Source organism: Cyanistes caeruleus, chromosome 8 (assembly GCF_971803275.1).
Source record: "Cyanistes caeruleus chromosome 8, bCyaCae1.hap1.1, whole genome shotgun sequence".
NCBI lineage: Eukaryota > Metazoa > Chordata > Aves > Passeriformes > Paridae > Cyanistes > Cyanistes caeruleus.
Window position 1 is genome coordinate 26,275,081 of NC_141708.1, and position 141,698 is coordinate 26,416,778.

Sequence of the window (141,698 nt, forward strand, 5' to 3'; positions counted from 1 at the left end):
AGGTGTACTGTTTTTGTGATATTGATGCATGACAGCCAAAAGTACTGTCCAAGGATAAGTTTTCATAATTTTATGTTTCAGGTGAAAAATGTGCTTCAGTTGGGTCTTCAATGCTTATTAATTTCATACAGCATCAGGAAAGGAATGCCAAAGAATACTGTTGATTTTAGAGCTGCCAATAAATTAATTTCTATTGTTTTCTTCTCAAAAGCAGTTTATATGAGAGTGGTCCAATTTCTTCACCCTTTGCTCATGAAACTGTATCCAAGTCCAGTATTGCAAAATAGCCTGCTGTGACCCAGAAGCAGAGGATGTTGGTACAGATGGCTGAGACTGAAAGGTGTCCGTATTGGTGCCTCGGGCGTAATTGTTCCAGTGGGGTAGGAAACAAGAGTGCCTTCTCAAAGGGAAATCCCACTGAAGAATGTGAAATCACAGTGATCTGAACCCATCACTGAAGGGTCTAAGGAGGAAAATCAATTCATCCTATTCCATAAAGCAGAGGCTCACACTCTTCCTACATTTTTGAATGTTTTCAGTGAAGTTGACATTGGCACAACCTAGCCAAAGAAAATCATGACTGTGAGAAGACACAGAATTTTGTTGAGCCACAAAAAACCATTAATATATTTACTATCAGCAGCAAGAAAAATACTGGCTGCTCATCAACACAGAAAAGGTATTGGATTTTGAATGTAAAGGAGTATTGTGCCTGCCCAAAGAGCAAAAAACCAAAGCAAGAAAAATGAGTTTTCCAATTGCTTCTTTTTTTCCTTTCTTTTTTCTTTTTTTATTTAATCTTAAAAAAACAAAAACAAAAACAAAACAAAAAACCAAAAGACAAGCAATAAAAAACAAACTTACTTGTTGGTAAGAACTTAATGAGAATGTGCTAGACATGAGGAAACTAACCAAATTTGAAATTTTCTGCCTTACATTTCTTTGGAAGCTTCCTTTTTGGAATCTCCACAGTATCTTAAAATGCAGTCTAGTTCCTTCCCTGAGTCTGCATCTGGGTAGTGAATGAAATGTTTCACAGCTGAATGGAAGAAGCCATTAGGTCCATGCTGTGTTTCTGTTACTCTGCATGTGCCACCAGGTTCCTTGTAATTAGTGGCCCTGGTAGTGCAATTATCAGTAAGGAACTGCCCACGTGCTCACCTCTGCTATGAACTGCACAGGTGTACATGTGCGTTTTGTCAGACAGGAGAGTCCCACCTGCTCCTACAGCAACCCTCAAATAGCTCATCTCTGTTATCTCTGTCCTCTGCACAGACTGGGGCTTTAGTTCTAGGTGTTACACAGACAGGCAGCAGCAACAAGCTGTTCATGTTGTACATGAACCTACCCCTGGAAACACGACACTGTCCTAGAGGAACACCAAGTAAATGGGGGCTGTCCTTACCTGCCTTAACTGTGTGATTTCTCTTGCCTGAGCAGTGGTTTGCTGGTTAAGGGAGGAGGAACTATTTGTTTACTCAGAGTATGTTGCTGACAGCACACACCTAGAAAGAGAGCATTTCATTTCAGTGTCTATTCATGGCAAGAGTTTTACACAGCTTTTGAAATTTATAAGGGGATAGTGCTAATCTTTGCTCCTACTGTTGTGTTATATGCTTATAGGAAGCAATTCTGATAATAATGTTATACAAAGTAATTTCCAGATAAAGAAAAATCCCATGTTATTTACTTCCTTTGTGATATTTATGCCACTTGCTCTATAGGTAAGTCCTTTGCATTCACATCTGATGAAACAAAATACTATTTATCTGCTTTCCCTGTCAAAAGAAAATCTGATTCTTTCACCTCTTCCCTCACCTTTCAGACCACCTCTGGCTAAAAGTTTGCTGAGGCAATGGGAACATCACCTTCATTAAAAATGTGTTATTTTACACCATCTCCATGTGAAATTGTTCCATATGAGACTGGGAAAGAACATATGCAACATGGAATTCCTCACCTGGAAGCCCCTGGAAACAGCAGCAGCATTCTTCTAGTAAGTTTAAACTTTTTCACAGAAGAATAAATCCAAGGCCCTTTGGTGTCACCAAAAAGATGCCCAGCAGTTATGACAGACTTTTATTTATGGCCCAAAAAAATAAGGCCCTTGAGTGCAGGATAAAACAAACTAATAACTGTTTATTGATTATGATATAACTGATGACTTGATCACCAGTGTCTGAAGGAAGGGTTTTGTGTTTTCCTTGCACATGGTAGCTGGCCACCAAAAAGGCTCTTTACTAAGGTCAAATCACAATTTTATATATATATATGTATGTATGTATGTATATATTTATATATGTATGTATACATATATTTATATGTATAAAATATATATTTCCTCCTTGCCCAGAGATAGTTATGAGTGTACTGAATGTACTGCAAATACGCAAAATTAGATCAGACACAGTGTTTAACTTCCTTGGTCTGGTACATAGATGCATTGGTACCTTTTGTAGCTTTTGTAGGTCTTTCTATTCTTACTGGCAGTAAACCCTCACCCCCTTTAAAATGTGGGAAACACAAGCACTTACAAATAGACAGGAATATCTGAAACAGTAGTTTTCATATCAGAATATCAGAATATCAGAAACTGAAAGGCCTCAGTGTGACAGTCTGACCTGCCAGCCCTTCAGTTCACAGTGGAAAGCTGTGATGGACACATGCAGCTCCCTTGCTGAGCCCAATACATATTTACAGCTGCCTCCCAGAGAACTGCAGCTTTGTGAAAATGGACCCAAGTTTTGTCTGCCCCTTGGGGGATTTGTTTACTGTGAGCCTAAGCTGAACCCCCTTGGGCTCACTGCTTTTCAAGGCAGGTTTAACAGGGATCTTTTCCTCCCTGCTCAAGCAGTGAGGAGGGCCAGCCACATCTTCAAATGTCTGTCATTATGTCCTGCTTTTCTGCCACATGTCACTGAATGAAAGGAAACCTGAGGATTGTGACACACCTAGTTATCACTCTGGGTTTTGATTTCCCAGGCTCTCTTTACATTTCAGCTGAGGAAATAAATGGTAAAACATTGCACCGAAAAGTTGTCAGAATGCCACACACCTGCCACAATATTTTGGTACATTTTATTTATTAAGATGTATGTACTGGATACAGATGAATTTTTTACTCAATATTTATTGCTGCATCTGTCATGAAACAGGAATTTTTGCATACATTGGTAAATGTGTAGGGAAGGTGCCTGCCATGATTTCTCTGATGATTGTTAAATACAAATGTGCTTTGTTGAAATGCTCCATTCTAAGTCGCACTGATATGCTCTGGAGAATTAAAATGTTCTACATCATGCTGGGGAGCAGCACTTTTAAGAGGAGTAACTGTCCTTATTCCTCAAAAATGGAAAAACATCACCAGCACAGAAGTATAACAAAGTTTTGGTGCTTGGTAATACTGAGAAATGCTGTGTTTATTAAATTCTGTCTGCAATTTATTCATTTAAATGTTAGACAACTATTCAGGGAGAAGAATTTCTCTGGCTGTTATCTTGTCCTAAACATAGGGTCAGGCTCCAGGGGGAGTCAAAATGCAGTGATAACATTGTGATGTATTACAAACAGAGCAATCAAAGTTGCAGGGCTTAGTGCAGCCCATGAAATGCAATTGCTGGAGGCCATGTCAAATAAACTCCCAGCAGTAAGTCTCTTCCACCTTGTGTGATACTCTTGATCCAGGAACTCCTCCAAAAGCACAGGAGAGCCACAGTTCTGCTACAAGTGATCTTTTGTACTTGGAATGAGTTGGGGCAATAGTTTGGTTCTTCAGTGACTATAATCATTTGATAATAATTCAAAGATTTACATTACTACTGGAAGTATTGGAATCAGAATAAACCAGGGTTCATTCTAGTGAAATTCCTACTTAGCTTTAAGCTAACATATTTCAAGTTGCTTTGAGGCTTATCCAATGTATTACTAAACACTGACAACAGAAACACATAACACTATCTTTTTTGGAAAAAAAATCTTATCCAGACAACATGCAGCTGACTAATGTACACAGAAACAATTTGGATATCTACTGATTTGACTAAGAGATGTGAGGAAATTAATTCAGAGAGCCTGTGGCTCTTTTCAGTTAGGAAAGGCATGATTACTTGCGTGGAAACTATTTTCCCATCACCTTGTGCTGAACTTAATTATGACACTAAAACCCTCAGGACAGACATGAACCCAAAATACCAATCATGTATTCAGCAGCTGGTGCAGGTACCACAGCTCATAGTGTCTGCTATTTGGGGGTGTGTTGGAAGACTGAACATGGAAGGAGATGAACTGACAGGTGTCAAAAGAAACAGGAAGGAAGGTCACTAGCCTTTCATTCTAATTCCAGCATGCCTTTCTGAAAACATCTGTAGAAAAGCAAGTGGAGTGAGAAGCAGTTGTGCTGGGGATGCAAGGTCTGGACGGCAGCCATTAGTTGCGTGAAAAGTGATTAAGCTCGAGTGCCATGGCCTTTGTTAGGCCAGCTCCCAGCGGTACTCAGGATCCCATAAGCTGCTTTTAGTGCTTACATGTTTCCCCCACGTCTCCGGGGATTAAGCAGGGCCTGCCGGTGCCTGAGGGGGCCGAGCTGCCCTGGGGTTTCACTGCATTGCTCACTGGGGCCAGGAAGCTGCAGCTGGGCTGGAGGCAGCTCTTGGCTTTCCCGTCCTCTGGAGCCCTAAGCTTGACTCCCCTTCCACGCTGCTCAGCTGGGACCTGGTGGGAAGGAAATGGCTGCTTTGGGGAAGTTTATTCTGTACACAGCAATTCTTTTGTCTTGTCCTTTTCTCTTCTGCTCTCCCCAAAGCAGAGGTGAAGGCTGCTTGGCCTGGCTCGGCCTGTGGCTCTGTACCTTTGTACTCTGTGTTCAGGCTTTTGTGTTGCCTTGGGCTAAGCAGCTGTGAGGGGAGTGGAACTGCATAGATGTGTGGGTAGGTACAGGGTGTAAAACTTAATCAAAAAGACAAAAAAGATGTTTAAAAAATGTATTTTGACCAGGAGTAGCAACCACCCCAAGGAAAAAAACAATGCATGAAAGCTTTAAGAAGGAAGCTGAAAGCCAGACCTTTGGGCAATATGAAACGTGTTGCTGCATTGAAGTCTGATCAGCCCCAGCTGAGAGAAAAGCCTGCAAAAAAGGGTCTGAGAAAATGAGAAGGGAATGTCTCGTACACACAATGCTATGAGCCATGTAATTCTTAGAGGAATGGAAAGAATGCTGTAAAATCAAACTGCAGTCCACCTTCCTTTTTCCTCTCTATTGATTTGGAAATTGCTGACCAATTTTACATGTTTCAAGTAGCAATCCTAGAGGAAAAGGTAAGGTGCAAAGAACCAAGTATATGTGGATATATATACTCAGTACTAGACTCCCAATGCAGAGGTTTTATAAAATGCTTTGTACAACATGAGCTACAGTTATTTCAGTTGTAACTTAAACAGCATATAACAGCTTCCTTTAAGGCCAGGCAGTACTGCTGATACTGAGAACCTGCTTCTGTCAAGTCATTAACACTTCTAGTCAATACAGTACTTTTAAGTTAAAGAATTATCACATGTATACAACTTTTAGCATGCTGTCCTAGTTAAGTATTTGAAAACTGTAATTAAGATTTTAAAGCTGGATGAGAGGCCCTGAACTAAGTCCATTATCCACTTCTAGAGATGTTTGAATTTGGCAGTTCTGTCACAAGCCTTGCTGTTGAGTTTGCTAATATTGTGACATCGCCTTTAATGTTTTCCCCTACTCATAGGCTGGACAGGAGATGTTTAGAAAAAAACACTAAGGTAGGGGCAAGTGTTGCAATTTTTTAAATTTAACTACTATTCTGGTCCACTTAATCTTGTGACATCTGCCAAGAACTGAATATACAGGAAAGTAAGTTTTAATTTTTCATTAGATTCTGGCATTTTAAAATGCTTCTGCTACTCAGTGAAGACTGAAGTCCAAGTTGCATGCACAAACCGTATGTGAAAGAGCCTGTTTACTATCCAGAATGTTTCTAAAAAGTGTGAAGTTGCTGTTCCTTACTGTTTGTCTCTAAAGCTATGGACTGAAATAGCTGTGAGCATCTTTGAATTTCAGCAGCTACTTAAATATTTATATAATACTATTGCAAAATGTATGGCAGCCTTTTTAGCTTGGAGATGTAATTAAAGGGGCAGATGAGTACATGAATTCTTCAAGTGCTCATTTATAAGTGTTTAGAGGACTCATTCTAAAAGTAATTAAAGAGTACTGGTATTGAATGTTCTTAAAGTTTGAAAGAAAGGTATGGAAATGCAGTGGTCTTGTGCGTGATGTCAAGACATTTTTCACTGTAGGCTTGAAAAGGCACCAAGGTACACTGAAAGTACTGGGAAATGGGGAACTTCTCTGTGTCCCAAGATTAATCAAGGAGTGGGTTGTTTGTTTGAGTTATGGGTGTGTAAAAGACAGTCACCGCACTAATGGTCCAAAGTCAAGCCAGAGTTAGGCTGATGCTTTCTGCATTCATGCAGCATTAGAATAATAAATGAGAGCATGGGATTGCAGCTGTAAGAGAGGCTTGTGCTTTCTTGTTTTCCTGGTCATTTAATGAAGCATTTGAAGGTCTTGAAGGCTCCAATGTTATGGCATCTATTTAGTACCATGTATCAACACCAAAGACGCTGAATCTATATAGAGATTGCCATTCAAATTGCTTCCATGAGAAAATTAATAACATTTTACCTTCCTGGCATTTCAGACTGCTTGACTTTGAGACCAAAGCATGTTTAATGATGTCAATCATCTTCACATCAAAAAAGTATGTTGGGAAAAACTGATAGGGTGTACATAAGCTTCTAATTGCTGTCAGGTCTGAAAATGAGACCTCATATAAAGGAATTAGTGTCATTTAGTATTTCTTTGCTCCCTGTAATGAAAGTCAGGATTCAGATGCTGCCATGGATGTTTTATATAATTAGGACTGGATTTTCAGTCTGTGAATGTAGTGGTTTTAATATGTGCTGAACTGAAGCAGAATTCAAATTGAGCAATGTAAATATTCATTAGCTATGATGAAGTTAAAGCTGTGTTTTAAAAACATTGTTTGTTTCATTCCTGAAGGAACAAACGGGCTGGAGTGCTTCTGCTAGCAGCTCTTGGTGTCATTTGTGTTCCATCCCCCAATGTGACTGTGTGCAGAGGGGCTGCACAAGGACAGTAGCTCTGCTTCCACTGAAGTTACCTAAGAAATTTAGCAGAGGGATAAAATTGTGCATTTCAGCCTTCATCTCTATTGACAGTATAAGCACACTTCAGGCAGATGACCTTAACAATTTAATAATTTCAGCTTGAAATTTCATAGCTGCTTTTGCCAGGTAGCATAAGTTTATGATGACCTATTGGGAACCCTGCAATCAACAGCTGGGGTTTTTTCATCCAGTTACACATTAAACCCACTGGACAAACCAAAGGGTTGAAGAGAAATGTAAATTCTCAGTTTAAAAGACTGCAGCCCATTGGTGAGTAATTACAGCTGATCATTCCATTACTTCCTGGGCAAAAAAAAATAAAAATCCTTAGTATAGCTGGCTGTTTCTAGCACTACATTCCAGCCATTGTATCTTGTTATTCTTCTCTGTTTGATAGCTCCTAGAGTCAGATACCTTCTTCACACAAAAAAATAACTAGAAAGTGTGGAAATTCATCATCCTGTACCTTTTGATAAGGAAAAAAGACAAAACTCACATGAAAAACGTTTTGCAGCTATGATCTATTTTGAGAGGTTCAATTTTTCAATTACTTTGCAGAGGTGTAAATGCAGAAAACTAGGCATGGTCATTCCTTTCTGATAGTATATAGTTTTTAAGTGTATTCTGTATTTCTGAGTTGCAAGTTGCATTGGTGAAATAATGAACTATGTAGCCCTTGCTGCAGTCCTGGCAATCTGGTGAATCCTCTGTGCTGGATGCTGCTGAGTGCAAAGAAGGATGTAGTGTGCAAAAAAAATTGTAGATTTTTCATCCAGCAGATCCATGGTTTTGCTACTTAAATGTTTATTGTCCTCCTGTTGAACACTTGTATTTGAAAATTTTGTGTCACAAGCCAATCCTTATCAGTTTGGTGTTTCAGGCAGGGGCCCCTGCATGCTCAGGGCTGCCTCTCTAAGTGAAGTTTGCAGTTAACAGAGGAGAAGAATCCATCATACTGTGCATAGAATTAGTCATCTCTTGGACTTTCATGTGTAATGCATTCTAACAAGCTCTGAATCATGTCATTTTGGTACTGTGCAGCAGCCCTCCTTGTTTTGCCTAATGACCATAAACCATAGCAAGGACAATGGATGCAGATGGCCTTATTCAGAATATATAGACTCACACTGGAGAAGTTCCTGGAGGATTTTCTCACACTGTTCTAGTATGAGTTATACTAACATGGTAGAGCTCCCTAATCACAAAAGACATTTTTATGTCTCTCTGAGTGTCTAGACTTGTAAAACAGCTATAGGTCTCTTCCAATAATGGAAAAAAAACACATTTGTGGGTCCCTGAGAAATATGGTTTTATGTGCCACTCTCTCAAATGTATATGTAGGAAATCCCCTGTATCCTGGAGCTCAAATAATGAGGAAAATGACTATCAGGTGAATCCTTGAAATCCTAGCAGATGGCTGTATCTAGCTTGATATAATTTCATCTTATCAGTGATTTTTGAATTGTCTCAAATGTCATCATCTATGCTAAATTACATATTGCATCTGTTCTGCAGGAACAAGTGAGAGCAGGACTGAAATGCTGTTGAGCACACTCCCATCTGCCTCAACCAAGGGGTGCATTTAATGAGGTCTCTTTTCTTCTGCATTTCTATTGTGCCAAATGGAACTAAGCATGTCATGAGGTTTTTTATCAGGAGATGATGCAGATTTTAAACAGTTGGGAAATAATTAAGATAGCTTTTTTTTTTTTTTTTTTTTTTTTTCCAGCACCTTGAAAAAGAAAAAAAAAAAAAAGAAAACAAAGAAATTATGAAATTTACTTTCACAGAAGTTTTTTGGAATTTCTTTTATTTAATTTTGTTTCACATTAATTTTCAGTGTAGAATACTGCATGGAATTTTTGTTACTTTCAGTTTGAAGAGAAGGTCTGGTTAGAAGCCTGGCTCAAATCAGAAAGCTGCCCTGTCACCGACTGTGGCTCAGGTCAGGGGGGGACATTCATTCTAGTGCTCTGAACTTCCCAGAGCAGCAACTGAGTTGGCAAAACCACTTGAGGCAAGAGCATGGACAGTTATTCAAAGAGCTCCCTCACAGCTCAGGATGCCCCAGAGCAATCTGAGCTTGTTCTGCAGGGACATGCTGTCCTCCTGGACAGCTGGAAGAAATTGAGCTGCAAGGCAGATTCCCCTACCCTTCAGTGTGCTCTAGAAGCACATTCCAGGCTGAGCACTTGTGCTTTAGAAAGACACTTTTCTGATGTTCCTGTGATGCCCTGCTGGGTTATTTTAGATCTCCTCATCTAGTGCATCCCTGCTGCTGGAGCTCTGGGAGCTCCCAGCTCAGTGGCCAGCAGCTGGAGCTGGCAATTCCTTACTGCACTTTCTCTTGCTCCCCACACACTGTTGTACACATACCTTCAAAAGTGCTGACTCCTTTTACCCAGGAAATTTGCCATTTATATGATGATATCAAGAAACCTTTGATACTTGGAGAAGTGTTTTGGGTGCTGTTTGAAAGGTCATGCATATAAGTAATTCTACAGCATATGTATTATAGAATTTGGGAGTAGGAAAGTACAAAGGTTGTTTTGTAGTTAGGCTTTGTTTGGTTTTTTAACTACTACCTTTAAAAATACCCAGAGTTTTGCCCTCCCTTCTTTTTTCTTTTCCTTTTCAAATTATATTCTATGAAAAGAATTGTGTTTTTCTTTCTGTTTCATCCTGATAAGAATTGAAGTGTAGGCTGAAATCCTGAAGTGCAGGCTGAAATCCTGAATCTTAACCTGAGAAGATTTGGAGAGCTTTCAGAGTCCATAAGACAGCCTATCCCTTATGCATGCTAAGCCAGAAGAGTGCATTCAGGACCTTTAATTTGGATGAAAATAGGATATGGAATTTTAATGCAGTAGTACTTTTTTACTTATTTTTTTTCCTTTTTTATAAATCTAGACTAATATGAACATGTATTGGGAGTCTATTTTTCATTTAGTTATTACAGGTGAAGGCAAACTATATTGTGAATTTCATTGTAGTCTGAAACACCTTATACCCTAAAGCTGCACTTAAAGCATTTCCTGCTGCAGATTTGGTGTCTCTCGGATCCTGGAAACACAAGATAGTTCATTTTTTCAAATTCCTTAAAGGCATACCTTTTTTTTCCCAGTGCTGTCAGATAATGTCAGTAGATCTCCCCTATCTAATTAAGTGGTCATTTAATCAATCTTCAGCCAGTAGTTTTTCATTTTAAAGGACCTTCTCAGGGAAGAGCTAAGTGCTTCTTTAAGGCTCTGAGATGGTTTTCCTTAGTGCTGTTCAAAGCCTTCTCATAGCAAACTGTTGCAGCCAAATTCCTAAACCTCCTGATAAAAATCAAACACTTCACAGTATGCATTAAATATTCTCCTTCAGGAATAATTTTTGTCTGAAAGTGAAGGAATTGCTCTGAACTCTTAACTTGGCCTAGTTTGGGACCAGCAAATTGAATGACTGATACTTTCTCTTCACAACTGAATTACTTCAGATTTTTCTTTGAACTGGAGTTTGGGGACTATTTTTTCCCAGAAACTTGCATGGTTTATTGCCCTGGTGAATTAGAGGCTTTCAATGCAGAATTTTTTCTATTTACTACCAAAATGGAGATGCTGATGAGGTTCCTCATGGCTGCATGAGGTTTGTTTGCTGTGGGAGGTGAATGTCCTGCCCTGCAGCAGCCTGTGGCAAGGAGAGATACCATGTCCTGTGCCTGTGGTCACTGTGGCGTGCCTGGGCTGGCTGGCTGGGTCAGAGGCTTAGGCAGGCTGAGCTGCATCTGTGCTCCAGAGACAATGCACCTCTTCTTTCTCTGTTGTTTTTAGCAAATGACTATCTAAAAGTGGCACCAATGGGCTCCCAAGTGATCTTATATTGCTCACTAGTTTTTGGTGGGGCCTTTTTGGTTGCTTTTTCCTACTTTCAGTTGATTTTATCTTTTGTCTGAATCTATCCCTTTTGCTGTTAGAGCTTCCTGGCTGGGACTAATGGTGGCATTTTAGTCTGTAGCAATTGCTGCTGTCTATTTTGGTTCTGCATTTACAGTCCCTTGTCATGTGCATTCATCTCTGTTTATTCCCGTCGCGCTGTTCTTCACCTGCTAAGCTGTGCAGTCTGTCCCGGGCTCTCCCGCAGCAGGCAGAGCCTGGCTCCTGGGCAGAGCCTTCAGGGCCCCCAGCTGGGCTTCCACATGGCCACATTGGTGATAAAACCAATCTCCAGAGCCCAGGCCAGCCCAGCGTGCTGCCACAACCTGCGCCCCGAGAGGCAGAGCCAGTATGACCCTGCTGCCTGTGCCTGCTGCTCACCAGTGGCAGGCTCAGGGCTGAGAGCACTCTGTCCAGGAGCAGAGGGGGAGGTGACAGCTTAAAAGATCCTGTGTGATGGTTACCCCAGTCACCAAGTGACACTTTTCATCCTGCATGTGCAAAAATTGCTGGCACAAGAACACAGCCCCCAGTGTTTCTGGCACCTTTGTCAAGGTGCACCATCTGCAAATGTGCGACAGACAGGTCTGGTTTGGCACACAGGTCTCACAGCCCCCAGAGTGGGCCAGAGGCTTTTAGGTGTTGCTCCCAGTACAACCTGGGTTTCTAAAGGCAATAATAATTTTCTGAAATATGCAGACCTGTCACTACATGCCCATAACAAAAAAGCCTCTCTCCATCTTTCTTGTAGGCTCCTTTCAGGTACTGGAAGGTCACAACTAGGTTGCTCCAAAGCCTTCTTTTTTCTAGGGTAAACAACCAACTTTTTTTAGCCTTTCCTCACAGGAGAGGTGCTCCATCCCTCTAATCATCTTGGTGGCCTCCTCTGAGCTCCCTCCAAGAAGCCAATGTCCTTCCTGTGCTGGGAGCCCAGAGCTGGATGCAGCACTGCAGGTGGGGTCTCAGGAGAGCAGCACTGAGGGGCAGAATCTCTCCCCTTGCCCTGCTTTGGATGCAGCCCAGGACAGGACTGGCTTTTTTCTTCATGTCCAGCCTCTCCTCCAGCAGCACCCTCACATTCTTCTCAGCAAGGCTGCCCTCGATATGCTCATCCCCCACTCAGTATTGATAGGTGGGACTTGCTGCGTTTCATTTTCCCAGTTTATTGTTACTCAGGCATTTCCTTCGACATACTCAGTGGAGCATGTCAGAAGTGTGTAGTGGCTTTTAGAAAAGGTTTAAAGCAGAATGGATCCATCTTGAATTCAGGTGCCAATGCTGGGTATGCACTGATTTTTCCAGTCAGGAGAGAGACCTGTGCCAGCTACTTAAAATTTCCAGGTGTCTGGCTTAACTCTAGTGTTGTGCTAGACTCATGAGCTGAGAGTCAAAGCTAATGCCTTGTGCACAGTCAGAACTTCCTCATAAAAGAGGAATTGTATATACAAAATGGTCACCTCTCAGAATGGGCTCCCTGAGGGAGTGATCATGGCACCAGTCCCATCAGAGTTCTAGGAGGGTCTGGACTATGCTTTTTAGTCATATGGTTTAGTTCTAGGTAGTTCTGTGAGGTTCACAAAGTTGAACTTGATCCTTATGGGTCCCTTCCAACTTGAGATATTTTTTGATTCTATGATTCTATCATATTTCTTCACAAGGGAAAAATAGAGGTCGTCTGTTATGAATCATTAACCTTGTATCTCCTGCAAACAATGCGCTGCCTTTCTTAATGCCACCAGAAAATGAATTATACCAGTGTCATTAATTTCATTCTATTCCATATGAATCATAAATTTTGCAATCTATATAGGTAAAAAAGTATTTCAAAAGTGTTAAATATCCAGGAAGGATGTTAATCCCTGTTCTGTTTGATGAGTCTGCTCTAATAGTCTAACACTCTTAAATGTCCCTTTAGACTGAGGTTGAATTAGTTAAGCTATGTATACTGAATTCTCATATATTCACAGTAGACAAGCAATACATTATATTAAGGAGAAAGAAAAGTCATTTCTATCCTCAATTGCTTAGCAAAAAGAATTTTTAGATTTAACTTCTCTCTCCTTTTATTTTTTTCCCCTTGATTTAATTACAAAAGATTTGCTGCCTGCAAAAAGTGAGTGCCTTGAGAATTAAATCGATTCACATACATGCACTGATCTTGTGTCACGAGAGCAGGCAGTGGAAGCTTCCTAATTTTTTATTCCCAGTGCCTTCCCTCCTCAAAGGAATGGTATCTATTGTGCTCTCTGCTTCCCATTTCCCCAAAACAAACACATTTAGAGACAAATTCTGTGTCCTGACCTTTCAATTGTTTAGTTTTTAAAAGAGTGCCGTTGTATTCTGGATGATTTTGTGGGTAACATCAGGCTCTAACATTTTTCAGTCAGAACAAGAACATCAGACGTTTTTGATTAGTGGTCAGGGAGCACTTTCTGAATCATCCTAAGGGAAAGGTCTGGCACCATAAATCCCATGTTTTTATGTACTTCTCTCTATGGAGTTAATGGTAATGCAGAGGTTGAATTGCATGCTGTGTAACTGAGGCAAGATTAATAATTGTTTAAAAGCAACAATCTTGTATCTGGAAGACTGAGTCATTTGTGCTTTTCAGCAGCTGTTGTAGGGGGTTTCCTTTAGAAAATTTAACTTTACATTTTCCTGTGTTTTCATTGTTTTCTAACTATATGACAGATTTTAGCTTACAGCATCAACATATACAGGTAGGACAAGAAATATTTTGTATTTCCTTCAGCACCCTGAGTCTGGTACTATTTTGTGGTGTTTTTTGTTAATATCAGATGATGAAATAAAGAGTGTGCTTAATACATCTGAAAATGGTAATAAGCTCTAGGGAGAGGCCTTGAGTGCTCTGAAAGTGTACAAGATAATCTCAGCCAATTTGTGGAATCACCTGAAATAAAAAGGATTGAAAAAGGCTGAATGCAAACTGCAGTACTTCAATAAGAGTCTCCATCTTCCAAACACAGGACAGGAAATGGGCCAGGCAGAAGCTCTGTGGATAAGGAGCCAGTCATTGGATTTACATTGTTACCAAATGCATTGACACAAATATCATGGTGGAATATAAAATAATAATTAAAGAATATTTCATAATGTTCAATAATAATTTAATTAAATTAATTAAATTAATAATTATTAAAAATAATAAAGACAGTAAGTCTTCAAAGGTCCAAAATCCCATCGTAGCACTTCTGGAAGCAAAAATAGGCATTGTAATTTAGAGTGCTGACGTTCTGGATTTGATATGGCTAAAGGTCATTAATATTGTAATTTTCTGTACAAATTGCAAATATTAATACTTCCATATATTAGTATTACAGGGGGTTTGTGCTTAAATAATAATTTGCCTTTTAAAATGTATTTTCAAGTATTTACCTGTTTGGGCACATATTGTGAGACTTGTGGTTTGGTTTTCGTGGCGTGATCTTATGCCCTTGTCCACTCAACAAGTTTTAGGGGAAGGTTGTTTGAATTCCTCTGTGCAATGTGTGGGAGAAACAACAAAATTCTCAGGAGGTTCGATAACAAACTTTTATTTGTAAACTTTAGATTATTAAGGTAGAATAAGGTACTTGGCAGATTTTAAGACATCCAAAGCAAGGCACTTGGCAAACTTAACTTAGCAAACTTTAAGAAGTTGGGAATTGTCTTCCCTGTAGTGTCCTGCTGCTGTGGGTGGCCTTGCTTCTGCCTTTTATCCAGAGCAACTTCTGGTCTCTGTGTCTCGAGGTACATGTCTGGATCTTCATTTTTTGAAGATCTCATCCCAAAAAATTGTAGTTTATATTCACAAGAAGTTCTCTTTGCATAGAGTTTGAGTATAGTTTTCTCTGGCCTCATACTTGCAAAAGGATTGTTACACTGACAGGTTATATTTTTTAAATCAAAAGGAAAATATTAGGTTATATGCTTTGACCTCTGTCCTTACAATATTGCCCAGCTAATCTTATAAAGAGCTGAGTCAATTTTCTTGAAAATTACTTTTCACCACTCCAGGTGTCAATACATGGACAATTCACCACTTTTTCTTTTGATTTATTACATTGGTTATTTGCTTTAGCTCCGTAGACTTCATAGGAACTTTACACAGGAGGAAATCAGACAAGTCTCACTTGGGTCCCACTGTTGAGATGAACTTCCAGAGAACCCCAGAGAATTTTGCTATTAGCTTATTTAGTGTTTTTCAATTAAATCTGCAAGAATTGTTGCATTATCCCTTCAATATAATATGATTGTATGTTATTTCTGTAAATTGTGCCTATGTGACAATTTCAAAGATCATTTCTCAGTACCAAATTGATGACACTTGTAATATTGTGATTAAGGCCACATGCTTGCACACAAGCACGTGTGGGAGGGCAGGGTTTATATGAGAGTGAAATAAATGTAAGCTATTCATCCTCTCTATACCCTTCTTAAAAAGCATTAATTTCTGGTTGCTTTTGAGGTTACTATCTCTTATTTTTATTACTGTGTTACTTAGAAACTTCAGATTTCGCATCTTCCAAGTTACAGAGCTAAAAATTACCTGGTTCCTTTTCATGTGAGACTTTATAAGGCTTGTTGTTCAATACCTGGCATACAAGGAAGGGCTGGGTATTTATATAAAAGCGTGAAAGATAACACAAATGTTAATTACATTATTGCTTAGTAATTTTGCATAGTAAAACTTCATTACAAAGTGAGTTCCTGCTCACCTTAAGAGGAACAGCCAGTAATTGTGATTTACAAAGCCATCAAACTATGGAAATGCTTACTTTAATCAGAACTGTAATTATGAGGAAATTTGCTGCAGGAAAATTTACTGACAGAATAAAGATTAAAAAGATCTGAATGTTGTCTGTCATAGTGCAGCAATTAAATTTCCATGCCCAAGAGATCCTTGTGGAATGAAAAAATAAAGTAAATCCTGTCCTTTGATTACAGTGGAGAAAGTAAGCTGCAACTGTTGTTGTAACTTCCTCAGATAATAGTAGCAAATGTCTACAAATGGACATAGACACCTTCAATTAATGGATTTAATTCCCTCTCTGAGGCTGGAATTGCCTATCAATAGAGCTACTTGTAATTAACTCCCTCTTATTAAATAATTCTTTTGTCTAGAATGTAACTAAGCCACTAATCTGAAGAACCATTTTCCTTATTCCCAGGGCTGCTGGAGCCCCTGCAGCTGCCACGTGGATGCTTGTAATATTTAATGCACTCATCTTTCCAATAATTTCTATACAGTTGTCCCTTTCAGGAAATAAAGGTGGTGTCACCCCTATTGTGAGCAACCTGACAGAGCTTGGCTACTGAATAGAAAGGGGCAGTTGTATTAAATGAACCACAGCACCTAAAATCTGTTGAGAAAACTGATGAAAAATTTAAAATTATCTTAAATTGAGAGATTTATCTTTCAGATAGTGATTTTGCACCAGTAAGAAGAATGATCTTACAAGGGAAAAGTGGTCAGATTTGGGACCTTACGAAGCTGCATTTCCCACAGTTGCTGATGCAGCTGAATCACGAGGGCGTGTGGAAATGGCACAGAGCAGCGCAGTGCCCCTGTTAGCTTCAGGCCCAGTCTGATCTAATTAACCCTGCTCAGAAGCAAGGTTAATGAGCCTGGGCCCACTCTGGCACAGGAGCTTTTGTTTCCAACTTGCTTGGAGCTGCCCCAAGGCTCTGTTGTAGGAGTGCAGCAGAGAGGTGCAAGTTATTAAAATACAGCCATGTACCAAGCCTCCGAGATGCCTGGGTGGTTTATGTCTTCATCAATGGCACTCACTCTCCTGGGCTGAGAAACTCTCTTAGAGCTGTAACCATGCAGTCCTTTACTTCCTTCCCACTTTCCATGCTGTCCAGCAAGTAAAAAACCAGATATTAATGAATATAATGCCTCACTGCTTTTATTTCTAACTTCAAATACTTAATGAAAAAATAAGAATAGCTTTACGTTTTTTCCCTGTAAAGGTGCATTTAATAAAAATCACAATATCTATGCAGACAGCACATAATTTATAAATTAAATAATAATAATTCTACTATTAGGAGAAGAAAGTGGATAGTCTTTCTTCTAAAATTATTTGTTACTGTCATCTTGGATGGTTTATGTGAAGGGAATGCAATTTATTTCACATTAATTAGGATATACACATAGTAAACACAAGGCAGGAAATTATTTGTTTTTCCTAGAATATCAAGCTGTGGTCTTTCAGAGCAGTAAAAGATCAATGTTGTAAAACAGTTTAGCAATAAATTTCCAGTGAATAATTTATATTTTTAATTTCTGTCTCTTTGTGTGTCACTGCGTTTCCCATGTGTGGATTTTCCATGATCAGTTTTCTCTATTGTTGCATTTACATTGAAATGGTAGATAATTAATTTCCTCCTTTCTTTTCCAAACCAATGCCCTAATATTGACCATTTTTCTTCTGGAGTTACTTACCTATGTCTTGTGGTCCCAGGTTTCTTACCCCTGGGTGTTTCATATCAGTTTTCTAGAACAGGATTTTTTTTTCCCCCAATCCATTATATGGTTTGATACTTTGAGTGAATAGTTGCATGTATTAATCTCAAATTCATACATATTTGAACTAGTAAAATACATTTATTGAAAAGTTTGCAGAGTAAATATAAAAATGGATACTGATTAGTCCAAATATAATTTCTAGTCTGTATATTTGCTATCAATTTGTTCCACCACATGCTTTCATCTATGTCATGTACTTAAATGTTTTAGCAGAATTTGTTATAAAATGAGTTTGCTACTGAAATGTCAGCTCAATCTCACTTTTGGCTTAGCTCTATTGAAAATTGAGAGTAGTGGTAATAATACTTAATGAAATGTCATATGAATAGCTAAGTGATCTGGGGTGCTTGGAAAAAAGAGTAGATATAACTCTTCTCATTTGCAGATGGGGAAAACTGAGGCCTAAAAATAAGTAAAAACTTGCCCAAAGTCACTCAGGACTCTGGAAGAAAAGTCAGGATTACAATAAAGGTGCATCAAGTTCCATTTCTGAGTTTGCCATTATAAGATCCATTGTTCAGTAAGCAGAGCCTGTGGCCAACATGTCATGGATCTGTTGTAACCCTGTAATAAAGGGAGACTCATTGTTAATTGCAAAATACTATTTTCCACTAGTAAAAACTTCTCTCTAGATTTTTCTAAGACTTTCCTCATTTCAGCTGATTTCTTTCACAAAAGTTCAACATGCCCACTAAGTATTTTTTAGTGAATAAATTAAAATGAAGACGTCAAAACCCCCGTCCCAGGCTTTATTACCAATACATGGGAAATCAGAGAATTTTGTCATAATTTGTTTTCATTAGATATGTTCTTGTATTTTGTAAACCAGACCAAATCCAACTGAAAAACATTAGATTCTCCTAGCTCAAAAGGACAAGGTTGTCCTCATGATGTTTTTCCCTTCTTGATTATTTTCCCAGAGCACCAGTGCATACAAAATGCTTCATAGAAAATTTACCTTTTTATTTATTTATGTGAGCACTTAATGATGGCCCTTAGTTCCTGACTTTAGAATTCAGCAAGGCATCAATATCATATACTCAATTTGTATTTGTCTCAGATTTCTGATACATATATAGTATCTATATGTGTTTTTCTCTTTAGTGTCCTCCAGACAGAGTAGTGTGCTGTTCTCTGCCACCAATCTGTGTGTGTAAATTCTAGGAGGAAAGCTGTACATATTTGTGTTGTAGCCCATGTAAGCTGCAGGGGTCAGACTAATTTTCAAGCTCTATAATATTTTGAGGTTGTATTCTCATTATTCATCACTCCCTTGGGATAACTCAGGAGTAACTTCAGTGTTACCTGAATTGTCTGTCAGCAGGACAGAAAAATATCCTACTTCACTGAGGGGTGTTTTCTAGAGAGAGAGAGCACTCATAATTGCTGTGATGGTACAAGTACAGCCACCTTTGGTGTTCCCAGTACAGCTTTCCCCCCAGGACAATCCTGCTGGCTGTGTGCACAAGAGCTTCCTCAGCATGGGAGCAGAGTGCAGTCCTCTGGGGGATTTCCCATTTATTTTCTTAGATGCCTCCTTTTGATTTTCTCTTACATATTTTTTCATGTCTGAAATGAGAAGTACAAAGCATTGTTTCTTCTGTTGTTCCTAACTTTTTTTCTTCTTGATGCTCCTAGTCTTTTCTCAAATCAGTTTCAATTCCTTCATCCTAAGAATCTTTAAGAATTCCTTCGGGTACATATTGGTTTTTACTTAAATGCTGAAAGGATTGTGTTGCTGTTTTCACAAGGGGGTAAAAGAAAAGCAGATTTGTTGCAATGGCTTTTTTTTTTCTTTTTTTCCTCCCTTTTTAAAAAGATATCTGTATTGTTTAATCTTTAAAGCCACAGTGGAAGCTTTAGATGAAAGAGATACACGCATAGATTCAAAGCCTCTCCTGGTTGATCAGTATTCCCACAGGAAACATGGGTGAGAAAAGGTGGATGAGCAGAGTCCAGCTGGACTCATCAGCTTGGCTAAAAGGAAACAATTGGGGGGGGGAGAAAGTTCTCTTTTGTTTGTTTACTCGCTTTCATTTTTATTCCCCTCTAGCCTCAAAACAAGCAAACAGAACTCTACTTAAAAACAGAGCATGCCCCTGTTCCCACACACCATCTTTTCATAATCAGTATCTTGGTAATCTTGTGTTAGACTTTCTCTGTGAGCATTTTCAAGGATAAAAAAAAAGTCTAAAAGAGCACCTGGGGGGAAACTCTGCAGTCTCAGGAAAAGATAATTTTCTACCTGATTGCATAAATAAGAGAAAAAAATTGGTGTGTTGAACTTCTTGTATCTGTTAGTATTTAGGCCATGATTCAGATAATTGTTTTCCATAGGGTCAGGCTTCTATCTGAGCTCTTCAAAGTACTTCATCCCCACGTGCACATTCATTATATCATCACAAAATGATATCCAAAAGGAATTGCAATGAACTGCAGTGGATTTCCCCAGAGACTTCAGGACTTAACAGAGTGATCTAGGTTATGTCCTTTGCAGCTTTCTTCAGCCTGTGAGTTTGCTTAATGAAGCTGTGGAAATTTGAAAAGCAGATGTATTTTTCTTATGCCTTAGGGAACTGGACAATCTTGAGTTGAGATGTTGGGAATAAACTGCCTCATCTGCAATTGCCTGCCTCAGATTTTCAAGACCTGACATTTCTGATAGCAGCCTGTTGGAGACACGGTAGTGGAGTAACTAGGTCGATTGCCAGCTTTTAAGTACTTCTGAATGTTCTGATAACCCTTATTTCTTTATTTTCGTAAAGAAATGTAAGTTAGAATTGCTTCAGCCCTAGGTGATTTGGAGCAGACTCCGTGATCATGGCAGTGTGTAGCTTTGAAAAGGAACTCCATCAGAAAACGGGTCAGTGCTTTTAAGCTTTGCCACACAATGGGATTTTTTCATTGCTTGTTTGTAGAGGTAAAATGTAATTCCCTCAAATATACTTTCCATCTTCTTTCAGCACAATACAGAACATGGTATCATACTAGTTCTGTCATTTGCCACTCTTAAATCAGAGGTTTGTTAACAGCTCTGAGAACTGATTATTGAGATTGATGAAGCGATTTAAAAAAACATCAGTTTGCAATTGAATAATTGTCTGATGTACAGGCAGGTTTTAAACCCTGTTTGGTCTTAATATTTATTGAGCTTCACAGAATGAAGATGAGAACTAAGAGGTCTCCTTTGTCCAGCAGCATAGTAGGTTACATAAAATGCGCTTACTGAAATTTTCCCATCACTAGTTGATAATGTTTGCACCTCTCATACTTAGTAAGAATCACTGCATCATTTCTGCCACGTTCTTTTGGAAGGATGAAAAATTACTGGTTGGCTTTGCCAAACTGCACAGCACAGATGGAATTGTGTGGTGGCTAATGCATCTTGTACTTGTGTGTCTATCAAAAGCAGTAGCAAACAGTTGCTGGGTTTATTTACTCTCACGGTGACCAGCTACTGGTGGATTCAAAAAAAGATACCCAGACCAGTTCTTTGGCAGAAAGTCACATCCTGTGCTGGCTTCCCTCGTTAAGAACCAAATTCCTGTAATCACTGCTAAGAATCCCCACTGACAGCATCTGCTTATTGGCTCAAAAGTTGAGTCCAGAGGAATTTTAATTCAGAAATACACAATTTACTAGTTACATAGTCAGAACTCACTTATACATCCCCTCAGGGTTTTTGAAGGGTTTGTCTCTCACAGTGTCTTCATTATGGGAGTTCATACTGGATGTATAAAAAGTGAGATAACTGGTACGATTTGAGCGACATGCCATGCTATTAAAACCAAAATTCTTAAGGAATTTGTAAGGGATGGTGGTGAAAGAGAGAGGGAGGCTTGTGATTATGCAGAAATTTCATGCTCAGTTGTGCTGATCAGGAACAGTGCTTCACTCCCAGAACTTGTCCCACTGCAGGTCGGTGTTACAGAACCCGAGAAGGGCCAGGTTGGAAGGGACCACTCTGGGTCACCTGGTCCAACCTCCCTGCTCAGGCAAGGTCATCATAGAGCACATGGCACGGAGCTGTGAGCCAAATGGGATTGCTGGAGTCTGCACCCACAGATGAGAGATGGACTGATCCTTCTGTGAGCACCAAGGAACCCCTTTCACTCCACTTTCATGGTTCCTAAAGTCTACCTATAATCTTCCAGATTTTAGCCTTTCTCTTGAGAATTACAGACTGCATTCAACATCTTTTCAGTTATCTCAGAAAGCTTTTAATGTAGTGTGATCTATAAGAAACAGTGACAATTTTCCCATTTCACCACCCTTACCCCCAGATACAAGATAGGATACACCTCTGAAAGCAGGGAATTTGTATGGAAGGATTCAAGACATAAAATCAGAGAATTATTTGTTCTGTTATCCTACTGACTTGTTTCAAACCAGGTTTGGGAGAGTCATAACTGTTAGAGGAGAGGAATGAGCCATCACATGGTCTTCCCACAGTGTGTTCTTAAGGACTGGAATCACAGTGGTGATAGGAGAAAAAATTGCTTTCCGCCTTACTGCAACTTCCTTAATAACCAGATTTGCTCTCCTGGTTATTTGCTGTCTTACTTGACCTGCCTTTTCATTTTGTACAGTAAATTTGCACTGTTAGATAGTCCTTTGCTGCCTTTTGGAAGCTGTTCTCCAGACAGACTTTGTGTCTGGTGCAGCTACACGCATCTGCTTTGTGCTCATAGATGCCTAAGGCTCAAACAGAGAGTCTTTGTCACTGCCAGGTGAAAACTGGCATATGTCTGTTATGGGGGAGCTGTCAAACCACAGAGTGTCTGACTCTTGCTGTTCAGATGAAGTTCCAAAACCAGCACTGCCTCTGTGAACAAAGTCCAGTCCGTAACTGCACCGCAGAAAATAGTCAGATACAAAATCTTCTGCTTTCTGCCCATTTAAATGTGGTTGTCTACACCTAAAGCACTGTCTGATACCAACGTTTGTGTGTTTTTATTATGGGAGGTAAATGAATGCTTACAAAACTGACAATCTTTTAAAATTTTAGTTTAAATTGTTAGACTAAGAATCTCTTAAGGCAGAGAGGATGTGAATAAGCATAACTGAAAAGCTGAAGCAAAGTGGTAGTTTTGGTTTCAAAGGACATATTTAAGTGAGGGAACAGAGCTGTCAAAAACTTGGATTTATGTTATATCCTCAGTTTCTAAGCATTTTAAAATCAAGGAACTGGGTTTTGAACAATGCATAACAAGTTACTGCATTTAAAAGTAACTTAACATTGGTAACTAATCTGGCATTCTATCCAGAAGGAACAATTCTTTTAGAATTTGAATTCTTTGATCTTTGTCAGGTTGGGCTAGGGTGGCTGTGAGGCCCAGTTTGCTGAGGTGCTGGGGATGGGGCAGCAATTCAGGCATTGAAAAAGGCAATGCTGAAAATGCTGCCGATAAAACCTCATGTAAGAGACACAGATCTGATTGTTATGTTGGTCTGACATGTGCAGATTTGCAGTCATTACTGTCAGAACAAAAGCCAGCATCTCACAGGGAGGGAAAAACCAACAAAACAGCTTTCATAAACATAAGAGTAAATGTCAAATGTTTCACTTTACTAGTTCTCATAAGGATTAGGGAGGCAGGGAGCATGTCGATGGGACTGAATAATTATGGTATAATTAATTTTTTTTGACAATATGTTTCTCCATTGGGCAAAGACCACTGAGAAGAAGCAGCTCGGCTTTTAACTCCAACCTCCTGTTTTTCTTATTTCTATGGATATGTTTTCAAACACTGGTCGTGGAGTGAACCTGAAAGTTGGTGGAATGTTTTTAGATTGGAGTATTAAAGTGGGTGAGGTCTTAAAGAGGGAATAATTTAATCCTGTACTGTACAAAAGCAAAACAAAATCCTTCATTTCAGTGCTTGAAGTGCTGAGCACTTCTCAGAGAGCTTTTTTACTGCAGAAATGACCACAGTTGTTAGTACTATGTAGTTAGTAGTAAGAAATTAGTGTTGAATGTAGTCCACAGAATTTGCACACACATCTCTTCAGGTCTGTAGCATCCCTACATTTCTTACACTAAGCTTATAGGAGATTTTTGTGCCAGTCTGAATAGGACACTGTATGGCAAACACCAGCGACAACTTGAGTTCAGTCAAAATTAGGATTTGAACTAACTCTTCCAGAGTTTTACCTGATGCACCAGTCTGCTGCCCAGAGATTTGTGCAGCTTACAAATGCCATGTACATGGACCTGTTGTGAGTTAGATTCATGTTTGTTCCTGTGTAGTGCACAGAAAACAGCAATGTCATTTTGCTCAGGTGTTTTAGCAGTCAGGGTTGCAGTCTTGTTCCAGTGGGAGATGCTTTTGTCAAAGCAGAAAAGGCTTCCCACCACATGCAGCAGCCACAATTCTTTGCTGCTTCATAGTAGTTTCTGTGATTTAGCTTCTACATTTTATTGACAAAATAAGTTTTATTTGTAATCGTTACTTTCTGATGTCCTCACATTGTTTGGGGGAAGGAGAACATTTGGGTGCTCTGCAGGATGAGGACATTTGCATTCTGGATTGGTTTTGTGTGAATAAGGTCATGGCAGTGCAGTTCCCTAAGCACCTGCTTACCTGGTGCTGTGACACTGTTAGCAGCTGAGATTTCTCTTTGCATGTTCCTAGGGAAATAGCAGTTTCTAATGTATTTTGTAAGGGAAGTTCTACTTTGCAATGGCTTTTTCCAGACTGGTAAAACCTCTGAGGCAAAGGACTCTTTTCTATACTATTTGTTTGCACTGGGAATTATTCTGAAAGATAAACCAGAAATTAAAACTAGCCAACAGCAATGTGATGTTCTTCTGAAATAAAATATATATTCAATATGTATTCAGAATATGAAGTTATTTGCATAGTTTTACTATCCCAGTGTTTTGGAGTCTCATGAGATTTGGGACTCCCTTGTTAATTGTGGTTCTAGAAGTTCCTCAGGTGGAAGACAGATGAGGTACTGGCTGAACCTGCATTTTAGCCCCATGAAGTTAGCCATGGAATGAGATTATAGAGCTGTGGACATTTCCAACTACAGCCATAATGCTAGTAGCCGTTTCAAAAGCATAGCACGTCTGAAACTGGAACAAAGAAATTGAAAGTGAGGAAATAAATCTGGAAAAAAAGTCCCTAGGTTTTTTTTTTTCTCTTTTTCTTTTTCCTTTTTTTTCTTTTTTTTAATAATCTAGGCACTTAATAGACCCTGAGATCTCTTAAGTGTTGTGATGAGGAAATTTGTAAAAACATAGATTGTACCTAAGGCAGACGAAAGTATTTAACGTGTAACCACTAATTTGTTTTCTTCACACATAAAATGTTTTGTTTCAAGAACTGGTTCAGTAAAGCACAGGATTTATCTGACATTTTTGTGCACAGAGATGGCAGAAGGTCTCTTGCTCCTGTTACAGCTGCGTGGGTATAACCCAGTTTATGTTGAGAAATGGTGAAAAAGAATGTTATGTAGATAAATGATTGGTATTTGCTTATTGCTTCTTTGAGACAGTTGAAATATGAAGCAGAATTTCCAAAATCATGCAAGATTTTTGAACTTATGTGCCACCATTATTGCCTGGAGTCAAGAAACTTCTTCCTTGAGGAGTTATTTGCTTCAAAGAAAGACTTTCCAGTTTCAGGAAGAGTAATGTGAAGTCAGTTATTTGTGGCAATGGAGGAGGTCAGATTTCTGATTAATTGATGGTTAGAAGGGAAAAAAATATTAAAAAACAAAATAAAGGAAGAAATCATTTTGCATTGGAGGAGGAGAGGAAGTTACCTACAAAGGATCTCAATGGAAAATCCTGCCTTTTTAAACATACTGATGAAGCAAAAAGGACAGTTAAAATCCATTAACATGAATGATGTCCCTCAGCCTAAGTACAGAGGTACTTTGTCAGATGTAATATACTTCTGCTTTTAATTTTCCATAATCAGAAGCTGCTGCTTAAAATTTGAGATACTTCGGGCTCATCTTCAATGTTGACATTTTTTTTTCTCTAGGATAAAAGCAGTGTTAATCCAGGAAAATTCTAGGCTTGCCAAAGTTTACAGACACACAGTATTTGTATGTGTATGTGTTCCACAGCCCCAACACACTGTATTTTCACATTTTTCCATCTTTGCAAGTATTTCCTTACAGAATTGCCAAATTGCTGGGTGGCTTGTGTAAGTGCATCAAGGTCCTTAAATTGTTTGCTACAGTGATCAGCAGGACAATGTATGGACTGAGCTTAGCCATTAGGTTTCTGGCCAAAATTGGTGTCTTTCTTTTGTCAGTTGTTTATGCATTTCCTCTCAGAGAAAACTGTCTCTTGACACACAGGATGAGTTATTTTCCCTGTGTATTGAGTAGGGTTTTTTGGGAAAAAAAATTTATTACCTTTTGCATGGAAAATTACGTAGAACTTTGGGGCAGCTGCAGGGTCACATTCCATGAACTACTGAGAGGCAGCTGTGCAGGGCATGAGGAGATTCTGCTTTATGCTAAAGAAATAAAGTCATGTTTGGGAGGCTTTGTATGTTCAGGAATATGTTCAGCTGTGGTTAAAGGACTTCCTCTAGAGGCTGGTACTGGTTTTCAGAGAGGGAAATCTCTGTAATTTCTGTAAGCAGCCAATTTTTATATAAACACTGGTAGTTTTCACAGGACTAATTGATGTATTAAGCTTGTTTTGATGAAGCATATGCAACAGATTAAGGTCAGCAGTCATTTTTCAAACACAAAGGACAAAAAGCAAATTATATGCGAGCATAGTTCTAGTGTATAACTGGAGCTGATGATAACTTTCACAATATCTTGCCACTATGACAGCAACACCATTTAGAGACCATGACAAGTAATTTGTAACAGGAATCACCACCAATGAGCAGGGCAAACTCAGCTTGGTGAATAATGTCTTCAGGGACTAGTACCACATTTTCTGCTGTGGTCTGTGAGTGAGCAGGCTTGGGATGTAGGTGTTGCTTGAGGGAATTATGCACATCTGCTCCTATCACTTCTGTAGGGCTTCCCAATACCCCTCTATTGTGCAGTATCTACATGGTATTTTTGACTAACATGGCATCCTGTGGGTATAAGTCAGAATGGAAGGGTCTTCTCTAGCTTTGCTCTAGATCTGCTGCAGTACTGCAAATTGATATAATTTACTGCTAGAGTTTCATCACTGAGAAAACCCTGCTTTTCTGACTGATGCAAAGGCTGCCCTGAAAGCTGGGAGAAAGGGAAGGGAAGGGGAAGGGGAAGGGGAAGGGGAAGGGGAAGGGGAAGGGGAAGGGGAAGGTGCTAATGTTGATTTTTTAATGATTGATGTTAATAAAGCCAGCTGCACTGCTCCAGCAGCCATGTGGCTAACTCAAAGTTTGCCTGGCATCACATGGCTAAAGTGCTTTTCATGATAAATTTGCTCTGCTAACCTCAGCACTTCTTAATCTCTGAGGTACACTTCCATCTCTGACCTCTGATCTCTGAAATTTGAATTCAGTGCCACTGGAGTTGTTCCATGCCTGCAGAAGAGTGACTGAAAGGAATGAACTTATGATTTCCTAACTGCTTTAAGAAAAAAAATTATCAGACTATGAAACAGCAACAGTAAACTTCCTGTGTTCCCAAAATATATAATAAATGGATAGCTAACACCTTCAACCAGAAATATGACAGCATAGCATGAAAATCTTTGAGATTAAGCATGCTGGCCTAATGAACACATTAGGCCACTGTGAAATAACACACAATCATATGATAGGCAATGTTTAAATATCAGTAAAACATATGGCCCCTAGTGCAAAGGGCAGGATTTCTTAGAGCAAGTGTAGTGTAGCCAATGTACATCATGGACACTGAGACTTGCCCTGAAGTAAGGTACAAGTATCTGTCCACCCAAACAGCAGCTGTGCACCTGATATTTTCAGAATGTGAATGCTAAAGTAGGTGGTATCCACTGGGTGACCAAAAATACTTCACATTAATTAATATTTGAATTAATTACTTGACATTAATTATACTTCAAATAATGACGTTTATCCATTTAGTCCTTAATGATCCTATTTTCTTGCTTATTTTTCACATGACTATCTTTAAATGTTTGTTTGAAATAGCTAAGAGCCTGTATTCAGGTGTGCTGGATTTGGCTGGGGTAGAGTTGATTTTCTTTGTGGTGGCTTGTATGGGGCTGTGTTTTGGATTTGTGCTGAGCACAGGGTAATAATAGAAAGACATTTTTGTTATGGCTGAGTAGGGATTACACAGAGCCAAGGCCTTTTCTGCTGTTCTATGACCTCTCATGTGTGAGAAGAGCAGAGCAGATTAGAAATAAGGGAATAGCTTCATAAATAAGTATTTGCAGAAAGAATTTCCTTGGCTAAGGAGAATACATGTTAACCACATGAAGGCAATTTTTTGACCCCTTTCATGCCACTTTGTTTCTAAATAGGACAATCTTGTCTGGAAAAGAGCACTAGATGATTAAAGCCAAAAGGTAAAGAATAAGCCAAGTTGTTGAGCTCTGCACATTTTACATTGTCTGCATATAAGTGAGTTCTGTTTGCAAGGGGAATAAATACAAAGCATATCACTGATGTGCAAGGCTAATTAATTAAATTCAACCAGATAAGCAGGACAAAGCATAACACTCTATTATATCCACCAAAATTCCCATTTCTCAAAACCTTACACAAATAAATACTATCTGGCATCATGCCAGAAAATCTGAAGTGTTCTGGACTATATCATTTGTCAAGAGTAACCAATTACCTTAATCTTCTAATTTGACTTCCTAGTATGAATAACCAACTTCAATATCTTTGTTTATCCTAAAATACAACTGAGTATCATTGCTTTAAAGTACAAGAGCTTTGAATCTCCTCTCCTTAGGGGGCAAACTACTGGATTCTGTCAGCTGCTGTACTCTGGTAATTCCTCTTTGCAAAGACCTCCTTTTCCCAAAACGTGCTTTATTACACATATGCTTGGAAATAGGTATTTTGAACTCAATTATGTAAGCAATCTCTAACTAGGAAGTCTCTGGGAATTAGCTGTTTAAAAAAAAAAAAGGCAGTGAACCAGCTGAAGGCTGTTTGCTTTCTAGGATGCAAAGAGCTGTTTTAACTCTTTCTTCTCTAGCTTTTAATTAGCAATGTAGCTAAGCATCAGTTTGGGTGTGAAGGAGTTACTTAACTCAGGTGTCTGTGGTTGTTCACTGCATGCTTTTGTTATGTTCTACATAAAAAAATGTTTCATGAACCCTTCCAGCTGTGCATCTGTCTGTTTAGAGAATGCTCCTTGTAGCTTCCTAAGCAGTGTTGTGGGTTGCACTCATTGTTTAATCACATGAATTGAATGTGTGGTGTTCTTGAGCTGCACTGTGGCTTTGCACAGTGAACAAACCCAGAGTGTCTGGCAGTGAGGGGGTGAAGGTGGCAAACACTCCCTGAGCAGTGGGGAGGTTCAGGAGCTGTCCCCCAGCAGGGAGGGGCTGTGGTTTCTGCAGCATGTCAGCAGTGATAGCCTTGTTATTGATGGCAGTGTGCGGGTGGAGGGGGAAGCTGAAGCAGTGCGTGCCTCTAACTCGCCTCTTGCTTTTAGCCTCCAGCATTCCAGCAGAAAATAGTTGCAAAGAATAAAGTTTGTGGTGCAGATGTAAAAGTGGTCTTGTCTCAGCCCTTGAGCAGGGTTTGGTTTGGGCATGGGTTTCTGTGTAAGCCGGATAATATGTTGTGCCTGTTTTACCAGACTTGAGGGAGTTAACCTCGAAGAAAGCCTACGACTTTGTCCTTGCCATTTCTGATATCAAATTACTTTTATATTTTATTTCTCTTGTCACTTATAAATGTACCTCCAGTCTCTTCTACTTTCTCTCCCCTATCTAATTATATATTTTTAAAAGGTGCCATTTTCTGCAGATTTTGAGAGGCATCAGCAGCTCCCTTTCTTTTGGCATCCTAAATAAGATGAACACTGGCTGACAGCGGTATAGCAGTGGGAGGTTAACAATCACCCGCTTTAATCAAAAAACTTTACATTTCAAATGTAATCTAGATCTAGTCTGGGGAGAGCTTTCAAAAAGCTGTGATATTGAACCAAATGGCTGCAGCTTAGATGTTATAATTGGCTATTTTGGGTTATATCATAATTCATTTCTTTTCTATGGATGCTTTTGATCAAATGGGTAGAAAATACATTTTAAACAACTGCTGTAATTAAGATTAAATTACATACTTTTGTTGTATTTTTGGCTTCTCATAAGCTATTACATTTTTGGAGTCACTTTCTGTCTTACTGTAGTACCTCCATTCTTGACCACATCTATTCAGAAGATATACTGGTAACATTTTTTTAGAATAGAACCCATTTTATTTCTGTTGCTTCAGAATTTGCAAAGTATCATTTTTTCACTGCCTTTTTAACATCTTGGATTTACTATGGTGGTCCTGTGAGCTGTAAATGAGGACAAATGGAAGGCTAAAAAAACCCTAATGGAAAAATTTGTTAGAAGTTCATGCATGGCATACACTTCACTATATTCTGTGGTTTGAGAACCAGTGCCTCTGACCACTGAAGCAGGCATGAATTTTGCTACTGACTTTGGAAGGGGTAGGTAGAGCCCTCATAGCTCTGCTCAGCCCCTAGTGCTTTCAAATTACATTACTCAATTTCTCACAAGTGGTTCTTGGCTTTCCAGCAGGCGATTTGGTCACTTTCTACAAATAAAAAATGCTTTTCACTTTGAAAATTAGTAATTAGTCTCAGGAGGTAAGTACTGGCTTCATGCCACTAAGAATGGACTTAGAAGGATTTATCAAATTCATCCATGCAACTCTGTTTTAATTGCTCCTGCATTGCTGGGAATAATATTTTACTGACAAATATTCAAGTGCTACAATTTAATCTTTACGACTTTTCTTGCTAGAATGATACGCGTGCAAACCACGTTCTCTGCCTGATGAAGCAAAGATCAGTCTATAAGCCTTCCTTCTCCTCAAAGTGCTTTTAGAGCAACAGCCAAAAAAATATATGTTCCATAGTGGGAGCAGCTTCCGTGCTACACTCTTTTCTGTTAATTTCATCCTGTCCTTACTTGTTCTGAGGCTATGAAGGAGTCAGTGAGCATTCTTTGGGGTGAAGAGCAGAGTAACAGACCATGCCATTGCTACCAGGGCTCTGCTCCTTTCATGCCATCGAGAAAGGCAGCTACTGAGGGAATCTATCTCCCATCCATGTTGTGGCACTGGGATAGCTGCATCAGTATCATGACCATGGTGGTTTAATGTTAATAGTCATTCGTGGTTGTCTCTGGGTGAGATACTGTTCAAACAAAAAATTAATTAAAGTGTGTTAAGTATGGTTTCCCTTAAGGCAAGAGGGCTCCTGCACTCTGGATAATTTTGTCATTGATGAATCACCTTTGTGATTACTCTGATGGCACTTACTTTGTGTGCTTTAATTCTATTTTCCAGTAGGTTTGACTTGGCTACTAACACTAATGTTAGGTTAGGTTTTTTGGTTTTTTTTCAGTTAATGTAATGTATTCCCTTTTTTCTCCCTTTGTTCCTAAAGCAGCCTTTCGGAAGGATGCCAGATTCCTTGCAGAAGATACCAGATACCTTGCTTTTCTTATTCATTCCCTTTCAGAAATCCATGCTGACTACTCCAAATCACTTTCTTGGTTTTATATGTCTAGAAGTAGTTCCCAGGATTATTCACTCACTCCATCAGGGGTTGAGTTGTGGTTGACCATCCTACAGTTCCCCAGATCCTTCTCCTTGACCTTCTTCAAGACAGGAATGACATTTGATTTCTTCCTGTCCTAGGGAGCTTCCTTTGATCACCATGACCTTTCAGAGGTAATTGAAAGTGCCATTGTAATGACACCAGCCAGCACTTTTAGCACCTGGGGATGCATCTCATCCTAAATACCTCCTCACCTTTTCCCATTTTTATCTTCAACTTGCAAGTAAGATGAATTAATTAAATATATAACTATATTCAAATGGCAACTACTTCACAACCATCTTTTTCCCCTTAAAGACATAGTTATGTCTTTATAGTAAAGACACAGCATGAGCTCTTGCCCAATGGTACTTAATCAGGTGCAGAATTTAAAATCTTTGACAAACATAACAGAGAAAGTCAACTATTTCTCTTACAGCAAGGAGGGAGGGAAGTTTGCATTTCTAATTTTCCTGTGATAATTATCCTACTGTCATTATTCTGTCTCATGCGTCAGCACAGATTTATAAAGCTGATATCATATGCCTCCTAGGTTTGCTCTCTGAGAAGCAGATAAAATTCTGTCTTTTTACAAGCCTGCAGGGAAGAGCTAATTCAACCAGGTTACTCATGATTTATGAGCATTTATCCTAATCAGCTTTTCTGACAAGACTCCCATTGGGATCCCACTAGGTTTGAAGAAGACACAAAAATCTAGTTTCATATCTCATTCTGAGATGTACAGAACTTTCCAATTCAGAGAATTCCATCTGAGCACTTGGTAAAAGTGACTTGAACTGTAACTGCCTTGGAAAGTTTCTATTTCTGACCTGTTTCCAACAGCTTCCCAGGGCCATTGAATATAGTGTATAGCTCATCTGTGCTTAGTGCCAGGGGTGCTGCTGAGCATTCAGGTGGTGCTCCACATTTTCAATAAATACCAAACTTAATGTTTATTATCATTCCAAAATCACCCATTTGAGATAATTAACTCTTTGAAATATAAAGAAATGGAAGCAAAAAAATAAATATTCTCTCAAACTATTAAAAAAACCAGAACTGGGGTCTTCCCAGTCTTTTTCTTTTCCCTGTTTTCCTTCAAGTGATGGATTTTTTAAAATAATGTAAAAAAAAAATAAAAATTCATCATTGCACACTGAACAGTTGCTGACTTTGGGGGACATTTGGCAACAGTTTCACAGATGGAGAAATATGTGAAGAGCTTCTATGATGTTCTGAATAATGATTTTTCCACCTGGACCTAGTGATGCTTTTATTGCCTCATGTCCACAAGGGATGTTACCTTCGGTACATTTTTTCTGGTTACTCCCTCCAAGAGTGACATTTAGAAGGAGGTAAATGTTCATTAGATGGAAGATGTAATTCTGATGTGCTTAAGTGCCTACATATCTCCTGAGAGCACTGGACTTTGCCTTTTGGGGAGCTGATGAGGTACTCAGCAAATTTAATGAACCACTATCTCTTAATGCTTCAATAATAATTTCCTTTTGTATGCTTTTTTTCTTTAGAATTTGGCTTTTAATACTCACTGTGGCAAGTAGAACTTTTAAAAAATCTGGAGGTGTTTACAAAATTCACATGTAAATTGGGAGGGCAAGAGGAAGCATTTGTTACTTTGAATTAACAGACCTAGTGAGGTTAAGGATTTTGGTAATATGGTTTATCTTATCATTCCAACCACAGTTCTCTTCAGATGTATAGGGAATCTAACCTGGGAAAGTCAAGCTCAATTTGAAGACTGATTAATTTGTAATTTTACTTTAGCTCTAAATCTCTCATGGGCAAACCACGACATTTAGGGGAAGAAGAAACAATGGTTCATGTCAGGTGCAAAGGGCATTGTTAGTATTCTGGAGAATGGTGGACACTCTTTGGTGTCAGAGTTATGTGAGCCTTACAAATGAGGCACAGTTCCAGCAGGTTTCACTGCATCCTGTGTCCTGGCGTGGACAGGCTGGGATCTTCCTCTCCAAGGAAGCCTGAGGTTTTCAGCTCTTCACAGCTCCTTCTGCCTGGTGATGTCTGGAGTTTCAATACCAAGCAGGGTAGCTGGAATTCAGCATTCTGGAAGGAGGTCAACCAATGTTTCTAAGCAGCAGAAGTGATCAGCCATTTAAACTTCTGTAGCTGATGATTACAACTTTAGCTGTACACTCTCCTGTAAGCTGCACCTAGGAGCTTATTTATTTAATAAAAGCAGAGATGTTAGTTAATTAATTACAGGGAAAGCTTTTACTAGCTGGAACAGCTTTTAAAACAACGGCTCTTATCTGCCAGGAAAACTAGAGGTAAAAAACTTCCTACAGTCAAATGAATTAAAAGTAAAAAGAATAATGAAGAATAGAAAGTGTACAGAGCATAAGTTCACTGAAAGCCATGTCCTTATCTAGATTTAAACTGCCAGACTTTTTTTATTATCAGAGCCTCCACAAACACACTTTTTACCTCTTCATTTGCAGCTCTTTTCCTTTGATGGTATTTTTATTTTCAAAAAAAAGCATTGCTCGTTTTTAGTGGGAAAGTGTACACTTTAAAAAATGTTTCAGAGAAACTAATGATTCCCACTCACCTCTCAGGCAAGGTTAAAATTTCTGAATTGCTATCTACTTTTTGAGTAAAATATGTATTTATTTCTTTGGTTTCCTGGGCACAGTAATAAAAGCATTCCAAGTTTTTTATAGCTTATGCAGGCAGAGAGTTTTCCTTCTGAAAATTGCATTTAACTGAAAAAAGGGCGAGAGAATTAGTCCACAATCAAAGTCCACTTTCAGAGTGTGGGCTTATTTCAATAAATATTTCAACTGCTTTTTAATATGCAGTTTTCATTTACATTTAGAATTAGCTTCTGCCCACCCCTACTTATTGTCATACAAATAATTGGTGAGTTGTGAAAAATGAAGTATTTTACCCTGCAAGCCTTACGAACAAATACTTTTTACTGGAAGAAGCTCATCTTTGTCCCTGATGGAAAACCTTTTCTTCCACTGTTCTCTGTAACTAGAAGCATTCCTTTTAACAGGTAATAAAGCATCATGCCACAGTCCAAAGGCTGCCTTGAGGCAATCTAAATATTCCTTTATAGGAAGAAAGAAAGAAAAGTAGACATTGAGTGGTAGTCAGAATACATCTAATGCCCCAAAGCATAAATTTGCAAATCAGGAAAAATTAGTGTCCTATGTTATAAAAACATTGATGTGAATTTTTAATATCCTAAAGTTCAGGGATGTTCAATTCCAGAATTGTGGCTCAGCCCACCAAAAAGAAATGAATCATCTAGAAATTGTGGTGACAGATTCATGCTCAGAATATTTATACCACAGTTGGGATTGATAAATTAATTTAGACAGTTTAGTTTGTAGATTTTCCAGTGCTGTTTCTCTGTCATCAGTTTGGTGCTTGTGTTCATTTTTACAGAGCATGAGGTGTATTCACAGTGACCTCTTGTTAGCAGTTGTATCTGAGAAATGGGCTAGGAATTATTAGCTCTCTTTTCAACACCTTTTATTCTACACTGGGGAAGTTCTTTAAAGATGTGGCAAGCCTACCCCCAGATAACAGTAAACAAATTACTTGCAGGACACATAACTGGTGTGTGTTAAAAAAAAAAACAGGGAATTTTGCATGTGTTTAGTGAAGTAGCCAGCTCATGTCATTTCAGGCAGCAGAGCAGTCCCACCTGGCATGCTGCCACAGCTCCAAACTTTCTCAGTCAAAAGCTGCCATGGGTGTACACACTGATAGACATGGAATTACGTGCTCTGGATGAAATCCTGCTTCTGCTGAAGTCAGTAGCAAATTTCCCATTGATTTTCCTGGAAAGCAGTAACCTTGTTTCATACACCCAGCCTGTTTTATGTGTGAATCTCCTGAATTACATTATGCTAATGTTTTACCTTGCACACACTAAAAATGGTGCCCTGTATTTGTAGTCTCTCAGTAAACACTGGGTTAGGTCAGCTTGAACACCACAGGTCCTGCAAATTCAGCAGGGAATTTGCCAGGTCAACAGACTTGTACTGTCTTGGGCAGTAGCACCTACAAAAATGTTGAGATCTATGCCTGTACCCTACTTCCACTGATGTTCAAACTGGAGCAAGCTCAAAGTTTGTTCCCACTGCTAGCAGGACCACTTGGGGACATTCACTTCACCCACTTAAAAATAGATTCAAAGCTTGTCCAAGCTGAAAAGGAATTGAATTGTAGCTGCATGCTTCCATCCTGATATGGGAGATTAAGTGTCTCAACAAAGGGTAGAAGGTCAGTGAGTTTGCCAACACTTTAGCTTTTCAAGGGGCCATTGTTACCCATGCTGATTTATATCAGTCAAGCCTTGATCTAAATCACTTTTCCATTCTTTAGAAAAAGGCTCCTGTCCTGGAAGTAGACCCACGTGAACAGACAATAGTCCCAATGTAATTTCGTGGTCTTCTCTGGATTTATATCCTGGGTGAGCCCCCAGGAGTGAGTTCCTCCAGTGTGAGAGGCACAACAGGCAATAAAAGGTGTATACAGGAAGACACACAAAAAATTCTACAGCTTTATGAGACAGCTTCAAGAGTAGCATTTGTCTAACCCAGAGCAATGAAACGCAGGCTGTCAGGAGCACAGAAGGACGTTTGCAGTGGCAGCAAAACAGAAAGACAAACAGTCCAGCTAAGGATTTTGATCTATCAAAAGAAGAAAAGTCTCATGAAGAGCAGATGAACAAAACATATTTTGTGCTTCCTTTCCTTTTAGCACTGAAAAACAAGGAAGATTTATGGATGTTTGATTTCATCTTTATGATGAAATGCAACAAGAAGTACTTTTAATACTGGTTTAATGAAAACACTACTGGTTTTCTTTACTTTACAGTTTGGACTGTGTTTGTCTTTTATTCAAGTAAAAGCATAACTTTTTTGTTTAGTGGTGATGGTTTTGGTGGTTTGCTCCCCACCCTGAGAAATTAGATCTAGACGAATTGAGCTGTACATTAATTGTAACAGTCAAAAATCAATTGTTAAACCAAAATGGGATATCAGTGTATAGTGGTATTCAGTAAATGCACTAAACAGGGAAGCTGTCCTCTTTTTGGATGCCAGTTATGTCTGTAATTATAAAGAGCATTTCTTACAAAATGCTATGGAGTGCTAGAGATGAAGTAAAAGCTATAACTGACTTAGCTCTTAAGTTCAGGTGTGATATTAGTGGTGATCTGTGAACAACATTTTATTCAAAATGAACATTGACTGAAAATACAATGCAGTCTATAATGTAAAAATATTAATGCTTAAGCTGATAGAAAGTCTGGAATTATTTCCACTCCATTTACTTACATTTTTAGATACAGTGCTGATCATGTTTACTTCAGAGAGGTTATTTTGTTCCTATCCTTCTTTAACTTCTTTAAGTCCTGACCTACATCAGATTTAATAAATAAATAAAACAAACAAACAAACAAGCCAAAATCAGCAAAACGACCCAACCAAAAAAGCCTCAGAACAAATATTTGTAAAAAGGAGCTTCTCCAAAATGGGAGCTGATATAAAAAATGAAATCTACCAAAGCGTCTCATATGTTGTAGTTTGAATTATTGTGGATTTATTTAAGGGAAACATAATTAAAATAGAAACTTCCTGAACACACTGCCTCATTTCTTCTATTAAAAATTATTACTCATCTTCATCTAAATCATCTTTACTTCATTTATAATTAATCAAGGTTATGATGTGCTGAAAAAAACAAGAAAAATGTCAATTTTGGTATTCCAATTAATTTAATTCATTCAAATGAAGAACTACAAAGACCTCTTTTCAGCTGTAGAAGACAAATACTGTTAGGATAAAAGCAGAAATAACAATCCTGAAGTATTGCTAGGTAAATGAGGCTAGATTGAGCTATGGTCTTTGTTTGTCGCAAACTCTCAGTATTGCTTAAACAGGGGCAATAATGAGCATTGTTTTCTCACTTCTTCAGAGATGTACATGGAAATGTATCCTTGACAAGGACTTGAGCGCTTGAGCTATTGGGGTCTGGAAGAAAACATTATATGTATCCTTAAAAATATATATTTTTTTTAAATTGTGTTTTTTTCACCATTATCCCATTCACTTTCCATTTCCTTTTTTTATGTATGTTTTTATAATGTAAAGAATATCTTAGAAAAGTAGCACATGTACATTATTTGCAAATATAAATATATGGGATGCATATTCAAAAAAGTTTACTGATAGCAGTGTGAGATCAAAAACTGTTGGTCTGGAGAGCAATTATCCACATGACAGGTCAACACTAGATATAATTTCTGATCATACAATTGTCTGGTGATATTGATCATGCATGGTTGCATTGGAAACAGAATTAAATCAGCTTCAGTGCTTGAAGAGTCTGCAGAAAGGCTCCTGTTCATTTTCAGAAGATAAAGATGTTAGAAAGGTGATAGGAAGGTTAGAATGCAAGAAAGTGATTTTCAACTCAGAAAAATGAAAGAAAACAGTTTTAGGAAGAATAATCCAAATAATCAACAGTGACTCAAGAAATCTGTAAACCAGTTGTGCGGATAGGGAGTTATTAGATAAGGGAGGGGGGGCTGAAATGTGAAACAAAGCAGCACAACTGGTCAGAAGGATTTTGAGTAGTACTGCAGTTAAATGCATTATGGAATAGGAATTAATCATTTATGTTGACTTGGCTCCACTATGGCTCTGTCTAGAAAATTGCATTTTTCCCAGGTTATTGCTGTATCAGAAGCCTGTGAACACTGAAATGGAAGAAGTTTAGGACCAGTAAACTACTATGGAAAAGATCACAGTTATGAGATCATGTATAGAAATTAAAATATTTATTCAAACACACATTTCTTGCAAAAGAAAGGAGAAGCAGACAAAGGAGAATAGGGTGAGGTGATATGGCTTAAAATATTCTCACTGTCTCAGTGAAGAGTAGAAGAAATGAGAGATGTGTTAAGCAAAGAAAAATAATGAAGATTTCTATATAAAATTTTTAATGACAACAGGATGATGATTAATTACTTAAATTTTTGTAACATTTCTGGTACTATGTGTTTTCAAAGAACATAAAGAGATGTTTCAGAATTTAATGTTTCAAAGATGGACAATAGCTGAAAAAACACAGGTTTCTGAGATCTATAGGGAGTCTGTCTTGGTACTCGGTTATTTTATATTTTTTGTCATGGTGTTTTGGGAGAAAATACATGAGACATATGCAGTGAGGTTACTTCAATGGTGACTCCATGTCATGCAAGGATGAGAGAAGCACTCAGTCCATTCTTATGGATGTGCAGGCACATCCACATCCACTGGGATGGTGGGTTATGCCAATCTGTGGGTGCTGAGGCTGCTTGGAAATGCTTCTGTATAATGAGGAAAGAGGTCATTATCTAGGGGCTTGCTACGAATAAGGTGAAGCACCTGTGTAATTGTTTGATAGGATCAACACAATTATTTTTTCATAGGGAGTTGTTTTCCAGTTCAGATTCAAGGTTGCTTTTTATTAAAGTCAATTATTTGTCTTTCTTTTCCCTCAAAAAATTCACTTTTTTAAAAGAGCAGTTGAGTCGTGAGGTATTTTTAAGCATGAAGTACAATTGATTTCAAATATAAAATGAACAACACTAAGTGAAACATCTTTATGAAATGATGTAACCCTTTTCTAGTGTGTTTAAGTCATGCTATTTCTGTTATTGCACAACTCTCCACAGAGCTGCCCGAGCACAGTTCTAATATGGTTTGAAGGTCTTGTGGCTTTTGTAATGTGCTAGACAAATGTAGGCATTAGTCAAACCTAATTCGCTTCTGCCAGCAACTTCTTCTTATCCCTCTAAATAAAAACTGCCAGAAACACACCACAAAACAAATCAGCCTTCCTCCTGCAGTTCCTGTGTCAACCCACCAAAATCATTCAGCAAAGGATGTCTCACAGAGCTGTTGCTCTAATGCTGATCCCAAGATGTGGTTCTGTCATTACATTGCTCATGTTGCCTGTGTCTTAACTGGCTCAAAAGTCTTTTTGTGACATAAAGAGACAAGACTCACACTGACCCAGTTCTGAACTCACAATGCAGATAGCTAACCACAGAAGAATTATACCTTAAAAAACCTTCTGCAGGAGGCATGGTCAGACACTGGAACAGGTTTCCAAGGGAGGTTGTAGAGTCTCCCTCCTCAGAACCCGAGTGGACTCAGTCCAGAGCAACCCGCAGTAGAAGACTTTGCTTTAAGTGAGGGAGGTTGGCCTGGATGATTTCCAGTTCCCTGCCAACCTCAGGCCTTCTGTGATTCTGTGAAGAAGGTGAGTATTTCCAGCAAACAAATGTTCTGTTCTGCCAGTTGTGGTATTTCTAGTTTCTGCATGATCTCTGCTCTTGCACCACTCTCTCACTTAAATTGTAGCTTAGGGCTATCTGAAAACCTGGCTTTGCGTTGAAAACAGTGAATTTCTCTATTCACTTTTGCTTACTAGTAGTAGCTAAGCAATGGTCAGAAGATGATCATGTTACATATACACAGTCTTATTATTGACTGGGTAGCACATTAGTAAAGAACATCCTTTAGGGATATTTTGGATGAGAGAGCAGTGCAAAGACAAAGTGATATAAGAAAATGCTGACCTTTATTTCACTGTATTAGAGACTTTTGTGTCTTTCAGGATCTAAGAAAGAGTAAGAACACAAGAGCTGACAGTTGTATTTAAACAAGTTAAGTAATAATGCATGTATTTTATGTGATGTAATTTTTAAAAAAAGCTTCAGAATTTTTTTTCTTGCAGTGGTTGGAAAAAGATGGAGAATGGCAATACTAGGAATCATTTGCCTAGGAGCACATGCTTAAACTTAATTCCCATTGTAAGCCTTCATGCAGGATCCAAATGCTTTCTTTCCCAGTGCTCTTCAGGCAATCTCCCAAGCCCACAAGGCTTTCCAAAAGAAGTCCTTTTGGTATGACCCAAATGCCCTCAGTCTGGATGTGTAAAGGAAGTTCCCAGAATTTCAACCTGAGGTGCCAAATTGCACATCGTCACGATTAAATTGGCTGGAATTATATTTTCTTAGAAGAGGAGAAAAGGCCCTGTGGCTTTCAAAGTTGTATAAATTCATGAGATCTTTAGGTTCCTTGCAGATTTTAGATATGTCCTCTGTTATGGCCACTGAAGAACCAAAATTATGAAACGTACAAGTGAGTGGGACTCCTCAGACTAAGTCCACAAGGGAAATACTCTACCTGACTGAGAAACCTTTTTCTTTCACTGAACCTCAGGCCAGAATGATTAGGACATATCTTGATACCTGAGAGGGATAATAATCTACCATTTCAAAGCAAGCACCTCATACTTAGTGCATCCTTGTCTTTCATTTTCCAGCCCTTGCTGGAAAACTCTTGCTGGTTTCTAACTATCCTTCCCACTCTGCAGATCCAGGAGGTACCACATTTATCCTTTTCCTGATTTACAGGACAACATTTTGAGGGAATATTAGCTTCAAAGGGTAATGAATGTGAATCAATGTATTTTGATTTTAAAAAAGTGAAAGCTGGATAGAGTGGAAAACTATAAATCATTGTTTACTAAGGGTCAAGCTGGCAGAATTGAATTGTTGTACATATGGCTGGAAGCTGCTGCTGTGCCAGGCAGGAAGGAGGCATTGGCTGGCCAGCTGTTATTTGAATTAGGTATTACACATCTCAGTTCTGTCCAGCACAGGTGTCATGGAGACACACAAGAAAAAATGAATACCCTGTAGCAAGTGAGGGAAAGGGGGAAATGAATACACCCAGAAGCTCTATTTGTCCTACTGCATACAGAATGAATTGCCTAATATATCTCTCTTCATTCTGAGAAGTAAGCAACAATACCCCCATTTTGCAGGCTAGAAGTTTAGGCACAGCTGAGTGAGGTCACCTCATCAGACTTCACTGGTTAGGTGCTCCAAAGCAGGAGAGTAAACCCCAGTCTCCAGAGTCCCAGATTAATGGTGGAACCACTTAATGAACCACAGGCTAGTGTCTCAGATGTGTGGTAATTCTGTCCACTTCTACTCAAGTCCCATGCTTGGGATGGTTTTCCACATAAGTGTAATGATTTTTCAGTGGTATTGTTCAGATCTGAGCTGAAAGAACATTGCTGAAAATTGCCTTTCTGGAAAAAATTTGTATTTATAAATGGGTCTATTAATTAATGAGTTTGTCCACTTAACCTATTGCTAGTGCACTTTGAATATTCCAGGGTCTGCTGTAGACATGAGTTTGTTAATGGGAAAGGTCAGCCAGCACTTATTACCATTAAAAACTCATTTATATCTGCTGATCCCCTTGGTGGTGCTTTGGTTCTCATGGCACACTGGGTTTTATACTCCTTTCCAGCGGTTGTAAGCAGGGTTGTTTCAATGCTCCTTTTGAAAACCAGTAACAGCACTCAGAGGATGAGTTATGAGTTATGAGTTATGAGTTATGTGTCATGGTGCACGTAGATCATTGCTGCTACATCTGAACTGCTCTTGAACCTCACTCCACCTTCCTCCTACTCTTTTAACTCTTACCAAGTCTCTGGAAAGGTAGAAGAGCTGTGAAATGGAAGGGTTTTGGTGTGCCTGCTGCACATTTTTCTTGGCTTCTTGCCCAGCTTCCAAACTAACCTTCAGATACCCTGCATATCATTCCTGGTGGTCAACTAACAAGACAGCCAAGGTTCGGGTATTGGAAGGGAATCTGCCCCGTGCAGCCAGTAGGGGTACAGGAAGCTATAGCCACAGTGTCTCCTGTTTGTTTGGGATTGTGTTTTTTTCCCCTGCTGTGTTTTTTTGAAAAGCCATTTGCCAAGACTGACAGAGAGATGTAGTGGTGGGACATATCTGTGAACTCTTCTGGGTTAATAAAGCCTGCCAGTTAGTATGAGGGCAATATGGGCTCTGCTCCAAATTCATACATATTCAGGTCATCTCTATGGGAGAAGAAATGTATGAAAATATGTTTTTAATCACGCAAATACGGTTCTTTAGTGACCATATTCGTCCACAGTTTCTGTGAACCTGCAAAATTATGCTTTCTATCTGGTTACTAGAAATTTCCTCGTGTATTCCCAAGAGAGAGGCATAGTTAATATGGGATGTCTGTTTGCTGCTGAGCTGACCTTACTCGGCATTACAAATCAATAAATCACAGACAGACATTTCTGTGTCACCTTTCTCAGGATATGAATTCTCCTACTTGAGTGAGCATTTCTATTTTAGAGCAGTGTAACCTACACGGGCATGTAAATACTGCAGTCAACACCACAGTAGCTCTTGCTGAAGAACTCGTGGTACAGGCACTAATACCTGCTGTTTCTGGTTTGTTCACTTGTCTCTTCTGCATTCAGGTAGATCAGATCTGCTTGGCTTTAGCACATTCTATTAGAAAAGTAAGGTTAGATTTTCACACTATGCAAAATATTTAAGTTTGTGTCTGATGCTGTGTGTTAAGAATAGCATATTGATATTTTTAGCTATAGGAACACAGTGGTGTGTGTCTTTTTTTGTTTCCTGACAGAATGCCATACACAATTACTGATGAAAACAATAATAAAAATCTCCATTCAACTTCCAGCATAGAGGAAACTTCCTGGTTTTGCCATTTTCATCTAGCATGTGAAAGATAAATAAAAAGAAGGTCTGGAGTCTAAACCTAAATTAGTCTATTAGAGGGAAACCCAGTAATGTGACTACCTTACATGCATTTTTAAGTCTGTAATTTTTTATCTAGTTTTCTCTTCCTTTTTTTTTTTTTCCCATTTCTCTGAATGTCCAAATCAGTGTTTGGGTTCTGTGGAAGCACCTGCAAACTGCACAAAATCAAACTCAAATTATAGCTGTCATATCATTCTCATTAGTCTGTATCCCAAAACAATTCAATGTACTAATAGAAATGTAGACAGCTGAAATTGATAAAGGTTTAATCTGGATGATTTTTGAATTGCTTTCCTGGCAAACAAGACTGAAATAAGCCAAGACTCATTTCTTCTGTATGAATGAGTATGATACTCCCTGCTGGATGGTTTTGATTTTTGAGCAGTTCTATTCCTAATTTATATGTCATTCTCCAGAAACAAATGATGGGCCAAAATTGGCAATTGCCTTGTTTTAAACTGTCATGTTTCTAGCAAGCAGCCAGCCTTGCTCAGCTGACAGCAGCACCAGCAGCCTTGCCAGAATCTCAAGGCTTAATCATCAGAGGAATCACTTAAGATTCCTGGTCTAGGGAAGGGTGTCCCTGCCTACGGTGGGGTGTTGGAACAAGATGATTTTAAGGTCCCTTCTAACCCAAATCATTCTGTGATTTCTGCATATATTCTAAAGTAGTATTTGCTGAGTGCTGCCTAAATAGGTATCTTCATCTGCTTAGGTTTGCTTCTATTTTTAATTCCTAAGGAAGTGAGTATCTGCTTTTCAGAAATATCTGACCTCAAGCTGGGTTGATGTGGTTGATGTGGGACTGAGATGCACAGATGGGTATCTGTCATAGAATTACAGCTTTCAAATGCAAGGACAAGATCTGCTTTCAGAATCAATTGATGACTGGGGTTTGTACTCCTTTGGGGTTTCTCTGGAAGGTTATATTGGAATCACAAAAATGCAGAATGCCTTTGGTGCAAATGACAGCCTATTCAGACTGCTGAAATATATGGGCAGAAAGTTTCATGGCTTATTCCACACAACCACTGGATTCCTCTCAGTGAATTGAACAGAGGAATTTCTAGTTTGAACAGATTCTTTAAAAAATAAACTTAAAAATACTCATACTATTTGTTGTGTCCTAAAAGGCTTTTTTGTTGACTCTGAACCTCCTTTAACACATCTAAATCTAATCTGCCCTTCATAGTGGCAAAAGATTTTGAAAAATCTGTACTTTTATCAGTCCAGCTCTAGAAGACTGAATTAACAACACAAGTCTAACAGAGCTTCTTGGACTGCAAAAACTAAGCCAAATACCAGTTTTATCAATTTGCTTTGGAAAATGGAAACGCTAATTATTTATGGAGTTGTGCAGTATTTCATGACATGCAATTTCGTTTCTGACAGATCACATAATTATGTTATGGGGGATGGGATTTGAAAATGCAGGGTACTGATCTAAGCCCCTTCACACCAAAAGGCTTGGATGGTTGATAAGAATTAACTTAATTTTTTTTCCTTTCTGATCCCTTTTCTCATAAGTTTTTATGAATTATAGATATGTTCATGCACGTGCACAAGCGTAAGAGAGTGCATATTTTCTTCAGGCCTTTTAATTGTTACTTTCATTGAAATGACATCTATGATATAGAGTCTTGAAGGGATTAAAACAGAACAAACTTTCTGTACATATATTGGAGCATTGAGGACTTTGATGTCTTTACAGCTGCAGTGGTGTCTCTTTTGTCCAGATAAAAAGCTTCAAACAACATGGAAAAAAGAACTTGTTCTGAAAGGTATTGGTTTTAATTTTTATTCTTTTTTTTTTTTCCTCTCAGATATTATGACCACCATTAAATCATGTTCCTAAGCCCCACATACACACACCTTTTAAATAGCTCCCACCCAATTCCCTGGGAAACCTGTTTCAATGCTTGGTAACCCATTTGGTGAAGAGATTTTTCCTGATATCCCATCCAACCTTCCTCTAGTGCAACCTGAGGCCTTTTTCTCTCATCCCACCACTTGTAGCAGGTTGCTGACCATTTCCCCTTGGATTATGGGGGCTTCATTCTGCTCCTCAACTCTGTCTTCAAGTTTAAGCAGCTGAGTACAACAACTGGTTTTATTGTTAAGCACTGAGGCAAAGAAGACATTAAGTACCTTCCCCTCTGTGTTTCCCTGTGAATCCAGTAGAGGGTAAAGATTCTCCTTAGACCCCCTTTTGTTGCTAATATATTTCTAGGTACATTTTAATTGTCTCTTATGGCAGTAGCTGAATTAAGTTCTAGTTGGCCTAGAGATTTCCAGTGCTCTGCTGAACCTTATAGGAACTATTCCACATAACTATCTTTTTCTCAGGTAAAATTATAGGTGGCATTTTTAAAATGAATGTCTCCTTTCTTCCATTTGTATTGTGTGACCTACCTTAACTTATGCAGTATCTTTTCCCAAGGTAAAACCAAACAAAATTAAAAGAGCAAGAATGTTATCTTTCTAAAGGTCATGTCTCTTATGATTAATGTGCTGTTCTGAACACAAATATCACTTAGCAATTATAATGTGAATGCAACTACCAAATTTTTAAGAGAAAACCAGCATGTTTGTGTATTTATTTAGAGTTATGCTAGCCAAAGCCATTTGGAGAATGAATGTTTCCCATAGGTATCCACACTTTATTCACAAATCAAACAAAAAAAAATTTAAAGACTATGAGTTTTCTGTATTTTCACATTCCAACCTGTGATTTTGACCTGACATTTCTCATCTGCCTTAGATGAGTGGCTTCTGTGCTAGCTTTTATTCCATTGTTAAAAACATGGTTAATAATGTGGAAGGTGAAGGGGGAATGCTCATAGAATAAGGATGAAGGCAGAAGGAGCTTTGTGTCTTTGGTGATTGTAATTACTTTCTCTTTTTTTTTATTTTTTTCCCCTCTTGTACAGCCTGAAAGTGCTGCATGGACTGTCCTGAAATGCCAACTGCCTGTCAGTGTCATCCATCAAGGGTCGAGCAAGGACTCGCTGTGACAGACACCTCTGCCTTAAAGGTAATTACTCCAAACCTCCCAACACTGAATTAAGCACTGGTAATAAAGCACCACGCTTCAGGCCAGCGTGGAATGAAAGGTTTAGCTTCATGTTTATTTTATAGCTGCTTTATTTACACGTTGCCATATTCTGGTGACATAAATTAATCTGCTTGCTCTCCTCAGGTTGCCTGAAGTGCCTGTACTGATCCCGGCGCGGTGTTACCTGGCGCAACAGCAAACTGCATCGGTGTCAGCGCTCCTGATACCAACAGGCAAAGGAACACAGCCCTGGAACTCAGGCAGCTCTGTCCCTGCCTCTGGGTGACCTTAGAGAAATGCTTTGTAGCCTCTCTGCTTCAGAGTCCCCTCCCCTATCTAGAGAAGAAATCCAGTGTACCCCCAGCTGGATAGCTGCAGCAGAGATACAGCACATCACCTGGGGCCTGGAATTTAAAACTAGGTTTTCTGATTCTTCACTAATTTCACTATCACAAATCTATATTTTTTCAGTCAGAAATTTAAAAATCAGAGTAAGCAGATTGGGGCTGGAAGGATTAATATGTTTCCTTTGATACTAGAATTCTGGTATTTGGACTGTGCACTGCATTTCTTTCCTCAAAGACTGCATTTTAAATGCTATTTGCTGACTTCTCATCTATATAATTAAAGCAAGCCCAATTATCAGAAGGATTCTTATGAGGCTTAGCTGCTCTCCTACATATTCACTGTCTTACATCCATTAAAAATATCTTCTAACTTTCCCTTCTAGAGTAAATATATAGAAAAGTTAGAGAAATTATCCTACATTTATAGAGAGAAAAACATGGGAAAATAGGTTACATTCGATTTTTTTTTTTCAAATTCAGTAGTTATCTGAAGAGCTGTGGATTTTCTAACTTGTTTGATCTGTGAATGCAACCAAACATTTCTAATCTCCATCAGATGTTGTGAAGCTGTGCTTTTTTGCTCTATGCTGTTTTGAACACATCATTGTAATGGCCCTCAGGACCCTTAGAAAAGAAACATAAGGGGCCCTGGCCATGGACATCCAACCACAGATTTTATTTTGATTTAATTTATCTTAGTGAGGAATTGCATCCTTCATTTGTAGTGGGCATTAAATATCATACAGCTCTCTGTGAGCAAGCATGCAGCCCATTTTCTTCAGGATGCACCATACTGCTAAACAAAGAGCCTCTGCACAACCTCAGTGTCACAGGTACAGCTCTGCTTCTGTCTGCCCCGCCTTTCTGAGGCATAGGTACTGTGGGAAGTACTGAACTTGTCAGTAACACTTCTAACACATACAAAGTAAACAATGAAAAACTGGTAATGCAGTCTGCTTTCATATTAAAATGGGATGAAGAAGGTTTCTCCTATTTTGAAAACTGATCTTCCACAATATTCTGTTTATTAGCAAATGCTCAGTATTGTTATGCTGCTCTCTCAATGGGGAATGCCCAGGATGAATTTTAAAGCAATCAGGAATACAAGGAGGACTTTAATAGCACCAGGTGTGCTGGATAACCCAGAGCTTATCTCAGCAGATGGCAGAGAAGGTGGTGACACTCTTCTGTGCACTGAGCAGGAAAAGACCTCAGCTGGACCCAGTGATTGCTGAGATTGTCAGCCCAGCAGCTCTGGTGACTTGGACAATATTTTCCATATCTGTAAGAAGAAACTCTCCAAATAGAAAGACTTGCTACTTTGTAAATATGAATCTTTGGGTTGATTAGAAGAAATGAGAAAAAACTTTTTCTTATGCTCTTTCAAAGTTTGTTTCAGAAGTAGTTGAAGCTGCCTGTAGCCTTTCTGAACTCTGTGCCATTTTGCTGAAGGGTACCTGCTTTGTTTATTTGATAAGACTCCTGGAAGTGCCAAAGTAGAAGAAGCTTTCAGATGTGAGCATAATTCAATTTCTGTATGGAAAGTGCTTTGACTCTTCTGTAACTCTGCTTTAACTTCCTCAGACTGAAATTCTAGGCAGTGGTAGAAAATGCTGCCTCATAGTCTGTCTTGTCCTCTTACCAGCTTTGCCTGATATTATACTGGCCTGCAAGGAAAAAATGGAAGGAACTGGATTTTAGCCTAAAAATCTGAGAGATGCAGCAGGCTTTAAATATATTAAAAGTTTCTGCAAGGAGGAAGAGGAACAAACTGTTCTCTTCAAGCTGTGAGGCAAAAAGTAGTTTGCTTGAACTGGAACAAAAGCAGATTTAGGAGGAGCTTTGTAGAAAGAATGCTCCAGTGACAAAGATAATTGAGGACTAGAATAGATTTTGTATAGAGGCTGGGGAAGCTGGAGGTTTTTAGAGTGGTTACAGAACCATCTGGCAGAAATGCTTTAGTTGTGATTTGGGGCGGGTGGATGCACCAGCTGATCCATCTGAGTCTTTCTTACTCCTTCCTAGGATTTAGCAGTAAGAGCCTAAAGAAAGGGGAAAGACTACACCAGGCATCCACAGCAGGGTGACTTTCATATTCCAGTGTTGAAAATACAACTGTAATAACAAATTTTGTCACAGGCTATGCAGCTCTAGTCAGGCAGGTCAAGTATTCTCTGCTACCTTCCCATCAGGCACTTGCTGATTGCTGGATCATTTGCTTTACAGTAATAAGGGATTTTTTTTGAGTATTTGTTGGAGAGATGTGCGTGGGTTTGATTTACAATAAAGCATTGTCAGTTTGAAAAGGATTGCCATTATGCACATTTGTATTAAGTTGAGAAATGGGATAGAAATTCTCATCTCAGATCATATGCTTTCCTTTGCTTTGTATTTTGTGACTTTTGAGTAATAAAATTACCTCATGGCATGCAGGGTTAATCTAGTTTATTCTTCCTATAATCAGCAAACTATTTGTAACTGGAGGTGAAGGGGTTAGTTTGTCTGTAATATCTGCATAAATCACACAGTGTTAATTTAAAAAGTTAATTTATTTCATTTCACTAGCAAATATTCTGCCTCCAGAAATTATCCTTTCTGTGAAAACTGTTCTGACTGTTTTCTATTGTCTATTAACATGATGCTATGAGGATATTTTCCATAGGAATGCTCAAACTTAGAGCTGTGCCCACCTGCAATGATAAAACTAGAAAAGCAAATTGCATTATCCTCTCAGTAAGCATTTTAGTTCTTTATTGTTTTAACCTGCGTTCTTGTAAATCAGCCAGAGCAATCAGTTTTAATGACTCCTCTAAGAGAAAAACAAACAGCAGTGGAAAAGATCTGCTCTTTAAGTTTAATCCTGAAAAGAAAAATAATAGAAGAGGCACTGCATTTTCCCCTCACCAAAACCTCCAGTAAATAACCAATTCTCATTGCTTGCCCTGTGCTGGAGGTTGTGAGATTCCTGAGCATATGAAGAGTAAAGCTGAAAGTTGTTTTTCAGTGTTTGCTGTGAACAGCAGCAATTCAGCAATCTGCTCAAAGGACTGCACCAGCAGTAGGGAACAACGTGGCCGTGGTCCAAAATAATCTGATTCTGGTCATTACATATTTAGTGATCCCCAAATAAGTTTGCATCAATTAAGGGCTCAGTTTGTTTTCACTAAACCCAGTGCATGACTTCTCAGCTTAATTCAGCTGAGCCATCCCTTCTGCCAACCACCCGTACAAAAACGTATTTCTCTGACATGCTTTGGTTTTTTAAAGGAGAGAAAATTTGGAAAACCTTTAAGGACTGAGTATAAAACCAAGATGACTGACTTCTCTGATTGCCAGACATCTGCTCCTTCCAGTTGTGGGGAATTCCCTCAAAAGTAGTGTCAAGTGCCCTAAAAAGAGATGGCAAAGACAATGAATTTTTCAGATCTGCTAGAATTCTCTCTTTTCTCAGCAGACAGAATGTCTTGACTTGTGAATTCTTAAGATTATAAATTATAACCATAGAATCATAAAACAGTTGTGATTGGAAGGGATAACTGGAAGTAATCAGCCAAGTATTATAGATGTTCTAAAAGTAATGGGTTATAGTATTTGCATTCTAAATCTGGTACCTTATTTAATTGTTAGATGACTATAGGAATATTTTGGAGATTTAAGGCCAGGAGCCCTCTTCCAGGTAGAGGAGGGAAAAGTACATTAAAATGACAGCCTAAAAGCTGAAAATAAGGGGAGAAGAAGAAGAGAATGAGAAAGGACATGATTTAAGGGCATTATTCCACCTGAGAAGTAAAAAGGTATGGGGAAAATGGACTTATTCTTTCCAACTATAACACTTGCTCTAATAATATAGTACCTCCTCCTGTTAGCAGTGGCTTTCCTGTCCTGAGAACAGTGCTGTTACAACACTGCTGCCTCAAAGACAGTGTTTTTAACCTTGCACTCTAACAGCCATTTCCATGTTGAACAGCCTTACTCAGTAATAGCAGTGTGTGCTGTTGTTACACAGCAGCAGAAACAAGCTTGAAGCCCATTTCCTTTCAGGCTTCACTCTCCCTGCTTCCTGAGCCTTCTCCCCTGCCACAACACTCCAAGCAAGTCTCCATCTCCAGAGAGGCAGAGTTTCTGCAGGTGGTTCTGATGTGTGCATTAGGATTTTTAATTAATTAATTGTTAATTGCTAAGCCAAATAAAGCCTGATGACCAAAGCCTGCCTGCCCTGCTCTCAGTGGTGGAGCTGGTTTCAATCCCTTACCTGTTCGAGTCTTGATCTTTACAAAACCTGGAGGAGCAGCAGTGGCTGGGCAGAGGTGATAAGAAGGTGAATGAAGGGAATTTCTTTCCAGAGGACATCTTACTAAACATTTTTTAAGAAAAGCATTTCCTCCTAAACATTTATTGTCTGCACTCAGCCACAGCTGCTGTATGAAATCTGTATTCTCTACCAGTAAAATGTTTTTATGTAATTCTGGAGCAGTTCCACTGGTGGTGGACCAAAGCAAATTTCAGTGCTAGAAACTATGATCAGACAGGTTATGGAAGACAATAAATATTTTTTTTTTTTCCTAATGGATAGCTTAATTAAGATATAAGCATGCCAAAACAAGTCTTCATGGCAATATAAGAAAATTTTGAGTTCTAATAATTAGCTATTTGGTTAAGTTTCTTTCCCATCATACATCTCTGCATAAGCCTGCCATTAGCAAGGTATAAAGTACTGGTACACCAAAAAAAAACCAGTGGGTTCTTCAGTATCTGTACTTTATTTTTAATGATTACTGATAGACATAGATATAGATGGAATTTTGTTGTTTTAACTAAAATCATCACCAATTAAACTATTTGGTAATTTAGAGAACCTCTGAGATAAAAAGAAATGTGGGAAAATATACAGAAAAACATACATTGAAGAGTTCTTTTCCATATCATGGTGCTCAGTACATATTTTATTTTATTCTTATGGTTTTTTTTCTCCTGAAAGGAAATGTCTGTGAGATGAGAGAGTGCTTGGAAAGGAAGGGAGACTCTCCAGAGCAAAGGGACACACATGGAGGGGAGCCCAGCAATGGGAGCATCTGTGGCACAGTGCAGACTGCTGAGAAGGAACAGGGACAGACAAACTGACAAAAGTGCAGTGTCAGAGACTTCTCCTGCTGCATAGAGAGGACTGTACAATCTTCTAAAACACAGAAAGTGACTGAGTCAGAATTAAGGAGCCTAAGAGGATTTATTCACTAAAACCACAGTAAGATCTTAATTTCTAAGTGCTCTTGTGATTATTGTTTGTTTTTAATTTTTAAAGTTTGCCTTCAGCTTGTGCTTAGAAAATAACTCGTGTTTGCTCTTGAGAGCCTTCTACACATTTCTAGTGGATTCAGGATGATTTAGTCATTAGATCTGGACTTTCACTGGGTCTTGTTGTGCACTGTTCTGTGGAAGCACTTTGTCAGCTCTTCCAGCAACACTTTCACCCTCCATGAACAAGAAGCAGCCTTGGCATCTGCTGTGTGCCCAGCAGCAGCTCCTGCTGAAGTGGTAAGTACAGTTCTAGTGACATATGCAAGGAGTGCTGGTGAATTAAGACATTAATTTTCTGTTTTCTCCACTGATTGGTAGTCAGATTTTGCTGTCCTTATGTAATGCTTGGAATTGCCATATTTTTTTAATAATGCTGCCATATTCCTGCATCACAGTAAGAGAATCAGGCATTTTCTTCTTTCATACATTTCCTTTTTTCTTTACAACTTTCAAAATCACGTCTGATTGAATTGTGGATGAGCTGCTTTTCACACCATTCAAGGTAGAACCAGTATACTATTTTATACTGGGATAAAAGCCAGGGTTTCCTATAAACAGTTCCATTAATTAGCTAGTTTTTCATATCTTTATGGGCACCTGGGAAATTTGCTATGCCTGTGAATGGCCACTGCAACCTCAGAAAGTTCAAGTAAAAGAAGCAGTTATCTCAGATGAGCAATAAATTCTAACCTACCTCAATAAAAACTACTGGCCAAATAGCATAATTACAGCAAAGGTGAGTAACTGATTGTTAGTCATCTCCAGTTTCTGTTCTGTTTCATCTTTAGAAGAGAGGAACCTGCTCTGTTCAACTGCCTTTTTTAAAGAGTGCTTGATCAACAAAATTACATAGTAAAATGGAAGTACAAACTGTTGAGGGGATTGAAAAGAAAACTTGATTTTAAGAAATGTTCTTGCTTTTTCTGTGCTAGAGCCTGTTTAGATTCAATTTACACTCTGCTTCCTTCAGATTTTATGGAGCTTTTACTTTCATGACTACAAACAGCATCTGTGTCAAAATCCACATCATAGATTAGGCCTGTGGAGACACTTCCTGACACGTTCCCCTGGATGTGTGTAAAAAGAGGAGTCTCCACAGCACAACTTGAGATCAGCTGGACAGCTTCCTACCCTTAAAACTGTCATGCCAGTAAAGGCATCCAGTGCTTCCCTCAAACCTCTTGTCTTTTTGAAGACTTCCCTGATTGTTCCATTGGATGTTCCCTGTTTGAATGGCCTCAGGATAAAAGATGCTTCCGGATGACACTGTGAACTTCTATTCATTTAAATGTAAAGACATTTCATGTACATGTAAAGACAAAAAAATTCCTAGCTCTAGACTATCCATGTGTTTTTATAGGCAAACTACTTATAATTGAGAAGATACTTGGTCCTTTGCAGTGAGATCAGCATTATGTGATTTCTCTAGATTTCTTACCCAGCCTGTAAAATATACATAATTTAACATAAAACATGGGATATAGCCGAATATACAAAAATGTTTCAACAGAAACTAAAAGTTTGTCATCATCAAGCCTGGCAAATATAATTGATTATTCAGTGTTGTGTGTCTTATTTGGACTAAATGTTGTCCATGAACATTTAATTGGACTGACAGTTTAGGCTTTGATGTTTTGCAAATCCACAGCTTCAAACTAACAGGAAAGCAGGCTGAGAGTGGCCTCACTGGTGTGAATACACCCACAGAAACAACGTGCTCACTGTCTCTGTTCTCTCATATAGTAGCTACTGGTTGAGATTTGAAAGGCTGATGGATTTAAATGGAAACTCTTTCCTGTGAGAACTGTCTAACCTGGTCCTCAGGAGGACTAGCAAAGACTAGAAGGCTACTCAGCATGAGCTTGAAGTTGATTATGACAGATACTGGCATTCTGTCTAAAAGAATGTTTGAAGTGAAACATTTTAACTGCAGTAGACTGAAATCTGTCATTGTTACCTGAGCATGTGTAATAGTCTCTAGGCAGCTTTTAGAGCAAAATGGTTTAGTTGCAGAAGGCATGGCTTCCTGAAAGCCAAGTTTTTCACTGGAAAAGGCTGGGCAGTCCAAACAGTAGTGGAAAGTACAATCCAGCCTCTCTTGAACTGCTAAATAGCAGTTTACAATTAAGCAACAGTTCATGAATGGGAAATTATTTACAGGTCTTCTTTTTCATTCAGTCTGTCTTGAATTAGCTGTTCCACAGTCAGAAGTAGGGATGGAAGGTAATCACAACTGGGGTTCCCTGGGAAATGTACTTTTCTCTTTTGAGATAGACTTGAAGCTATGGTGCTTACTTATGGTGTTCCCTGTACTTGGGATTTGGATATGAGGGATATGAGAGCCATCAGAGCCAGGGAATGTTCCTAGAACCTGCCATGTTAAACCCTGTAAGGAGCATGGGTGTGGATCTCTGTTAGGTGGGCATGACTCAGCTTCTTCTGCTGGCATCTGCAGCACAAAACAAATAATGTATCTTGGCATCAAGGTGGCATCCTTGACACCAAGGAGGGAGCATCTCACAGACCATGCCCGTGTCTTTTCCTCACTGCCTGAGCAGATGGGAATTTTGGTTGCATGTAATATGGATGGATTTGTTAGCCAGGGTCAATATATAATTGGTAGTTTTTCAAGCAAGATCACCTGCTTAATAGACCAGATCTCTTCTCCAGACTGTGCAACCAGAGAAGAGTTATGGCTTTCCATTAGTAGGGATGAATGTAAATATTTTGCACGTAGGTCTAAGTATTTTTAGGATAAACGGAACCAGAAAACTTGAGATAAGATTTTTTTCACTTCCTGTTAATGTGACAAAACAATGATCTATTGCTATTTATATTTTGTCTTGCTATTTATAAAGATAATATTTTTTCATATTTTTATGCCTCTCAAATCACCTGCAACAGTTTTTATTTGTGAAGCAACTCAGAATGTTAATAATTAGAGCAGAGAGAAAGCGAGAGGTAAATTCACAGGTCCTATTGCCAGCTCAAAACAGTGAATGCTTTAAATATGTCTTGGATTTAGATTTATTCAGAATTATAGATCATGGGAAGACCAAAGGGAGGTACCTTAGGAATATGCTACTCTATGGAGGAGATGTCAGATGTGTCAGACTGGATATGACTTAATGTGATTTTTGTTTGGATTGCTGGTTTTTAATTTGTAAAAAATAAAAGAGGAAGGTGCAGATAACCAGAGGTGTTAAAAACCTATTTTACCTCAACAAGGAATAAGTTTCTAACCCTACACAAAAAAAATAACTGTCTTCATTAACATCAGCTTTCTGTAGCTTCCTCTTTTTCTCCTTTTCTCAGTTATATCAAATAGAGGGACTAGTGTATGGAACCCAGTCATGTGGTAGGTAGGACCTGTCTTTGAGTGAGTGAATTGACAGGGAAAACCAAGAGCTGTGGAAGAGGCAGGGAAGAGGAGTCTGTTGGGCTGTGTCAGGAGCTGGGTGTCTATGTCCCTGTGATCAAAGTATGTACCAAGAACTCATTGCAGTCTGATGATTTTAACCATCATGCACTCTTCTTCCTGAGGTATTTCTGTGGCAATGTGGCCCTGCTATTTGAGAGTAGAGTTTCTCTAAATCTAAAGTATATTTGCATTTTTCAAGATTCCCCTCCTCCACGTTTTTCCCCCCTCAGCCAGAAATTCAACACAGCTGTGACTTCACAGCCTGGCAGCAGCAGCACATTCCTGTCCTGTACAGCCACCACCAGACACGTGTTTGTAGTGTCCTTTTGACACTATCCAGAAATCCTTTCAAGAGCTCAGCCCTGTATTTGTGTCCGTGACCATATCCCAAACTAGGACCTGACCTCCTGCCCCACTGCTCTCTGGTACCAATTCCAACCTTGCTGAAAGATCACATCTGTTCAGCCCAACTCGAATCTCTGGTGCCACATTTCCAGTCCTCACCATCTCCCAGAACTAGCTCCCAGCACAAAAAAGGGTGCTGAGGAGAAGGGAACATTTCCCATGGGATTGACAGGATGGACAGCCAGGGCCCTGCTGAGTCCAGAGCTTCTTCTGCATCTATTCATCAGGCATCCCTCATGCTTCCAGCCTTCCTATTTCTTTTCTGGTGAGAATAAAAAGAAAATGCAGAGACAAAAAGGAGATCACAAATTAGGAATGCAACTGAATGAAAATGAGATTAAAGTAAAAAAAAAAAGGAAAAAAGAAGAAACTAGAGTTCTTAATATTTCCTTCATGCTATAGGGCAAGGCATGGATCAGTCCTTGTGTTATCCTAAATAATTTGTCTTCCTCTAAAATACAGCCCTTTTATAGAGATAAGCTTGTTTAATCAGAGTGTTCTTTGATGAAAATATATCGAGCTAAAGTGCTAATTCAGTGAGCATTTCCTTGACAGTGCCATTGTTTGAAAAAATCTGTTTTGGTCTGTAGTACAGAAAAGGTGGAGTGCCCTGTGGAGATTTTCCCTATTAGTATGCCAGGCAGTTGCTTATTTCTCCATTCAATAATCCCTGAGTTTAACCTCTAGATTTACCATAGACAAATAGAAATATTCACAATACATGTAAATAGGCTTTTGGTTGTGAATAGGATTTGTTTGCTAGCTGTTGATCACTCTCTTTCTTTACTGTTCTTTATGCTATTGTTTTCAAAATTGGTGTCGTATAAAGCTAAAAAATATGTATTTTGAATGGATTCTTCACAATATGACACCACTTTAAGGCTGGATGTTGTCAGAGGCAGATACTTAATCAGAGCTTAATCAACAAACTGGAAGAATCAAAATTAGATGATGATCAAAACAAAATATAAATGTATTCTCTAATTGATTAGAGTGGCTTGGGAGGTTCTGTAAATTAAAAGATTTTGCTCAGCTGGAATGAAAATCAACCTTCCTTCCTATTTTCCATCCAGAAATAATGTTTAATAGCAGTTCAGCAATCTCTGCTCCTGAGGAAAAGCAGGAAGAAGATAAAAGGAATAAAAATGGCTCACAGAAAATACCCGATAATATGAGTGCTACTTTGTATGTGTGAATTTAATCAGGACTGGGGTGGAGGCAGGATGATGGGGAAATTCTTGCAGTGAAACATTTTTTTTGCCATGTGTTTTCTTTCCTGTCACAGAAAAAATAACCTGTTAACACTTCATGTATATTTTGTTGAAGGAGGCACAGTAGCAGGGAGGTGGGGAGAGCAGCTCTCTGCATCCAGAGGTGTTCACCTCACCTCTGCCTTTCCCTGTGTCCCAGGCAGTGTCTGTGTGGCAGGACTTTACCCCATGAGAAAGGATGGCCCATGGGAGTGGCAGGTGTGTGACACACAGAGGGACACTGGCCATCCTGGTGAGTACAATGTCTCTGGCAGCTGTGCAGTGCCTCACCTACAACTTTTCCAAAACAAAATATTTTGACTCTGAGCCAAAATATTTCAACCTAATTTTTTTTTTTCTCCATGTCTAAATTTGCCCAGAAAAAGAAGTTTTTTGATAGACTGGTTGTAGGCCTAGAAGGGTTAAAGTATGAAGTGTACAGCAGATTTGTATATCAGACTGGTGATGGAGGGGGATCGTGACATTCTGGGTCAACAGATCAACACATCTGAAGTCTTTCTGCATTTCTGTTCCAGCTGTGTTCATCTGTTTGTCAGTGCCTTTGGGAACAGAGGTGTTGACATATAAAATCTGCACCAAGCGATCTGGCATTGGCCTTAATATAAGTTAAGCAGTCCTTTAATTATTTTTAAACTATTTTTAAGTAACTTTTCCTATTTCCCAGTTACTGCTGCCACTGTAGGAGGCATGAGAAGCCCTCCAGAACGTGGATACTTCAAAATAATCTCAACTCAGGCAATTGAAAGGCAGCTTTAAATGATGAGGTTAAAATAACACTGGCTGGTGCTATCCACAAAGACCTGCACCTATCTTACTGAAGTGCAGCCAAGATCCAGCCATCAGAATCTGTAGTCAGATAAAAGTCACAGGCAAAGGCCTGATGGAATATTTTGTCATTAGAGAATTAAAGAATAGTAATTTCTATGGGAAAAGTAATTGTAAGCATATTTACAGATAACTTATCTCCGTATTTAGTAGGGTGGAGAGTGTTCCCCCTTCCAATTATATTCGACATAAAATAATTATTTTTCTTTTAAGAGCACATCTAGTAAAATGAATATGAAAAAGCTGTCAGGCATGCAATTGCAATGGTACAGAATGAAAAGCTGGGAAGTGAAAAAGATGGCATATTGAGAGAGACATCTAATTTCTGAGTCCTGAAGTTAAACTTGGCTGCACATTGCACTCTTAAAAATAATAGCAGAAAGGGAAGAAGAAAATAAATCGGATAGAATTTGTCAAAGTTTGTGCATCTCAGAAATGAGGAGCAAAGACTTACAGCATGCATCCAGGGAAAATGGCTTTTCCCCTCTAAAGGTAGAGCAGCTTCTCACTCAAATTCTTAGGCTAATTCTCTGTTTCCCATATCTCAGGGGTGTATGATGACAGACACACCTGCAATTCAGCAGCCCAGTAAAAAGAGTGATTTTCAGAGCTGTGCAATTTTTCAAGGTGCAAGCAATGAATGCAGTGCAGCATCAGCTGCTGAGTGCACTGCCCAATGTGGCACATGGCAAAGTAAATCAGCTGGCCTGCTACTTGAAAAAAAATTTACCAGGAACATTGTTAGAAGAAAAATAAAAAGTAGGATAAATCGTTTGCAAAAGCATGACATGAAAAAACCAGAATGATCTATTAAATGAAAAAAAAAATAAATCTGCTGATGTCACATCAGAATACCCAGAAACTTTGGAATATTATTATTCTTGTCAGTTCATCTGCCTCCAATTAAGTATGTACCATATGTGAGAATATAAAGATTCTCAAAAATTCACTAGGCATAATTATTTTTTTGGGAGAAAAACATAGTGTTAAGTATATTTTAGATTTTTTCTTTTCTCCTTGCATCCCACCCTCTTTGCTCTAAATGGTTTTCTTCTAAATGCCTAAATCTGGATTTCCTTGCCACATGGAAGTTTTATAAATTAGCTGCCTCTGCCTAGCAACTGTAGCAACATTTCAGGGACAGTTAATGATTTACAACAACTTGAAGTAATGGAAAGAAAACCTCATATGCCAGAGTGGCTCTTACACTATCCTTGACAGAACTCATTTGCAGGGAAAGCTGCACCACTGAAAATCTTTTCTAGAACTCAGATCACTCTTTCTGTTGACAGCTCAATGTTCTAGTGTGAAAAAAGGGCAACACTTGACACCCCCTCGGCCCTTTATTGAAGTTGCAGCTTTGAGGTCTACTGCTACAATATTTGCAGATCAGTCACACAAAGAAAGTGGGATTTTTAAAAATAAATTGATATACAAAGTTGCACAGCCACTTTAACTCAACCAAGTATACTTAGCTTTATTAATTCTAAATGCCTTAGTAACCATCATGGGTTTATAGTTTTCCAGGTATAAGGGAAGTGGAGCAGACCTATTCTCCTACCAACTCTGTCTCCTCAATTTAGCAGCTGGGAGCAATGGGGAGGTGTGAAGGTATAAGCAAAGGGGACAAAGCAATGACAGGAGTGGGGGCTCTAATGCACTTGGAGGCTGCATGTTTGATGCTTCCTTCCCCTCTTTACTTTGCTGCTGCCAGTGAAATGCTTTCTGACACTTACTGATTGTGTTCTAGGCCATGCCTCTGTTTGAGCCCCAGCCCTCAGGGTGCCACGTAAAGAAACAGTTCACCCAAAGGCTATCCAAGTGGAACACACAACTGAGAGAGCAGATGAATTAAGATATTTGAAATTAGGGAGCTCTTAAACAGATCTAATCAACATGTCTGTCTTGAGCAGAGGTTGGAATGCTGCACTATAAGACTCAGAAACATTTCCATTTTAATGGCATTAAGTAGGGCATGAGGCAAGACCCTTGAATTTCTCTGCTACAGTCTTTGTCTTGTGAATGGGAGTGGCTTAAGGACATGAGAGGTTCGTATCTACTGACAGCAGTGACTGTGCCATGGAACATCAGTCAGAGCTGAGAACACACCTGGGGCAGAGGCTGAGCAAATGCAGAAAACAAGAATGAGAAACCCTCAACCCAAAACAATTATGTGACTTCGAACAGCAACTTCTCAAAGTTAACACAGAGCAGTTGTAAAACAGCCAAAAGATAATCAGTGGGATGACAAAGTCCTTCAGTATGATTGTGTCAAGAGCTTTGGAAAGGTGGTTACCTTTCCATGGAATTCTCAATTGGCAGCAAAAATCAAGAGTTGTGGTTAAGTCAGATGTGGCTGAGTGCAGCAGGACCTTACATAGACGTATCCCACACACTTTGGCTGTGGCTCTTTTCATTACCATTGCTTTTTTAGTAACACTAAATTCAGCCACAGATGTTTAAAAACTGTGATTAGAGATTCTGTGCTAGGCAGAGAAGAAGGAAAAAAGGAGCTGTATCAGCCTTGTCTTTCTCTTTTAGCTTTCATGCAGCATTCACAGGGGAGCCTCTTGAAAAAGAATCAGAGTTCAGTGAAAATGCACTGTAAAAAGGCCTTTGATGAAGCCTGGAGCTACCCTGTTGCTTTACACCAGCTAAAAAATACATGTTACTAAAGGAAAGTAATCATGATTGTGTTCTGATGGCATCTTCTTTCAAAAAGGTGTCTCATGCCTGTGTCCTATCTAGAAAATAGCCCTCCCAAGCCTGCCAGTAGGTAAAGAACTTGTCTGGGTTGAGCAGCAAATCTCTGAGACAGTGGAATTTTCTTGTGGCAGTGTGCTGCAGAAACACTGAGAATAAAGGGCAAGGGTTTCATGACATTCCATTTGGTGGTGCTTGGAAAATAGTGTATATGTGTTTATGGGTTGTTAAGTGAAGCAGGTTGCAGAGGCTGCAGACTGGTGTTTCTGACACAGTTTTTCTCATGGTATGAGTTAAAATAATCCAGTGATGTTACTAGAGTTGGCAGACTGGAAGCCTAGGCATAAATTTGAAAAATGGTTTAAAAAATAAAGTATCCAGTTGTTCGAAACTGAAAACAATGTCTAATTTTAAGTTTTATCTCCGTGACTGAATTTGGTTTAAGCAGAACAAAGATTTTCAGTAGAAATTTCTGCAGTCAAAGAACTAGTGTCCTACCAGATCCCACATCCTGGAACATGTCAAGTGAGAAGGAATCAGCTAAAATGGAGGGGACTGTGGGACTGGGATGGGCCTTCCTCTCAGTAGTCTCTGAATGCTCCAAAATGCTTCTTTCAGATCCTCTAACCCACAAATTGTGGTTGCTGTTGTTACTTCTCTTACCTTGTCATCCCAAATGTCACTACCAGCTATATTGTTAATTGTTTCAAGAGGAAAAAAACCACACAGTCCTCAAGACTTTGAGACAGTTCCATCTGTATTTGGCAGTATCCAATTTTACTTCTTCACAGCTACCTTGGATCTAGACAATATGCTTAAATAAATAAACAGTCCACCTTTCCAAGAGGCTTTAGAGTACGAGCAGAGGCGAGTATTAAAGTGCAATAATAAAAGAGTAGGAGTAGACACATATGGGAAGTTCAAGAGATTAATAAGACAGAGGCTTTTTTGTAGCTGGAATTTTCTTTAGCATTGTGAACGTTGTGGTATCACCATGGCATGCTGCAGATGCTAGAGAAATGAGAAACCTCAAGGCTCCTGCTTTGCATTGCCCCTTGTGATACGTCAAAGCTACTGGAAATCATAATTCAAGTAGTTACTGCATACCCTCTTTCCTAATCTTGGGTAAAATTCATCCTTGTGCAGAAGGCATTTGCACCACTTCTGCACTGCCAAACTTCCAGTGCTGTAGAGAGCAATGGCACTGAAGAGCACACTAGAAAGAGATGGCTGAGTACTCTGCATGAGACATAACGGGGTTTGTCTAGTGCATATAACCATAAAACATTGAGCAATTATACTGTTTAGGATGGTGTTTTCACATTCTTGATGAATTTTGTTGCAAGTTGCAAAATAATTAGTGTTCACTTAACAAATTTGTCTCCCGCAGTCCTGCTGCTAGTTTGGAATTTCAGCTTGCTTTTTTTTTATTTCTGATGTTTTTGCAAGGTTTTAATGACAGAATGGCAATGAAAGTGTTAAAAAAAACATTTACAAAGGCTCCAAGTAGAATAAAATAGCAGAAAAGGAGTCAAATATCCAGATCATTAGCTTTTGTGAAAATGAGAAAGATCATTACATTGTATTTTTTTTGTGGACTTTTAATAATATATTTCAATAGATATTTGAGAGCTAAACATGAATGTTGCTATATTTTTTCTTCCTTACATCATATCTGCATGACCAGGTGGACATCTGAAGCACAGTGAAACTTTTCACTAATGTAAGAATTGCATTGTGTATCATGATGGGAAGAAGCACTCCAGTGTGGTGACCACTGTCCTTTAAGCATTTGAAACCTCAATTCCAATCTCAGCTTGTATTTCAAATGAAAATAAGTAAATACTTCATCTTTAAGCCTTCCTTGATGAAAGTGTCCATCACAACAGTTGATGTAATTGTGCAGCTCTAGCTCTGCTGAGGACTTTAGAACCCCTAGCAGGGTTATTGATGGTTAAGGAAGGAATGCATGTCTCATACTCAGTGCATAAAAGCTTCCACAACAGCAGATTTGCTCAGTTTGGGAGCAGGGCACATTTTCAGAGCAGTTAGGAAAAATGAGACCATGGAGTCCCTGAAATGAGCTGCTGGAATCATTGTCACAGTTCCAGGTTCAGTTTGGCACCCACCGTGGCTGCACCTGCTGATGCCATTATGTTGACAGGTACAAATCACCAGTCATGAAGGAGAAAACCATGAAACAGGCGACAACTGGTGCTGACTGCATAAAGTAATTACCAATCCCAAAGCCTGAGGCAGCAGTACCTAAAAGGAAGCAGGTGGAGCACCAGGGACTGTGTGTTTTCTGCCCACCCCTGGAGTACAGCAGCCGCCAAACATGCAGAGATATTTTGCAAAGTGCTTTCTAAAGAGAGACTCCCAGGGATGTGACAAACCCATCTCTCCCTCTTCTTCCTTTACACACAGCTTTCAAAAAACACGCCTCACAGAGATTTTCCACTTGTGTTTTGGAATTGAATGGATTTTGCAACTTTTATGAATGTGCTTGAGTGTAAGCAGAGAAGGATGGGGTTTTTGTGTGGTGTTGAGCTTGTGAGCTTTAGTTTTGCCATGTGTCTAATTAGGCGGCTTTTTTAGTGCGTGCTCTGTATGGGCTAATTAGAGGAGTCTGGCCTACAGCCAGGCTATTTCTTCCTTAAAGATTTGGTTGCTCTACACCATTGCTGGAACAGATTTGTCTTTCTGGTTCAGACTGGGAATGAATAAATACCACAGGTGGCAGAACACGAGCACAGAACGGTACCTGCCTTGTTGATAGAGACAGACTGTAAGTCCTAAATGGATGATATTGGCACTTGTGAAAAGTCAGTTCTGCTCCTCACTGATTACCAGAGACATTTCAGCAAAATGTCCAGCAAAGCTGCAATCACAGTAATTGCATAACAATTGCGATCACATGCTTGTTTGGCCTTTCTGGAAGCAGAACAGCTATTTGTTATACAGTGGGTAGGTTTTCAAATGTCCTGGCAGTGTCAGGTTTGTTGGTGAACTGTGTGTCTTGCTGAAAAACTGCCTGGGGAAGGGAGTAAGGCATAGACAGGAATGAATGGGATCTATTTTAGCTGAGCTTGGCACAACACAGAAGGGTACCCAAACAAATCCCAGCATCTCAGAGGCAGAGAACTTTCAAAACTGAAGTCTTAAAAGCTATGTTTTCCCTCCTCTTGCTTTTCCTGATTTCTGCTTTTACTCCCCATATGTACATCATATTTATTACCTCCCTCCTGCTCACTTCACCGTAATACTTACCAAGAAATGTGATGTTTTATTGTCATAGATAGTGGCTATTGTCACATACACACCTCCAAGCACTGTAAAATAATCACTGAACCTGAGAAAACTCAGCAAAAAAAATTATTATTCCTTAAAAAGTGGGATTTTTCAGCGACTATGCCAAATGTGAAGTGACCAGAGCAGGAGCATAATGTAACTATTCCTCTATTAGCAGACTTATTCTGCCTCTCTTTCTTACCCTTGGCCATAGTATAGCACTCTTTCTCAGTATTTCTTGCAGTTGGTGATAGATTTCTTTATGCTACATGTAGGTCCAGATGCTGACCATATGAACTCAGACTAGAACAGGGAATCTGTTTGCTGGGATATTTACACAAAAAAAAGGCAAAATCCTTAGTTCAAATTATGCAGCTGAATGGAGCTCATCAGTCACAGAGAGCTGTAAGGCCTGAGCCCACAGCAAGTCAGTAGATTGTGGCCCAGGGGTGGTGAGGCTAAGCAGGCACTGGGGGAGGAAGGAGATGTGGTGATATTACCAGCCTGCAGTAACAAAGAGCTCTGCACTCACATGATAATTGGAAGAGAACTACAGATGAGGAAAGTAATTTGGGCGGGTGAGTTTCTCAACCAGCCCCTGGACATGGATTTGAGCTACCCATTTCCACTTGTGGGAACTGGAAGTGCGGCTGCTACCCAGCTGGCAGGTGCCATCCTGCCTCTGCTCAGGTGTCCTGGCTGTTACCTCCTTCCTCTCCATTTGTCTGTCCTGTTTTAACTCTGCTTCTCATGTTTTGTGCTTGTTCTCATTTGCACTCTCAGCTGTTATTTGGCCCCATTTCTTTTTTCACCATTAGCCGTGTTCCTCTTGAGGTGTTTAATGTAAATCGACAGGTCTAAGTCAAATATGGGTTTGGCACTTTGCTGAGGCTGGGAGCAGAGCAGCCATCTGGGCTGCAAGCCCTGCTCCAAGGCTGCAGGGCTGAGTGTGGTTTTGGGGAAAGATGCTGTTAGAGGATGAGTGGGCAGAAGGCATCAGCTGCTGTGTTTAATTACAGTCAGGGGTGCACATGCTGGAGGTACAGAGTAAATTTGATTTCTTTGCTGTTTTTTCTCTGCATTTTTACCTCACTGACTGGTATAAGAGTCAAACCTATGAAGTGCCCTGAGAAAAACCTGTCCCAAACCTTGAGGGTCCTTCTCAGCCTTAAATCATGTATTTCAGTCAGGTGGCCTACAAAAGAGTTGGGGTCCTTGTCCTCTTTTCATTTGTCTGTGACTGGAGAAGGAACACGTGTGCTTGTGGCAGTGGGGAAAGGCAGACTGGCTCAGTGGGCTTCCAGCCCTTCCCTCTGCACACACGTGCTGGCTCCTAAAGGGACAGAGCAGCAGGAATGTGCCCTTCTCCTTGGACACAGGCTCAGCAGGGACATGACGTGCAAAGGACACACGGTGACCAGAGGCAGCATTTCTGTCACTGGATAAAGGGAGGGATGGGGCAGCCGTGTAAATTGTCACATGGGAACTTTTGGAGCAGAGGGAATTCTCTTCCTCAGAATGTGGTAAAATGTGGGGGATAGTAAAGGACCAAGAGAGAAAGTCTATATATTCTTAATAAAGCAGACCCTCAGTGTTAAGTTCATGACTTTTTACAGACTTGTGGTGTCTTCAGTCTTTCCCAGAAAGCTGTGTGTTTTCCCAGGTGGAAGTAACTCTTCCAGGTTTCCACACAGCACATTGAGGAGACAATGAGGAGACAGGAAAGATGCAGAAAATAACAAGAGAAGGAAAGAAGGAGTAAGAAGTCCAGTCCCAAATAAAGTCAGAGAGTCGCTGTAAGGCACTAAATGGGACAATTCTTGTTTCAGAGCCGAAGGGCAGCATCCTTCGACATCATCCTCCTACCTTCTAGAAAAGAGAGAAGGAAAATACAGTGGTGGGTGGGAAAGCTGAGTCTGTGGTGTCAGAGTGCAAGAGGCTGCAGTTAGAGCAAGAGAGGAGATGGAAACAGAGCCAAGAGGGACAGGAAGAGATTGTGCCAGCAGTAGGAGATGAAACCTAACCTTGAGCAGGTCTGCAATGTGTAGAACAGCAGCAACTTCAGCAAGAGGTAGTGTCCTACTCCTCAAGAGAAAAATAAAATGCATGCAGTTTGTCCTTGTGTTATCATGGGAGAATCTTGACACAGAGATGTCTTCTTCTTTAACTACCCCAGGACAAGGGTCTGACACTCTTGGATATCATTGTTAACTGATAGTGGTTTCTCAAGTCACTTTCTGCTTCCAGAAGTGGAAGAAGGTGATCTGTTGCATGTAGGGAAAAACACAATGTCCTCAGCCTCACTATTTAGCATTTTGGGAGGGATGCAATGCTGTGTGATCCTAATCCCAGGGAACTTCCCAGACACAGCTCCTACAGCTCATTATATTTTTCACATTATCACAAGATATTTTTCAATGGCTGTTGCTTGGCTCTTTGCTCAGCTTGTTTTATGAAGGGGGCAGAATGAATTTAAATCTCTGAATAGGTAAAATACGTTGTATTTCACTTCTTGCTGTTGAAGTAATAATGTCTGCAATGAGTTTGGGGATGCAAACCTTCATCTTCAACCCTAAGGAATGAAAAACCCTTAAACCTCTAGGAGAGAGTAAAAGCAAGGATGTGTGGAATTAAGAAAACACAAGCCTCAGAGGATACACTGCACAGTGAATTATGATTCATACTGCAACACGGATTGGAGCTTGTCTCACACAAGGAATCATCAGGAAGCAACAAGCAGTTAAGGATGAACCCAGAGCATGCCTGCAATTTTACTGACAGGAGCCAATCCTCAATAGGCACGTTTGTTTGTTATGGTGAGCCTGACGAGCTCATTTTGGATGCTGCCACCCAAAGAGCACCATTCTCTTCCTCTGTGACTCAAGCATAAGCACGTAGGACGGTGATCTTGCACGAGGCTTAATGTTTCAGGCAATGTGTATCCTGTTTGGAGTAACATTAGCAGAGCATTTTGGCACATGCAGGCGCGCTAACAGATTGCAAAACCACACTGAACTCCAAGGAAAAGAAGCTGTTCCCTCAGATGGCTCTCCATCCGTTGATGTAAGCCAGCCAGCTCTTCCCCCTTGCATTTAGTCCCAAGATTTGTCTGGGTTTCTTTATCTACCTCCTACTTACAGGCAAGGTGATGGAATGATGCTGGGTATGGGGATTGTTCCAGAATCGAATCCAGCTGCTCTTTAATTTTAAGGGCTTCATTATCAATTCACAGCTGTGCATCTTAGCCAGAGGAAGAGAAGGCAAGCATAGCTTCCTCTATTCTACTGCTTCCAGGCAGTTCACTTGTGCACATTACTCCTGTATCCCCATTTTCTGAGACTGAGAGTAAATAATGGTCCAGCACCTGGAAATGCCAATGTGCCTCTGTTGCTGTGATCAGCCCTGCAAAGCCCTGTCACCCTTGCTGTGACCATGGTGGCTACAAGCCCCAACAATGCATGAGCTGTTTGCTGCAGGTTGTGCCAGTGTCCCAGAACTGTGTCCTGGCACTGATCAGGTTTGTCTGAGAAGAGGTCACATCTTTCCTCATTGTCTCTGATGCAAATCCTCGGCAGATTGACTGACATTAATGATCTGGGAGAGAAGGTTCTCCACATCCCTTTTCATTAATGGAGAAGGTCCTGCTCTTTGTATAAAAATTGCATTTCAGTGGTTTTGGAAATTCTGTAGTTTAATGAGGTCAGTGTTCTTCTTAAGAATGACAGGTTTGCTACTGGTGCTGTTTATTTTTATGATGTTTTTTGTCTTTGAGGTTTCATAGGTTGGAATAAACTAGGCAAAGCAGAAAGCCAAAAAGCAAATAATGTTTAACATCTGTCAGGTATTCAGCTGACACAGTGAAAAGGGAATGTGGAGTTATAGGTACTTTTTTTAAAAATTGGAGGTTTACAAATTGCAACAGCCCAAGTGAAAATCTCAAAACGAGATGAAAACTAGCTTCAGTGCTTCAGCTTAATGGGGTTTGGAGCAGGGAGGGTTTTTGATCCCTCCCTCCCTCCCTCCCTCCCTCCCTCCCTCCCTCCCTCCCTCCCTTCCTTCCTTCCTCCCTTCCTCCCTTCCTCCCTTCCTCCCTTCCTTCCTTCCTTCCTTCCTTCCTTCCTTCCTTCCTTCCTTCCTTCCTTCCTTCCTTCCTTCCTTCCTTCCTTCCTTCCTTCCTTCCTTCCTTCCTTCCTTCCTTCCTTCCTTCCTTCCTTCCTTCCTTCCTTCCTTCCTTCCTTCCTTCCTTCCTTCCTTCCTTCCTTCCTTCCTTCCTTCCTTCCTTCCTTCCTTCCTTCCTTCCTTCCTTCCTTCCTTCCTTCCTTCCTTCCTTCCTTCCTTCCTTCCTTCCTTCCTTCCTTCCTTCCTTCCTTCCTTCCTTCCTTCCTTCCTTCCTTCCTTCCTTCCTTCCTCCCTCCCTCCCTCCCTCCCTCCCTCCCTCCCTCCCTCCCTTCCTCCCTCCCTTCCTCCCTCCCTTCCTCCCTCCCTTCCTCCCTCCCTTCCTCCTTCCCTTCCTTCCTCCCTCCCTCCCTCCACACTCCAGGAACACTTAAGCTTTCTAGTGATGATAGGCAGCTACAGATTTCTGTGCCTTTAGGACTTGGTTCAAAATATAGAGCCCAAATCTATAATCCTTTGGTGACATAAGGCTGGGGGAGGCTCCATGCCATGGAAAATGTGGGAGGGGAACAGTGTGAGGTGTATGTCTGGGGCACTGCCCCTGCCATGGCAGATGTGGGAAGTGCCCCCCTGGGACAGGGGAAAGCCCAGTGCTCAGTGATTTATGTATTTTTTCCTTTGGTCTCTCCCACTACAAGCACTGGGTTGTGCCAGGACAATGCATACCACAACAGAGCAAGCAAGAGCCTAAAGCCTTCTTCACCCTTCCAGAAAGTGTCTGACAGCAAAAACTGTCTGATGGCAGCCCAAACTTCTGTGATGCTCCATGGAGACATTGGCATTAAAGGTGGCCTGATTTAGTAATATTTACCTTTTTCTTACAAGCAACTTTTTGTTATATTGCCTAGAATAACAAATAGGGAAGGCCAGGAGCTGTGCTAGTGAATGATGACTGAGACTGCAGCTGAAGTAGTGTTAAACAGCTGATAAAGGTGTTAAAAAAGTAAAAAAAAATTAGCTTGAGAGAGAAGTATTCTCAGCACCATTTCCACTGGAACTCACAAGGTCCTAGACAGCTTCTACCCCTGAGCTCCTTTCTGGAGACGCCTGTCTTCCTTGTGCCCTTGCTGTCCCTCAAATTGTGTATGTTGGGGAGCAGGTCTGGTGAGAGCCTCTCTGCTGGCCCAGCTGGGGATGGGATTTGTCTCCCATCACACCTGTGGCCAAGGTCATTAAGACCTTGATCACCTCTTCACTCCTGGTTTTCACTGAGGAAACAACCAAGGGCTTCCACAGGGAGTATGAAACCACCACTTGCTGCTGTGTCCTGCCTGCAGGTGGTCAGTGCTCACTGGGGCTGCTCTCAGCAGGGCACAGCAGTCCCACAGCTCCTGCACAGGACACACACAGCTCTGCTGGCATGCCCAGTACTGCAGGGGGCTGTTCTGCAGCTCCCAGGCTCACACCTTGTGCTGGGCACGGGAGGGATAAACACGCCCTGACACCAGCTCCGTGGTGTCTGGCCAAGGCTGACAGCTATTACATGATGGCCTAAAAGAGCATGAGTGAGCAGCATTGGAGAAGTAGCATTATTTCAGAAAAAGATCCAGAAAAAGAACTATCGAGCAATTTGACAATGTGGACTGCTTTCTCCAGGCAGAAATTGCCAGTAACTGGGAGAACTTGGTTTTACTCAGTGATCTTTTATTTTTTTTTTCTCTCTATCTTTGTATTAGGGCTCATTTGTTTCTTACTGATTAAAAGAAAGAAAACCTTTGGAACCAGCAGAAATGATTTACAGTTTAGTTCTTTAGAATAGGAAAATCAATCAAAATATTTTAAAAATAGAAGATAATAACTAGAGCCGCTCATCAAGATTTAGGACTAACTGCAGCATTGATTGAGGACTCTAAAATTAGCTTTTATTTTATTTTTCATGTAAGCATGTGCAAAGCACAACTCAGTAATTATCAGACTGAAATGTCACTGAAAAATGGCTTTACTGGATCTTTGTATTGGATTAAAACAGAATGTCTTTTCCTGCTGTAAATCTCTTCAGCGAGTGTTCTCTATCTCAGAACATGTAGCTCCTCGTTTGAGACTGTGTTTCCACTGCAGATATTTTGCAAGGCATAAGCCATGTATGTTCCTACTTCAGTAGGAATAGTCTGATTTACACCAGATGTTGAGTTGGTTCCACATTTATTCTTTGTTAGTTGGTTTACATTTCTCTCTCCCTCCATGGATTTAAAGTCTGCTGGAAATGGGTGTCATCAATTGGCAGACTCAGGGCTGTCCTTGAATCTTCATTGCTCATGGGCAAGGGGTGGAGCCAGCTGAGACATGGAACTTAAAATACCTGCCCTAAGTTTTTATGCCACTTCTTTCTGTAGCTCTCAATCATTCCAAGGTCAGAAAACCATAAAAAATTCACTGTGTGCAGTATGGTTTGCCCTCTGTTCCCATCCCTGAAAATCGAGGCTATTTAACGAAATAAAACACAAAGATGTGATTGTAAGCAAGCATGCAGTTTTAGTTTTTGACTCCAAAACGTTCTGCATTGCTCTCAAATTGCAATCAAAATTTAAGGCTTTGTGCATCCTGATAAATAAAAGCAGGTGCTTTCTAAGGTCAGTAAGTTTTGCACAGCACCTTATAGGTACCAAAGGGGACCCTGGAGACTGGGTCCCCATTCCAGTTACTCATAATGCTGGGCTGTAATGAATTCACTTAGCTCTTAGCTGCTCTATTGCAAAACTGAAAATACTTTAATAGATCATCTAAATGGGGCATCTGGGTATCTGTTCCAAATGCTGGTCTCCTTCCTTGCATCCTACAAAATAATGGTACTTCTTTATTCAGATTACCTTATTTTTCGCAGGGAAATGGTGTTGTCATGAGAAGAAAGCAAAAATTAATTGCCTAAAATACATGTAGAAGAGTGTTTCCAGTACGGGATGTGTAAGAGCCAAATTTGCTCTCTCTTGCTGTTTTTAAATTAATATTAAATAATATATGTATGTTTTACCATTTCAGAATGAGTTAAACATTTTCTTCAAATTAAAACATTGCCAAATTTGGGCTCAAATTTCCATTACCTTCAAAACATGAAATGTTTTAAAATAGAGAAAGAATTAAACCTCTCATCTTGGAGGCATCAAAACAAATGTCTTCATATCAAAGCGGTGTGGGGTTTTTCCCAATGCAGTTTCTTCCAGAGGCCATCTGATTAAACATTAGCAAAGCTGTTCAGTCAGTCTAAATACTTAAACATTATTTTTCGTCATGGGGAAAAAAAAAAATCTGGAAATGTTTTCCCAGCTCTCATTGTTGCAGCAGGAAGAACTTTCTTATCCTTTCATGACCTCAAAGTCCTGGACGGCTCTTTCACTTTAGTCTGAGCTTCTTCTAAATAGAAACTACCAAATCCAGGGCTGTTTCATGAACCATAAAGTACATTAGCCATCAAAAGAAATGGAAACTTTCCTCCATTTGCTGAAGAATTAATAAGCAAAGTGCAATGATAGTGACAATTTAAGAGGCAGGAGCACAACCCTGGTTGCCTGGAAACAGGAGGATGCCTTTGGAAAGTCACACCAGTTCTGCTTAGGAGAGCAGTTCCAACATAAACTGATGCCCATCTTGTCCTTTTTATAAACATGACTTTTCTCATTGCTTTTTATCAAGATTTTAATGAGTTCCAAAATTCATTTATTGTTTACCATTTATTTCAGTGTGAGGATATATCAAGCAGTATCCAAGAGTTAGAGCTGGATCTGGAAAATGGTCCCACATCCAAACTTTGAAGAAATAACTCAGATTTTCTAACTGCTCTTTCACTGATGACCAAACTGCTCAGGAGTGTTCAAATTTGGGTCAACCTATATAACTAGAGCAAGCAGAAGTTTGGGGTTTTTTTGCCAGGAGCCTGAAGCTGGGCTCAGTTTAAAGCCTGTCTTTCATCTTAACCAAGCAGATTTAAAGCGGAGTGCACAAAATAAGTTATATGTCTTCAGGAAAACCAATACCAAATCCTGACCAGTTGTGGGAAAACCAAAAGTAATCATTGTATTAACATTGCCAACACATTCAATTTTTAGGCATGCTTTCCATGCAACTTCATCAGCCAAACCATATAAATAATATCCCCTGTGCTAAAAAGACATTTGGAAACCAGCATATATTATGGCTTATGAGTGTGACATTGTAATTAAACCACAGCTGACCTACACTGCTCTGCCACTTCTCACCTGTGACCTTCTGTAGGCATGCAGAGCTCTGGGGACACAAACCACCCCCAAGAGTCAAAGGAAAATTGGAATTTCTTTGGAATCACCCTCCTGGACTCAGCTTCACAACAGAGCCCCACCTTTGGGCTGTGAGTACCATGTGAGAAGGAAATGCAGGTGTGCCAGGTTCTGGCATCACAGCCCTTTGCATGTGATGACTAACTTGATGAAAACATCCAGAAATTTACTTAATTTTTGGGTTAAAAAAAAAAAATAAATTCAAATCCAACACTTTGTCTAAAATATGTCTCACTTCAACCATTATTTGTGTCCACTGCAAGTGACTGTGGGAAATATCTTGCCTTTCATGTTGTGTTTTGCAGAACATTTGATGCTCCCAGCTTCTGAGCAGCAAAAGTAGATGCACTAAGAACAGACTTTTTCAGAGTCCCCAGCCATGGAAGGGGTTACTTTGTTCAAAAATGAGTTAAAAAAGAAAAAAAAAAACCACTTTGGAGGGCAGAAAAGGATAGATTCAGGATTCCAGCTTTATGCCTTCCACCCTCACTCTTTGATAGCTTGAACCTTTCATTACCACAGTCTCTCCGTGTTAAGGTGGAGATAATGCATTTTTCCCGGGACTATTGTGACAGCTAGTGCTTTGCCAATTGCTTTGATGTCTTTGAAGGAAAAAATACTCTATCTGCTTAAATTTAGACTGACAGAACATTGTGAATCAGGTGCAGGTGGCTTTGACCAGATTCCTGTAGAGCCCTTTATTGCATGAGGTGTGGTGGTTTTATCAAATACGGCTTTCCTTTTTTCATTGCTTCCCAAACGATCGTGATGTCCCCCACAATGTGACACTTTTGCTGAGAACTGTTTGTTCTTGCATAACTCCTGAGTGTGCTGAGAAATGGGAATATTTCACCAGAGTCTTTGTGCCTGGTAATTTTATCAGTTCTTATCAGGTTGCAGAGAAAGAAGTGGCAGTAAATTGGATGTCTTACCTTGAAAAGCTTTCAAAGAGAAAACATGACATGGTGAATAGATGCCTGGAGGGTAAGGGTTTTTTCTTCTTGGGTTACAGGAACACAGACAGGTCAATATGACAGAGCTATGTTAGTATTCATGAGGCGACTTTCCCTTTGCCTTGTGAGCTCACTCTAATGGCTTGAGAAACATGCTCCACTGTGGTGGCTAAATGGCAGATTGTATCCAGCATCACAGGCTGGGGCAATGGTGACAGGTCCTGAATACCAATAACGCAGGAGCTGATGATTGCTGCAATTTGCCAGGGGCTGTGAAGTGCCTGAGACAGACAGCAAAACCTTCCTTTTTACTTCTCTTGTGGGTGTTTGTCAGAGTTCACAGAGAACACTGCACGGCAGCTCAGACAACTACAGAATTTTCCCATTTCATTGGGTCACGTGGCACCAGGCCCATCCTGTGACCCCAGCATCCTGGAACCTGGGACCTTAAAAGGGTTCTGCCCAAAGAAATAAATTCAACCTTGTGTTATCAGCTCAAAGGGGAAGGAGAATCAGGGCAAGGGAGAGACCCTTGAGTATATAGCTGGTTCTCAGCAATGGTCTAGCTGTGTAAAATCTGAATGCTAAAATTGGGTGAACATCCAGCAGCGGTTACATAAAATTTTTTACTTTATTTGAAAAAAATGCTAGGCTAAACTTCTCCATTTCATTATTTCAATATTATATATTATCTCTTCTGTACCATGGGCCAATACTTCAGCTGGAATAAATCAACATCATTAGGCATGTAACAGCAGCTGAGGCCCAAGAGCTTGTATGGATGGGTTGGTCTGCATTTAGCCTTACATTCCTGGTTCCTTTTCCCCATGTTGTTTTTGTTGTTGTTCCCAGTTTTTTTTGCTCTCTGTGAGATTTCTTCCTCAACACTAACAAGCATGTCACATGTATTATGAACAGTCTGCTTACCATTTCTTTAGATTCCTGTATTTGAGGAGCTCAAAGCAAACCTGATGCAGTCAGAACTTGGCACCTGATGTTTCCCGTGCTGTTGCTCACTCTTGCTGAGGCAGCATCCCATCGGTGCTGGCAGTGAGCGGCTCCAGAGGCAGCATCCAGCTCTGCCTGCTCTCTGCACCCTCCCTGCCCAAATCCAGCCTTCCAGCCTGCAGGAGGGCAGGTCTTGCTGGTCTTAAATCCACATATCAGGAAACAGAGGCCAAGAAGGGCCATCTAGCCTGCCTGATGTTTGCAGCCTGACCGTGGATGCATGCCCAGCTCCATGAGCTCTGTTTGCTGCTGCTTTGCTGCTGAAATACACTTAGTGACTAGCACAGCCAGAAAAGAGACAGCTACTCCAAACAAAAAGCAGGCAGACAGGGGTAGGTGTACAAATTATGGACCTAGCAACTGCATTTTTTTCTGATTTAGATGGAATACACTTGGAGATGATGAGAGAATTCAATGCATTCGGGATTTTTTAATTTGTCTGCTGCTGGGTGAGGCACAGAGGGAGGCATGGAACAGTTCCCTGGCCCAAAGCAGCCGGGTCCTTTCCAAGCAGCTTTCCTGACCAGACAGGAGAGTAGGAATTGTGTCCTAGCTGACATGTGGGGCGCCCTACTGGACATAAACCTTCCCCTGGCACTATCGTTCTGGTTAAATGTGTTATCATGGCACATATTTTGCAGGCAGACGATTTAAGCATTTTTTGTTAATTAATTTTTATTGGGCTGTACTTCTGCTGTAGAGAAAGCAGTGTGAAGAGCCCTTGTTGCTCCGAGCCTGGAGGTAATTTCTGAAAGTAGACTTCATAAGGTGAAAAAACACTCTGTCTGCTCCCAGCTCCTCTGCAATGCCTTCACCCGTGTCACAGCTGGGGTGACTGACAGGAAAATGCCACAAGCCAGCCAGGGGCTGCGTTTCTGCGAGGGAGCCAGCTGTGGTGTCACAGGGACACCTGCTGGAGCAAAGCCTCGCCACAGCTGGAGACAGAGCCCTGCACCCTGACTGTGCCTTCAAATACAACAGAACTCTCATTTAAATGCAACTGAGCTCTCATTATTTTCTTTCCTCAGCTAATTGTACTGCTCTGTGTCTTTGTTAAATTTCCCAGGCATCAGCGCATATGAGCAGATGAATAAAAATTCTCTTTGATTTACATGATAACACAGATGACTGACCTTGTGCCATGCTACAGCACTTGTCAAAATACTGCTTCTGTAAGAGAGTTTCTTGCTCCTGCTGTTTCTGTGAAGAGTCCTGGCTTAGCCCTTAGGGAGGTGTGGGGCTGTACTGTCCCCTCTGACCAGAATGTCATCTGGAGCTGCCACTGCCACACAACCTTGAGAAAAGAGGCTGTGTGTTTTGTTCTGTCCCGTAAGGAGGGCAGCATAATGCTCCTTGCACGCTGTTATGTGTTACAGATGACATCCCACACTTCCCCTTCCCTGCTCCCCATGGGAAACAAGTACAAATGGAAGGAACACACCTTATTCCTCAGGATCACTCTGACAGCAGGCTCCATGCCTGCCGTGCAGAGCAGGGGACACTCCTTTGTGAGGTGGCTATTTCTGTCCCTGTGCCATGGAGCTGTAGAAATAATAGCTGTTAGTACTGCCTTTAAGAGGTTTCCTTTTTAAGCATTTAGGAATTGTAAGTCAATCGCTTTAAAGCACATCTCTAACAAGGAAATTTCATTCTGAATTCTAAAGTGTTGTAGTAATACCCTTAGGAGCAGTACCATTTGGGACTGCTAAGGGCAAAAAGCACAGTTCTTATCTGAACCTTTGATTCCCTCTGCTGCAGCTGGGGTATTGTATTGATAACTTTGCAGCTGATGATACCTGGTCATCATCTCTCTGTGCCTTCTGTGAGCTGTAGGACAAACAAGGCTACTTGTCATGTCTTCAGCTCCTTCCATTCAGGTCAGTTTGCTGATCATCAGACAATTCACATTCCCACATACACGAGTCCCTTCTGATTGATCAAACAGTGCTGAGATATTTGGATTTGAGGTCCCTTCCTACATGGCTGCTCTCCAGCCACTCCTCCCAATTCATACTTAGTTACTTCATCCTAGATGCAGAATCTGGCATTTTGACTTGTTCAGTTTCATCCCAGTTGTCATTGGTCAGAGAATGCCCCAATCTACTTATATCCCTCTGCAAGGCATCTTGAAACTAACAGCTAATTCAACATTTTCAACAACAAGTGTGGGGCTCTGCAAACTACTAATAGACTAATGTCTAATACTGTGATGCAGGAGTTTAAAATGTGGGGTGGTGCTGATGTGAGTTCCTCAAGAACAGCTTTGTCTAGACCTAGGTTTCAGTCTCAGTCAATAGCTGATGTAGCCAGGGAAAAAACAAAGATATTTAGCTGTTGGCTGAAGAGGAATTTGGAAAAACTCAGCTTCTGCTCTTCCATTCCTGTATTATACCTACAAAGCTGATAGCTGATAATCATGGCCATCATTCTGTGGCAAGAAATAAATGCAAATACATGCCTGTTAATGCACATATATGAAACAGGGGTAAAACCTAGCATGTGTTAAGTATTGTGAGGCCTCTCTTCTCCTCCTGTAGTATGTAACCTTCATCCATATTGTAGATCAGGGATAGAGAGGCCCTTTATACCACCAAGTTCTGCAAACACAGCTCCTCAGTGCTCAGATGATGACTATCAATCATTACAACTTAGATTAGCTCTCAAGTCCATGCAAAGACAAATTTCTCCACTCTTCTTTCTTGTCAGCACTATTGATGAGCATCAGTCTGAAGTTTCACTTCCTTAGATAATTATTTTTATCATTTTAGATGTCATTTTAGATGTTTGTTTCAAGATTTCACAATGCAGAGTCTCTCATGGAAAATGATTGGTGATACAGTTATATAGTACAGATGCTAAATAGGAAACTAATGTTTTGCACAGTACTTTCTCAGTACTCCCAGAATCCATCTAGGCAAAACTGGAGCATGTGATGTACTAATATTTGGTTCTGAAGTAATATATCTACTTACTATTTATGTATTCAGTACAGGAAACTGTCTGCCTTTAGTAGTGCTGATACAGCAGTGCGTTCAACAGCTGCAGAACCCAGAGTTCTATTTACCAGCAGGTCACCGAGCAGAGGAGCTCAGTGCCACAGCTAGCAGACCAGGCATCACCTCGCATCTCTAGCTGCCAAAATTCCAGTGTTCTTGCAAATAAACAGCTTTGGGCAGTATGGAGACTGCAGAGCTCATGAGTGGCATCAATTCACTGGCTCGTGTCTCTCCCAGTAGAGCCACAACACAAACAGTGCATGTAGCTGTGTGAGCAGGGAATCCAGGGAAACTTCCACTGGTGCTCATGGCAGGCACCTCTGGCACAAGAAATATCACATCCCTGTCGCTCATTTGGAGAACTAGGACATCCTCTCACAAATTTAATGTAAAGTTTGTACCAGATTTCTCTTCCAGGACATCAATTTCCAATGTATTTATTGTGTGTTTATACTGTACAGTGTATGTATAGTTGTGTATATATATATATATATATATACACAACTAGACACACTTAGCAAAGTTTTTTCCTGTGTATTTGGAGTCTGCTGAGCATTTTAAGTAATTTTCCCTAGCATTCCCTAGCTCAAAAAGCATTTTGAGTAATTTTCCCTGGGCTGTGCTTTAAACCTGCATCTGGAGTGGCTGCACAGTGTGAACAGTGTTTGCTGTTCCCTGACTTTCCCTTCTCCCTTCTGCCATTGTGGGCTCAGTTGGCTGGAAGGTGGCTCTACCCTCTGTAGTGTCAGTCTGATTCAAGCAGTAAACTCTCTCTAATGTGAGAGATAATTGTTTTTCTCTGTGAGGTGACCTCAGACAACTTTGTCTGTCATGTTTCCAGACATGTGAAAATCAGCTCTCATGAAACTACAGTGTCATATTCTGCGTGTTTTCAATAATCCCTTTCCAAACTGGCAAAGTTTAGGTTGTTAATCTGCATCTCTTGTTTCAAGTACAAACAAATACCAAGAGTACAATATCACTATCATCACCTTGGGAAAGTGAATATAGTATTATACATTATATAGTTGGCTTTCCTAAAGCAGGAGCCTTGCACTAATCCTAAGCACACAGTACCCAGACCAAGCAATGGGAAGGTCACTGGTCTCATTCACATTTTTCAGGAGCACAGTGGGTTTCCTAGGGGCTGTAGCAAAATACAGGTGGAAAGTAATTTCTAGAAATTTACTTCAGCAACCAAAGGAACAGAAGTAAGCCAGGCATACCTGTAGTTGGTGGTAATATATACAAATGCACGTGCTGAAATTAGCCCATGAGGAAGACAAAGTCACTGATGTTTGGGGGATTTTTATCTCAGAAGAGCTGAGCAGAGAAAATGCTATACTTCACCAATGTGATGGCAGAAAATGATGCTGTTAGTACAGAGAAGCTGTCTTTAAGAGAGAGGAGGAGGGCATTCCAGTCCTTTGAACTTGGTATGGGCTGGCTCGTGGTGGCTTGGGGCAGAGAAGGAGCGTGGCTGAGAGCAGCAGCAGCTCGGTGTCACGCTTCTTCCAACTGCAGGAAGGAAAATCCATTTCTGTGGGACGAGGTAGCTCTCACTTGCTGAGAGAGGCCAGCCCTGCCAAGATCGAGCCCCTGAGCTCTCCATCTGCAGAGAAGTGCTTTTACTGATGATACTAGAAAGATGTCCAGATGCTCTTCCTGTTTTGCATTTTCAGGCTGCTGCCAAACCAACTGGGAAGCCATATTGTGCAGATGAGGCAAGTCATCTCCTGTATAAATTTGTGTGCAATCCAGAGCCCATGCCTTTATTTTCCAGCAAACTTTCTTTTAAAGGTCAAAGCAGAAATCTGGGAAGGTGTTTTGTCTCTCTCAGGGACAAAATGCAGCTTCATTTCAGTTATAGCACCCGGTTGCTTGCCTGGCATGTTAAACTGGATCCTACTGGAGAAGAAATGTTCATCAGGAGAGAGTTTAAAAGTAATTAGCAACAGGGGAAGTCAAAAGGTAGCTTTAGTACAAGTCGAAAGTAGTGCATAATAATGATTAACTGGAGAGATAACATGTAAGTGGAGAAAAGAACAGTTAATTTATCAAGATAAACAATAAGATAGTTAAAATTAAGGGGAATAGAGGAAGAGATAATTAAAATCCAGTATTGTTAAATACAAAACCACACTTTGCAGGAGCTAGGTATTTATTTTTTAATAGAGCCCAACCGAGCAATCAAGGGAATTCAAGGTATTGGTAAAGAGCTCCTAAAAGAACAGTGAAGCATCAATGTAAAGGTATCCTTTAGGACACATTTATTCTGCATATAAACAAAATTGTTTTGCTTCTATTTTGCCATCAGCATAGAAAATGCAGTGTCTCTATTTGTCTACATCTTTGTAACCTCTACCAGGAGGCAAGTGGAGAATGAGAATGTGATGCTGGCATAAGTCAGAAGTATGGAATTTTTAGTGCATTCAGTCTCACATGTGTGAAACTCATACCAGAGTGACAGATAAAAGATACATAAAATGCCCTATAGAAAAGCAATGAATTCTGCTGTGTGGCAAGAAGGCAAGCAAAGGAGCTGGAAAATTAAGGGGATGTGAAATATGGAACCAGTTCCTCTGTCCTCCATCAGAGTTTTTATTTTTTGTTTTTCTCATTTGGGTTATTTTATTTGGTTTTTAGTTTCAGTTTACTATTAAATACTAATAGTTTTACTATTAAATAGAAATGGATTGCTAATAACGTTGCATGGCCCAGAATTCTGGTGATGGGGAAGCAAGAAAAGTGATGGGGAAGCAAGCAAATTTGGGCCTCTTTAAAGACATACCCTCTCTACCCTGATTCTTAGCAGAAGTCTGTTTGTGAGTATAAATGTCTTTGGTTTTTATACTCTCAAAATATATATACAAGAATTAATAGGCCCACTTCATGGCCTAAGAAATATGACTTGAGTGAAATTAGATGGGTTATCTGGGATTACTCTGCCAGCCAATGGCAAAATGAAAATGGTAGTTTTGGCAAAGATATTTCAGATATTCTTTGTAGTATTAAGAGATGCTACCTCTTGTGTCTCCTGAGAATGTCTGGCTGAGGTTTCAGATTTTAAAACAAAAATTGGATATTTCCAATTGCAAGGGATTGAGCTGGGGGTGGGGAAGTTGGGTGAAGAGAACCCATGGCCTTCCCAGGAAACTTCCAGTAAAGCAGTCAGCATCCATGCAAATACCCAATTTTCTATAGGGGGCTCTTCTGTCAGGTGGTTTTAAATGATCAAGACATTTAAGAGGGGGAAATATGATCCACAAATGGGACCACAGGTCAGGGGAGTCTCAGAGGTGTTTCTGTCATAACTGTGTTCATGGCTAGTCAGAGAAGGAGAGAGAAGATGATTTGGAACAAATAAAACCTCCCCAGTGTCTGCTTCTTTGTTTGTTTAAGTACCATCAGCCACACATCGTTTTACTGCAACCACTTTGTAAAGGCAGGAGACATAAAAAAATGCGTCTTTCCTAAGAGTGTTTCCACTCTCTTTCATCTGGCAGCCTGCCCTAGTAATGTTTCCAAGGCAGAACTTCAATGGGAAGCTGAAAGCTATCCAGAATTTGGGGTTTATACAATTCTAACATTTAGCATTCAGTAAGATATATCAGAGGGCATATGCTACCATAATTTTTAATGTTGAGGATCCCACTGAAAAGAAAATAATTTTTCCCTGGCTAAAAAAATTCTTCCTAAATCCTGTTTCACTGCAGTAGGAATTTCTATAATGGTTTGAAGCTGATTAAGATCTATACCAGGTGACAGGTTTGAGAAGGAATGGTGTTTCCATAATTTAAAAATAATAATGGAGGGCTTTTCTGCTTTAGATGCTAATATGTGTGAGCAGCAAGGTAAAAGATGTCCTAGAAAGTGCTTTTTCTGTAGATGAAGTCTATTGTAAAAAAAAAACGTTTCCCCACATTGCAGGAAAAAGTGAAAGATGGGCACTGAAATACCATTTACATTTATGTATCACCTTTCATTCTGAAAGAGGAACAGTTGATTAGAGATTACCCTGGTTAGAGAAATCCCTTCACCCCAGAAATGCAGTCACCCTCAAGAGAGGGATGTAGCAGGTGTTTAACAGTGTATGGCACAATAGTGTGAGCAGAAACATTCTGCCAGGTTAAACATACTGGAAATTCTATTCAGGCAAGACTGCTGTGTGCAGGCTAAAACTAAGCTTGGGGTTTGAATTAAAGAAAAATTTGATCCAGGTTGTGCTCACATTTTCAGACTGTGACTAAACATGTTAATGCTTAAATGCAGAATCATTGATCTTTCTCTTTTTCTTTACTCACATCCACTTTTTAGTGTGCAGCACATAGATTCTCCCTTGACAAAAGACAAGCTGCCAGACTTTGCCAATGAGAGCAGCACTGAACCAGATCCTAAAAGTGGACCAGTAGAATTCAAGAAGTGATTGGTGACCGTGTCACTGGAAAGGTCATCCACTCACTCCTCTGTGTTTCCTTTCACTTCCTTTTCCCTCCTCTTTCACATCCTATATTATATCTCCTTCTGAAATGGGTTCTTACTCCATTTCATGCAAGGATGGCAGAGATTTATTTTATTGTGTTGAGTCACCTAAATGGGATGTCTGGGTATGTTCCTCATGTTGGGGACTCCCAGTGATGAGACATCATGACAAAGATCTGGCTCCTGATCAGCAGAAACATCACAACAGATGTTTTGAGCATTCATTGTGCTGGATTGCTTAGGACCAAATCTTGCAGACCATGGTCTGTTGTTAAGGCCACCAACGTGAAGTTTTGCTGCTTCTTCTGTAGAGGTAAGGTACAAGATACTTGGAGCAGGATGTGAATTTCAACTGGAACTAACAGATGTCTCTTACAATAAAAGGCATCTGAGATGTTTTAGAATTATTTATGTACATGATCCTGCTTGGTATATTCCAAGCAGTCCCACAAAGTTCTTGCAATATGAAAATTGCAAAGACAGTTGTGTGCTCAGGTGGCCTCTGGCTGCCTGGGACTGCAGGGGGCTGACCTGTCAGGTCAGAGCTGCAGGTGGGCAGCAGGTTTTAGCCACAGACTTCTCTGTTCCAACCACTGAGGGCTGCAGGGACCTGGCACAGTTACTTGCTGCTCCTCCTTTTTATTCACAGTGAAGAGATTACTGTTCTTCCACACTTCCATTGGAGCACTGAAAGACAGCTAACCAGCTGCACCTCTGAGAAGGTCTGTTCTGAAAAGAATTGCATTCTAATGGCAGTGATGTGCTAAACTTGACATTTTTTTTCTCTTATGTAAGCAATTTTCATATCTCCTAAGCTAGTTGCCAGTTCCAACAATGGAAAACTAACTTACACTGATGTCCCAGCTTTGTGGCTCTTCATGTGTGCACACACAGAAATTTTCAGCAAACACCAGTGTTGGAAATCACTTTTAAAAAGCCATATAGGGAATCAATGGTGCAACCAGAACAGACAGAAATCCTGACTTATTTGTTACTTTCCTGGTGTGCTCTTAGCTGATAGATACCTGAAACCTCAATTAACTCATTCCCTATCCTAACTGATGTGTGCTTTCTTCGGGGAGATGCATATTTAGTCTTTCTTAACTCTTTAAAGCTTTAGTACACATCAAATGTAATAAAATTCAAGCTACTATCTATCAGGAAAGAATGAAATGAAATGAAAATTACAGCTAGGACTCAATTTACAGTAATTTGTGATGTTAATGGCTGTGCTTACTATCTTCCAAGATGCTGCCCTTGCTACAAGAAATTGAAACTTTTTTTTTTTTTTTTTGAATTTTAACACTAGAAGGAATAAATCTATCACCTGAAGATAAGGAGTTTTCAAATAGTTCAAGAATATTTATGGTGTTTAAATCCATTTCTGGAAAGGTGGGATGCATGCAGCAAACAGGTGAAAGAAGTGTTAGAGCTTCTTCCCAAAGTTCTTACCTTTCTTTAACTGCAGATGGATGCTTCCTTGCTTTGGCACAGCTCTGACAAATGACCCATAAAATGTCTGTCCATTCACCTTACTCACATCACTCCCTGCTCTGAAAATTATCTCTGGGGAGGGAGAGAGAGGAGGGAAAGGAGTCATAGCTCTTTTCAGCAGCAGACACAGCACTGGTGGTGGTGTGGCTGTCACCATCGCAAGCTGGAGCTAAAGAAAGGGCAAAATTCCTTCTCCCTCCTTCCTGGGAATTCTGGGCCCAATCACAATGATAAAATATCCACTTTACAAAGGAGAGATTTGATGTTTTTCATGACAAATTGTGCAAAAATATGGTTGGCAGCTTAATGCCCTCCCCAGTGGTAATGTCTGGGAGAGATTTCTGTGCTTTCAGTGATGAACTGAGGTCATGAAACTCTTGCCATGCAGTAGCTCTAACCTGAATTGGGGGTGGTAGGTAACCTGCTCTCTTTATTGAATGCTACCTGGTATTTTCTGTTCAGCTAATGGTCAGGAATGTCTGTGACTCTTATAGAAATGCCCTTATTTTTAATTCCTCCCATATAAAACTACAGAAATTCTGTCAGGCTGCATCTCTCATCTGTTCAAATGAGTGGGTTTGGATTGGGCTTTTTTGTTCACAACAGTGCTGCTGCATCTTACAGACTAAAGTGAATTTTTACCCTATCAACACCAAGGAGGCAATTTTGGATTTAATTCAAAATATGAAATATGAGTTTGTGGGAACAGAAGGAGGATAGGAGTTTGGATGCTTTCTTGAGTCCCTCCTGCTCAAGAAACTGTAAAAAACCCACTTGGCAAGGAGGTAAATTACCAAATCTACACAATCTAGTCTGAAAAAAACCTTTGTTGCTACAAGTTACTACTACTTATATGATTTTAATTCTTAAAAAATACACTCTTCAATTTATTTGGCTCTTCCTCATTAACCCAATGATTAATGTTTTCCCAATACTACCAAATCCAATCCATTTGGCCAAAATTTCCATAGATGAATAGAGGACTGAGATCAGGAAAATTATTGTGAAAAACACAGAATACATCTTAATATTGATGGTAATGTTTTATTATTATTGTTATTGGTTTTGCTGTTATCATTATAACTATTATTATTATTGTTGTTGTTGTTATTATTATTATTCTGTGGAATTAGGTCACTATGAACTTGCATGTGTCCTTGCTGTATCAAGGGAGATTCACAATTTATATGTGGGGTATTTGGCAACTGTAAAAGCAGATGAATCCACTTCTGGTTACTTGTTTTATTAGAAGAATTGCTCAAGAGGAGAGGTTATTTCTTTTACTGGTGAGAAACATCAAGCAATAGCAGCTGGTTTATCACTCCCATTGTAAGAGTGATAAACCAACTGTTTATTCTTTACAAGTGCCATTTAACTGTAAATTGTACCTTTTTTTTCTGTGCTATACTCTCAAAGATGTAGGTAAACGTTTAAGGATTATTCAAATGGACAGTTTGATAGGAGCTTTCATTGCAGGTTGTGAAACCATATGGTCAAAGTGGCCAGAACACTTCTAGAACAGTCTCATTAAATGTTGCACAAGCCCACCTGGCATGTGAGAGAATCCTCTTTGTGTGATGGATGCTAACACCTGTAGCATGTGTAGTTTAGTGCTGGTTTACATGGTGGGAGTCCTCCAAGTAGCCTTGACAAACCTCCTCTTTGTAAGGAAAAAAAAAGCCCTATCAGGTCCCATTAGATGTCTTTATTTTTTTTTTTTTTATTTTTTTGACTGAGTAATATCTATTTTGAAAGTTTTCTACTGGTAAGGTGGCAGTTCTTCTTTCCTAAACCTCTAAGAAAACACTAATGGTTTTCTGAATATCTTTGCTGTGTGTTAATACCTAACACATTTCAGTAGTTGCCTCAGTGCCCATGCACAGCAGATGTTGATGGGGACCAGAGACACAGAATTCTTGCAAAATAAGAGTTATCAACAGTGAGCTGCTCATGCTGCAGAGGAAGAAAAAAATAAATTATTTTTATTAGTTATAAAGTTATTTTCCTATTCCCAGATTAACAATCTGTCATTTCCAAAGGATACAGCAGTCAGACCAAGTGTCCAGTGTGTCACCTTGGAATATCAGTCTGCTCTAAGGCAACTCACAGGTGGAGGGAAGATCCTTTGTGACCTCCCTAAGCAGCTGGTAATAATTGCTTAGTACATGCTGTAGGTACACTGAAGAGCATGCAAATAATTCTCCACCATCAGCAAAGAGTGACTGAGATGTACCTGAAAATGCAGTGAGTCCTTGATGATGACCTGCAGAAGGCACTGCTGCTGCCTGGGGTCCTGCTTTGGCTGAGTTGAATTTTACCTCTAGTTGAAAGATCTGAATTTTCAGTGCAGCTGTGATGTGCAGGGAGCCAGCACAGAGGATCCTGAAGCGTTCTGTGACCCCACAAAGCAGAACCACCACTGACTTGCAGAACATGTGCTTGCTTCTTTTCTGGACCAAATAAAATCATTTTTATGGTTGTACAGCACTTACCAGGTGTCAGCCTCAAACTGAAGGAGCCTTATCAAGCTCACACCTAGCAAGGAAGGCATAGAAATGGTAGGAAGAACATGTGGATGGCCTGAGTGCAATCAGCTGTCATACTCGGAACTGTCCTTTCATCTTTGGCGTTCTGAAGGTGGGAATTGCTGTCAGCAAAGATGGAAAATGTACTAAACCTCCAGTTTAGTTTAGTTTAGAGTGTAGCAAATTGAGTGACCTTTAATTTGGGAGGAAGGGAATGAGAGAAGGCTCACAGTCTTCTTTTTTAGTGTGCATGGATAGTATTGCACTGCTGGAGCTGTGGATCAGCTCTAGAGAAATATGGGAGAGTTCGCTGTGGGCAGGATCTGCCACTAAACTTTGGCCTAGGATCAGTGCACATTTGTAACCTGCAATCACATCCTCAGCAGGGCATTAGACACGTTTGCTTTCATGATGCACTGCCTTTCTGGGGCAATATAGCATTTCTCAGCTGTGTGATTTTGTCTCTAAGGCAGCTAAAACTGGAGGTTTACACAGTGGTTCTGCAGAGGGGAGTAAATCAAAGAGGGAGAAGGAAAACTCAGGATTTCTCTGGCAGCTTGATGAAAAGCATGGTAAGACTAAAACTAAACTTAAGAATATCTCACTGCCTGGCTTGTTTTACAGGCACTGGGAAATATAACCTCTTTCTCCATTTTGCTTAGTTTAGGTTTTCCTGGCAGTTCCCTCATTGACCAAAATGTTGTTCCCCTTTGTTTTGTATCACAGAAGCACCCCTTCCATGTAGGCAGTAAAATAAAGAGCAATTTTTACATCTCACAGCATGGAATTCTTATTGAAACAATATTTTTAGTTAAATTTCACTTTGACTGACTCTGCAAATATATTAAGTCTCCAAAATCAGATGTCCATCTTACCAGTATTTTATGGAGAATCTTGAGGGATCTCGGTAGAGTTCAGGATGGAATTGGCCTCTTTCTTTTACCTAATAATAATTGATTTAGTGGTATTCCCTCTGACCTCAAGATAGGAGTCTACATTTCTTGAAGGATTCTGGCTGGCTTTCTAAATACCTGCTCCAATGAGAATGGAGCCCTGTTACCTAGGTCCTGTCTCCAGCAGAGCACAGGGTGGGACATGGGATGAGCAATCCCCCACAGGTCAGCCCTGGATCCAGCTGGGGGCCCAGCAGGAGAGGGGTGGGCAGCTGCAGAGCACCTGGAGCACACTGCAAAACTGCTGCAATACAGCCTGCCCCAAAGGCACAGGAAGGTGGCTTTGACACAAAATGTTGCTAGTCTTTCATTTTTGTAGCACATCTTTTGTCTGTTTTCTGAGGGCAAATGGAACAAAATATGTAAGGTTGGTGGGGACCCAGTCTATCTTTACAACTTAAATGAGGGATCACGGTTTTTTGCTCTTTTATTTTTTTCCAAGAAAGATATTTCAAAATAGTGACCCAGACTTACAGAGTGGAGAAATTAAAACTAAACATGCAAGAAGCATCACACCCACTACCCAAGCTGCTGCCAGTCAAGAGGAATGTGTTGCTTCACACACCTGCAGAGAGGGCAGGAGCCCTTGGGAAGTGCAGAGATCCCCCAGCAAGTTCCTCACTGCTACCACCAGGACACCAGAGGGGTGGCTGGGAGAGCCCTCAGGGACTCCAGGCAGCCAGCATTGACTTAGATTTTATGGCAGATGTTTTGTGGCATGGCTTAGCAGAGATAAGCCCAGGGTTGGTGGAGTGCAAAGCTGTCTGTAGGCATTGAGCTGCAGCTCAGGACATGCCTGGTTTGGGATCTTCCAGGATCTGTAAGTTTGTGGTACTTAAGAATTGGACTCAATGATTCTTGTGGTCCCTTCCAGCTCAGAACATCCTGTGATGCTGTTGGGAACAGCAGTAATGCTCAGTAAGACACACCCCTGGCTTTGATGATACCTCCCTTCTGAAAACATTGGTCTCAAACCATCTGCCAAAGCTTCCAGCTGGGGGAAGGTCTGGCAGGCAGGAACAGGGGAGGAGAAGCACTGCAATCCCAGATCCATCAGCAAGCAGTTAAGGTCCAAGGAGAGTACTTCAAAATCCAAGGTGAAAAAACATTGCTGTGCTGTATTACATGACTAATAAAGCAGGCAAACATCATCAAACAGCCACAATACATTTATAGGCTTAATTTTGAGTTTTGTAAAGTGGATTAAAGACATTTTATTCATTAAGGAGATAAAAACACTTTTTCTGGAACTCAAGTGTTTTATTAAAAAGTTTGAGTTTTATAGGTGGTAAAAGAACCATAAACAGAGCAATGAAATGGTGAGAGAAAAAAAAATCAGTTGTGTAAACTGCTTTAAAAAGAGCAAGGGCATTTCTTTTGTTAAATCCTTTTTAATGGATTAATGCATTATTAAAAAAAAAGACAGATTATGTACATGGATGGGAAAAAACCCATGAGCCTTTGAGTTCTCTCTTGTCTTTCTCTCCTGCTTACTGCAATTTGTCTCCCAGTAGTATTTAGAGGGCATAAGACTGAGGCCTCTGTGAGCACTGTAAAGAAGCTCTCCTGAACTGGAGAAGCATCACTTGGATGAAAAACTTGATGGAAATGTCAAAGTGAGGTAGGGGGAAAGGGAAATAGGGGCTTGTGTTTAAAATGGGCATGATGGTTACAAGAAAGACTAATGTTTTGTTTTGATGGCTAGTATCAAAGGGCAGGGCTACTGGGAATAATCTTGTTGTCTTATTATTTACTCCATTTTCATGTCATGTTTTCTCTCTTCTCCTGTTTCCTCCACTATATCCCTCTCTTGCTCTGCAGTTTTTCTTTCCCTGGCTCACTGTCCTTCCCTCCTCTCTCTGGTTTCCTGTCTGTAGCACTCCCTTCATGTTCCCTTCCAAAGCCTTTTTCTATTCTACTGTCTCCTCACCATCCTCCCTCTCCATGGCACAGGAGCTCTTCTCTTTAGAACTATTTGCCAGTTTTGGAAAAGGCTTATAAAATAAATGACATTTATAACCTGAGCACATGAGTAATTTGCTAAAGGTCTCAATTACCTGCCAAAACAGAAAGCTAATCAGGAAGATTCACTAGGAATTAATTGTGTTGGGAAACCTGGGAAATTTTTTCACATTTTCTGCACCTGATTGGACCTTCCAAATGAACTACTAGGTGTCTTTTCAGAAGGTACAGGAAACTGTAGTTTCAAAGAGATTAGTGTTAGAGGCAAGGTACCTGTTTTGTTTGTTTTTAAGGAGGGCAAAGAGGTATGTGCCTACAGCTGAGTTACTGCTTTGAGAAGCCTCAGTTGCAAAAGTTGCAGAACTGTCTGTAACATGTTTTGCAGCAGAGTTAGGCCATGCACAGTTTTCTGACAGCACACCCATGGGTTCTGCCATACCAAGATATCCTTCCCTGTGAGCAGGATCTCTGAGCAGCCACCTTGCTTAGAAGCTGCTGGGGAACAGAGCAGAAAAGATGCAGATCCAAAATGACTTTTTAGGGCTCGCCTCAACCCATGAGCCCTGCAAGCCTGGATCTGACAATCCTGAGAAAAGATAGCTCTGTAATTACTTTCCAGCAACCCTTCTTGGTGAAGGATTTCATCCTCATTTCAGTGCTGAAACTGTTTCCTTTCACATGCATGTTAAAAATAGATGGAAGCCAGGATATTGAGCAGGTGCCCTTGAAAAGCAATTTTTAAATTTTTAACAGGATAGTATTATTAATCATCAAGAAAGAGAGGATGGGCATGAGATTTCTGGAGTATTTTCCTGCTCTATAGCACAGGCTCTTTCTGAACAAATCACTGAATCTCCTAGTTCCTCTATGACCATCCTTCAAAATGGAAATGGAGCATTCCCTTTTCCATCTCGCGTACTTATGCTGTAAACTTGTTGGAAAATAGTCTGGCTGTTGTCACACCCTTGTTGTTTACTTTTGTACTGCAAAGGGAAACTGTTAGAATAAGGAAAAGCAAACCATCTGAATATTATTCCTTTTTTGCTTCACTTTTAATCTTCATGTTAAAATGGTCTCAAGCCTTCCCCCTGAAGTCTTTGAATTTAAAATAAGAGCACAGGCTCTCTCAGCTCTCTCCTGTAAGGAGGAAAGACTCTGGTCCCTATGTAACATGGAATTAAACCACAAACATGAATGTTGTTCATCCTGCTGCTTTTGCAAAGGTTTATTTTTGCTATTTTTTGCAATTATTCCCAGGGATCTTCTATTGCAGGTCACAAGCATATGCCAGTTCAATGGTCCTTCAGTTTATTTTTGTCTTCCTGCAAGGTAACCATTCATCCATGGAGTAATTCCTTTAAATGAGGCATTTTATTCCAAATTGCCAGTTAATACCTGCAGGGTCAGCTTCCCTCCCGATCAGCTCTGAAAATCAGGGGAAGCTTCAAAAGCTGTTGAAAAGTTTTGCTTGCAGAAATTATGAAGGATTTCTGAAACACGGAGCAAAATTAGTAGGACAGGCTCTGAACCTTCAGACAAAATGCAAAACTGTAGGGGAAAAAAAAAAAAGCCAAGTGTCAAATTAACTCTGTGTCCCTGTCTCTCAGGTTTAGGGGGCCTGGGTTTGGATTTGAATGATTCTGTAAGTAAAAATGAGGCTGGAGTCTCACTTCACTGCACTTGCTCCCTGATGTAGGCTGAGCAGTGTTATGCTCTTCTGTGCTTCTTCCTCCTGAACTGATTCTCTCCTTGTTACCTGTGGTACCATAAACTGAATGACCATCCTGCTTCTAACTTTGTGTGTTTATGTAAAGGCAACTACTGCAGTCTCCAGTTAAACTTAAAGAGAACAAGGCAAGGGTCTGTCAAATTATCTCTGTGGAAGGGTACTTTTTTAAAAAAAAAAAACAAACTAAGCCAGACATTCAGATCACCACCCAAGCAGGCTTCCATATCAAAGTACCTATGGAATTTGAGGAGAAACTACACCCTGCATATTTACATGGCTTTGTCTTATTAGTAAATACTAATGGATCCCAAATGCACAAAAAAAATCTCAACTTGAAAAATCATGCAGGTCTTCTGTTATATCTTCCACTGGAGTAGGAACTGAATTCATAGGTTTCCCTGAAAATTAGAATGTGTGTCATTAGAGCCAAGTGTGATAATTCTTCTAAATGGTGGTGGCTGTCCCTGTGCAGTATTGAAGGAGAAGAAAAGCATATGGACCCAAGCCAAGTACAAATCAACTAGCTAAATCCACGTCCTGTAGCTCTGTTGGATCTATTGGCTTCTGTAACCGCAAATTGGAGGGAAAGCTTTGAACTTTATTGGAGGTATTTTCAAGGTTTGCAGTCCCATGGAAAACCTGTGTGTCCATTCCCCCTTCTATATCCCACTCTGTACAGCCTCTTTCACCTGCCAGCAGATGCAGTTTAGCAGTCAGCTAAATTAAAGAACTAATACAGAGAAGAATTAAAGAAGAAAAACAACACCTGTAATTAAAAAGGCTGCAAGTTACCAACCAGCGCTGTATAATTTAAAATGTCAATAATTGTAATTGTTCTCTAGTTATTCATTCATGGCTTGTTCCTTTTAGCTTTATTATAAAAGGAAAAATATGGCTACCTGTTGATAATTATGGCATAGTCTAAAGACTTTCTACACCATTAGGTGGAGGGGATTTAAAGCTGTTTATAATTTCTTACAAATAGTACAAACCATGTCAGAATGCTGTTCCATTTATTGGACTCAACCTTTAAGCAATCTGTCCATAATTGCACTAGAAAATGTTCAGAGCAATTTGTCAGGCACCTATGTGGACAGTAAGTATCCTGAATAACATATGATTGTTGTACTCTGAGCACCAATAATAAGCAGAGCACTGAATGTTCCTGCTTTTAAAGCAAAATGTAATTGTTTCTGGAATACTTCCATTTGAAAAAACATCTGAGTGTTTTCACTGATTATAAATTATTATTATTGTGTTTTGACTTTGGAATGATGCAATTATATAACACAACTATGAGGAAGAAATGGGTTAAGGGGAACTGCAATTACACACAAAATTGGAAAAAAAATCCCATAATATGTTTTCTGTCAGCCCAATTAATTTAGCTGCAGTTGTACAAATTCTGCTTTCTAAGATGGCATTTAGGCTTAGGATGGTTAAGAGCTGATTGCAGTTGTGCTTAGGTTTTGCACAACACAGAAGCGCTGCTTAACCCATCCAAACTTTCACAGAGATTTCAGCAGGTTCTGGCTTTCATTTCCTCCTTTTCTCCTCTACAAATATAACTTCAGTTACAGTACCTGTGCAGATGATTGAGACTGACCATTGTGATATATATGATTCAATCAGTCCAAGTCAAAATCTAATATCCTTTGTTGTGTGTCTTCTCCAGCAACTCTACACCTGATGATGGCTAAAAGAGAATTCTTAATTGCCCTCTTTTAAGCCTTCCTTAGTACTCTGTTTTACTGTGAAAAATAGCACCATCCTGCCTTCTATTTAAGCTTTAATAAGACATAATTTGCTATTGGATACTTCTAGAACATGTAGATATTTAATTCTGCAAGATCCTAAAGAGACGGCCTACTGTGTGCATCCTAATAACTGACGTGCTTCCTTGTAAGTTCTTCCCTTCCCTTTGTATTTTTGTTTGCTACAGTGCTATTTTCTTTGTTCTTAATAAATACATTATTCCCCAAACTGCTGCTGCAAAGCTTTTCTGTAGAGTCCATCAGCTGAGTATGTTATATTCCCCTTTGCATCCTGATTCCATCTTCCCTAGGCTGTAATTCCTGTGTGGCTTTCAGAGATCCTCTCTGTACTCATCCAGTGCTTAAAGTCCAGTTCCTGCTTCAGAATAATCATTAGTCCACATACTAGTTTTCTAAGCAAGTATATTCATACCTTCTGCCACCCACAGGCCTTGGTAGAACATCCCTCATAAGCTTCTGCTGATTTACCTCCTTATTTGCTTTCAGGTGATTCTTTCAAGCCAGTGACTGTGTGTTGGCAATGGCAAGATCCATTTTCACCTGGGGGCAAGCTACACATTTACCTCTGGAGGAGGCATGAGAGCAGGCAGCTCCCATGGTTCAGCTAATGTGCTGGAAATCTCCCCAGCAGCTTTTCTCACAGTAACTTGCTCATAAGCCACACCACCAAGCTTCACCTGTCAGCCTCGCATTTGCTTTGAGCAAAGGCTGATTTCTCCCCCAGCTCACACACTGCAGCAGAATATTTAAACTGAAAGGAGCTTTCTGTGCAGTTAATTGTTTTGCCATAATGATTCTTTTCAATTTTTATCATAATTTTTTTTTCTCCAAATAAAACCTTAAAGGGAAAGGTACAAAGTAAGCCCAAACGCTTTCAATTGCTGAAGCAAGGAGTCTGCTGTGAAGCTTCTACTTAACAAAGTGGAAAATAAGAAAGCATGTTTTATTCCATCATTTATTAAAATTAAGGGAATGAGGGCCTCATTTGCTTAAAAATTGTCTATTAGTATTCACCTGATGGCAAGCAGCCTTAATCTCACACCATTAAAGAAAACAGAAGCTCATTAAATAGTAATTCTTTTTAATAGTGACAGGAGCTTGGGTTTGAGCAGCACTGCTCTAAGTTCCCATGTAAATTGTTCATGATGATCACCAATAAGAGAATTTTTTGTACCTCCCCCCACTCCCAAGAGCTTTCATTCCATATGTAATCACTTATGAATGCCAGAAGGGAAAGAGCCTTGCATCAAGGGAAAAATCTTTCACTGTCAGACTTCTGATGTTACAAAACAGGAAAGAAGCCATTGGATATAAAGCAGGGGAAGCAATTCCTGAACTAGAGAGAAGTGTTCTGAGAGGCACGAGAGCTTTGGGGGTCAGTGAGAGTTCTTAGCTTTTGCCCAGTATTGCTGTGGCTTTGAAACAACAGGAGGCATGTTGAATTTTTCTGCTTTGACAGCTGCTGTTTGACCTCTCATTACCAGACACATCAAGCCAACATCCTGTTGATGAGCTCCCTCTGACCATTGCTGTGCTTTCCCTCCCTCCACAGGATTTAGTCATTAATGCCACCTTGTTGCTCTGTGGGCCTGTTGTCAGCAGTACTCGACTATCCACGTAATAAAGCCTTACAGGACAGGGTGCTCTTATGCTCATTTTAGATCCATAGCTGAAATTCCCATTCCACTCTGAATGTTATGAAATGTCCTTTGCTCTCATTGCAGTCCTCAGTAGTTCCAGTGCTTTGCATGACACAAATCACTACCTTCACTTCATGCAGCTGAGCTGCTCGTGGCTCTTCTGATGAACAGCTTCAGGCCATGTGGCCTCATTCCTAATTTGACATTATTCTGTTCTCTCCTGCACCATTTCCTGTGCTAGGGATGTCTCTGGGCCAGGCATTGTTTGTTTTGGGTATGTGTGTGGGAAGATTGCTTAGTGCTGCTCCTTAGACATGCTTAATTCAATTACTGCCAGATTTTCTAGGCCTCTCGACATTGCTATATATAGCTCTTTAGCAATAATATAATCAATTATTTTAATTTCAATTTATGCTTGCAATAATTACATGATCCTTTACTTCAAGGGGACAGAGATCTCACTTTCCACAATTATATGACCATGGTTTGTCCTCAGAGGCCTAAGTTTTATTTAGCATCAAATGGAATCATTGCTAATACTCATCAAATAGCCATTATCCTATGGGAATGCTTCTGTGGATCCTTGCTGTCTGAGGACACAGCTTCTGTGAGAATTTATTACAGGTTTCCATCACTGGTCTGGCTGTCAGTGGATGGGAACACTCTCACACTCTGTGGAGGCAGTTTTTTTCTCCCTGCTGCCAGTCCCAGCATGGGCACTGTGCTTAATATGTGTTTTTATTATTATGTGTTTTTATTATTATGTGTTTATTCTGTGACAGACAGAGCTGCTTGACTCACATACACACACCACATCATCCTGCCCAGACCACTTGAAGGGCTGGCCAGGGAGGGCTGGGGAAGGTCCTGGGGGATTGATTATGTATGTGCTTATTTGCTTCACAGATCCTCAGAAACCAATCCACTTCCAGGGAACTGAGATCTCGTGTCAGCACACCAAAAGCAGGAGCTGAATTCGGGCTGTGCTTGCCAGATGAGACAGCTGGCTGAGAAAGGTTTGTGAGAAGCTTGGAAGAAGGTTAGCATGACATCCTCTCAATGGCCTTGTTAGCTCTTTGCACTTCACTCTCTGCTGCAAATAGGTTTTTGCAGTTAGGATTTGCATCAGCATTCCTGCTTCCGCTGTGTTATTGCCTACTACAGTTGCTTTGGGTGACAAAATCTTCCTCTGTTCAGCACTTGCTCTTACAAGAGGGAGATTAGTCCCCCGTAGTGTGCAGCAGCAAATACTGTGGCCTGGTGCAATGTACACATTTTCACTCAGTGTGCCATTAATGTTCCTGTACTGCACAACCCTGGGTTTGTTATAACCCCCCATGCTGTGGGCACTCCTTTCTGTGACTCTACCAAGCCAGTGGGCTTTTGTTTGGTGAGGGGTTTGGTTTTTTTTCCAGCGGTCATAGGGTTTTTTGGGATGAAGTGAAGATTTTGGTTCCTTTCTTTCTGCCACCAAGTTTTTTAACTATCTCCAAAAGTTTGGATGTTCACTGCTTTTTCTTTTGTTTGCTGCTTTGCAATTGGAAAATGGGAATCTGCCCACAGGTAAAGCAGCTCAGAAAATTAATGTTACATCACATTTTCTCTGCACAGAGCACAGTAAGTAAAATGTTACCCATAGAGGGTTAAAACCTGCTGGAAGAAAAGGTTTTAACCCTCAGATCAGAGAAGCAGTGCAATATTCATTCTGCCCTGGCTGCCCTCCTGCCTACAATGTGCTATTTCACTGAAGCAAGCACCTGTCAATACTTAACACAGAGCAGCTTTTTGGTGCAACTGAACTGAGGTGAAAAATTAAAAATAATTTCAGTTACATCTACTCTCTTGGGGAAAATATGAAGAGTGGATTTACTGGGACAAAAAATAAAGGAGCTGGATCTCTTCCCTTCTATTCCTTGTCATTCCTTATCCCCTGGACTTCATAGTCATAATGGTAGTTTTGATAATAGTCTTTTCTGGATACCAAAACCAAATTCTTCTTGTTACAAAAACACATGTAATTTTTATGGCTGATTAAAAATGGGGAAATACAAAAACAAGCACAAACATAAATACAGCAAAAGCAGTAGTATCTTCTTTCACAGCGCCCCATAGAAAGGAATTAAATGTATCCAGGATGTAGATGAGGGTTTTCTTTTGTACTTTAATCTCATTGGATAAATCTGCTACTTTGGTTTGGTCAGATGCAAAATTTTGAAAGATCTGACTGGAAAAAAAACATTGGTTTGGACAAAAATCTAAACTTTTTGTAGAATTTGCAATAAAATGAGAAAAGGTAATCAAAGTCTTGCCTTTCATCCAAAAGTGGTTCCAACAGATGATGTTGAACAAATCCTTTTTCAGCTGCCTGGAGCCAGTGATGATCATAATCACAAAGGGAATAAGAACATGAAAGAATAATCACAGCATCATAAAATTGCTTTTGGAGAGATTTTTGCTGAATTCCTACTAATTTGAATGAGAACCACAGCCTTGGTTTGTGATACAAATGTAACCACAGCATAACTCTCATTGCTAACCCCTTTCTTCTGAGCAAGCAGAGGATGCTGTTGTGTCCCCTTACAAGTCCTTTCTTTAAGATTTAAGCAAAATGTCAAGTTAAAACTTGCCAGTTTGGGGGTGGTGACTCCACAATCCTCATGTAATCACTAAATGCAAACTTAGAGCTGCTGCACTCTGGCTTAGCCTGTCTGCACTGAGGCATGTTGTTTTATAATTCCATAGGGTTCATCTTAAGGTGCAATAAAAGCATGCATTTTACAAGCATGGCATCAGATCTTTCACGTGGTCATGGTTTACATTATTTCTGCAGAAATACGTGATATGCTGTGATCTGCAAATCACTGTACACGTCCATTAAATATTGCATGAACACCAACACCATGGGGAACATAAAATATTGAATCTGAGCAAATGGGTAGCTCGGTGTAGGGGAGTGCAGAGATTTTCACCTCTAGGCCACCAGTCAAAAAAACAGTTTGGGTTTGTGCCAACACCCCACCAGATATAACTTGGCAGGTGTTCACTGGCTGAAATTATTTATGTCCTCCAGCTTCTGTTGAGAAAAGGGTTGTATCACACAAGCCATGGTTGTTTGTGGCACCCATGAGACAGATCATCGTTTCCATAGAACAGCTAAGGTTTAAAAATACCTGGATTCTGTGAACTTTCCATGCACCTAGGACAGGATCAGAGTCTTAAGCCTTGAATATTGCACAGGGGTTTTTTATTCTCTCTGCAGAAAGAAGCAGTCCTCCTTCTCCAGGAAGGCTGGGCTGGCACATCCTGCAGAGTATGAGGCAGTGGTGTGACTGCACAGCCTCCCCCCCAGCCCTTTTCTCTGCTGGCCAGCTGATCTTTCACCAGGACAGCACAAACCACCCGGGCTGTCTGCTCAGGGCCTCCCACTGGGGAAGTGTTTCTGCACCAATCTCACTCCTGATGCTTCCTTGCTCTTCTCCCACCCCCTTGCTTTAGGCTCTGTAGCTGCTCCTGCCTGTGAGGCTGTGATCACTGATGTGTTTGTTAAGCTCAGGAGACATAAAGCAGATGTTCTTAGGACCTTGACTTGAATGAAGAGACTATTTCCATGATAGCAGCTCCCAGTTGGACCCATTGCTGTTTCTTCGTCATTTTCCTGGTCTACAGATTCCTTACTCTTCAGCACAAAAGCACAAGTTCTTCTCTGACAGATGCTATCTTTTCTGACTTCATAAGAGGATCTACTTGAATCTTTGCTATGAATATACCCTTATCTCTCTCTTCTTCTGTCTGAAAGAACGTGTCTGGTCTATTGTGGTTCTTCCGTGGGTGCCATTTTGTAACAAACAAAACTCTCTTTTCTCCAAATCTCAGCTACAGTAACAAGGATAGGTGTGATCTGTCTTTATTGTGGCTTCATAAAGCTTCTTCTGTAGGCTGAAATGGGAAGGCTGAAGGTATCTAATAGAATAAAATGCTGTGATCTACAAAACCCCTGTATTTTGGAGAATACAAAAGTCTGTGCTAATTGGTCTCCTACCTGATAATGAGGAAGCTGAAGGTGCAACCACCACTAGCAAGAACAGGTGCTTCTCTGAGGACCTTAGTGTAGCAGAAGTACATAGAATTTGGTGTCCCTAAGACACTAATAGGACTGGTTTCTAAAAATCCCTAAGAAATCAGTGTGAGGGCTCTTGATCCATGCAATGGAGCAAGATTGGAAGCAAAATGATATTATTCTCTGGGTAGGAAAAAACTTTTGCCTTCCAGCTTCTCCTGACTCTTGGTAAGTGACAAGGAAAAGCAATGTGCAATGTCTTGCCACCCTCAGAGACAGACAGAGACTGAAGGGAGGGTTTGGTGGCATCACAGATGTGGTGAAAATACAGGAGAAAGCGCCCTTAAACAGCTGAATAAGAGCATTGCACTAATTATTCGTGCACTGCTTGTGTGAATCCACCCCTTGCAAACCTAGGAGAAGTAACTGCACATGGAAAAGCCATGAAGGAAAGGAAAAGCCCATCAGAGACAGGTGATGAGTGGATTTGGCTAGCCCAGCAGCCTGGGTTTTGCAGGAAACTAAAACTCATCATCAAAACAGCTGGCTTATTTACTCTGCCATGCTCGTAAGCAAGGGAGGCTGTTCCAAGGCATGGCTGCAAAACTGCTTTTTTAGAAACTGCAAAACTGCCACACCTGTGCTTTGTGTCTATTTAGTGGCTAAAAGTCACATTTGTTTAATGACTGGGGGGAGAGCTGGGGGAGATAATGGCAAACCCAGGCTTGATTTCTCTCTTTCAAGTGAGGCTGGGCAGGCAGAAATGGACACCTCTGCTGGTGACTGTAGCACAGATCCGCAGTGGCACAAAGCAGTTTGGCATCCAGCACATCCACTGCTTGCCTGAATTTACAAGCAAATGAAATCTGTAAGAGCACTACAAGGAATTCTGAGTGGATCCCATCCCTCTGCTGTAAGGTCATTATGCAGCACAAAATTAGGCAGCCTCAGCTAACAGCTGATGTCTCCAGCACACATGAGCCCCAAATATAGCAGAGGCTGGAGGAAAATCCCCTGTTATTTTCTAGATTGTCTGTGGGAGTAAAACAACAACAACAACAACAACAAGGTAATAAAATGTACAACTCGGAATTGGCTTGCAAATGTAGTTTGTCAGTGCAGTACAGAAGCCCCTACTGAAAATTAATGTGCTCCTCCTGCAACACACTCTCCTTAAGGTGTGAAGTCCAACATCATGGATTTCTCTGCAAGATCAGGAGTAGAAATTACAAACTCTAGGCAGTAATTCAAATTGATTATCACATTCTTGCCGCTTCAGCATCTTGGTTTTGACACCAGTGTTGCTGCTGAGAGGCAGCAGATGCCCAGGCCCTGGCATCAGATCTCTGTGGAGGAGGAACTGGGCCATATCCCAAGTGGGCATTTTCATTTTCCTTGTTTTAATTAAAGGAACTCACCTGTGCTAAAATGAGCTGGTCAGAGAGCACCCTGGGAAGCCTGGGGAAGGTGGAGGAAGCAAAAGCTGCCTCCCCTTTGCAGGACTGAAAGCAGCAGCACTGGGGCTTCAGCCTCCCCTTTGCTCCGTGCAGCACGCTCATCCTGAGAGGCACTCATGGAAAAGCTCTTTTCAGAGCCCAAACCACCAGAACCTGTCTTCCCAAAAGATGTGGAGTTGCTTCAGTGCTATGGAAGATATGAAACCAGTATGTGTGCAGTTGTGCTGTTTCTTAGTATTCCACTGAAACAAATCGCTTTTAATATGGAAAATAATGGACAAACTCTCCTTTTTAAGGCAATTGATTATTTTAAGTGTGTAAAGGAAAATGTGTCTCCCCTTCTTCCACTAAAACTCAATTACACCTGAAAGCAGAGAGAGTCTCAATTTGCTTCCTGCATCCCAAAAATGTTTTGAATTTTTCTGTTTGTTTTGTTGGGGAAGGAATTGTCTGGCTTCTCTTTTCACTGATGTTTTATTTATTAATTTATTTGCTTTATTTATTTATTTTATTTATTGTACTCTGGGAGTGTTGAAGTTCACTTGAGGCTATGGGGTCTGAGAATATTCATTGTGTCTCTTTTTGAATAATAGATGCATTTTTTTTCAAATGAAAATCACATGGAAAATGCACTAATATTTCATATTGAAAAACACCTCCAAACTTCATTCATCCTGAAACATAATATTTCTTTCTGTAATTTTGTGGTGTTTATTTTATTTCAAATAAAATTGATAAAATTTTGAAGAAGTTACAAATCAGAAATTCAGTAGGTTTCATTTTGAAAATACCTATTTTTTTTCACTATGTTTTCTGATAATGTAAAATGTATTTTTTTTCACCAAAGAAATGTTCAGAAGAACTATTTTATTGGGCCTTGTTTCTTAAAGCTTTTTAAAGTTTATTTAATGTTTTAAAATAGACAGAGCCATAGATCATTAACTCCTTTGGACAGAGACTGATTTCATTTTGTTATCTTTTATGAGCTTTCTTTGTGTGCTAACTACCACCTGGAAGGAAGAGCTTCATCAAAAACATGTCCTTTAGCAATGCTTTAACCTCTTCTTAAAACATTTCTTCACCAGTTAACAGACATGAAATCAATATTTCTGTCTATATATAAAAGCAAGGTTTTAAAAGTTGGTTTAGAATGTTGGTTTTTTTTCTCATGACTGCATATCTAAAAAAAGAGAAAAAAAATAAAACTGATAGAATTATATAAGCATCCAGGTCTGAATTCTTCCATCAATTAAACATGGAGATGCTGGTGTTTTACACAAAGCATTTTAAAAACAGTAATTATTTTTTTGACTATCAGAAAATATTGGGGTGGAATATTCTGTTCTTCTCCAAAATTTGTTGCTTTACATTAGAAAAAACCTCAGAGGGAGTACCTGTTGTAATGCTTTTATTTCAGAAACATTACTTTTGTGATAAAGCTGCTCTGTAACAGTGAGCCTACATGTTAAAAGTGTGGAAGATTTAATGATGCATAAAAGCTGAGGTGGAATGATAAGGACAGAAAGATTTATTGAGCCACGGTTGTTGCTTCTTTGAATTTGTGGGCTTACTAGACTTTTTGTTTTGAACAATGGATGGCAGGAAAATAGTCAAAGAGAATGACACAATATCCAAACAGTTTCCCTGGGCTGGCCAGAAAAGCTGGAAATGCTGGGAATGTGATCTGTGGGATTTTTAATTGACTTTTCACAAACAGAAAAAGCAATTAGAAAGGGGAGCAGAGCATTTTTTAATAACGATTGTTAGGACTTCAAAAGCCACTTTTCAACCTTGAAGGAAAGTAACATAAAAATAAAAGCAGAAAAGTTGGGATTTCAATGCTTGTTCTGTTTTAATGATGTTTTGTGGCTCCTAGACTCTTTTAGTTTTTATATCAGGTTTAGCATTCTGTGTTAGGCTGAGCTATGAGTGTTAAGAGTGGTTTAACCTTCCTGAATGTTAACTACTGGCATGTTTCCTGTGACCTGGGGATTCACACCCAGTGTGTAAATAGGAAAACATCTCTTTCATGCAAGGACAGCCTGGGAAGAACTATGTGAGTCAAGCTTCTGCTTTAAAAAAATCCTATGAACACATCTTGTTCAACATGCTCTGTTTTCTAACCTAGATGGGAAATTAGGTACATGAAAGAAAATAGGATGAATGCATATGTTCTTAAACTTCAGAATGTGAATCAAGAACGTCATGGATTGTTTCTTCTCATTTTCAAAATGTAACAGTAAGACATTTTTATTTTTAAGCTCTTTCAGTGTTGTTAATTTTGAAGTAATATAGGTATTTTTTACACACGCATGTTTTTTCTCCTTTTTTTTAACTTCCAAAACTTGCCAGAAGTCACCTCATTTCTTTTTTCCTTTCCTCTTCTAAATTTATTTAGTGTCCATGAAAACTGTAAGATCAGTAATGTCACTCATCAGAGCACAATTTGGGCAGCACAAGCATTCTGCATGTTGCTTGAGGGTTTTGGGGGGTTTTTTGTCACTCTATTTCTGGCAAAATTAGGGGAACTATTCACAATTAACCATTAGTCTGACAAATTTTGCCTTTTTCCTGTTAGCCCAGAAATTGCCCAAGTAATTTGAAGCTCTTGGAAGCTAATGCAAGTTCTTTTTTAAGCTACCTACTGAACGAGATATGGCAATAGCACTTTGAAGATTGTACTTGATAGTCAAGATCTGAGACTTATACTTTAAATGCTGTAAATCTAATAGTTTAGTCTTGAAATTATCTAGAAGTTACACACTTACTTGGATATATTAAAATCCATGGTTTGGGTACTAAAAATGCATAAATGTCTGAAGCACAGCTTGAGAAACTAAGTTACAAAATTATTCTTCTTTACTATCTCAGTCTGAATTACTTCAAAAATAAAATCTGGTTTAGTCCTAAATGTGAACTGTAGCGTCTTAAGGACTTTTCATTTGGCTTTTAATATCCTGCTTTGTCCAGTTGACTTTGCTCAGAGAAGGACTCTTCTGTCTGTTTGCCATGAGTGCCCTTGGTGACAATCACAGGTCCCAAGGCTCTGCAGGTTGAAAGCAGCAGCAGGAGGTTTTCTCAAGGGGAACTCAGGGAGCTCTTCAGGCCTCCCTGCACAGCTCAGTTGGTGGCCTTGGGCACACAAGACAGGGCCACAATTCCCTTTGCACCTGTTGTACCCCCCCTTAGGTGAGCCAATCCCAAAGGGAGTGACTGCCATCAGGATGTGCGTTAGCATGACTTTATTTTGATGGGACAATTGGAACAGCATTGGTGCCTCTAGCACCTGTTTTTGACAGAAGCATTTGGCAAGTGCTAAACTGAATGCAACTGGTTTCACCTTTATATTGAACTTTATAATTTTAAACCTCCTGAAGTTCTTATATCTTTATCTTTAAAGTGCTATGTGGAAAACTAATTTAATTAATAATCTACCTAATATAAAAAACAGGTTTTCCTTAAATGTAAAAGGCTGTTTCCTAGTGCTTCCTTCATTACAGGAGAGGAAAATAATAAATGTAGAGATGTGTAATTAGAAGGATCTTAACTTACTTGGCTGAAGGCAAGCCCTAGTGTTAAAGATGTTTCAGGGTCTATAAAGACATTTCCTCAGCATTGCCTTGCAAAACGGAGTCATCTGTCATGTTCTGCAAGGCAGCCAAACCTAAAATGCTTGGTGGGGGGCATGGCTGCTGGACCCCTTCCAACAGTGGGAGCAGAGAATTGGAAACCACAAATTAAGCAAATTAACCTGATGGTTATAAGTTGAGGCTAAAACAGGACACATCCTGTATAAATTTTTCCACGATTCATCTCTAAATCTATATCTAAATTCTATCCCTATCCACGGCAATGTTTCTTTTCTTTCAAATGTGTATATTGTACACTTGCAAATGCAGATAAATTACTTTTTTCTTCTTTTTTCTTTCTCTCTCTCTATGGTGTCATTATATCAGAGGGAGTGATCTTGGACTAATCGAAGCCTATAAATAATCTGAAGAGGGGAAAGAAGTTGAAAATTAGTACAGAAATTAACTCTTCAGCAAGAGGTTTTATGTGAATGGAAGAGGATTTCAGGTACCTTGACAGTGTCTAGCTAAATCCCTAAGCTCTCTGGAGATGCTAGAGAGTGTGTTTTCTTAGTTATATGCCTCGATTAAAGTTGAGAGGGAAGGTGTGTTTTAATACCGAAAATGGCTTTAAAATCCATTTTACACATTTAACAAGTAAAGAGCTGTCAAACTATTGTCAGATTATTCTGAGGCAGCAGTTGGTGATAGCAACAGGTGGGCTGAGATCAGCAAGGACTATTTCTGCTCTCCCCTCCCCATTCCTGGCACAGGAGATGCTCGGGTTGAAGCCTGAGAGGCTCTGCAGGTAGTGGGATGATGACCCAGGCAGCCATGGCCAGCGTGGGCACTGGGGAGAGGCAGCAGAGGAGCTCAGGGATTGCTGAAGTCTTTAACAGCCAGCCTAGAAATGATGTGTCTTTGACAGCCACTTCTACTGAATCAACTGAGCTAACACAGACCTGAATTAACTGTTTGGTTTTATTTTTAAATCCATTAATATGAATGCAACTATGCCTTGAGTGAGACAGAGAAATTGCTTAGAATTGGAGACTATAGAGTGTAATGTGTTTAATCTGAGACAACAAAACACAATGTTCAAGGAAGTCAGTGAATAGGTAAATAAACATTTTAATTTGTTTGATGCCATGGAAGTCTGACTCCTGAAGATCTTTGCACTGCCCAAATTGAGGTGATGGTCTTTAAATGGCTGATGGCTCCTGTTAAAACATGGCTTGGTTAAATGACGAATGTTGGAGGGCTTGAGTCTCCCCTTGCTGCACACAGAAACGAATTGCTATGAAGTGCTGCCTGATCCAGCTAAGCACTAAGGCATGGGGACAGATGACATGTTTGAAGTGAAGTGTTGGTCCAGAAGACTGAGTCAGCTTGCTTGAGATACATCTGCAGAGACACACTCCTATGGTCTTTTGAATTCAAAACCCCTAGAAAGTTATACTTCACTTCCTCTGATTTCCTTTTCCCTGGCATTTCACTGTTGTTTCTTTTCACTTTTGCTATTATTCTGACCTGTCAACTGCAGATTTTCTGAACCTTGAACAATAGCTGTGACTTTGCTGTGAGAACTCAAAAACTCATTAACAGAAGGACTTGGCTTTAAGCAAATGTCACATCACATTAGTGTAATTCTCAGGCACTAGCTAGCTCTTAGCTTGGCCCATTCATTCAGGCAGAGTTCTGAATGCCTCCTTGCTGTATCATAGAGATATTCTGATGATGCTGATTACTTTTGTCTCCATCTGTTTTGATTGATAACTCAGGCAATTATTAGCATTCTGAACACAGCAGGAGCTTTTCTCAGCTCTTGTCAGCATAAGAGGACAGTGGCAAGGAGGAAGGGAATTTGTAGGCAGTATCCTGGGGAAAATAACCTACAGGGTCAGAAAGGATTAACGAGAGAAGTGCTACCATAATTAGATGCTGTGCATGTGTACGGCACACACGTCTTGCATTATGCTCTTCTTGGGGTGCAGCCCTGGGATCTCAGCAGGATGAAGGTATCTGAGGCTCACTAGCAGCCTTCCACAGTGCTACTCTCATCTGCCTTTACAGGTGAAAGGAAGGCTAACACTGGGCTTAGGATTCAGCAGCTATACATGAGATTGCCATTGAAATGGCTCTTGCTGGGCTGATAGTTCATCATTCATTACAAGGACTGCAGAAACAGCACAGAATATTAGTTCTCTGTAGCATTACCCTCAGAGCTCATCAGAAGGATCTATCTTAAAATGCTACAACAGCAGAAGGGGGATGAAGCTGATTTTAGGCCTCCCCAGTGCACTAGCAGGTACATTGGTCCAACAGAGCCTGCATCTGCCTACCAAGCCTCTTCCTCCTCCTCACAATTTACATGGGAGGCTGCATCCATCTCCCATGCCACCAGTCTGGCAAATATCTCTTCCATCAGAGTGTCAAAAGAGCATTAAAGTCATTGTGGCAGAAAACTGAAAAGCAAAGAATCTTCATTGTGGTTGATGTATGACTCCAAGAGTCTGAATTTCAAAGCATGGTAATGCCTTTCCATAATCTAGATGCCTCCTTTGGGTTGGGAGCACAACCAAAAGTGTCCCAGAATTCCTGGTGCAGGAGAATAACTGAGAAAAACTAAAAAGCTTCTTGACTACATAAATAGGAAGATGGAAAATGTAGCTCCTGCTCCTGGACCACAAGTGGTAGATTAAGTAGTGAGTGTGTGTTCTTGGCTGTAGCTGGCATGTACAGTCAGTGAATAGGAAATGAATGCAGTAGGGTGAGCTTTTCAGAGGATTTGAGCAATTATAGAGTATTGAGATTATTCCTAATAGACAGATTAGTTTTTATGTTATAATTTTCTCCCCTGACTGGACTAAGGTCTGTTGCTTTTTCTGACGATGATGGCCCTGGTTGTGTCATTGAGTGGGCATGGTCATCTGGGAATGAAAGCGGCTCATTTTACCTGGTTACTGACCGGCATGGTCACAGAGACAAGGTCTGTGTCCTGCTTCAGGGAGCAGAAATTACCTCTTGTGTATGGCAAACTGTGGAGAAGGGGGGAAAACAATCAAATCACGAACGCAGCTCCATGTGTGTGTAACTCACACAGCTCATGGGCCTCCCACTGCCTCTGCTTCCACAGTCCTGTGTCCTCCTGGCAAAACTGGACTCGAGGGATGCACGAGGGCTCAGCCTGGAGCACAGACTCTGCCTCCCATTCGCCATGAGATGTAAATCTCTGAGGCTGGAGTTTGTGTTCATTGCTAATTCAAACCCTGGCAGCTCTGGGAAACACAGATCTCACTTGAACCTCTAAAGCTCAGTGACAAGGATACTGCTAAAACCCATAGCTGGTTTCATGGAGTGCAACAGGATTTAAATCTGCAAACAGCCTGATCTGCACAGGGGCTGATTTGAGATGTCTTGGCCAAATGCAGTACACTGTTTTTTTCTACACCATTTTTTTGCTCTTTTTTTTCAGATATAACTTTGCTCATATCTGGCTGGTGTTAGTGATAGTGATGAAAAGACATAACAGTGTAATTTCCTTTTAAAATACAGGACTTGCACTGGAAGGGCAAGCCCAAATGAGGAGGTATTGATGGACCTCTGTTGTTACTAACTGGATTATGTCCAGTGGGCTGTCAGCCTGAAGTTAATGGAAGGGTAATGAGGACCTAACCATAAACAAGCTTACTTGAGGAGAGGGGCTGAGGATGTTTGACACTGGACTGACTTTTAGGGGTCTCAGGTGACAATTTGAATGAGTCATTGATGTGCTCATTCATTGTGTTCCACTAGGGAAATTCACTTAGTCCACTGTCAATTTCCCCTGACACTCACAACCCTCACAGGCTTTCTGGTGTTGGTTATGTGTTACCAGGCAAACAGAATTTGATTTTCATACTCCTTAAGTGAAACAAAGTTGGAGAAATGAGTAAGACAAACAAGGTCATCTCCTGTGCATGGTTTTCTTAGTTAGATTCCATTTCATGCACACACAAAAAAGGTGTGGTTTTCTTTTTTTTTTTGCAGCTTTACTTTCCCTCAAAGTAATGTGTGGGTTTACAATTTTTTTAAGCCAATATAAAAGACAGAAAATAGATGAAGCAAGAAAAATATACAGCTCTTTTCAGAGGGGGCATTAATCTCATGATACTGGGTTGGTGACTTTTGTTGGGCTTCCAGGTCCACAGTTCAGTATTGATAGGTATTTTGGGGGCCATTAACACCATTGCTAAATAGTTGTTACTGAGGTTTTTCCAAAGTGAAATTCTTATGTTTCTTATGTGAAATTCTTAAGAGCAGAATTCTTTACCATTTTACTGTGTGGTGGCTAATGGTAACACTGCATGAAAAGTAGTCTTTTAGCTCTGATAAAACGTACCCATCTCAAGTGAAAATCATCATGTGGTGGCTCTCTTGAGGAACCTGGTACTTTGCAGTGAAGTATGAAGCACCCAAGTATTAATTTCAGACTAATCTGAGTTACATTTTCCTGAAACAAGAACCTAGAAGAAAGTAGGTTCTCAGCTGAGTGGTGCTGTGCTCAGAGGTGGGGAGGCTGGCTCCAAACCATGTGCAATATTGTGTAAGACTTTCCAGGCACCTTTTACACAAGAAAATAACTTTTTCCAAAGGTACTGAAAGAAATAAAGGTGTTCCAAAGAAACCTTAACACAAAAAATATCAGGCTCATTTGTGTGAAATATTGAGGCGAATCACTTCTTCAGGTGAACTGAGGGATGTTAAAGGCACACATCTACTCTGGAGAGACTGAGAAAAGTATCTACATTTAGAAGATGCCTGTAAACCCACAAAAAGTGCTCCTGAAATATCCTTGAAATGCAGCATGGTAAAAATTTAGAAGGAAACAGCTGCCTTCTGCAATGTTTTAGGCTTAGGAGTAAAACAGGATAATGATTCCTCCCAGAATGTCAGGAAATTTTTTTAAGAAAAAGTTTCTTTTAAGGTTGACTATCACACTTGATGCTTTTTTTAATGACAACCTCAGGTTTGTGAACCACTACATAAGATCAGTGTAGATGAAGACATACAGATGAGACTTCTATGAGAGTTTGTGTTCATCTTAACTTCTAATTTTTCTTCTATTGAGCACTGTTTGTCAAACAGGGCTTAAATAAAAATTCAGGACATCGAATAACAGATGGCAAACACTAGGATATTAAAAGTAAAAAACCCAGTTGTGTTTCAGTTCATATTTCCTTGGAGAATCTTTAATTTTTATGTTCAGTAAGACATTGCCTGACCTATGCCTTGTACAGATCCATGAAATGTAAACAAAGCAAGGCTTCTCTCAGCATCTCTGCTTGTTCTCTGACTGTGCAGGGATACCTGTTTGTATTGGATCAATCTCAGCCAAAAAATAAACTTTGCTACACTTTTGCTGGCAGAAGACCAAAAATATCCAGGAACAATGGCTCATAATGTGGGAGAAGGATTTTCTTCTGTGTCTCATGTTATATCTTTCCTGTACCTTGCCAAATGTGAATGGTATCCAAGATAGTGAATAGTGGCATTTCAGTGACAGTGCTCTCAGGAGAAATGCAAAGTGCAGCATTCAGTACCTCAGTCCCTCAGGCTGTCCTTTCACTTGCCACTACAAGGAAACTGTCTTCAGTCTTCCAAATAAGCAAATTACTTTAATCTGAAAAGTGCCAAATAGTATCAGGCTTTTCATAGGAATTAATCTAGGCAAAAGGAAGGCTGGCCCTCTAGGCAAGGGAGCTTTCTATCTATAAGCTACTGCTGCTCATTCTGTGTGGAGCACTACAAAATTAGTATATTGCTGATAGCTTTATATTTTCATTTGCCTACTCAGCAGTTACATTCCAGTAACTTCCCCAAATTGGATATTAATGAGTCACACTCGTCAATTTGTGTATCCATGAAGTGGAATTGCATCATCTAAAAAATCCGAAAAGACCATTCCTAGGCACTAACAAGATCTTCCTCTTGATTTACTGGCTGATCCTCCATTCAGCCTGATTTAATGGCAGTCAGTGAATTAGCAGGTTCCATTGCACTCTCAGCCTAAGGGAGGGGCCCACTAATAGCCCTGTGTGCAGCAGTGGTAGAGCAGCAAGCTGAACTTTCTGTCCTGAGGCTCCAGAAAGCATTAACCCTTTTTGGAGCACCCCTGGTGATGGGCAGGAGCTGTGGTGTGCTGGGGAAGCAGTGACACAAGGATGAGGGCAGAGATGGTGTTGACAAAACTTGAGTGGTTGCTTCTGCATGGGGCACTGCAGGAGCAACAGTGTCTCCTAATTCCTCTGGGAAATGTGCAAGTGTTTTCCTGTGTCATTCTCCAAGTGGAAACCTGATTTCCTCCTGCTGTTGCCTGATGTGCAAAGGCATTCTTTCACTCTTTTTTTTTTTCTTTTTCTAGCAGGTTCTAAGTGCACCAGCTCATTTTCCCTTTTGCCTCAAATGAGCTCAGTTTTCTGCTTCTGGATGTCTTCACTTCCAGGGTATCCACTGCTAATGAAAAAGCCAGCCTCCCAACACTGAGATTCAGCTCCTGCCTAGGAGGGCACTGTTAGAATTGAGAAGGATAATTATGCACTGCTATATTCCCTTGCCTTATTCCACATGCCGTAAGAAATTGTGCAAGGAGATGAAGCCACAGCCATGAACTGCTGATATTACCGTTACTTATACAGTCATGAAAAAAAAAAGAGCCCTTGCAAACAGCTCTGCCATTGATTTGTGAGCCTTGGTCACCCCTGGGCCTGAGATTGTGCCTTTGTTCCTTACCTGCAGTCACCTGTTCCTGTTCCTTAGCTCAGCACTATGACAAATTAGACAAAAGTTACCTCTCTGCTTGCCCAGCTTGTGCTGAATCCTTCGTGTGCAGGAGGATCTGGATCATTGCTGGAACAAGATACAAGCTGATAATAACCCCTGCTCTCAGTCCATTTAAAATGGGTCAAAAAGATGACCTAATTGTGATAATTGCCTTCTGGCCTTGCCTGTGCAACAAACCTTTTGGCTGCATGTGCAGCCTGTGCCCAACAGGCAGTCCTGTCTCTAATATCTGAGCTCAAAGATTAAACTTCCATTCCACAGAGCTGCCATCTGCTGCAGCTTGGGTCCAGCCACTGAAGAATCTTGATCACTGATCTTTCACACAGCACTGGAGGTGTCTCTGTGCTTTTTCATGCCACCTTACTGAGATGACTTGCTCTGACTAGAACAGACTGAATAAACCAAAATACATAAAACATTCTGGTAGGTGAACATAGGGGTTAACTAGCTCATTTAGCCCTCATTTTAATTTAGTAAAATTAAAGTTTTACTTTATCCTTGAAGCAGGATAAAGTAAAATCTGAAATAGTTTTCAAAAGATATGTTTTCCCACCGAATGGCTAAGTTCTGCATAATGGCACTGACTGAGTGTTTCAGGCTTGATGCTGTCACCTTGGTGCCTCAAGTTGTTCTGGTCTGCTATAGCATGCAGCTTTATAGTAAGGGTTACTAGGATCTTTTCACAGGGTGGTGAAGTCAAAACAATCCTATTCCAGCTCTGGACTCAAGGACAATCTCTTCAAACTTCAGGCCCAAAGCATAAACAACGTAAAAAGAGGAGGGCAGGCAAGCAAGCAAGCAAGGAGGATGAAACTTCATGATTTGAGGCTATTAATTGGACAGTCAGCTTCTGTATGCAAGTGGACCAAAACATAGAAAAATGTGAGATTTTGTGACCAAGCTCTCTTTTGCTTCCATCTTGGAGCCATCTGGGCAGAGCCACGACTGGCACTGGTACTGCCAGGGTGTGGCTTTGAGGTCCTCCCAATAAATACTCACTTTATTCCTCATAACTCTGTCTAGCCTCTGTTCCAGCTTCTCAAGGCATCAACCTGCAGCCACTCTAGGCTGTAGTAGTAGCGTGACACTACTGTTTATGCTGCCACTGAATTAATGAGGCCATCATTTCCCTGGGCTCCTGTGGTCCCAGCATTTGGGATAAGAAGATAGGATGGCACTATTTGAACTGAGCCAAAAGGAGCCCAGGCTACAGCCCAGACTATAGCCCAGCATTCTCTTCTGCATGCTTTTGTTTGCTCAGCTTTGGTGGGGGAGAGACATGCTGCTATGTAACCTGTTACAGGAATTCTGGACTGCTCCCATCTCCAACAGAGCTGAAATACAGCTTTTTAGCAGACTGTCATAAATTACATATTGGCATTTTAATTAATTTCATTTACTGCTTGGAGACATTTATACTTGGAATCCTTGTGGGCATGGAGGCAGCCTTCCATGAGTCCTCCTGAGCCCCAGGAGCTCTCTGGCTGCCCTCTGGGGCTAGCCCAGGACTTGTGGACCTGCAGAAGTGATGTACAGAGACCAGGTCTGGGAGGAGTTGACTCTGGACTAGGATGTTTGAAATGGGTTAGTGATGAGGACCACCTAGTGCTCTGGACTGAATGTTTTGAGTGGCAAGTATGTGGTACAGCAATCTCTGAGAGCCAGATGGAGTGGATTTAATGTCAGAAGACATTTTCCAGGGATCAAAGCAGCTTATGGAAATCATTTATTTTTACCTTTAAATTAAGAGAAATATGATAAATGTTAAAATGGCCCCTAATTCATGAGCTTCACATCCCTGGGGTATGATTAGAACCAGATAACTGGGTCTCCCTGCTGTGCCTTGTTGCTTAGATACGCAATACAAGTACACTGTGCTTTCATTTTCTGTCTTATGTGAGCAGAAGCAGCATAATCTAAAAGTTAAAAAAACTGAAAGACTCTGAGAGTACTCTCAGCTGTATTCCAGATCACTTGGGCTCCAGCAACACCACATGCACCGTGCTTGCTGTGAATGGAAAGAAGCTTATCCTGACTGTAGGTGTAATTCAGTAGAGATCCCATTAGCTGCAGCTGCTGGAATAAAGCAGTGCAAACAGAACCAGAATCATGCCCAAAAGGATGATCCTTTGTGGAAGTAATTTGTTTTCATTAAGAGAGATTAGCATCACAATGGCATGATAAACTTAGAAGGCCTTGGAAGTGCTACTGTTGTTCTTCAGTAAATACTTATTCCTAAAAAAAAATAAATTAGCAGATTGTATATTAATCTCCTAAAACAGAATTGCCTTGAAGAGCTGGAAAAGTGCACAGTGTCTTCCTTTTTACTGGCTTTATTAATGATGGTTTGGTTGTATTGTGAAAAATCAGAGCTGGCCTATGCTGGGTCTCTTGAGAGCCATTAGTCTGGTGCAGCTGGGAAATCTGGGGAAAGCTCCATGCAGAAAAATGTGAGGACCTACAATGGAGAGAGGGATATCAGTGGGTTGCAGAATAAGGTTTCTGTTCACTTGGAGATTTTCTGCTGACTGTATGGAGAACATGTCTTTCACAACTCTTTCTTACTGTCAAAATACTTATTTTCCTATTTCGTTTGTACTGTTAATGGATTCTTAAATACAGGCACATAAAGGTCTCGTAGGAATTAAGAGCAAACACTGTTTTGCTTAAAAAATTATCTGGCAATCCAAATGGTTTTGTAGAAATTCTGAAACACCTCACTCTAAGTACATGGCTGAGTGATAACAGCAGTTTCCTTTGGGGACTGCTAATATTTCTTTGCCCACAGTGGCTACAAAGTCTGCTAACAGCAGCTGTTATTAATCCTTTTATTTCATGGCTGGGTCTTCAACTGCACAAAAATTAGAGAACAGGGAGTTTAGTAAATGTGCTAGTTAATTCCCTCAGACTGAAATGGTTCAAAGATCCTCAGATTCTTCTGTATTATTTTGGTTAGCTGTTAAATTTGACTTTCTGGTTTTTTGGGGGTTTTTTTGTAAGAGGACTATGAAAAAGATGCCTCAAATAGTAGTTCAGCAGTAGTTTTTAATGGTGATTCAATAAGTATGTGTTAAAAATTAATTTTCCACTTTCAGTGGGGGATGCAAGGCAGATGCTGATGTAGTAAGCAAAGAACTGGCAAAAGAGGGGATTCTCATAAATTGGCAGTTCTATTCTAGGTTTTGGAGGGGTTTTTTTTGAACAAAAGATGCTTTTTTTCTGGCAAAGAAAAGCTCTCCTGATTGCCTTATTCATTCTTAAGGGTTATGTCAATCACCAGTTGTTTTTTTCAGAGTTGGGAATACCCAATACTACTGTTGTTACACGAACTTGGTGGGAATGTTCTCTAGCCAAGGCCAGGGGCAGCAAATTCAGAGAATCTTGAGGTGAACAATTACTATCGTTTTCTTTCAATTGACTTTTGACAGATGATGGCTCCAAAGTGGTAAAACCAAAGCAGCAGCTTTTCCAGCTTTATGGCTTTTATTTTCCAGTATTTTTATGGGATGATAGATACACTCCTCCCTCAGATGTTCTGCTTATACACATTTTACACTGTGATCCCTACTTTTAATATCCTTGTATTTAGACAAGCAGCCAGCCTCTCTGTAGCAACAGATAGCTGTATAATTTACTGAGAAAACAGTTCCTTTCCTGGATACTTACTAATATGAAAGAAGTTTTTTATCCTGGGGAGCCAATCTTTCTTCCCCTGCTACCTGTGATAGATATTGCATACTTAACTAGAAATTAATAAAGACAAGAGGTCTCATTTTCACTTGTAATATCTCCAAGGCACTCATCAGCAGGCTCCTTGGCTGAGAGCTTTTGCCTGGTTTTCAGCTGACAAGCCAATAAAGTTGCAGATATGTGGGAATGCAGTGGGCTGACTTGGTCCACCCATATTTTACATATTTATCCCATTAGTAAGGGACAAAGGAATCTTCCCTTTTAGATTTGGTTGGAGGGTTTTTTACTCCTATTTGATGTGAACACATGCAGTCGGTGAGATAGTAACCAACCATGTAAAACCCTTAAATGGAAGAAGAGAAGGAAAATGCATGCCAGTGCAGATTTTTAATTTTTTCTCCTGAAGTGGAAATCTATATATTTCCTTCTCACACTTTACTGTGTTTCAGCACAATGGCTTCCTGCTTAATGTGATAGAAAGTATGGATGCTGGAGCATCTGATGTATCATTAAAAAACATAACAAATAGCTTTGAATAAAAAAACTCAACTAGGTGTTAAAGACAACTCTTTTTTGAACTAGGTGTGCTGGAAAGTGGTCTCTGCTGCCTGCAGAGAGCTGAGGGCATACTCAGAGCACATCCAGTGACTGCAGGCTGTGCAGGCAGGAGCTGACAGGACAGAGGTACCTCCCTGCTGCTGCAGGTTCACTGCTCTGAGCCAGGTGAGCTCCAGGGGTGAAGGACACTTGCTTGCTTCAGCTCACAGGAGCTCACTGCTCCCTCCCTGGAGGCTTGTGACTGCTCAGAAATCTCATCCACGCACATCCCTAGGAACTACACATAATGTCTGATTGAAAAAAAAAATAATTTTTTTTTACATCTTACTGTAACTGTAATTATTACCCAAGAGAAATGGAAAGGCATCATTTTGGAGCTAAATATCCTCTGGAATAATACATATGCTATGCAGCAAATATTTGGCTTACCTTCCTGAAGGAAAGTCCTTCAGTGGGAAGACCTGCCCAGTCAGAAATGCTTGCACAGTGTGAGAATTCTTACTGCAGAAGGGATAACTTCTGCCTCATTTTTTTTCTGAGTGTAACATCACTGCATTTTGAGATAGGTTTAAATCAATGTGGATGATGGTTAAGTATTCTGGTCTAAAAATGAAAAATTGATTTTCACCAGGAGGATATTTCAATAAGGTCAACAGGGGCATAGTGATTGAGTAAATCAGCTTTTGTTCACAGTTTACAAAATCTCTGTCACAATAACTTAGGCATGTAAACATTTGTAAAACTACTTTCCCTTGAGGGAAAAGTGGTAATCAGGGCCTTCTCCTAGAGAGAGGAGAGCTTGGCTCTACTGCTGATATCGATAAGCACTGATTGAGTTCAAAGGAGCTCTGTGGATTTACATATCCGAAAGTCCTACTCAGATTAGACACCTCTAACCTGTTCTGCTTGCTACCTCTGATACCACATGGTTCAGATGGTGCCATTTGGTATCCTCTCTGCCCTGGACACCCTGCCTTAGGACTTTGCAAAGTGAAAAGCTGTGCCCAGTGGTTTGTGGCTGGACCCTGCTCCGCTGGGCTTTGGCTGAGGCATACCACCCACACCGTTTTGCTGCCTCACTCCTTCAGCAGCCATCGGCAGACACAGGATTGCTTTGCCACAGCCTGGTTTCTGGTAGCAGGGGGTCACACAGGTGGCTTCTGTGAGCTTCTGGAAGCTTCCACCATGTCCAGCAGAGCCAATCCCTGATGGCTCTGAGGGTGAACATGCTGCTGGCCAAAGCTGGGCCAGTTAGAGAGGCTGGTGACAACACCTCTGTGATAATGTATTTAAGGGAATCAAAACAAAGGGCACACAGTTTTACTTCTAGCCAGAGAAGAGGAGGAAGTGAGGACATGCAAGGGAAACAACATAGAGACACCAGGGGCAATGGAGAAGGAGGGCAGGAGGTGCTCCAGGTGCTGGAGCCAAGATTCCTCCGCAGGCTGTGGTGATGACCATGGTGAAGCAGCCGTGCCCCTGCAGCCCATGGGGATCCATGGTGATGCAGAGATCACCCACAGCCCATGGGGATCCATGGGGATGCAGAGATCCACCCACAGCCCCTGGGGATCCATGGGGGATGCAGAAATCCACCCACAGCCCCTGGGGATCCATGGGGGATGCAGAAATCCACCCACAGCCCCTGGGGATCCATGGGGATGCAGAGATCGCCCACAGCCCCTGGGGATCCATGGGGATGCAGAGATCACCCACAGCCCCTGGGGATCCATGGGGATGCAGAGATCCACCCACAGCCCATGGGGATCCATGGGGATGCAGAGATCACCCACAGCCCCTGGGGATCCATGGGGATGCAGAGATCACCCACAGCCCCTGGGGATCCATGGGGATGCAGAGATCCACCCACAGCCCCTGGGGATCCATGGGGATGCAGAGATCACCCACAGCCCATGGGGATCCATGGGGATGCAGAGATCCACCCACAGCCCCTGGGGATCCATGGGGGATGCAGAGATCACCCACAGCCCCTGGGGATCCATGGGGATGCAGAGATCACCCACAGCCCATGGGATCCATGGGGATGCAGAGATCACCCACAGCCCCTGGGGATCCATGGTGATGCAGAGATCCACCCACAGCCCCTGGGGATCCATGGGGATGCAGAGATCACCCACAGCCCTTGGGATCCATGGGGATGCAGAGATCACCCACAGCCCCTGGGGGAGATGCCTGTTCTGGAGCAGGTGGATGCCTGGAGGAGGCTGTGATCCGTGGAAGACCCGATGGAGAGAGGGCCCTGCTTCCAGGCTGGAGCAGCCTGTCCTTGGAGGACTGCACCCTGTGGAAAGAGAGAGCCACATCACAGCAGTTTTGGGAGGACTGTGTGCTCGTGGGAGGGACTCGTGTTTGCAGGAGGTGCGGTAGAGCTGCTGCTCATGAGACTGGACCCATGCTGGAGAAGTTCATGGAGAACTGTCTCCCGTGGGAGGGACCCCACGGTCTCACAGGGGACAGACTCCTCTCCCAGGGCAGCAGAAGAAAATCTCAGTGATGAACTGACCAAAAACTCCCACACCCTGTCTCCATGTGCTGTCAGTGGGAAGAACGGAGGGGCTGGGGGGAAAAGGTGTTTTAAGGGCTTATTTTACTTCTCATTATCCTTCTTTGATTCTGTTAGTAATAAATTCACTCTGCAACTCTAAGTTGAGCCTGTTTTTCCCTTGAACTGTTTTCTCCTGGTCCTTATCTCAACTCATGAACCCTTTGTTATTTATTTTTCTCTCCTCTGCCCAGCTGTGGCAGGGGAGGTTAAGCAAACAGCTTTTGTGGGTGCCTGGCATTGGGCCAGTGTCACACCACAACAGATGCCTAGTCCTGAAATTCAGCCATGAATAATGTGCAGGGTTTTACCGCCTGCAAGCTTGTGATTGTGGCTTCTCAACTTTCTGATGCACCTGAAAGTGCCACAAACCTGATGTGATTTGATGAGGCGGCGAGCTGTGAAGAGCTGTGTAAGACTCCCAGGCTCCCACACAACTTGGAGGGTTACCATAAAGAGCAGCCTCTTACTGCTCTGGACAGCAAGGTCATGCATCTGGAAGAGCCTGACTGGGGAGATGGCTAACAGCTGTCTTCTCAGCCCTGCTTTCTTCTGAGGGGTGGGATCTCTTGGGATGTGTCCATTTCCCATGACAAACCCTCAGCACAGTCCAAGGGTCAGTGAGAGGTTCCCTGCTCTTGGTGATAGGATGCTGAGAGCTATTCCTTATCCCTGTTGCTATCCTGCTGCTTGAGACCAGGGGAGTTTATGCATTTTGTACACATGCAAAACAGGATCTAAGTTCTGGTAACTCCTGCAACACGGAGCAGGTAGTTCTGTTTCCCCTGGGCACCTGCACAGATCTAACAGCCTTGGGATAAGCAAGGTATATATTCATCCAGCCAATCAGTGGGAATAAGGGGAAACATCCCAGAGCCAGATTTTCATGAAGAAAACGAAACCCTACCTTTTCTGGCTTACCTGTTTCTAGTTTTATCACAAAAGCCTCTAGGTTTGCTCTGTGTTTTCCCAGAAACTGTTTTTCTGTTGTCACAGTCAAAGTGAATTTCATGAACTTCCTTTCACCTAATTAGACATAAGCAGTTCTAGGAAGCTGCTCTTCCTTTTATCCTGGAAGGTTTAAAAATGTGAGGATCAGTAATAGAAAGTTGTAGGTATCATCTTCAGAGAATATTGTGGCTCTGAGTAGAGCAGATTGATACGGAAATGCTGGGGATTAGCAGTGTAATATTCACACTACCTCTGTACACATTTTACAAGTAGAGAAGACAGTGGTGATTTTTATTTTTTTTCTCTAGAAGTTTTGACAGGACAAAACTCTAAATGCAACTTTTCTAAAACTTCAGTGCTTGTAGCACGGGAAACACAGATGACAGGGGTACAACAGGGTTGTACCCTGTTAGCTTCTTTTATCTGGCTGGGGTCTGCTGACAGTAGGAACAGGAAAGCAGAGTAGGAATTGACTCTGAAGGAGGAGCTTAGCAGAAATGCCAGCCAGAGACTATTTGAACTGATTGACTGTGCTGCTGAAACCAGAATCAACACCATTAGTGAACACTAGATGAGAATTCTCTTCCTGGGGACAGCTCTGACTAACCTGTATTTTAAACCTACAGTGCAGTTCTGCAAAGCTTTCTGTCTTTGTTGGTCTGATAATTTCTTCCTTGCTTAACATACCATGAAAAATTTTAACCTTTCCTATCCAAACAGACCCACACTTGAAAACTGAGTGAGCCCCCTGAAGTTCCTTCTCCCAAAGCAGATGTGTTCAGTTTTCTGGTGGACACTTGAGACTTTAAGCACCTGCCTAGGGAAGTGGAGTGTCAGCTGTCCCTGCCATCAGTGCACTGGGGCAGTGGGGTGGAGCTGTTTGCACCCTCTCATCTCTGACACATCCTCCCCACCTCGAGGAGCAGTCCTACAAGGCGACCTCCTTGTGACACAGGTGCTCATTTAATTTCAGCAGTTGCTCACATGCAGCGAAGCCAAGTGTGGCTCCTGGGGAATTCTGTTGACTTCAGGAGATTTACTGTGGTGTAAATCAGAGGCCAAGTGACAGAGGAAGCCCATATGTTCTCCTGGAGTGCTGATTACGGGGGAAAGGAGCTGGATCAGAAGAAAATGATTGCACCCAGATTGTTTTCAATGTTTTAATGACTAGCTTAAGGCAGCAAATAAAAACAGAATCAGAGGTGATTTATATTTTTGCTGAAATCTAAACAGGTCTGGCCCTAGGCATTTGCATTTGTTCCTGTCTAGAGCTATGGCTGACTTCAAACCTCCTGAACTGCAAAAAACTGCTGAAAGAGTGAAGTGAAAGCTACTTGTATAAGTCAGTGTCAAGACTCAGAGACAACATAAAGGGCAGGAGGGGGTACACGTATGGGAAGAATTGCGTTGCAGTCGTGGATTACAGAAGAGGAATAACATATTTGTAGGGAAAGCACTGTTATCCATAGGAAAGAGCCTCCACTCCCCTCCCTGATTAGCAATAGCTACTCTGGTAAACCTGTCTCATTGAGATCAAGAATCACAGAATGCACTGAGTTGGAAGGGACCCACAAGAATTATCAAATCCAAGTCCTTGTCCTGCGCAGCACCATGCCCAAGAGTAACACCCTGTCCCAGGGAGTGTTGTCCAAACACTTCTTGAACGGCATCAGGCTTGGTCCTGTGACCACTGCCCTGGGGAGCCTTTTCTAGTGCCCAGTCACCCTCTGCGTGAAAATCCTTTCTCTAAGCTCTGTGCCGATGCCACCCAGGACACAGCTGGCCCTCCTGGCTGCCAGGGCACTGCTGAATGGTGCTCAGCTTCCCATCAACCCTTTCTGCAGTGCTGCTTCCCAGCATCGCATTCCCCATTCTGTCCGTACATCCAGGGTTATCCCACCCCAGGTGCAGAACCCAGCACTATCCGTTGTTGGAATTCATGTGACTGGTGATTGCCCAGTGCTCCAGTTTCTCAAGGTTTCTCTGCAGGGCCTTCCTGCCACTGAGGAGTCAAAGGCTCCTCCCGGTTTTGTATCATCTGCAAATTTGCTCAGTATCCCTCCCAGTCCTGCACCCAAGTCATTTATGAAGATGTTGAAGAGCACAGGGCTTAAATAGAGCCCTGTGGAACTCCACTAGCGACAGGCCTCCAATCTGATGTCACCCCATTGTCACCCATAATGTGTTCATCCAGCTCTGGACATTTTGTACAAATGCATCCTGTGAGAGACAATATCGAAAGCTTTACTAAAATCCAAGATGACATCAACTGGCTTCCCTTGATCAACAAGAAGGGTTACCCTGTCATAAAAGGACTTTCCTCTCATGAAGCCGTGCTGGCTGTGACCCATAGCTGCATTGTCTTTCAATATTGTTTTTCAGTATCTCCCAGAATCATCTTCTCCATAACTTTACCAAGCATTGAAGTGAGAATAACAGGCCTGCAGTTTGGGGGTCCTCCTTCTCGCCTTTGTTGGTGAGTGGGATCATTCCTCAAGGACTCGGGTGTCTTGTGTTGTATCTACTCCACAGCTTTAGCTGAGCAGGAGAGGAAAATGAGCTAAGACTTCAAACATGACTGAAAAGTTTTGCAGCCTGTCCCAAGCTTTCTTGTTTTACTCCCTTCTCAAAGTCCCAGACAGAAGGCTGCTTCCAGAGTAAAAGCAGCACCAAGGTGATTTTGCCTTCTGCATAGCCAAAACCAGCTGCCATCTAGGGCAGCACCTTGTTAGTTAGAAGGAGAAAAAGACCATAGAAGATCATGACCTGGAGCCCCATAAAGTGAGGATTTTGCTGCTATTAAGGGAGGAGCTGAGGTGTGGGACAGCAGCCACTGGTGTGTGTATATATATATATGTATATATATATATTAACAGCAGAGCAGCACTCCCTGTCTTTCCACAAGCAGAGCTTACCATGGCACCTCATTTTTCCCTGGTCACTACAGCAGCCTCCCAGACTCTCCGGCGCCGTTTCTGGATCTCTATCCCAGTTTTGTCACTCCAAAGTTTAGTTTTGCTTCCATTGCTGAAAAGCCTTTGTCTGTGTCTGGCAGTAATCCTAAGGACCACAGCCATTAGATCAGCAGGCTGGGGCCCTCTTCACCCTGTTTGGGTCCTCCAGGATCACGAAACTCAGAAATTCAATAGTCAGAACCTCTGAGCAAGGAAAGAGGGCTGAAGCCATTTCTATAGCGGCAGAGAGGCTGTAGCAAAATCTGCATATTAAATATGTGTTTGCTTTATACAGGGAATAGCCCCTCTTGCATTCAAATTCACATAAAAGAGATGGTGAAGTCTGCTCCGCCTCACCCACTCAGCGATGTGGCGTGGGTGTTTCACTGACACACTGAGTTCATGGCACCATTTCTCAGCTTCTTGTTAATGCTTGCCACAGTAGAAATCTCATTCATGGATGACACTGATCTTATCACAGCTATTGATTCATCAGCCAGAGCTGAGTATTAGGGATGAATTTTTCCTACACGGTTCTTTGATGGCTCTGATGTCTGATACCAGTGAAATAAGCTGGTGCTGGCTGATGTAGAGTAGGTGGTCTCAATAGAAGGTTTTTTTTTCCAACTGAGGCTTCTCTGTGATTCTGTGAGGACTTGATGTGTGGGTTTGGATTAGGTATTCTGCATCAAAGGGACTTGTAATTTCTTTTTCAATCAGTTTCCACTGAACTCCAAGTGTCTATTACACAACAGAAGATCAAAATGGGGAGGATGGGTGAGGTGAACTGCTGATATTTGCTGGTATTAATTGGAATGACTCTTCAGAATGCAATGTCTCATTAATAAATTCCATGTTTAGAAGTTAGTCCTGGAAACTGGAGTTTGGGGTGTATTGGCACAAACAATACCAGGGGAGGGAAAGTTTAGCTGTTGGAATAATTTGTGGTTTTGTTTTCATTCTGTTTGGGGAATATGAGGGAAAGCAAGGGAAATTCATAGTAACTATAAGGCATTTTAGATGCTTTAAGCTTTTTGATCTCCAGAGTTCCAAGGTTCAGTTAGAAAACTACAGGTCATTTCAGGGAAGGGTAGCAGTCCCTCTTGTGCAAGTCAAACCTGCCTGACCATGGGTAGCCCCGAGTCTTCACAAACTGAGTTTCCCAGGGGACATTTTCCTGTGCCAACAGACCATTAACCATCCTCAGACTTTTGCAGGACTGAGTTTTGGTGCATTTCTGTTCATTCATCTACTTCTTGCAACAATCTCTGTGACCAGATAAGCAATGTCCTGTGGCATTGTCTGTTCTCTTCAGTACTATTAAATATATATGAAGCCACGGAGCAGCCCCTGTCAGGAAACTGCAGGACACAGGCTCAGAGAGAGATGTAGGAGAAAAGGTGTTGTAAGGGACAGCACCATCTGCTTTGTTGACAGCCACTTGTGCAGAGAGGACAAGGCACTGATTAATATGTCAGGGACTCATGTGAAGATCAGTGAAAGAAGGCAGATATGTGTATGCACAATGCACAAGGGGCTGTGGGGGCAATGAGATGGCTGTCAAGACAAGAGAGAAGGGTGATAGAGGCTTTCAAAATGGGTTTTTGGACATCTCACTTGGAGAATGGGACAAAGGCACAGACAAAGCTGCCTGCAAGACCACAGTGAAAGTTGCAAGTTGTTGCTGAGCAGCAGAATACAAGCATAGATAGGTATTTATGGTGCACAATAAGATGTGAAAAAGAAAGTGCAGGCTGGCTGCTAAACCTTGCTTGATTTTTTTTTTTTTTTTTAAATATAGATATAATTTTTTTTTCTTTCACTGAAACCTATGTGTTAGAAGGTCTGCTAATCACCCTTAATTGGCAGTGCTGCTGCCAGGCTCACATACAAGGGATAAAGGAGCCAGAAGGATGAGGGACTGCCAGAGGGATACAGTGGAGGGATAAGACACACCAGTCATCAATGAGAGTTTTCACAGCTGCAGTCCACTCTGGGTTTTTCCCCAGGCTTTGTGTTCTCCTAAAACCGTGCTATAAAATGCAGACAAGTTATGTAATTAAGCAAATTAAAACCAGTCTAGAGGCATTTCTGTCAGCCTGGCTAACAAAGACAAAAATTGCTTCTTTCACAGAAAAGCTGCAGAAAAGAATTATCTTCTTACAATTGGTGCCAGTACTTTAGATCAAAAGAGAAGTAGGATCAAATATAGATGGGAAAGATTGACCAATTTAGGGAGAATTTTTGGAGAGAAGGGAGTTTCAAGCAGACATGTAACAATCTCATTACTTTTATCAATTACCAGAAAATCATCTGTAAAGATGATTTCAAGACCTGAAAGGTAATGACTGACATTAAACTTTTGGGCAGTTCAACGTTGCCTATTTGTGGTACTAGTTATCTATGGATCAACAAAATATAACAGGCAAAGACCCCTATCTCACAATAACTCAATTCTGGGCTTTTCAGGTCTTACCACTGACAGACAGTTCTGGCAAGGGACCATTGCTGAAATAAGTCCACCTGGAATGTCATATTTGAGTCCTCTAGAGAAGTTTCCATATGAGGTCAAAGAAGCAAAAGAGGAATGCTCTCCCATCCTCAGCACTGCATTTTGAAAACGAAGAGATTAATACCACAAGTACTGTTCCATCCTTTTACAGAGACATGCATAGACCAAAAAAAAAGAGCGTAAAAGTGTAAGAATAACTCGTTTTTTAGGGACTCTGTACCAGGAGTGTACAGACCTCTCAAGACAGGATGCTTTGAACTGGACCTTTCTCAAGTCTAATCCATTTCAATAGCAGTAAGTGTGAGGAAGATGAAAGGTGGAAGTATTTGAGGTTCTGCTGCTCTGGAATGCTCACCCATTCATTGCCAATCAAAGTTGTGTGGATTGTGTGTAGAGGCATTAACCACAGAACAGGTGTCAATTAAAGGAAACTTCCAGTTTCCTGGAAATTGTAGGCACCAGATGCTTGATGAAAGGAATTCCATTTTGAACTCATTGCGAGAAACCCAACAGAGCAGCGCAGTCTGTTCTTCCACAGACAGGCAAAGAGGGACTGGGGCACCGATCCCTCTCACTTCCACACAAAGTCCTTACTAATCCCATGGTTACAACAAAGATTTGTCTCAGTCACAAACTCCTAGTCAGACTTCTAAAATACTACCCAGCAGCAGGATTGACACTGGAGCTGTGGAGACAGACCTCTGCCAAAGCATAATTGCAGGACTGGGGACTTATGTTAATCACAAGTTTGTTCCCAAATCTGTTAAAACCATGGAAATATTTCAGTGGCTTTGGATTAGACCTTCATTTATGCTGTTTAGCTGCCATGTACCAGATTGATTTCTAACTGGCTGGCTTAGTAGGATTTAAGATGCTAGTGTCCCCCTCCTTCAGGTTTTAGCCTGGAAGATTCATGTCACTTGGGAAAACATAATTTCATAATTACTGTGAATCATGGTTATGAAAAATTCATCTCACGATAAGCGCGTTTTTCTTGCTGATTGTTCAGGAGGAAGCAGGAGGAAAATTGAAGTCATTGGACAAAATTTTGGAGGCATTTTAAAAAAATCTGTGGACAGTGGATTTTATTCCATATTTCCGGGTGGCATGGGTTTGGGGTGGTTTTGTTGTTCTTGTTTTGGTTTGGCTTTTTTGTTTGTTTGTTTGTTTTGTTTGGGTTGTTTGTAGTTAATTTTCTTAATATTTTTCTTTCTGTTGCTTAACAAAACTGTGGTAAAATACCTCTCGAGACATCCCAGGCAACTCACCCTGTGTTTTAGGTGCTATCAAAATAAATGTCTGCAGCCTGTGCAGCTGCCTGCTGTCAGGTTCATTACATCCTGAGCATCCATGCCCCCAAGTGGTTCCTGCTGAGGCCTCTCTCGTTTGTTGTGGGAGATGGCAGGCTCTGAGGAGAGCAGCTGATGCTCACGGAGGTGGGAGTGGAGCTGCCTGATTGATTGTCCACAGAGGGCAGTAGGCACCGAGTCAGTCTGCAGGGAGGGAGGATACAACAGGCAGCTGGTTTTGTCTTTCTCTGGAGCATTTCATTCACGTTCCTGGATAACATGTGCTTTGTTTTGCCTCTGTTCCACATAATAAGCTGACAATGGCTAATTTAAAATCTTTTTTCCTTTTGTTTCTCACGTGTTCCTGGAGACTGGAGAGGAAGGTGATGCTGTGTGTTTCAGACAAAGCCAGCTTGTCCCCTACAGAAAAGCTTGGTGAGTTTTACTGCAACCAGTGTTAAATCATCCAGAAGTGCCACCACAATTACACCTCGGGGCTTTATATTCTCAGAGAAGTGAGAGGCTGGCCTTTTGGAGCACACTTCTCCTAAATGCATTGGTATAACTCCACAGCTTCAGGGAATCTCTGCTGCCTGGCAGAGAGCCAGGTGATGCAGGATTGCAGCTGAGTGTGTGTGGCACACGGATGTGAGCTGTGCAATTCGCTGCTCAGTGCCCTGTCCCGGAGCACACGTGGCATCCCTGTGATCCAGGGGACACCAGCAAGGCAGTGGCACTGGAGGTTTCCAGCTTCACACCAGAAAGGGCTGGCAAGAGCTGCCACAAAGCTTTCCCAGCAGCAGAAGTTGGCATGCCTGCAAGAGCTACTACCTTGCACTGAACAGGTGATACCTCTCACCTGAGGGCACCAGCAAGGCCCTGGGGGGCACAGGCCAGCAGGACCAGCAGTGACCCAGGCCAGTGACCCCACGGTGAGGAGATCCATGAAGGGAACAGGGGCACCTGCACCTGGGCCAGCACTGCAAGGCCTTCACCTTTCACCTCTCTGTGCGAGGCTGGTGACTCAAGTTTGCCTGGAGCAGCACGTGGTGTAACTTGACTTTTAGAGCTCGTTTTAAAGTCCAACTCTCTCCACATGGCAGGATTTTTAAATGACAGGTGCATGTGCTTCTATGAAAACATTGCCTTATTTCCCTAAACCCTTAGCTAAGTGATCTTGTCAGGGGATCTGTCAAAAAGAAAGGCAGGAGAGGAACTGTTGTGGCAGGACTACCATTTACAAAGGATGTCTGAATCGTGCACAGTTCACCCAGGCAGCTGATGATTTAAGATCATTGTTCAATTTAAAATGACAAGAGAATTTGAGCAAAGATTAATATGATTCTGCACCTGCAGATAGACAAACGTGGGATGGGCAAATGTGAATGTTGATTCTGACATTAAGGAAAAAAATACAGTGTTTAGCTCATCTGAGCATTAGGGTCAAGGATTTCCCTGTCTCCCACTTCATTACAGCATTTAATGCCTTGTCACAGAAGGGCTCTCTGAGGGCTGCCTTTGTGATCTCAGGCTGAGTTCCGTGGCAGAACCCAGAGAAATACAACATTGTACGGCAGAGATCTGAGCTGACAAGAGTTGTGTTTGTAAACTTTGTGCCCTTTTGTGTTACCCTGCACATAAAAAAAAATGAGCAAATCACACTCAGAATGGATCACCATGAATCCTTCCTTCCTGCAGGAAAGACTTCATGGACAAAGCAGAGCAGCTCTGAACTTCATTCTAACAGTGGCAGAGGAGCACTGCCACATCAAAGGCGTTTCAGTCATGGTGTGCATTTGCTGTCACCTGAGCTGGGATGGCTGTTTAGCACAACACTGAGTCTGGTGCAATTAGAGCCTCTAAACCAGAACCACAGAAGTTCCCTTTCCTGATTTGGTGCTGGCTCAGGTCCCCAGATGGCTTCAGCACAGCAGCACATTAGGCCAGATCCAGTCCTGCCTCTGCCCCTCCTCTGCAGGAAATCCATGAGTCCAGATCATTGTGCTGGTAGTTGTTGGAGGATTTCTTGTGTTTGTGATCAGCAGGTTCCTTTGGCTGGGTTTTATTGTTGCTGGGGTTTGGATTTTTTTGTGGGGAGAGGGAGAGGAAGGATGAGGGGGTTGGATATTTTTCTTTTCTCCCCTTAGGTCATCTGACAGGCTTCATTTTTCTGTGTAGTTCTCCCTCATGTCTAAATGTATTTTTGTAAATCTATTACTCACCACTCTGTTTTTGCAAGTGGTGTATCTTCCTTACTCCTCAAAATAATAACAATTGATTTTGAAGAGAAAGTTCATCTTGTTTACTTTCCTTTATAGCTATCTATTGCCTTTTCCTTACAAATAAATATAGATATAGATATAGATATAGATATAGATATAGATATAGATATAGATATAAATATAAATATAAATATAAATATAAATATAAATATAAATATAAATATAAATATAAATATATCTTCTGCTTACATCTAGTGGCCGCTCTTAGCTTGAATACTTTGGCCACCGCTAATGTGGTAGCAAATTGCTGATTGTCAAAGGAGTGGTGGCACTTTCTTAGACTCCCCCACACACTAAATCTAGATTAAGGGATTTGAGAAATGAGATGTAGGCAAGAGAATAGTTGGTTCCTTAATCAGAACGCTATTAAATATGAGATCACAGCCCACTACTGAAAAAAAAAAAATTAAAAAGAGATATAATTGAATATTTAATATGACGAATATGATGAAATGGACATCTGGAAAAAAGGTGATGTTATAGCCTAGCATGTTCTAAAATAATCAAAGAAGATGACAAGTGAAGTGTTTCTCCTGATGGTTATAGGAAGAGATAAGAACCTGCCCCTTGTTCCTGACCATTTGCCTTTATGGAGAGTTCTGTCCCCCTGGGAAGCAGCTGCAGTAACACCGGGCTCCTTTCCTACACCAGCTCAAACGACCCCATCTGTGGAATACCTGGAATTTTTTTCTCAGTTTTTCCTTCTAAATGAATAATAATGTGGTCTTCTTAGTTCTGTACCCCTGTTTGTTTGGGGTTTTTTTCCATTGAGGACATCTTAAATTGAAGTTCATGTTTAAGAAGGGATTCTGTTTTCATGTCTTCAAGTTCATTTATAAGAATGACCATTTTAGGGCATCAATTCCTGTTACTTTAATTCTATTTCATGCCTTAGAATTTTTCTTTAAATTTTCATTTTGGAGCCAAGAAGTCTCTAGATGTAAGAATCTCTTCTTATAGAAACACACATTTTTATTTTCATACAGAAAGATCAGAATATCTAAAAAACATAGCAGCAGTGTATATAGGTGCTAGGAAAACAAAAAGAAACTTGCAAAATAAAGCATGTGATCTGGTAGTTGATGTGAGGATAAGAAAAAAGGATAATGTCTTTTGAAAGAGTATGTTAAGAATGAGTTTTAGGGATTTGTTTGGAATTAGTTTGGAGGCACTCCTTTTTCCTTCTAACTTGCCACAGAGCAGTACTAACTCTTTCTTCTGTATCTTTTTTTTCCTGTCTGAAAGTGCAGAAAGAGGCACTTCTACTTATTTATAATCTCTTAAACTGAGATACATAGCCTGGTGTTCTTGGCAGATTGCATAAAAGACCCATCTATGAACCAATAAAGAAATGGTCCCAGATTGATTAGACACTGGATAAGGCTTAGGCTGGGGAGAGCTGGCCCAAATCCATTTTAAGCTAGGTATAGGTCTGAGTTATGCTTCATCCCTGCCTGCCTTTTCCTGCCTACAGCTGCAGTCCATTGAAGCTGTTGTCTAGGATACAGGCAGGCTTAGTTTATCCAGCCCATGGTTTAAATGCAAAAAGAAGGAGAGTTTGGGGGCTGATGCAAACATCCATGTGGCATTTAATAAGTGGCTTCTCAGAGCTGGTTTCATCTTTCATGTGGGAAGGTGCATGTACTTAGGAGGGACCCTGAAAGCACAGTGATGGAGACCACAACAGGTGAGAGAGAGAGAGAAACAGGCAACTTCCTGATGTCTGCATCCTACAACTACAGCCTCCTGTGTTCTTCCACTTTATTTGCTTATTTCATTTGAGTTTAAAACTTCCCTTCCTGCTCTCCCAGCTACTTCTAGGGACCTGAGAAGCTACAGACCGTCCTGAGCTGCAAGCATCTATGTCTGTGACCATCCATCATGAATGTGTGAGTGTTTGAAAGCCACATTCTCTATGCTGTGCCACCACTGAGCAGCTTCCCCTGGCTGTAATGGCACAGCCAGAGTGTGAGGAAGAGGAGGGATAGTATTGTTCTGTCCATGGGCTTTCCTTGCTAGGTGATTACAGTGAGGAAGCAGGAGCCCACCATTTTCTGCTTGCTTCTGTCAAGGAGGATATGGAGCTTCTGTTATGACCACTTCCATTAGGGAGAACCTTCACCTAGGGAAATGAAATCTACTGTGTCACAAAACATCATAAAATTAATAAAAGGTGCAGGTGATTGATTCAGAGACGTGGGATTTTCCAAAAAGTTGATGGGGTCAGGCTAATGCAAGTCAGGGGCTCGTGCAAGTCAGCCTTTCCCTTCCTCTGATGCAGGAGGCTTCTATGGCATGCAAAACAAACTTCCAAACAAAGCAATTAGCCACTCTCTCTGGAAAGCAGTGCTCACCCTCTCAAGAATGAGCACACAGGAAGAGTCTGGTAAGACTTTCTGAGCTACAGAGCTTTAATCAATATCCTGCACAGAAGAAACTGCAGGGAAAACTGAGTTATTTTGCTCCATTTCTCTAAAGATAACAGGGGGGAAAAAAAGAACAAACAACAAATCCCCAATAATCACAGCTCATAAATTCTTCATCGTGTGAACAGTCCTTAGGTAGATACATCCACCATGGGAGGTATGTGACAGCTTCTAAGCATAAACTGCTGCCCTCTGTGTGGCCTACAAATTGCTGTGTACACTAGCTAACACTTTGCTGATGGGCTGGGCTGTTTAACAGGAAAGAGCTCTTCACTGAAAACAGGCCATTTTTCTCCTTCAAAGCAGATCTATTTTCTCATCACCACCTTTCATAGTAATTCAGCAATACTCGGTTCTCTGTGCCAGCGTCATTTTCCCTGGCTGTTTAATAACCATCCTCTGAACCAGAGCTGCAGAGTATCTCATTATTCTGCTCCAAAGGTAGGAGAGGAAGGGTAGATGTGAAGAAAAACATCTGTTTCTGAGCATGTCATAAGTAAGGTTATGCTGCCAACTGCAGTATAGTATCTGGGATACTGCAGTCAGAATCCCTGCAGCAGCTGTAGGAGAGGAATGAAATGAGAGGAAAGAAAAATCAACATGGAAAAACATTATTGATTTCTTTTCTGCAGCACTGAGTTTAACCCGGGTTTAATATCACTTGAATTTAAAATATTTGGGAGCTGCTGCTTGCTGATCCATTTGCAGAGTCAGATGAAAGCTCCTATTTGTTATCTCTGGAGGATCTGCAAAATCAGAAAGTGTGAATGCTGTAGAAGGGTGTCCTGATGTTCTGCAGTGCCTCAGAAAGGAGACCCATTGACTCCCGTGCCCATGAGGGAAGCCAGACCATTTTGAAATGTTACGAGAGCAAGGCAAGCCTCACTGCTGTGAGAGAAATGTCCCTCAGAGCAGCAGAGACACCTAAAGCACAAGGAAGAAAAGGGTGGAGTGTAACACCCTGCAAAGACACGTGAGCTGTGGATCAGCTTTCCCAGTACAAAATCTGGAGTCTGGGTTTGTTCTTCGTGGTGCTGCTGGCTCTGTCTGTCACGATCTGGTCACCCAGGCCAGAGGTGCAGAAGCAGCAGGCCAGAAAGGCCATGGGGTAAAGGCTGGAGAGATGGCACTGCCATCGGCTGGCGCTGCTGATGTGCCCCGGCAGCGACCAACAAACCCTCAGGCAGAGAAAATCAATAGGCGCTGCTGAAATGTCTGGCTTTTGCCTTTTTGCCTCTCTTTTCTCAGTTTTCTCCAGGCCACAGGTCTGGCCTTAATCTGCTGGCTGTGGAAGTGCTTGGACATGACACCAGATCTTTCCAGCTTCTCTACATAAATCATACTTAATTTAAAATAAATTTCTAATGGGAATATATGACATAAAAGTTTTCAGCTGGCAGATCATTGTCCACCACATGCTGTGTCTTTCTTTCTGGAAGCTAGTACCGCAGGAGAGTCTGAAAATTACTTTCTTGTAATGGGACTGCCTTCTCTTCACTAGGTTTGCATTGATTTTCCTATAATTTTCAGCTATGAGTTAGAGGATGTTTTAATCCTGCCGCTCCAGCATCTGAAAAGGTGAAGCGTTCTGCCTGTGGTATTGCAGTGACTATTTCAGCATGGCTAGAGTTAACTGAAAAAAGTATTTCAAAGGTGGTTTTTGAATGACTTTTTTTTAGCTGCCTCTTTAAAAAAAAACAAAATATAAAAAAATAACAAAAGTTATATAAAAGGACAATTAGGTAAAATGTGGACACTCTCTGGAATGAAATGGGAGACCTGGTTACCCAGGACATGAAGAAGTCTGAGGTCCTCAATGATTTTTTTTTTTCCCTCAGTCTTCACTGGCCATGAAGTTCCACAAGGCCAAGGCAAGGTCCTGCACCTTGGTCAGGGCAATCCCAAGCACAAGCACAGGCTGGGTGGAGAAGGGATGGAGAGCAGCCCTGAGGGGAAGGTCTTGGGGGTGTTGGCTGATGAGAAGCTTGATGTGACCTGGCAGTGCATAAAGCTGCATCCAAAGCACCGAGGGCAGCAGCTTGAAGGAGATCATTCCCCCCACTCTGTTCTGGTGAGATCCCACCTGGAGTATTTCATTGAGATCTGGGGTTCCCAGCATGAAAAGGATGTGGACCTGTTGGAAAGAGTCCAGAGGAGAGCACAGAGATGACAAGAGTTATGGGGCACCTCTCCCATGGAAATGAGCTGAAAAAGTTGGTGTTACTCAGCCTTACAGTGACCTACAGGACCTACAGGAAAGGTGGAAGAGACTTTGTACAAGGCCATGTAGTGATAGAACATGAGATGACAGCTTTAAACTGAAGGAGGGTAGCTTTAGGTCAGATATGAGGGAGCAATTCTCCACTGTGCAGGTGGTGAGGCACTGGCACAGGTTTCCCAGAGAAGCTGTGGATGTCCCACCCCTGGGAGTGTTCAAGGCCAGGCTGGGTGGAGCTTTGAGCAGCCTGGTCTAGTGGGAGGTGTCCCTGCCCTTGGCTGGTCCCTTCCAAATCAAACTGTTCCTTGATTCTGTGATGAACACACCAGTGCCCTTTAGCCATGGAGCTGTACAGCACAACAGCAGCACAGTGAGGACACAACAAACCTAGCCAAAAATCCACAAGGCTGGGGAAAACTTGATAGTGTTCAGACTATGGATTTTTGACTCCAGGAAGTTTTGTCATGAGATGCATTATCATTTGGCTGTTAACATTTTTATCTTTTTTTAACATCACAAAATATTTGAGGTGAGCATGAGCAGAAGAGAAGCTAATAGGCATTTTGACCAGGTGTTTTAATGAGGAGTAAATTAAGTAATTACAGAATCAAGAAGGAACCTTGCATTTTGGGATCACTGGTTCAGTCTCTACCAAGACCAGCAACAGCCCTGGGATTCCTACTTGCTCTTTGCTTATTTCTCTGCATCTCACAGAGAAGGTGGAGGAGGAGATTTTTATTTTTTTTTCCAGGTGCTTTTTCCCTCTTTCCTGCTAGCAGACTCTGTTGGGAGCCCAAAGACTTGGCTAGGGCTGGCCATTATTCCCACTGCTAAAATAGGATATGGATAGGACATGTTGCTCCTATACCAAAGCCTTCATACCTGAGTCCCTTCGCAGCTGGTTTTCCTCCCTTCATTTACTTATTTTCTTAAAAAAAAAAAAAAAAAATAGTTACTTTCTATTGCCAAGAAAGTAAGGCAGGTATGCAGTTGCTTAGTATAGCTGAGGGATTCAGGAGCATCAATCAGCAGTTCCAAAACACTGGTACTTCCACAACACCTGTTAGAGTATTTAAGATGGAAAATCTTGCAGCAAATGAGATGAGCCTCTTTCAAAAGGTCTCTTTGTTTTTTAAAGCTTTTGGAAGACTCCCGAGACATGAGCCCAGAAGGCTGCCCATTTAATACATGAGAGACCAAATTTTGTTTAATATTGTCTGTTTCAGAGGAGATGCTCCTGGCAGATGCTGTTTATTGAAACAAAAGCTTGATGGGTTTTGCTAATGATGGTGTAGCCTACAAAATATTTATGTTCTGGGAATACTCCGAGTTGTGATCTTTTGGTAGGAGTTTTTATTGATGGAGTCTAGTACCCCATTATGGTAAATTTATCCTTTCCTTAGAGTTATATATATAAAACCTTTTCTCTGTCATTAGTTTTCCTGTCTCCAAAATGAGAATTAGCATTGCAGGATATTATGGTATGGGTGAAAAGATGAATCATTACTCTTTGGAAAGGTAATTAACCTCCAAAGGCATCTGCCAGAGAGCTGCCATTATAGCATCAGCTGCACTCTGTTTCAGTTTTAGCCTTTGCCTGTCCTCCTCCAGCTCTCAGAGGTGCGTTGTTTATCAGCTCAGCTCAGTGCAAGCAGGAAGATGGATACCTTCAGCACAACAAGGAGCTGGGTGACAAATGCAGGGCTTTCACCAGAGAAACACCCTGTGCTTTGCTCTCTTGCCATCAGGATGCAGAGCAGAGCTGTGACCTTGGCAGTGCACCTGAGCAGGTGTTGGCAACATCCAGTGCTGCTGATTAATAGTGCTGGCTCAGTGCAGGGAGGGCTGCTCGTTAATTCAACCAGCAAGAACGTGTCAAGGAAAGAGGAGACCCTTAGGACAGGGCCCTTAGGCGAGCCCTGCTGGTCTGTGTCATGGAAGGACAGCTGTACAAAAGGCACATTGACTTTGTGGGAGAGAGAAGGGGGAAGAGCATCTCTCTGGCTGGCAGTTCAGGCTGGAATCCTGGTACGAGTGTGCTGTAGCACTGAGAGAGAAATGCCCTGTCTACAGGCACTTGTTTGCTAGTAAACAAAAAACACTGCTCCAAACAGAGATGATTAACGGTGACAGAAAAATTTAGGAACTGGGTTGAAAGCTTTATTCTGCCTTGATCACAACTACCCGTTATGTCAGTAGGTTCTGATTTTTTCAAGACTAATGGTAGGTGTACACTCATACAAACATTCAACTGTGCACTGATCTCACCCTCAAGGGACTGTGGATTTATCTCTAATGCTGTCAGATTTATTTATAAAAGATAGAGTACACTTACAAATGCTCCATTGTGCTCTGTTACTTGGAACGGAGTGAAACCTGGTCCCAATGGATAAGGCAAAATGGAAGAGGGTTTTTAAGTCTTTGCCCCTCCCAAATGAAGTGATTTTTAATTGAAACCATTGATGAGTTTCTATCAGCATACATGTAAAAAGGAAAAGACAGTGAGGATTTCATGCAGAATTCCTGGTAAAGAATGTGCATTTTGTGGCAATGCTGGAGGAGTGCTCAACTCAGTGTGTCCATGGTAGCAATAAGCAGTCTGCTTCTGCTGCTCCTGTTGCAATGCATGTTTTCATATTGTGAAACTTTGGGGTGCTGTCACCCTTCAGTGACCAATCTGTAGCTTAGCTTTTCCATAACAAAGAGCTGGAAAGATGGTGGAGATGATCAAGAGACATCTCAAATAGGAAAGATTCTCATGCTTCTTGGATGTCTTGTCTTCCTGGATGCCCCTAATTTTTTTCCTAGACACTTCTTTGTGTTATTGGCTACCTAGGTTTGCAGTTTCCAGTGCTGGTCTTTTGCTAGTTCAAGACAGATTTCCAGAAATTTTGAGGGGTTTTCTCCCTCCTCTTATATGTCTGTTCCAGCACGTGTATCCAGATCTGGTGCCACAGCTGTACATGTCTTTGCCTTCCCCATAATGTGGTTGAGTTTTTGTGCAGATGGGCATGCAAATATCTTTGTTTGCAGAAAAAGCATGGCTTCTTGTACAAAAATCTCTGCTTACGTAAGAAGCACATTGTTCTCAGCAGATAGTGAGCTCTCTCTAAACCTCGGCTCTTCAGTAAGAGCCAAATGCCACAGTGACAGAATTAAACTCACTTTAGTATAAAGGCACTAGGAATGCACCTAAACAGTGCTTTAAGCTTTCAGGTATGGGAAAATGCTGATGCATAAAAAAACCCCAATTGTCTCCAAACTCTGATAGTGATTTTTATTTCACTGTTTATAGTGTGTTCAAAGCATGAAATGATGCACCTCCTGAAGTGCAATGTTCATTTGAATCCATGGGTTCCAGCCTCTCCCAGTCAGTGGGAGTCTCTGCATTGATTTTGGCAGGCTCTGGACAAGTGTAGGCAGAGAAGACTGATTGTGTCACCAGAATGATGAGCAAGCTGCACACCCTCTTCTGCTATTGAGAGCTCAACTCACGCAGGCATTCTCCTCAGGTTCTTGTTCAGTTCCAGGTGGTGAGGAGATTTCACATGTACATCCTCACATCCCTATGCAACCCTTGCCTGGTAGTAATGCTTTGTAAACAACCATCCTTTGCCAGAACAGTGCTTTCCTGGAGCTCTGAGTCTGAGAGCTTCTGCAGGGGAAGCATTTCCTCCTAGCAAGCTCTTTTGTATCTCCTGACAAACGGCTCTACTAAAAGAATTGTGAATTTGTGTGGGTTTGTTTCTCGTTGCTGCCTCTGCTGTTTCAAGAATTCTCAGGAAGGTCAACTGACCTTTATCAAGCCTTGGCCACTGGCAAGATGATATCCATAATGAGTGTACTTCGAGCAGCCAGTGCTCCAGCGTGAGTGGTTTGACATCTGACCCCTTCAGCACAAATAGTGCAAGACACAGAAGACACTTGACTCCTTTTCCTAGAGGAGAACAAATTCCAACTGTGTACCAGATAGGGTGTAAAATGTCATATACTTATGACCTAGCTAGAAGAATCCAGTCTTTCGCTTGACATAACAGTTCTTGCAGTTTGTTTAGTTTTTTCACTCTATGTGTGAACTGTACAGCTGTCTGGACAGATGCAAAGGTTGCTAATTTCACAGTATTGTTTAGGTTTCTTTTGATGTCACTTGCCCTACCTTTAAAGGAGAAATTCCTTAGTTAAATCATTAATATATGGAGTATTAAAATGAAGGCAAATAAAATGCAGGGGCTGTAACACGTACTTTTCACTTTCTGTGATGCAGGCCATAACACCATATGCTCCACATTGGCCAGGGTTTTTACTAACACTCACTTTGTGCTCCTCAATATCATGACAGAAATGTTTTTCCAGGTAAGCAGAGGTGAAAAATCTAAGGTAGGGTATGCACCTTGTGATGAGAGCTGACTGAAAGGTGCCAACATGGCAGTCCAGGCCTTGAGTGAATACAGTGAGGTAGAGCATAAATGAAGTGCTTCCTCACTACTCTCACATATTTTAATACATGTTTTCCTTCTTAGGGAAAATGGTTCATATTAAGCCAAGTACAATATAAACATGCTTACTAAAGTAACCCTTTGTCTACCTTAGGGTTTTTTCCACATGAGCTACCAGGCCAGCCAAACACAGAGTGTACCACAGGAAAGTACTGATGGCAAATCACTTCTTCCCTGTGTTTGAGGGAACAAAAACAGGGGAGATCCCTTCTAAAAGGGAAAGGCTCAGGTACTGGCCTTATAATTTTTAAATTTGCATGTGTTATGGCATTTCACTCTGTGTCATTTCTCTCTTCAATGAGCCTGCCTTTCTGCTCATTGTGAGGGGTGTTTATTGCACTCTCCTTGAGGTTTTCATGTCTGACTGTCTCCTTGGGAAGAAACAGTTGAGGTTTTGAGGCAGGTTAGGTTTCTGGTTTAGTGTCATCTAACACCTTTTAAAGGAATTACATCTTCACTTCGAGCACTGAAGCTGGGATCTTATGATGTATCATTTAGATAGGGAGACATCACCCATGCCCATTCCAGTGTCTCTATTTTCCCATTTGTACAGTACATCCAGATGTTCTTCTGTTTCATGCTGTATTCATAACTGACCTGAAAGTAACTTGGGCTTTTGCTGTTGCACATTGTTAGTTTAATGGCAGAAAGAGTAATCTGGATTGATTGTTTGGGATGAAAAGTCTCTGACTCCCCATCCCCACTCCCTGGTTCAGCCAGAGCTTTGCAGCTGTCCTGTGACACCAGGCAGTACAGGAGTTTGCTTCTCTCTGAGATCTGGAGAGCTGAATTCAAATCACTCTGTGGAATTTGTCTTTCTTTGAAAGCTGAAATGGTTTGCCTCCTCTTGCAGAAGGTGTTGTTAAGTTATATATGTATATTTATTTTTTTTTATAAGATTAGTTCTGTAACTCCATTCTTGGGTTTCATTTGTACCCTGTAGCTGTGCAGTTTTTACACAGCTAAGTGCTCTGCCCAGAGGGTGAGGGACCAAGCCAACCCATAAGCAGAGGTGGTCCCTGGGAAAAGGGAAGAGGGAAACAGCAATACACCTGAACTGGGGGACTCTGAAGAAGTGAATTTCTTCTCATTTCCTTACCCACGTGGTACTCTGAGTTTACTGAAGATTTTGCAATTAACAGGGCTAAATGCTTTATGTAAGAGATGGAAATAAATAACTGAGGTTAAAACTTAATAGGATACCTATACTTCTTCAACTAAAGACTAAGTTTTAAATAAAGATGTTACCAGCGTCACAAATACGTGACTTTTTAAATGCTTTCTGCAAGCCTTTTTGCCATTTTTTTCAAACACAGGAGGGAGGATAAAGCCAAACAGATTTTGCAGTTCAAAGAAACAAGAGAAAGTAGAATTTAATGAAGGAAAAGTCACAGCAAATATGTCAGGAAAGAACCTCCACTAAGTAGTCACCTATGAGGGGGTGTACCTGCCCCAGAGATTCCATGTGTATATTATGTAGCTAACTCAGTTGCTAAAGGAGACTTCCATTTCAAAACCCTGATCGAAATCTGTGTGTTTCAGGTTGGTTTGGATGAAAACCAAAGGCACCAAGTGTTATTTCTGTTCTGATAGGCTGAGTTAAGGTTGAAAACTCAAGCAGGTTTCAAAGGCGTGTTTGTATGTGGGCCATTTGGGCTTTGGCTGCTTTAAGCCGTCAGGGAGTGTGAGGGAAGCAGGCTTGGCCCATGCTCTGAGTCAGGTGGCACCCATGCAGTTGCATTAGCAGAAATTACCCTAAATTAGGGTAATATCTCCAACTGAGTCTCCACACAGCATCCAGTGAGCTGCAAGGGTTTGCACGTGTTCACCTGCACAGGACTAGCTGAACATGCTCTGCTCTCCTTTTGAATGACAGTCATCTTTGCAGTATCAGAGAAATCTGCATCTCTGTTAAAGCACAAGCTACTGTCTGTTCTGAATTTTGGAAACACAGGTTTGGGGTCTGTGGGACTTAAATCTCTACTAGATATTCTTATCTCAGCAGCATTTGCTGGGATTTGGGGCTTTGGTGGGGGTGAGTTTGTACTGGAGGTTTGTTAGTTTTTCTTTTTGCTTAGGAGTCAAGTGGTTCCTCATGTGAGGGCCAAGCAACCCTTTTGGTAGGGATTTTATACTGACACTTGATCATTATGTGCAGGTAGATTTATTGTTGGGTGTAATTTTAAGGACAAGTAGGCTTTTTAAATACTCCCTTCCATGACCAGAGGATACAGAGAAAAGTAATAGGGATGCGATCATTTGAAATACCTTCTTGTACTCAGAAAATTATGATCATTTATTCCCTGTTCCTAATTCAGTACTCATCCTGATTTAGAGATTTTAATTTTACTTGTAATATTATTACCAGTTGTTACATTATAGAAGTCTATTTTTCTTCTGTACCTCTGATCTAGATTAATGCAAAATCAGAAGTTGCTTGAACTCATTTGAGATTAAATAGAAGAAAAATGAGAGAGAAGCTTGAGGAGGTGGAAATATTTCAGGATGTTATCACATACTGCCTGAGCACTTAGATTCCAAGGTGATACATACCTAAAAACACCAAAGACAGATGTATCTGGCATTATCTCACCCTCTAAATGCTCGGTAAAATTACAAAAAAAACTGAAACAATAGAGAAAGGGGCTTTTTCTTCCTTTTATACCTCCAGCTGTGACAGTTACCCTTCAGAGAGCCTGTCACATCTTTTGATAAAAGGTCCATCTTCAGTTTTAAATGGGAGCTATCTATGCTGAAGCAGAGATTCAAAAGCACTTTCTATAAACAGTCCCTCGGGAGCCTTTAGCTCCCAGCAGGAGAAAGAAGAAGAAGAAGAACAAGAACAACAAGAAGAAAAGCCAGCTCCTGAGTCAGGCTGTCCTTGTCAGAGGGGCAGGGGGAGCCTGAGCCGGCTCCTGGCAAGGCACAGCCACCTAGCCCGGGTGGGCACCAGGGCACACTGGCTCCTCTGCTCTCACAGAGGAGTTCACAGCCCTTCTGCACAGACAGTGATTATCCCAGCCTCCGAGGATTCCAGAATCCGAGGATTCCTCTGCTCTCCCTGAGCGTGTGAGGCAACGCCGTGGAAGCAAGTGATGCTGCACTCTGCTGTCACAGGCGGTTTTAGGGATATGTCAGATAAATGTATGTGGATCTGAGAAAAAAAGAATCAAGAAGTAAAGCCAGCTCCTCACCAGGTGTGGCACGGTGCAATTCTCAGGGAGCTGTGAGCATTTAGTCCATGTGAGGATCTGTCCCCAAGGCTGCTGTGAGCAGACAGGCATCTGTCCCTGACCTCTGCAGCAGCAGCTACAGGAGTTTGGATTGAGAGGGAAGCCTGTAATGAGCCCAGGCTGTCCTTCCCCAGCCCCTCCTTTTAGCACAGACTGTTATCCAGGACACTTGCTTGCAGAAAATGCTTGTTGTTCGGTGGTGAAAACTCCCTGAATGCTGCTGAAGGACACTTTTTCTTTACCACACATGCACTGTGTCCAGTAGAAATTGATTTTAAAACAGACAGAAAAAACACTATCCCAAGAGCCATCCAGGGTGAATTTTCTAAATCGTTGGTGTGGGAGGGAATGAAAAGGTCTGCATCCTGCTGGTTACCTTTCTGCACCAAAGGATCTCACCGTGCCTGCAGCACAGGAGAAAGGCAGTGATGGACAGAGGCGTGTGTGTGAGCAGGAGGGAACAAGGATCTCTGTGTGGCTGCAGGCTGCAGGATATGAGGAGAAACAGTGAGTAGCAAGAACCTCTCCTTTGAGACAGAAATACTTTAAAACGTTTTTCTGAAAGGGGATGCCTAGTATAGACTTGGTGAGGGAGGGTGTGCGAAACACAAAAAAAAAAACCCTTTCAACAATAGAGCTGCTGCAATGGTGAGCTCGATGGTGCCACCCAGAGTACCTTTTTACATAATATATGATGCTCTGTGTGGGTCTGGAAACTGGGAAGATTAAAGCAGATGATCTTTCTGCATGCAAAGCAGCCAGAGACAGCATGATGGATTATTACTGAATACATTCCTGGCCGTGCATAATTGTGTTCTGATCTTCCTTGTTGAAGTTCTACCACCATCTCTCTGCCAGACTATGTTACTTAACACATAAGAGACAAAAATACTCTTTATGTCTCCATGTTTTGACCATAACTCTCTCTGGGGTCACTTGCATTGGAAGTAGGTTACTGCCAGCTCCAGTAAAATATTAAAATGGCATCAAAACAACTCAGAGCATACCAGCAAATCAAATCAGGTAACTGGCTGCATGTAAGGTCTGGAAAAGAACTGCCTGTTCAGATTTTGATAGGCATGAGCTTTGTTTAATGCTTAATGGTTATTTCTGCACTGTCTGATGTCTGATTTGCATTGAGAATGTTAATGCAGAACAACAGAGGGGGATAGTTTTGTCATTTAGTTTCCTGTCATTTCTATTTGACCTTTATCAGACAAATATTGTGCAGCGTATTTACTGAATAAGGGTTAAATAACCCTTAGCACATAGTGGTGAACAGTACAGAAGAAAAATCCTCTCTTTCTTACAAATGAAAATCAAAGTCAAAATGAAAGTGGCCGAGCTTCAGGAGCCCTGAGATCCAGCTGCTGAGGGCCAGGCTGGTGCTCTTGGTCTGCCCAGCTGAGCTGCAGCTCCCCTGGGGACAAGATCTCTGGTGACATGGTTTGTACTGCTGCCCTCTGCCTTGGCTAGAAGAGATTTATTGCAGGCTTGTCAGTTTGGATCATTACCTGCCTTTACATCTGTGCAGTGTCACCTACTTCAAATAATCTATAATTTATCCCCTGCATTAAACAACTTTTAATTGCACACGGTACCTATGAACACTTAGGTGCCTTTCACTTCTTAATAAATACAAGTGAGAAATGCAGAAACTGCCAGAAAATGTCTTCATTCTTTCTCTTCTCTTCCCTAGCTCAGTAAAGAAAACCTGGAAACTTAAGGAAAGATTTAAATCAAACTTATGTTTTGATATTTTTTTCTCAGAAATAAATACCAAAAGTTACTTTGAATCAAGGTTTAAAATGGAGATAATACTCCTTCACTCAAATCCCAGAAGCATTTCAACAGTCTTTATTTCAACACTTATCATATTGGCAATTACCCGAGATTTTTATACATAAATATATATTTATATGTAAGTATAGATATACCCACAAGCAGTCTTCAATTTACATTCAGTATTACTTTGGTCCTTAATATCAGGCTGTGCTAATTAAGTTGTAATGAACAAATGTGCATCATTTGCTTTCCAAGATTTTTCACCTAAAAATGTGAGATTTTTACATTCATTATGGCATTAATTCTCCACTTACATACTGTTACTGAGCCTTTTGGATATAACCTTCAAGAATATCGATGCTTTCTAGTTTCAAAATTTTAATTTCTAGCCTTAAAAAAAGATGTCAACAGGTGAAAAGTATAATACCTTATTATGCTACTCAGCTATGTCTCTAATACTATGAATATTTTTCATTTATTCAAACTTAAAGAATTTGTGCCATAAATATACCTTACATTATTTTTATATGACAAACAAGTGATAAAAATAATACATTTTTCATTATCAAAGACATAAATATTATTTAATTATCATTATAATTAAATATATTAATATATTAATAACCATGATCAGCACATAGCTAGTAGGGATATACAATTTTTTTGATGCTTCCATTTTTTCTTTAAGATGTCTGGAATTGTCTCATTCCAATTTGCACAGGACTCAACACAAAATGAGACATTTATAGAAAGCAACTGGCTGCCTCTAGACAGCAAAATCTTGGTTTTTCCCGACCTCAAAATATTTGCTTGTCATGAGTTGCAGAGGAAGGAACCATTTGGCTGGGCTCTGGTTTTGGCTCCCGTTTCTCCGCGCTGTTCAGCGAGGCACAGAGTTCCTCCCTGTCCCCCTGCACTGCAATATGTGCAGAGTGGCTGAAAATTCCATGGCATAGATGGTTGCCACGCTGAGCAGAGCCTGGCTGCGAGGCTCTGGTGCTGCTGAGCCCACAGCAGGGCCCTGAGCAATAACTGCCCCCAGTTTTCCATGGGATGGGTTTTCCATGGGATGGGTTTTCCATGGGATGGGTTTTCCATGGGATGGGTTTTCCATGAGATGGGTTTTTCATGGGATGGGTTTTCCATGGGATGGGTTTTCCATGGGATGGGTTTTCCATGGGATGGGTTTTCCATGAGATGGGTTTTCCATGGGATGGGTTTTCCATGGGATGGGTTTTCCA

The 141,698-nt window shown here is 40.9% G+C and overlaps 2 long non-coding RNA genes across 3 annotated transcripts; one reads left to right on the top strand and one right to left on the bottom strand.

Annotated features, from left to right (window-relative positions):
• The first annotated feature begins 4,602 nt into the window (after window positions 1-4,602).
• Window positions 4,603-48,872, top strand: LOC111931597 (uncharacterized). 2 transcript variants are annotated; one of them, XR_015289835.1, is made up of 7 exons: window positions 4,603-4,925; window positions 37,342-37,416; window positions 39,493-39,675; window positions 44,754-44,823; window positions 45,973-46,076; window positions 46,242-47,728; window positions 47,834-48,872. It is a non-coding gene; the product is annotated as an uncharacterized LOC111931597 (long non-coding RNA). The 2 variants fall into 2 exon arrangements; XR_002865673.2 differs by lacking the exons at window positions 37,342-37,416; window positions 39,493-39,675; window positions 47,834-48,872 and having other exon boundaries at window positions 4,613-4,925; window positions 46,242-47,748.
• On the bottom strand, window positions 34,013-39,343 carry LOC147651940 (uncharacterized). Its single transcript, XR_015289836.1, has 2 exons — window positions 39,277-39,343; window positions 34,013-36,783 (listed from the first exon to the last, which is right to left on the bottom strand). It is a non-coding gene; the product is annotated as an uncharacterized LOC147651940 (long non-coding RNA).
• Window positions 48,873-141,698: the final 92,826 nt, after the last annotated feature.